This window comes from Bos grunniens, chromosome 26, assembly GCF_055505025.1.
Source record: "Bos grunniens cultivar Pamir isolate PY7600 chromosome 26, Bosgru_T2T1.0, whole genome shotgun sequence".
Lineage (NCBI taxonomy): Eukaryota > Metazoa > Chordata > Mammalia > Artiodactyla > Bovidae > Bos > Bos grunniens.
The window spans coordinates 10903551-11021643 of NC_141190.1; the positions used below are offsets into that span (position 1 = coordinate 10903551).

Below are 118093 nucleotides of genomic sequence, written 5' to 3' on the forward strand. Positions count from 1 at the left end.
CCAACTTGATGCAGCTCCTCTGCTGAGCTCCTGCAGCATTAGCAACAACCAGACAATGACCCGTCTTTGTGCCTGGGTCTCAAGAATTTCAGGGTCCTTCCCGAAAGTTCCTGAATTCTGATGATCCAAACCTGTGCTCTCTGTTCCTCCAGTCCAAGAGGTAGTGGCTGCCCCTGAACTCTCTCAGTTAGCTCAGGAATCCCTCTTTCCTTTTCCAACCCTCCAATACCCACTTAACTGATTCCTTATATTAAATCTTTTTTTTGAAGTAACTAGTGTGGTTGTCCTCACTGGAGCCCCCTGACTGACATAATAATCTAGAGATGTTTAGACACTAAATATAGCATGAATTCTTAGTCCGATATGAGATACACAGGAAATAGCATATCAAGGGTGACATGCAGTTTTGAAATTTGGTAGATTTTGATACCTTTCACAGCAATTCCAAACTCTAGGAGCAAGACTAGGGAAAGGTTAGGGAGAGATGATCTGTTCCAGTTTTTGCAAAATTGTGAATAAGGGACATAGGTTTAACTCATATAAGTTTGTTACATGGTTTTAGAACTTTGGAGTAAACTGTTGTAGAGATAAAGATTTTGAGAATTATTAGCATATCAATCAATAGTTTTTACTGTAAGAAATAAGAGAGTTTAGATACCTTGTTACAGTCTTTTTTTCTTGTCTACAACCTGTACAGATTCCTTGGTTGTATAGTTATATCTTAAGAGTACTGGAGTGGGTTGCCATTGCCTTCTCCGAAATAATACAAGGACATTTGTTTTTCATTTGAGCACCTTTTAATGTTAAGAACTGCTATCTAATTAGATAAGGACTTTTGCTAATCAGAATGTGTTTCTGACTTTCATGTATTCGATGAGCCCTGACATTTCTTTCTGTAATTCTCTCTTGTTTTGTAATATTCACTTAAAATTAAGCCCAGGATTCAGAAGTCAAATTGCAATTATACTTCTTGTTTTGTACTAACACTGGATCTTTACGTCAAGACTTAAAAAATCTTGTCAGATTTGAAATCACTTTTGAATTTTCCAGTAAATAGAGAAATTTATGATAATAGAGAAGGAAATGGGGTCAGCCAGCCCTGAAAATTTTAAAAAATCTGAGCATTGCAAGTGGGGATTTAAAATAGAGAACTTAATTGTTTAGCTCTTATGCAACGATTAATTCCATGGTGTGTTCTACTTCTGTGTCATTCTTCACCATGTATTTGCAGAATTAATTATAACATGCTTTAATGGAAACAAAAGAGTAAATACCATGCTTGTGACCCCATAGTCTTTGCAATGGTGACATTTTTGTTTCCTAATTTTTTTCAAATTTATTAAGAGACAAGCAAGTTTATTTTTGTTGCTGTTCAGTCGCCCAGTCATGTCTGACTCTCTGGACCCCGTGGACTGTGGCACACCAGGGTCTCCTGTCCTTCACCATCTCCCGGAGCTTGCTCAAACTCATGTCCATTGAATCAATGATGCCATCCAACCATCTCATCCTCTGTCATCCCCTTCTCCTCCTGCCTTCAATCTCTCCCAGCATTAGGGTCTTTTCTGATGAGTTGGCTCTTCACATCAGGTGGCCAAAATATTGGAGCTTCAGCTTCAGCATCAGTCCTTCCAATTCAAGGTTGATTTCCAAACTGACTAGTTTGATCTCCTTGCAGTCCAAGGGACTATCAAGAGTCCCTTTAACAAGAAACAAGAGGGTTTATTTTTATTTCTTGGTAAAAACAGAAAGTAAAACTTAGGAAGTAAATATATTACTAACAAATCTTATTACACTGATGGCTCTTTCAAAATACAGCTACCTACTTCTGCAAATTTTCCATTATTTCTACACTGACTCAAGAATCTGCCGGATGACTTAAATTGTAAGTGTCTTTCAATTTCGCTGTAAACCCAGTTTCACAGTATGAGACAAACACTTCAGGGTGTGAGTTTATTACTCTGACCCAGAATGAAGAATGCAGCCTACTTTACACTGTGACCTACAAGTTTATTTTATTCCTGGTGCTTTTCAGGGTTTAAAAAAAAAAAAAGATGATTTATGTCTACTCCTTTATGAGGTCCTGTGAAATGGTCCTATGAGCCTATGAAATGCAGTCTCAAGCTGTTATGGGATTTTGTGTGTTTGGTTTCAATTTATAATAAAGTGTTTTTTGGGTATATACCCTTCAATCTTCTTACTATAAATATGTATACACTATTTAGTTATTTGAGAAAAAATGAGATATTTTTGCATGATTTTTTTGCATCCTATGTTTGCCCTTCAACAGTACATAGTAACATCCTTCCATGTTATAAAATAGGCTTTAATATCATTTTTAGTGACTGCCTAGCCATTCCTTGATATCAAAGAAAACAGCTCTTATTTATTTATCACTTACCATGGGCTGAGCCCATCGCCAGCAGGCTTAACAAGCATGATTTCCTAGGACCCTCTCCCCTGGTGCTGCTTCCCCATGTTTACCAACTCACCATTCTCTTGGGGAGTCATCCCATCTGCAGCCTTGCCCCTCACCTTGTTAATCCCAATGATGATACTGGTTCTGGACACCTGTAACTTGCCTCATCCTAACCCTGAGTCATCCATGACTCTACAGGAAACCATCTTATTTGAGATACATGAAAACAAACACTGGAATTTGACCATATCTCTCTTCTTCTCTTGGAAAGATTCTGGTGTGCCTTGACTTGCCTTTCTATCAACAAGCCATGAAACAAGCAAACAAACAAAAGCAAAACAACCCCTCCAAATCATCCAGTGCGGTTAGAAGAGAGTAGAAAAATCCACCTACAATGCAGGAGACTCGGATTTGATCCCTGGGTTGGCAAGATCCCCAGGAGTAGAAAATGGCAATCCACTCCAGTATTCTTGCCTAGAAAATCCAATGGACAGAAAAGCCAGGCAGGCTACAGTCCATGGGGTCACAAAGAGTTAGACATGACTGAGCACACACACATACACACAGAGAAATGTATTTACTGCTTAGAGTGCCATCTGGTGCATTTTTTGCCAAGTGGCATAAACATCTCTGTTAGGAGGCATGGGAGCTACCCCTTGTGGCTCAGCTGGTAAAGAATCCGCCTGCAATGCAGGAGTCCTGGGTTTAATACCTGGGTTGGGAAGATCCCCTGGAGAAGGGAAAGGCTACCCACTCCAGTATTCTGGCCTGGAGAATTTCATGGACTGTATAGTCTATGGGGTCACAAAGAGTCGGACATGACTGAGCGACTTTCATTTTCTTTTTCATTCTAACAGTTTTCTAAGATGGATTGTGTATATTGTATCATCTTCCCTCTAAGAGTAGCCACTTTGACTAAACTCCAACTCTACATTTCAAGCTATGGTTTTCCTAGTAGTCATGTACGGATGTGAAAGTTGGACCATAAAGAAGGCTGGGCACCAAAGAATTGCTGCTTTCAAACTGTGGTGCTGGAGAACACTCTTGAGAGTCCCTTGGATAGCAAGGAGGTCAAACCAGTCCATCCTAAAGGAAACCAACCTGAATGTTCATTGGAAGGACTGATGCTGAAGCTGAGACTCCAGTACTGGCCACCTGATGTATAAAGCCAACTCATTGGAAAAGACACCGATGCTGGGAAAGGCTGAGGACAAGAGAAAGGGGCAATAGAAGATGAGATGATTGGATCACATCATCGACTCAAGGGACATGAATTTGAGCAAACTCAGGGAGACAGTGAAGGACCGGGAAGCCTGACATGCTGCAGTCCGTGGGGTCACAAAGAGTCGGACACGACTGAGCAACTGAACAACATTTCAAGTTAATTAAATATCACATAAAACTCTATTAATTTAAAGAATAATGGACTGATAGAGTGAGAAGAGCCTTAGAAGTCATCTTTTCCTTTACTACTTAATTTTAAATGCCTTTTTTTTTTTGGCTATTTCACACAGCATGCAGGATCTTAATTCCCCAACCAGGGACTGAACCTGGCCCCATCAGTGGAATCACCAAGTCCTAACCACTGGACCCCCAGGGAAGTCCTGCCAAACCATCTTGAATACAGTGGCCAGATGCCCTTTCAAACTGGCTTTTCATAAAGGGGTGTTTAGTGAAAGACATGTGTTTCTTCTATAACTTTTAAAAGTTTTATTATTATAAAAGTAATAGGTGATCTTTGCAGAAATATTGAAAAAATAGAAAAACCATACAATTAGAAAAATTGCAAAAAATGAAGAAGCTTAAAATCACTTATGAATCCATCCCCCATCACCCAAGAGCTTCCCAGAATTCAAGTCATTTTCTAGGCACTGACATAATGCTAGAGTAAGTTATTTCTATTGCAACAGCTTCCCTGCTGCTGCTGCTAAGTCACTTCAGTCGTGTCCAACTCTGTGTGACCCCATAGACGGCAGCCCACCAAGCTCCGCTGTCCCTGGGATTCTCCAAGCAAGAACACTGGAGTGGGTTGCCATTTCCTTCTCCAATGCATGAAAGCGAAAAGTGAAAGTGAAGTCGCTCAGTCGTGTCCGACTCTTAGCGACCCCATGGACTGCAGCCTACCAGGCTCCTCCGTCCATGGGATTTTTCAGGCAAGAGTACTGGAGTGGGGTGCCATCGCCTTCTCCGAACAACTTCCTTAGGCTAAGTCAATATCGATCTTAATCAAGTTAAATCAGATTTTAATTAAGTATCTGCTGACAGATGCATTTGTCTCCTTAGTCTAGCCTGCATTGCAAGTATATCTTTTTAGCTTTGATATAGGGATTCCCTGGTGACTCAGATGATAAAGCGTCTGTCTGCAATGTGGGAGACATGGGTTCGATCTCTTGGTAAGAAAGATCCCCTGGAGAAGGAAATGGCAACCCACTCCAGTATTCTTGCCTGCAAAGTTCCATGGACAGAGGAGCCTGGTAGGCTACAGTCTAAGGGGTCAAAAAGAGTCAAATACAACTGAGCAATTTCACTTTCACTTTTGTCAAGGCTGAAAGAGTATCCAAATGCTTCCAGGTAGAACACATCACTTTCCAGAAAAGTAAGCTTGGCTATTTGCATACTAAATAGCCCCTAAGTACATAGACAGACTGTACCCCCTGCCCCTGCCCCATAAACACACTTTTGTTGTTGTTCGGTTTCTTAGTCATGTCTCTTTGTGACCTCATGGACTGCCACACACCAGGCTTCTCTGTCCTTACTATCTCCTAGAGTTTGCTCAAACTCATGTCCATTGAGTCAATGATACCATCCAACCATCTCATCCTCTGTCATCCCCTTCTGCTCCGCCCTCAATTTTCCCCAGCATCAGGGTCTTTTCCAATGAGGTGGCTCTTCGCATCAGGTGGCCAAAGTATTGGAGCTTCCACTTCAGCATTATTCCTTCTGAGGAGTGTTCAGGGTTGATTTCCTTTAGGATTGACTGGTTTGATCCTATTTTGTGGCTAAAGAACTTGCAGGATGGCTCAGAAAAGTCTCTCCATCTGACTCTGCCCATCTGACTGACCTGCTAACCAGGGACTCATTTTTCACCACTAACTGTAATGGTGACTAGTTTTTGAGTGCCCACAGGGTGCTGATCACTGTGCTAAGTACTTACTATAATAGCTCAGTACGTAGCTATAAACTCCCTTTGAAGTAAATTATTATCCCTATTTTATACATGAGTAAACTAACATTCAGAGAAGTTAATCCACTGGCTCAAAGGTCACACAGCTGCAAAGTGGCAGTACTAAGATTTAAACCCATGTCTGACTCCAAAGCACTTTCTCTCTTAATCATTGCCGTAAATGACCTTGCTTTTGGCAGATATGGCCTGTGTTCATGGTTCTAATGATCCAAGTTCAGAGGAAAACGCTGAACCAAGAGTAAAAAGTCTCACACTCAAAACTTAACTCAAAATTGAATAGTCTGGGGTCAGTAATTACCGTGAGGTAGATTTCCATTGAATTATTTTATTTGGTAAGATAGTTCCTCTCTCCCTGCATTATTGATCCCATCCTTTAAGACCTTGCTGTCTTCACTGAATGCATGCTAAGTTGCTTCAGTCGTGTCTGACTCTTTGCAACCCCATGGACTATAGCCCGCCAGGCTCTTCTGTCCATGGGATTATCCAGGCAGGAATACTAGAGTGGGTTGCTGCTCTCCTCCAGGGGATCTTCCTGACTCAGGGATCAAACCCACATCTCTTGAGTCTTCTGGCAGGCAGGTCCTTTACCAGTAGCACCACCTGGGAAGCCCAAGAAGTAATAAAGCTGTCTTCATTACTTCTTTTCATATTGCACAGTCTTCTTTCTGCCTTTTGATACCTGGTCTTTCCCTTTGCTTCCCTGACTGGACGAAGAAGCTATCAGTGCTAGGCTCTGGGGACTCCCTGACTACCAGTCTAGTCCTTGCCTTCCTTTGGGGTAACTGGTGCACAGTTGCCTTCCCATTTCTTTCCCAACACTTTCTTTTCACTTCCCTATAACCTGGTTGATATGCTACCCCTCTTCTGAAAGCATACTCTTTACGACCAGTGAGTTGTAAATGGGAAAATCCAATTGCCTTCCTTCAGACTTTGTTCTTGCCATCCCTGCCGCATTTGGCCCTGTCCACCACCCCTTACTTAATGAGATCTTCTGCTCCCTGCAGTTCAGAATGCCAGCTTTCATCATGGCTGTATCACTCCATTTTCTCACCAGGAAAATAAAGGTGATGATATGACCTACTTTGTTGAGTTGTGTGGATCAAGTGAGAGGATGTAAGCAAATGGGCCAGGAAAAGTCAGCAGTTTTACAACATTTCCCACACTCAGTTATACCTGGCTCTCTTCTAAGATTGCCCTTTTCTGGCTCCTCTTCCTTCTTCAGCCTAGCACACATGGACATCCATGATGTGCAGGCCTTTCCCATTAAGCCTTTAGGCTTTCATTCATTTTCTGATCACCATTCAGCAACTAATATCCAAATCTATACCTTAAGGTCTCAGGATTGCTAGGCATTTCCACTTGGCTGCTCTGCGTTTGGAGAAGCCAATGGCAACCCACTCCAGTACTCTTGCCTGGAAAATGCCATGGGCAGAGGAGCCTGGTAGGCTGCAGTCCATGGGGTTGCACAAAGTCGGACACGACTGAAGCGACGCAGCAGCAGCAGCAGCAGCAGCAGCTCTGCATTCATTGCCAACACATCACCATCTCACAGAGCCTATATAATTGCTTGATTTTTTTTCCTAGCAAAAACAGTGTGAAAATAAAGGGAAACTCATGAAAATAGATTTGGGGCCCAGCACGGGGAGCCCTCACACATTTACCACTTGCCATCAATACAGATTCCAACAAAAAGAGATGTACCTTGCACCTCTGGCAGGAAGTGACTACTTCACTACCACCAACAGGAGGAAGATTTTCTTCTTACCTAGTAACAGCTCCACTAACGAGAGACTGCCACAACTCAGCCCATGAAAAGCTGCTAGACTTTGACTTCCCAGTTTCCTCCAAAGGACTCACTTTTACAACAGGCTTTCCCGATGTCCTAGTCTCCTCTATAAAAGTACAGCTTCCTCGCCTCTCCTGTTCCCAAATAGATCCATCTGTGGTAATAAATAAATAAATGGCTATTTTATTGCTTTAAGTTAACAACAGCACCACTCTTTTTGCAGTCCAGACTCTAAAACCTCCTTCCATCCCTTCCTGCCTTACACAGGAAGAAGCTAAATATGGTTTTATTTAGTCTTCCTAAGAATTCTACTGTATTTACCCATCAATAAACCGAGGCTTAGATAAATCAACTGGTTTTTAATTTTTTAATTTATTTATTCATATTTTTTGGTCATGCTACCACACAGCATGTAGGATCTTAGTTTCCCCAGTCAGGGATCAAACCTCCAGTCCTTGCAGTGGAAGCACAGTCTTAGCCACTGGACCATCATGGAAGTCCCTTAACCAACTCGCTTTTGATGTAAAATTTGTCCGACTAAAAGCATCCATGTTTTGTCCTCGACTATCTTGCCACTTCACACCCAATTTCACAAATTCATTTATCTTCCATCATGCAGAAAAGATATCCACTTGCGTCTATATGGGACTTGAGTTCCACTTTATTTCTGACCCTTACTCTCGTGTGCTTTGCAGATTTTCAGTCTTCTCACCTCCACTCCTTTCTGTGTACCCTTTCTAGAAACACAATCCTTCACCTTTTGGCCTCACATACAGCCTTTTAGTTTCACAGGTTTAAGAGAACCAACCAATTAAATCATGCCTGGGAAAGTAATGTACAATCAGTAAAAGTAAAATCTAACACTGGCTAGTGGTGAGCTAACCATGTTTCCTGACCGTAATGGAACAGATTCAAGACTAAACTTGTGGTGCAGTCTACAGTGACCTTGACAAGTCATTGCTGCTTTCAAGACCTCAGTTTCCTCCTCTGTGAAGCAAAGAAGTTGGGCTAGATGATATCTGTGGTAACTTCGGATTCTCAAACTTGAAAATTCTGCTTGCTCAAGAAAATATACCGTATTTTCCACCTCAAAAAAAAAAATGATAACAAAATCTTTATGATTTAAAAAAAATGACGAAGTCAAAGACAGGGAATAAATATAACCTCTTAGCAATTAGTCTGCCCTCCTTTTTGCAGGGCAGACTGTGTTTGTATCTATTTGAGTCTAAAAACATAACGCATTACGACAGAGTGACCTATGATGACAAAGTCTGACATTTATTCAGAGTAACTGAATAAGTGAGTGCATAACATGAGAGTCATGAGTATTTCGTGCTCTGGGGTAGAAGAATCCTGTAGTTCCTAGGAGACTTGTGTGAAACTACGCGGTTTCATTCAAGGTCTATTTTGTATCAAATACCTACTTCTATGGGAAATATGTTGCTAGAGATGAATTGGGTACCCATAAATGTGACTCAATATGACTATATTTAAAGACAAGACTTTTAGGGAGTGATTAAGGACATGAGGGAGTGTCCCAAGACATTTAGGGAGTGATTAAATGACATGAGTTTGGGTAAACCCCGGGAGTTGGTGATGGACAGGGAGACCTGGTGTGCTGCAGTCCATGGGGTCAACAAAGAGTCGGACACAACTGAGCAAGTGAACTGAACTGAACTGAACTGAACTGAAGGTTAAATAAGGGCTTTCCTGATGGCTCAGATGGTAAATGCAGGAGACCTGGGTTACCCACCCTAATATTCTTGCCTGGAGAATTCCATGGACAGAGGAAGCTGGCAGGCTACAGCCCATGGAGTCTCAAAGAGTTGGACAGAACTGAGTAACTAACACTTTCACTTTCTTTTCAAGATTAAATAAAGTCAGAAGGGTCGAGTCCTAACCCTAAAGAATTTGTGGCCTTATAATAAGATGAAAAGAGAGAGAGATCTGTTTCTCCCCTGGGCCTCCATGTGAGGACACAGAGAGAAGGTTGGTGTCTACAAGACAGGAAGAGAGCTCTCACCAGAAACGCAGTTGGCCAGCACCTTAATAGGGACTTGCCAGTGTTCAGAAACATGAGAAAAATTCTGTACTTTAAGCCACCCTGTCTATGGCCTTTTGTTGCAGCAGCCTGAGCAGACAAAGACATTAGCATGTATCTACATTATGAGACTAAGGTTAAGCCCAGTTGCACAGGTATCTTTAGAGATCTGCTATTTTCACTATTTGTCTTTGGAAAAGGTCATGTCTTTGCTCACACAGCAATAGATTAAGAGTTGTATTTTAGGAAGCTTTTATTCTCTCCAATGAAAACTTCAGTTGGGCACATTTTTCTATAAACAGAAGATATTCTTCTTGCATTGCCCAGACATTTTAAATTTAAATAACAAATACAATGCTATCTTGTGTGCTTTTCTGCTTGAATCTATGAATAGCTGTTAAATAATAGTCAAAGCTTGCCACAGAAGGATTTCTATTACATGAAGCAGCCCCAGGGGAGATGCCACTGTCACAGGACACATTGTGACAGTACGGGTAGGGGGTCAGGTGCTCTTCTATTAACACCACCTCTCTCCTGCTCTCCCTCTACCTGTCTGTCCCTCCAAACACATCCTTTATGTCTGTATGTAAGTCAGCCTGCAAACAAAGGTCTTTAGAAAAAAGTCTATTGCTCCAAACACTACTACTATTTATCCACATTTATCAACATATTATGTACAGAAATCCCAGGGATTAAATAATACCAGTTGAAGAGAGAATTTACATTTTCATCAAATGTCTGGATGTCAAAATGTTAAATTGTAGTAAGCCTTCTATCTGTAAAGCTCATTGTAGTTTCCAAAATATTCTCATATTTATCAGTTTCATAACTATATTAAGAGCTTCACAGCTACCTTTGTAATGTGGCCATCATTCCCATGTTCTGCAGAAAAAATTAGGCTCAGAAGGATGAGACTCAGGGCAGTTTGTAGGAGAAGACAAGTTTCCAGGAATTCTGAAACCTCATTGAGTATCCAGTATACTGGATATGAGAACATAATGGGCATAGAATTCTCTGAAGCCTAAGTAACTAACAGGAAGAAAGCACCAAAATAAATCCCAGGAGTGGAAAAAGCCAAACATGCCTGCAGTTTCCATTTTTGAAGCAGTTGTTTCCTGCGTTTACTGACACAGGCTAGTTGCCATAGTTATGATATATTTCCTCAATGAGATTTGAAGGGAAAATAGGTTATTCAGAGCTTGGGTGGTGGTGTGTGTTCTCAGTCCTGCCAAGGCTTTGAGACCCCATGGACTGTAGCCTGCCAGGCTCCTCTGTCCATGCAATTTTCCAGGCAAGTATACTGGAGTGGCTTGCTATTTCCTAATCCAGGGGATCTTCCCGACCTAGGGATCGAATCTGTGTCTCCTGTGTCTCATGCATCAGTAGGCAGATTCTTTACCCCTGAGCCACCTGGGATTTTCCAGTGGTCATGTATAGATGTGAGAGTTGGACTGTGAAGAAGGCTGAGCGCCAAAGAATTGATGCTTTTGAACTGTGGTGTTGGAGAAGACTCTTGAGAGTGCCTTGGACTGCAAGGAAATCCAACCAGTCCATCCTAAAGGAGACCAGTCCTGGGTGTTCATTGGAAGGACTGATGCTAAAGCTGAAACCCCAATACTTTGGCCACCTGATGCGAAGAGTTGACTCATTGGAAAAGACTCTGATGCTGGGAGGGATTGGGGGCAGGAGGAGAAGGGGACGACAGAGGATGAGATGGCTGGATGGCATCACCGACTCAATGGACGTGAGTTTGAGTGAACCCCGGGAGTTGGTGATGGACAGGGAGGCTTGATGTGCTGTGATTCATGGGGTCACAAAGAGTTGGACATGACTGAGTGACTGAACTGAACTGAACTGAGCCACCTGGGAAGTCCCTATTCAGATAATAACAAGCCCCTTATTATTAATAACTCCTTGATGTCACAGATCATTGGTTTGCAAACTTTTCAGCCTCTGGACTCTATACAATCTTCTTCTTTTTCATTTATTTTTTATTGAAGTATAGTTGATTTACAATGTTGTGTTAGTTTTAAGTGCACATCTATATAGTCTTAAAACAAGTTTCAAAATTATTGAGGACTCTAGAGAGCTTTTATTTATGTGAGTTACATCTATTCATTTTTTACTATACTGCTGCTGCTGCTGCTGCTGCTGCTAAGTCGCTTCAGTCGTGTCCGACTCTGTGTGATCCCAGAGACAGCAGCCCACCAGGCTCCCCCGTCCCTGGGATTCTCCAAGCAAGAACACTGGAGTGGGTTGCCATTTCCTTCTCCAAAGCATGTAAAAAAGTGAAAGTGAAGTTGCTCAGTCCTGTCCGACTCTTAGTGACCCCATGGACTGCAGCCCGCCAGGCTCCTCCATCTATGGGATTTTCCAGGCAAGAGTACTGGAGTGGGTTGCCATTGCCTTCTCCTTTTACTACACTAGAAAATAATATAGACACATTTAAAATATTTATCAATGTAATAAAAATAATAAACTGATCCCATGTTAAACCAAACAACTCACTTTCATTACAATATAATGGTATTTTCACCAAACATAATGCAAATTAGTAAGAAAACTGGCCCTATTTTATATTATTACAAATCTCTTTCAGCATCTGGCTTCATAGGACATGACTGGATTCTACATCTGTGTCTGCACTCTAGCTGTGGAGACAGCATCCATGCAGCTCTGGAAAACTTTACTACAAACTCATGAGAGATTGAGGACAAAAATGTCAAATCATGGATTTATGTTTTCATGAAAACAGTTTTGACCTTGCTGAAGAGACTGGATAGTTTTGACTGTCTGAAAAGATTTCAAGGGTCACTTCCATATTTTGAGAACCATTGGTATAAACAACTGCAAACCCAAGAGTTTTAAGAACAAATGTTTTTAAAAATATAATAATTTCTAAAGCACATGCTTTTAAACACACAATCTATGAGATGAGTTTTTCTTCCAGTAGAATGAGTTGGTCATTTTCATTCACTTTTCCCCTTTGATTTTAAAGATAATCCAGAATCAGGAAATTTTAAATCTGTGAAACAAAGAACAAGAATCCCAGTTCATCTGGTCTCAGGAAGGACCCCCAGTAAAGAAAGTTAAAGTTGCTCAGTCATGACCGACTCTTCACGGACACAGAACTCCTCTATCTGTGGAATTCTCCATTCAAGCATACCGGAGTGGATTGCCATTCTCTTCTCCAGGGAATCTTTCCCACCCAGGAATCAAATCCAGGTCTTTTGCACTGCAGGCAGTTTCTTTATCATCTGAGCCACCAGAGAAGCATTCCAAGGACCACCATTTTATGTGCACACACCAAACAATTTGGGGAATGCACAAATGCAATTTCAATTTCTTAATCAATTTAAACTCAACCCTGCCCACTTTCTGTTTGCACTATTGTTGCTGTTCAGACTCTAAGTTGTGTCCAACCCTTTGAGAACCCATGGATGGCACCACGCCAGGCTCCTCTGTCCTTCACTATCTCCCTGAGTTTGCTCAAATTCATGTCCATTGAGTCAGTGATGCTATCTAACCATCTCATCCTCTGCTGCCTCTTTTTCCTCTTGCCTTCAATCTTTCCCAGCATCAAGGTCTTTTCCAATGAGTCAGCTATTTGCATCAGGTGGCCAAAGTATTGGCGCTTCAGCTTTAGCATCGGTCCTTCCAAAGAATATTCAGGGTTGATCTCCTTTAGGATTAATTGGTTTGATCTCCTTGCTGTCCAAGGGACTCTCCAAAGTCTTTTCCAGCACCACATTTTGAAAGCATCAATTCGGGCCCAGGTTTTTTTACTGTCCAGTTCTCACATCCTTACATGACTACTGGAAAAACCATAGCTTTGACCATACAGACCTTTGTGGGCAAAAGTGATGTGTCTTTTTTTTTTTTAATATGTTGTCTAGGTTTGTCCCATAGCTTTATTTCCAAGGTGCAAGTGTTGTCAGTTTCAGCAAATACGATGCTATTAGGATGTTGACTGATGGGGAGAACAAACACTACTCCAAACTTGTGGACTTTTGGGTGCCCCAAGGAGGGCTGGCCAGCCGCCAGGCGAAGGCCAATCAGAGGCAAGAAGTTGCCTCTTTGTCTTAAACACCAACACCCTGTGCTCATCCAACTTCTCTGAACAGACTTATCGCTGATGTTGTGGAACACGAAAAAAAAAAACTCCCTACTACTCATCCAGTGAGAACGGTATTACTGTTTTGCCACTTATTACAGTTGGGAAATACTCAAATGCAGCATTACTTAATAAAGCAATTTAGAGTTGCATTCCAGTTTCTATATGTACCATCAACTAAGCAAATGACAGGGGAGACACTATCCCTTAATTCATTTTGTGAAATAGTGTGACCTTCCTTTCTCCCTCCCTTCTTTATTCCTACCTTTAGATTTTTCTCAAACATTTGTTATGTAACTATTACAAATGAGGCACAGTGATAAATTATTGTTGTTTTAGTCCTTAAGTTGTGTCCAACTCTTTTGAGACCCCATGGACTGTAGGTCATCAGGCTCCTCTGTCTATGGGATTTCCCAGGCAAGAATACTGGAGTGGGGTTGCCACTTCCTTCCCCAGGGGATCTTCCTGATCCAGGAATCAAACCCTTATCCCCTTCATTGGCAGGCTGATTACCACTGAGCCACCAAGGAAGCCCACTGTGACAGATAAAACATTACTATTTTTCTGATTACAATACTGTTTATTTTTATTTCTTTTCCCTGAATAAGACAAAATCATGTCCTTTACAGGAAATTTAAATTATAGCAACGTGTAAAGAAGGCAATTAAAATTGCCCATAACTAATCTCTAGGGGGTAATTTTAATAAATTATCTTATGTGTTTTCCCTGTTTTTACCTACTTGAGATTATATATATATATATATATATATATATATATATGCAGTTTTGTACCATTCCTATTTATTTAACATTGTATTGTAAGCAGCTTCATAATAAACATAACTTTAAAATCCAAAGTTGGTGATAAATATCTCAGTGGAAAAAAATCTTACTCATTTGCAATTTCCTTAGGATAAATTGCTTCCCGGAAGTGGAATTACTTTGGGCAAAGAGATGTGTGTATTTTATAGCTTCTGTTAAATAAATTAACGCACTGATAAATTCCATCCCTGGGAGAATATCCAAATTGCACCACCAGATAAGGGGCTCATTTTATTGCATCCTCCCTAGCATTGAGGTCAACTTTTTTATACACAATCTTTGTTCATATAATGGATAAAGGTGAAAAATCCTATCTTTTAAAGAGATTAATATTGAAATAGAATCTCTACAAGTGGAAGAAAAATTATAGAACACTTTAAAGTTCTCTAAGATAACAGTTGTAGGGCATCCCTGATGGGTTAGTGGTAAAGAATACACCTGTCAATGCAGGAGACACGGATTCAATCCCTGGTCCAAGAAGATCCCATATCCTCAAAGCAATTAAGCCCAGCTCTTGAGCCTGTGTTCTAGAGCCCATGCTCTGCAACAAGAGAAGCCACCGAAATGAAAAGCCCAAATATGGCAACTGAGTAGCCCCCAGTTGCCACCAGAGAAGAACCTGTGCAGCAACACAGCCCAGAACAGCCAAAATAAAATTAATTAATTTTAAAAAGTTGTATAAATACTTGTGCCCACCTTATTATTGTTATTATCATTATCATTATTTATTATTATTTTTTTAGGCCCCAGTGTGCAGTGTGAGGGATCTTACTTCCCCAACCAGGGATCGAATCTGTGCCCCCTGCATGAAAAGCATGGAGTCCTAACCACTAGACCACCACAGAAGTATCTGTGCCTACTTTTCATTAATTCAGTTAATGAAAGGGAAGCAGAGTTTGGATCAACCCAATGGCACTGTGTCAGAGCTCTCGTAGATAAAACTGAAACCAATTCTGGTTAACTTAAGCAGAAGGGAAATGTCTTGGAAGGCCATTACATTGAACACCAAAGAGACAGGAAGGTTGGAAAAGCAGGCTCATCACATAGGCAGGGCCACTGGGTAGTTGGCATGAGAACAGGCAACACCGCCCAAACAGCCTGTGGGGGACACCACCGACACTGCTACTGGGCCGCCCCGCTTCTCACCTCTGGCACTGCTATTTATGGGCACCAAAAGCCACTTTACAGAGCATGGTGTTATTTCAAAAATGTCCTTTGACTCAGATTCCAGATTCAGAGACATGGATAAAGTAGGTCGCGTGACAGTACCTTAGCTGGTACGGGGAGGAGCCCATGAGTATGGCCATTTTGGCTTTTATGAGAGTTTGGGATTCTAGGCAACAAGACCATGATCAATGACTACCGTAAATATTTATGTGGGATTCTTTGTTTCAGAGTATTAATATTTTTTAGAAATCTTGAATAATTTTTTAAATAGCCAATGAATTTTAGATTGTCTAGTAGGTCATGGGGCTTCCCTGGTGGCTTAGATGGTAAATAATTCACCCTCAATGTGGGAGACTTGGGTTCAATCCCTGGGTTGGGAAGATCCCCTGGAGACGGGCATGGCGACCCGCTTGAATTCTTGCCTGGAGAATCCCCGTGGATAGAAAAGCCTGGAGGGCTATAGCCTACAGGTTGGGTCCCAAAGAGTTGGACGTGACTGGGCGTCATGAGATTATCTAGTTGAGGACTACACACTCAACTGTCTACCATATCCTCATGGTCAGTGAGGTGGGGTACAAAGGAATGGTGGGAGTGTGGGAAATTGAAGTGCATATTCCATTCCAGATGATGGCTGCTAGAACCCACCATAATCCAAAAATTGCAAGTTCTTCCAACTTTCTAGCACATGCCCAAAGTCTGAATTTTTATAAAGTTTCCTGATTTTACTTATTTATTTTCTTAATTTTTGGCTGCACCCCACAGCCTGTGAGGCCTTAGTTTCCAAACCAAGGATGGAGCTGTGCCCACTGTTTTGAAAGGCAGAGTCTTAACTACTGGACCATCAAGGAAATCCCCAAATTTCCTGATTTTAAAATTTAGACTCAAATTTAAAATTTGAAAGCAAACCCCCCCCCTTAACTTCTCTCCCCAACCCCAATGACATCATTGCTTCTTAAAAATCAAGGGTGCCTGTAATAGTCAGATCCCTCCATTTCAAAACCCAGCACAGGTGTGTGTGTCCAGTCTCTTAGTCATGTCTCTTTAAGGACCCCAGGTTCCTCTGTCCAAGGGATTTCCCAGGCAAGAATATTGCAGTGGGTTGCCATTTCCTTCTCCAGGGGATCTTCCTGACCAAGGAATGGAACTGGCGTCTCCTGCGTCTAATGCACTAAAGGCAGATTCTTTACCCGCTGAGCCACCGGAGAAGGCCTCTAGGTAGGTAACCTGGGACAAATTACCTTGCTTCTTTGTATCTCAGTCATGGGAAAAATAGCAGTAACTTTTCTAAGGCTGTGGAGAGGATGACGTATGATTTCACGTCAAGAGTGCCCAGCTCAATGCCAAGGCCATACTAAAAACACTACACATGTTAATATAATATCCAGCATATATAATAGCTTTCATTACCGGAGGACAGGGAGTGGGCAGAAAGGAAGAGGACTAAAGTGTTTCATGGTGGTGGTGGGTAATGGATAAATCTCAAGATGGAATTCCTAACAGGAGGTCTAATGAGATTTTCCATCAAAACCCTTTCCTTCCTCTGACTCCAGTGCGAGTGTGTGTGCGCGCTCAGTCGTGTCTGACTCTCTGCAACCTCATGGATTGCAGCCCTCCAGGCTCTTCTGTCCATAGGATTTTCCAGGCAAGAATACTGGACTGGGTTGCCATTTCCTCCCCCAGGGGATCTTCCTAAGCCAGGGAAGGAACCCCAGACTCCTGTGTCTCCTGCATTGGCAGGCGGATTCTTTACCACTGCGCCACGAGTTCACGCTCAAATCCTGCTGTATCACCACACGTGTACACTTAAAAGGCACCTACTCTGGTCCACCTGGGTGACACTGATGGCGGAGCAAAATGAGAATTCCGGGCGAGGAAGGGAGGGGCAGAGTTTCAGGAGAGAAAGTGCGCTCCATCGTTTCACACTCCCTCTAGGCCGAAAGCAGAGACCCGCTTCCAACCGCGAGCTCTCTCTGGGACCACTGGAGGCCGCCGCCGCCGCCGCCGCCGCCGGGGAGAGGGAGGGGGGGCGGAGGCAGAGGCGGAGGCGGCACCCAGGGGCCCGAGCAGAGGCGGCCAGGACTATCGCAGGGGCAGTTTATTTTCTTGCCGCGGCGGTAGCAGGGACGGCTGCTGCAGGCTCGGTTTCGCCAGGCCTGCGCGTCGGGGTTTGAGGAGCCACGGCGGCGAAGAGAAGGAGGGGAGGAGCGCACCGAGACCCAACAAGTGAAAGCGGCAAAGCACCACCAGTCCGCAGAGCAGCGGAGGAGGGTCGCCGAAGCCAGGGAGCGGGCGCCTGCTCCCTGGGCGCGCTATCACCCGGCGGCACTGCCTCCTAGCAAAAGCCACCGCGGCCCGGGCTGCAGCGGCCAGACGGATGTCCAGGCCACACGGCAGGCGTGGAGAGAGCCGCTGCAGTCGCCGTGCCACGCGGGCTCGGGACATCAGAGGCTGCTGGTGAGTAGACGCGCGCGCCCGCGGGTGAGCGCGCACCGGCACAGATGCGTGTGCACGCCGGGCGCGTGTGCCACTGGCCTGGCGCGCACTCGCCCCTCTTCCGCTAGCGGCGTCCTGTCCCGGGCTTGCTCCGCGGGAGGAAAATGCGCTTTGCCAGCCGCTCACTTCCTTCCTGCCAGCCCTGCGATCGCCTGTCTCCGCCTGCGTTGCCTCTGTCCGCCCCCCGGCGGGCCCCCAGGGGTTAGTTTCACCTTGATGGGGAAAGCAGGAAGCTGTGACTCCTGGGGGGCAGGGCGGGACCCTGGCGGTGATCCATGTACCCGCGTGTGTTTCTGGTATAGACTTGGGGTGCTGCCTCGGAGACGGTTCAGAGAGCCCACCGCACTGTCTTTGGGGGTGCGTGGTGTGGGGAAGGAAGGGGCGAGGTTGGAAAAACAGGCGTCCCGGAGGGACGTGTGGCAGGTCTTTGTATCTGATGCTTACTGTTATGCCCTTGACGAGCCACTCTTAAGGCTTTTTTTTTTTTTTTTTTCCCCTCACCTGAATAACGTATAAGCCTTAACTGAAAGCCTTAATGAAATGCACAAAGTGGCATGTCACTAAAACATAATTTTCCAGAACTTTCTGAGACAACCCCACACCGCTGATAGTCAAAAGCCTAAGGTGTTGTAATTACAGACATTCAGAAATAAAGAAATAAACAAGTAATTCAGGAAGCAGAACCTGATGGAGAGGATTGAAGGAAATCTTAAGTGCTTGAGTGGCATGGGGGTGGCTTTATGGAAATCAGTGTTTGGTAGTAAGTAAAACAGAAATCTAAGTGAGCTCCGGAGAACACACTGCGTTCCAAACATCCTGCTAGCCACTGAGAATAAAATGAAGTCCTGGGTTTTAAGGCGTTTCCGACTTTATAATGGATAATCATCAGGATGCTGATCTATGATTTCATGATTCAAGGCCCTGTCAAGGTCAGTATGGCAGATTCGTTTCAGCAGTTCCGTTACACCTGAATGTTTGATTTTCTGTTTCGAGTTTAGGGGAGTAGTTTTCTATGGTGGTTTTATATAGAGATGAAGCCTGTTTTCTGTTTTTCCAAACCTTGTTTTAGTTGGCAGTCTTTGTGGGATGGATGCTAACTTGAACTTCAAAGATGTACTCTGTGACTCTGTTATAGTGGGCATTATGTAGCTTCTCTGTAAAGACCTATGTTTCCATTTAATACTGAGTCAGTGCCTTTGAGAATTAGGTTCCTCTTTACGATGTACTCCATTACATCTTTTTCATTCAGAAACTTGAGATGTTATTGGAATCCCCCTGGAAAATGAACTGGCTGCTTGTTTTCTGTTCAAGCATATATACAGCAATTTGCTTGCCTCTTGGGAATCTGCTCTTGAATATACTATTTTAACTGTAATTTATGTATCAGCTGGTTCTTGGGAATTTTAGGAAGAAACTTGTTTTCTTACACTCTTTTGTCAAGGAAGCACCATTTAAATCAGCAGGTAAAGAGTCCTACTGCTTTATCCACTGTGGTCTTCAGGGTCAGTTTCTTGCCTACTTTCATCCTGTTTCATAAGCCTCATTCCCAGTGAGAGGCTTGGAGGGAGAAATGGGAGCATCGTGGTCCCCAGGATGGAGGGGACCTCAGTAAAGAGACTTGTTCCTGGAGAGGAGACTGTTTCTGGGATTGGCTTCTGAGAAGGACTGATAAAAATAGTTAAAGAATTGTTAGCAGTAGTTATCTCTCTCTCTCTCTTTTTAAGCACAAAGAACTTAACACAGTTTGATCACATTCCTCCCTCAAGGATTCTCCTCAAACCTACTTACAGCTACAATCCAGGGAGTGAGGTTGCCTTTTACAGAGAAGGAAAGCCTGGTGATTCTTGCTTAAAATCTGAGGGGTAGAAGAAATAGTACATGCTGCCCAGAAACCACCAGGTGCCTCCCTGGCGGACACATTTACCCATTAGACACAATTTTAAACCACTGGGCTTGTGATTCTGTCTAATCCTAGCATTTTTTTTTTTTCTCGGCCCTGTGAAAAATTTAGAAGTAACTTCAGTTGAAACTACAAAAAGTGACTCATGGTCATTCTGGAAAATATGATGATCAGTTCTCTGTCTCTGGAGTCTAATATTTAAGCTGTACACTAAATATTCATTTAAATGAATACCAATTCTAGAATCTTCCCATGCTCACTATATAACTTCTTTTAATGTTGACTGTTTCTAGCCATCACTTTATAGGAATCATTAAACATTTCGTCAAAATGGAGGCAATTGATACAGTCAACTAAGACCAACTGAAGGAACAATAGCAATCCTTCTAAAACAAAAGGGAAAACCACTGTAGTGCTACCTACTGACTTGCTTATTTCAGCTGTCTGAACATGTGAGTTGTGCAACTGGATGTGTTGAGTGTACATTCAGAAATCCTGAGTTGACATCAGAATGTTCAACTCAGGAATGATCTGGATGTAGCTACATCTGGATATGCCTTTTGTCAGAAATTAGTTGGATTTCTAAGCAAATCAGGTGAACTTCTAGTACAATCCTTCATCTTCTCATGCTGAGTGGAAAAGTCACTTAAACATTTGACAAATAGCTAAGTCTTTGAAGTTCATGTTTGATTTTCTTTCTAAGTTTTAAATTAAATCTATACTATTTTGCCCATTGATATGGTTGGAAAAAAGACATTAATTCAGACCACTGGTTACTTAGCAACTTGTATTTATTAAAAGCAGCCCTGTGAGATAAGAACCAGTAATTCATATTTTTGCTTAGCTCTAGTTAGCCTTTCAAGACACTCTTGGAAATGAATGCATTGTGTGATCTTGAAAATGAAGGGTGTTATACCCCCACCTCCCCCCTTTTTTTAATAGTTCTCATTTTCCATCCTCAGTCATTGGAGGTTTACCCTGTGATTCATGATCTAATTTCAGAATGAAAGATCAGAAAGCTGACTGGAATTTGCCTAGATATTAACATTATAGTGCATATAATAAAGCAGATTTTTCTCTGTTATTCTTCCCTTTTGAAACTCCAGTCAAGCTGTTTAAGATGAGATACTTAAATATTTTTTAAGTTTTTTTCTCTTGGGCTGTGCCCAAAATAAATAAAATTTTAAAACTGCTTATCATGGTTTTGAAGTAGCACAAATACTGCTATTCTCTGCATAGTGAAACACGGCCATTCTTATCAAGTATTTATTTGGTAAGTAGGCACCGGAGCACTTGAACTAAAGTTAAAGTCATGTTCCTTTCATGTCTTATTAAGGTCCTTGAAAGCAAGGGAGTGGAAATTTGATTTTGGTAACATAGCCAATTTAAGATAGGTTTCCTGAAAGGAGTAGGTGTGAAAGAATCTTTATGGAAGGGCACTTTGGCAATTGGGTGGGGAGTGGATTGGCAAAAGGAGAGAGTACAGGTATAATCTGGTGTCAGATAATGACAGCCTAACGGAGGATCCCAGTGACACTGGGATGAAGAAGGGAGAACTTTAGACAGCCAGACATCAGGATTCTTTGTTTTATGTGGAAGAGGAGGTGTTAATCTGGGGTACATACAGTGTGGTCACACACATATTCCGCATCCACAGAACACCTCTCCACTTGATGCAAAGCATTATTTCCTCCCAAGCCATGATGTAACCTCAGAATCTTGCAAACATTTGACAAATGCTTATTAATAAAAGCATTAGTTATGAAACATGTGCCGTATGCTGGGCACTGTACTCAGCCTTTACATGTATTATCTCAAAGATGATGTAGTGGTTAGGAACGTGAACTCTTTTTGCCATTTATGAGTTATGTGTTTTGGGGGGAGTTCCTAAGTTCTCTGAGCTTCAGTTTATTTGTCTTTCAATTGGGGTGTTAGTTTTTCTCTCATGAGGTTTGGGGGAGGAGTAAATGAATAAATAGATATAAATGGAAAGTTCTAAGAAGTGTCTGACATGAGGTTAATTGCAACGTGTTTGTTATTATTATTATTAATTCATAAAACAATTTTATGCAATAGGTACAATTTTGCAGATTAAAAAACTGAAGCACAAAGAAGCTAGGTAAATTGCTCAGGGTCATTGCTCAGAGAGTGACAGAGCTGAGCATCAAACTTAGACAATCTGACTCAGTGTCTGCTTTCCTGACTTAGGTGGGGACACTTATTGGAGTGAGAAAAGTGGAGGCTTGTCTTCATGAGAGTTGGTGGTCCAATCATTTCCACTGTAGAGTTTATCGTCTCCTGTGTAGAATTAGTACCCAGATTCTTGTACAAAATTTTTGCTATTTTTCCTTGATGTTTAATGGTTTTGTAAATGGTATTTTTCATTAAATTCCTTATTAAGAAGGGTTCCAATTTGTTTTTGCCTAAAAGTTGACCTGTGTAATATATATTATATTCATTTGTGACATCCCTTCTTATACCTAGTGAACCTTTGCTGGAGGCAGGAAGATGTGTGTGTGTGTGTGTGTGAGTTGTTTTGTCATGTCCGACTCTTTGAGACCCCAGGGACTGTAGCTTGCCAGGCTCCTCTGTCCATGGGATTCTCCAGGTGAGAATACTGGAACGAGCTGCCATTTCCTACTCTAGGGGGTCTTGCTGACCCAGGGATCAAACCCAGGTCTCCTGCATTGAAGGCAGATTCTTTACCACCCGAGCCACCAGGGAAGCCCGTGTAATACGTACTACGTATCTTTTATACAATGTGTGTGTGTGCTCAGTCGCTTTAGTTGTGTCCAACTCTTTGCAACCGTATGGACCCACCAGACCTTTGCAACCCTATGGACCTAGGGATCAAACCTGTGTCTCTTGTGTCTCCTGCATTGCAGGCAGATTCTTAACCCACTGAGCTACCTGGGAAGCTACAGTGTATGTAGAGTATACGTAATATAGTGTGTACATTATATAAATGTGTGCATTATAAAAATATACATTATATGTAATATATATGCTGTATAATACATTATATTAGGGAGATATTTACATTATATATAATCACTGGATAAGGAGAGATGTTACAGATGAGTATATATATTATATTATTGGAAATGTATCCAATATTATAATAATTCCAATATTATATTATTGGAAATTATTGAAATTGTAGTTTAAAAAATTTCTATGCCATCTACCTTTATCCACTTTTTAAGAGTCTCGTATATCTCCCATTCATAAGCCATGGTGAAGTTATGATGCCATTTCATGACCATTTTTATTCGGAATATTTTAGAGTATTAATATTTTAATTTAAATATTTTAACTTGAATGTTAAAATTAAATTTAATTTTAGTTTAATTTAAATTTAATATTAAAGTTAAATATCAGCTATTCTTTGACTTGTTGAAATAATTACATCACATCTAATTATAAAAGCCCAGATCTTTTTTATAATTGGACCTGCCACTAACATTATATTATACTTCAGTTATACCTCAATTAAAAAAAAATAGATATCAGATTTTAATTAGAGGTGGGAAGACTGCTGTGGCAACAAAGAATAAAAAATTCTCAATTCCTCCACAACTTCTTTGGGAAGGAGTATGTCATCACTGATTTCAATATTTTAACATTATGTTGTTGTTGTTGTTCAGTCACTCAATTGTCTCTGACTTTTTGCATCCCCATGGATTGCAGTATGCCAGGCTTCCCTGTCCTCTACTATTTCCCAGAGTTTGCTCAAGTTCATGTCCACTAAGTTGGTGATGCTATCTAACCATCTCCTCCTCTGCAACTCTCTTCACCCTTTGCCTTCAATTTTTCACAGCATCGAGGTTTTTTCCAATGAGTTGGCTCTTCACATCAGGTGGCCAAAGTATTGGAGCTTGAGCTTTAGCAACAATCCTTCCAGTGAATATTCAAGTTCCCTTGGGATTGACTGGTTTGATCTCCTTGCAGTCCAAGGGACTCTCAGCAGTCTTTTTCAGCAGCACAATACGAAAGCATCAATTCGGCGTTCAGCCTTTTTTATGGTCCAACTATCACATTTGTACATGACCACAGGAAAAACCATAACTTGGACTATATATGGCCCTTTGTTGGCAAAGTGATGTCTTTGCTTTTTAATATGCTGTCTAGGTTTGTCGTAGCTTTCCTTCTAAGAAGCAAGTGTCTTTTAATTTCATGGCAGCAGTTACCATCCACAGTGATTTTGGAGCCCAAGAAAAGAAAATCTGTCACTGCTTCCACTTTTTTTCCCTTCTATTTGCTGTGAAGTGATGGGAACAGATGCCGTGATATTAGTTTTTTTTAATGTTGAGTTTTAAGTCAACTGTTTCACTCACCTTTTTCAAGGTGAGGCTGTTTAGTTCCTCTTCACTTTCTGCCATTAGAGTGGTATCATCTGCATATCTGAGATCATTGATATTTCTCCCTGCAATCTTGATTCTAGCTTATGACTCATCCAGACCAACATTTCACATGATGTAGTCTGCATATAAGTTAAATAAGCAGGCTGACAATATACAGCCTCGTACTCCTTTCCCAATTTTGAACCAGTCGTTCTATGTAAGGTTCTAACTGTTGCTTCTTGACCCGCATACAGGTTTCTCAGGAGACAGATATTGTAGTCTGGTGTTCCCATCTCTTTAAGAATTTTGCACAGTTTGCTGTGAATCACACAGTCCAAGGCTTTCTCACAGTCAATGAAGCAGAAGTAGATTTTTTTCTGGAATCCCCTTGCTTTTTTTATGGTCCAACGAATGTTGGCAATTTAGTCCTTATAATTATTTGTTCTCATAAATAACTTTCAGAAATTTGTAACTCATTGTTTTTTTCTAAAGAGGCAAAAACTATTCTTGGTCTTGTGTAAAAAGTTCATGGATACTATTTAGTTGAGGAATATTTTTTAAATCTGACTTTTAAAAATATAGCCTGCGCTGTTTGATTTTACCCTTTTGTGTAAGTAATTATTTAACTGAAGTCCAGTTTATTTAAAGGAACTGTTTTAAAAATTTGTGAGTTTAAACTTGATTAAGGATGAAACACTTTGAGTTTTGATGAATTTGGTGTTTTGTTTTTACACTTTTGCTATACTTAGGTTTCAGCAGTACTGCAGTAACTGAACCAAAGATTCAACCCAGACTCATATAAGAGATAACCGTTCAGAGACCCATCACAAATTATTCACTTTGATTGCTTCACTTGACTTGACTCTGGTTTATCTGGAAACAGGTGGCCAGTGATGAGTCATTTTTAACCCTTCTAGGCCCCAGTTAACACTCCCTGCCTGTTTTGTCTTCCCAGGTACTTAGAGGTACACTCTAAGGCACCTCTGAGGGTGGGTCTCTGGGGGAGTATTACATTTCAGACTTGAATGGCTAGGCCAATAATCAACTGTGCACCTTTTCATTAAAAGCAGAAAGAAAACTGTAATCACTAATGGCCATCTTGGTTAACTTCTGCTCATCTAAGGACCCTGTAATTTTATTTAACCTGTTGCTGGAGCCTTGTCTTTTAACTCTGGGAGCATGAATTTCAGCCACTGGGAAGAAATATGGGGAGGCCTTCATGCCTGTGGGTTCCTGCTTCAGTCATCTGATGGGTTGACTCCAATTTTTTTTTCCAATCTGTTTTGTCCTTGAAAGATTGGCTTTTAAGTCGTTCCATAGGTAAATTTTCTTTAATGGGAAGAATAATTGGAAGTGGTGAATGGAATGAGGTTAGAAAAGAGAAACCTGGAATAAATCTTCATACATTCCTGTTTTTGTAAAAATGGGGCAGAGAAACTGCTTACTGAACCATTATACCTCTTTAAGGGGGAAAAAAAATGAAAATCATTTGGAGTCAGTAGTGGGCGTGGAACTTTTTTGTCCAAATGTTGAAAAGTTCAAGAAATTCAAATATGGCTTTGAAAGAAATGTAAATGACATTCTTAGGAGATCAAGGTTCTTTTTCTTTCCTCAGAGTGTTAGTGAAAGTGTTAGTCACTCAGTTGTGTCCGACTCTTTGTGACCCCATGGACTGTAGCCCACCAGGCTCCTCTGTCCATGGAATTCTCCAAGCAAGAATACTGGAGTGGGTAGCCATTTCTTTCTCCAGGGGATCTTCCCGACCCAGGGATCGAACCCAAGTCTCCTGCATTGCCGGCAGATTCTTTACCATCTGAGCCACAAGGGAAGCCCTTCTTTTGGTCAAGTGTAATATTATTGAAAGACTTAGAAAAGTCACTAAGGCAGTGCATCTCAAACTGTCTCAAAAAACCAGAATGACTTCCATGCCACCCCTGTAAGTTTAAAAAAATTTTTTTGTTTTATTTTTTGGCCATGTAGTATGTGGGATCTTAGTTCCCCAACTGGGAACGGAACCTGTGCCCCTGCATTTCATAGCCCCTGGACCACCAGAGAAGTCCTCCCATAGGTTATTTATTTTTCAGTAAGTCTAGACTGGGCCCGGGAGACTTCTTTTAACGACCTTTTCAGAGAATTCTGATGCAGGTGGTCCATAAACCATACTTAGAGGAAAACCTATTTAGAAGCTAAATTTAATTTCATATTCAGATTTGTGCTTCTGTTTTTAAGTTTTATGCATTTATTCCTCTGACTTTCATATACATTTTTATGGAATAACATGTGTCAATGCTGCCTTGGGGTTTTTATAATGGCACCCAATACTGTGTTTTATTTCCTTATTACTACCTATTTTTAAATAGATGAAATCAGAAAACCACAGAGTTGGTGGGAAGTTTTAGAAAGGATGTCGAACCTTCTGAATGGCGGATGTTGGGGTAGGACAGAGAGGGTTTGATCAAAAAGAGAAGTAGAGGAAGCCATATATTGCGAAGCAGTGGAAAACAAAGTCAATAGTGCACAGCACCGAGGGCTGGCAAGAGTGTTTGGACCTCTTCTGGTAGGCAGTAGGTTGCCAGTTGCTTTTTTGAGCAGGGGACTAACCTGACGCAAACAAGCCTTACTCTTGGGCAAGGGACACCTGATACCTGGTCCAGAAGAGAGGATTCATGAAGGGCAGAAGGGAGCAGGTGAGCACTTAGGCCTTGATTTTAGCAGGACTGACTGAAAGGTTCATGAAGCAGAATTGTCCCAAGCTGTTTTCCTTAAGGCCTTTGGCCAGTAAATTGCTGTCTCCAGCAGCCGCAGTGGTGGTGGCACAGTGTTAGAGTCCACCTGCCAACAGAGGAGACGTGGGTTTGATTCCTGGGTCAGGAAGATCCCCTGGAGAAGGAAATGGCCACCCACTCCAGTATTCTTGCCTGGAAAATTCCATGGACAGAGGAACCTGGTGGGCTACAGTCCACGGGGTTCACAAAAGACTCAAAGGTGACTTTACTAAACAACAGGCAGCTAGCTGCATGTTATGGTGTAACATCAAGGTCACCCAGCCCAGCCGTCAGGACATATAGTCTCTCTCAGCTTTGAGAGCCCTTGAGTAACTATATATTTCAACTAGTATCACTGCCATACCATGGTTGGGCATGAGTCTCACATTAGACCAGGGAAATAGACTCAGGGAATAATTGGTCAGAACCCATACATCTAGAAACTGGCAGGGCTGTACTAAAACTCTGGAGCTACCTACTTATGATGTATAGGCTCTTTTTTAAAAAAAGTATTATTTGATTATAAAGTGATACATATCTGTAACAAATTATGTTGAAAGTGAAAGTGTTAGTCTCTCAACTGTGTCCGACTCTTTTCGACCCCCTGTACTTTAGCTCACCAGGCTCCTCTGTCCATGGAATTCTCCAGGCAAGAATACTGGAACAGGCCACCATTCCCTTCTCCAAGGTATCTTCTCAACCCAGGGATCGAACCAAGGTCTCCCATATTGCAGGCAGATTCTTTACCATCTGAGTCACCAGCTGAAAACAGTCCAGTGTATGTTGTTCAACTTTTTTCTTGCAAACACCAACATACATTAAATACATATGTATTAGGAATACAAGATGGGAGTTGTGTTATTTTATAACTTGCTTTTTTTTCACTTGATGCTGTAACTCGGACAACTTCCTGGTTCAGAGCATACAGATGTAAGTCTTTTCTGATGGCTTCATTTACTATAGAAATTTTTTTTTCAAATAACCTGCATATTTCCATTTCCTCCTACATATTTCAGTTTCCAGAATTGTAATATGTTTAAGCTATTCTGCATTGATCTAGAGCAAATGTGTATTTGAGTGTGTGTGTGTGTGTATGTGTGTGTGTTATTAGTGTATTATTGGGCAGGACAGTCTATGGGAAAACTTGGAATTGCTGGGTCAACAGAAACATGTACTATTTTTTAAATAGCCAATTTTTCTTCCAGTCTTCAATATTAAGTATGATGGATCATGTAAAGTTTATCAAATAAATGAAAATACCATTTCAAATTCATAGTTTCATAATTACTAGTGAAATTAACATCTTTCACATGTTGCTTAGCCATTCATAGTTCTCTTATGACTTGTTCATTTGCCTGTTTTTATTCAACTTTTTATCTCTTTCTTACTGTTACCCAAATATGCCTTATAGTTTAGACATAGCCGGTATTATATATATTGCATGTCATGCAAACTTTTTTTCCTTTTGTTGTCCTTTGTTGAAGGAATTGTTAAAGTACTAGCTGAACATTTTACAAATATTTAATTTTAAGTAATTTCAGACTTACAGAAAACTGCAAAAATAGTACACAGAGTTTCTGTGTATCCTTTACCCATTTCCCCCAAATTTTAACACCTCATTAATCATGGTAGTTATCAAAATAGGATACTAACATTGTTACAGTACTATAATGTCTAGTCTACAGATCTTATTCCCGTTTCACCAGTGTCCTCCTGGTCCAGAGTCCCATCCAGGATCACACATGGCATTTTGCTGTCACGTCTTCTTAGTCCCTTTTGGTCAGAAATGGGAATCCCTCAGCCTTTGTCTGTCTTTCATCATCTTGACACGTTTTCGGAACACTGGCCAGTTGTTTTGTAGAAAATCCCTCAATATAGGTTTGTCTTATATTTCTTCATGAGTGTATGACTAAGAGTGTGGCTTAGTCTGGAAATAGCCAAAAATATCTGCCTGAGGAAGAGATGCTTAAACTAACCCTGGAAGGATACAGAGGAAGTAAATGTGTGAAATGAGGGTACAGAGAAGGCTGGTGGTTTGGCAGCTGGATCAGGCCCAGCTCTGTGGGACCTTTTAAAGATATGTGATGTTGACAGTGATGGGAAGCTGTTAAAGGGTTTTAAGGGAAGAAATGACAATATTTGAATGCCATGCCGGTTGTATGTAGAATTAAACAAAGAGGGACATGATGGAAACAAATAGACCAATTAGAAGGCTATTCTAGTGATGCAGACATAATAAAAAGTGACACAGATTAGGCTCCTCTGAAGAAAGATGGTGAGAAAATGCAGATTTGAGAGTTATCTTGGAGGGTGACTCAGTAGATATGAGCGATAGAATGGATGTGGATTGAGGGAGGAAGGAGATGTATGGCAACTATTTCCAGGTTTTCCCGGGTTTGTGTAACTGATTGGATGTTGATGGCATTCACTGAAATACAGGAGAAATCTCTTCTGAAGTCAGATGCTTCACCATCTCTGCTCCCCTTACATGCCAACATTCACAGTATCTTTGCCTGCTTGTGCTCCTGCATCCCAGTCTGTCCACTTCACTTCCAAGCTCTATGTATTTTCCCCTCAGAATCTCTCCCAGTAGCTATTTATCCTTCTACATTCTTTTTACCACTCTCAGTCCAGTCCTGCGGTACCTCAAACACAGTTGCATCCTTGCCTCCTTTCTGAATTGCCAGTATCTTTTTTTCTATGTAAGTTTACCCATCATTCACAGACTCTGTTTTTTTCAGCTTCATTGAGGTATTATTAACAGTGTTAGGTGCTCAGTCATGTCCAACTCTTTGCATCCACATGGACTGAAGCCTGTCAGGGACCTCTATCCATGGAATTCTCCAGGCAAGAATACTGGAGGGGGTAGCCATTCCCTTCTCCAAGCGATCTTCCCAACCCAGGGATGGAACCCAGGTGTCCTGCATTGCAGGCAGATTCTTTACCACCTGAGCCACTAGAGATTACTTCATTTGAATAAATAATGTACTATGTGTCTAGTTTGGGCGGATCACTTTATTGAGCAGAGTTGAGAATTAGACAAGAAGCTAAGCAAAACTGAAGAGATTCAGGGTCAGGTTGCCTCATGATAAAAAGAAACTGTCCTTGTCATACTCCTTACATAAAAATAAATTGCACAGATCAAAGGTATTCATTAAAAAATAACTAACCATAAAATTACTAGGAGAAAAAGATTGGTAGACATATTTAAAATTTTTATCATTAGTGAGTTTGAAGACCCTCTAAAGAATGATGTATAACCCAGATATCATCAAGGAAAAATAGATCGATTAGGCTAAAACTTTAAAAATTTGGTACAAAAATTAAACAATCTTCAACAAAAACTCCAACTAAACTAATAAATATAGAATAATGATATAGAAGGACAGACTTTTTCAAACTCTACAGAAATAACTGCTTCAGGAATGAATCATCTTTGAACGCTGAAATGAATAGGCAAAAGTATATTTGCATTTCTCAAAGTAACTCGCTATAAGATACTTTGTAATTATAAGAGGAAAACTAGTGTCTTTACAGGGAAGAAACCTGGCAGATGTAAGTTAGGTGATCGAATTTGACATCGGGTAACAAGGCAAATCGGTGTCCTCCTGAAGTACTGAGAAGAATACGTCACCACTTCTGAGGTATTTTTGCCCCCAAAATGCATAACTACCTGTTGTATTTTGTATTTGTAGCACTTACCACAGTTTTAATGATTTATTTGTGCAGATGGTTAATATCTTAGCATCTCTCTGCTCAACTTCCTGCCTCTAGCAGAATATAAGTTTCATAAGATGAATAGTGTCTGAATCTTTTCTCACTAGCTCCTAACATGAAGTAGGAGCTTTATAAATAATGTTGAATCAGTCAATGAATGAATGAATTTACTTAGAGGTAATACTGTACAAAAAAGATCTTCACGACCCAGATAATCATAATGGTGTGATCACTCACCTAGAGCCAGACATCCTGGAATGTGAAGTCAAGTGGGCCTTAGAAAGCATCACTACGAACAAAGCTAGTGGAGGTGATGGAATTCCAGTTGAGCTATTTCAAATCCTGAAAGATGATGCTGTGAAAGTGCTCCACTCAATATGCCAGCAAATTTGGAAAACTCAGCAGTGGCCACAGGACAGGAAAAGGTCAGTTTTCATTCCAATTCCAAAGAAAGGCAATGCTCATACTACTGCACAATTGCACTCATCTCACATGCTAGTAAAGTAATGCTCAAAATTCTCCAAGCCAAGCTTTAGCAATACGTTAATGATGAACTTCCAGATGTTCAAGCTGGTTTTAGAAAAGGCAGAGGAACCAGTGATCAAATTGCCAACATCTGCTGGATCATGGAAAAAGCAAGAGAGTTCCAGAAAAGCATCTATTTCTGCTTTATTGACTATGCCAAAGCTTTTGACTGTGTGGATTACAATAAATTGTGGAAAATTCTGAAAGAGATGGGAATACCAGACCACCTGACCTGCCTCTTGAGAAACGTGTATGCAGGTCAGGAAGCAACAGTTAGAACTGGACATGGAACAACAGACTTGTTCCAAATAGGAAAAGGAGTAGGTCAAGGCTGTATATTGTCACCCTGCTTATTTAACTTCTGTGCAGAGTACATCATGAGAAACGCTGGGCTGGAAGAAGCACAGGCTGGAATCAAGATTGCCAGGAGAAATATCAGTAACTTCAGATATGCAGATGACACCACTCTTATGGCAGAAAGTGAAGAGGAACTCAAAAGCCTCTTGATGAAAGTGAAAGAGGAGAGCAAAAAAGTTGGCTTAAAGCTCAACATTCAGAAAACAAAGATCATGGCATCTTGTCCCATCACTTCATGGCGAATAGATGGGGAAACAGTGTCAGACTTTATTTTGGGGGGGCTCTAAAATCACTGCTGATGGTGATTGCAGCCATGAAATTAAAAGACACTTACTTCTTGGAAGGAAAGTTATGACCAACCTAGATAGCATATTCAAAAGCAGAGACATTACTTTGCCAGCAAAGGTCCATCTAGTCAAGGCTATGGTTTTTCCAGTAGTCATGTATGGATGTGAGAGTTGAACTGTGAAGAAAGCTGAGCACCAAAGAATTGATGCTTTTGAACTGTGGTGTTGGAGAAGACTCTTTTGAGAGTCCCTTGGACTGCAAGGAGGTCCAACCAGTCCATTCTAAAGATCAGTCCTGGGTGTTCTTTGGAAGGACTGTTGCTAAAGCTGAAACTCCAATACTTTGGCCACCTCATGCAAAGAGTTGACTCATTGGAAAAGACTCTGATGCTGGGAGGGATTGGGGGAAGGAGGAGAAGGGGACGACAGAGGATGAGATGGCTGGATGGCATCACCAACTCGATGGGCATGAATTTGAGTGAACTCTGGGAGTTGGTGATGGACGGGGAGGCCTGGAGTGCTGAAATTCATGGGGTCGCAAAGAGTCGGACACGACTGAGCGACTGAACTGAATTGAACTGAATACTTGTGGGAAAGAGGTAGTTAACCTTGGAACTGTTGAGTTCTCACTCAATCCCAGTTGGATGCCATGGTGAAAGTGGCTGGAGTGAAGACACAGTGCTCAGACTAAGCCTTAATTGAAGCCTTGAAAGAAACATGGAATAATTAAGAGAAAAGACTTAACATAAAGTGTGTTAAAAGAAAAAGCTAGCTTAAAATTCAACATTCGAAAAACTAAGATCATGGCATCCGGTCCCGTCACTTCATGGCAAATAGATGGGGAAACAATGGAAACAGTGACAGACTTTATTTTCTTGGGCTCCAAAATCACTGTGGATGGTGACTGCAGCCATGAAATTAAAAGACACTTGCTCCTTGAAAGAAAAGCAATGACACACCTAGACAGCATATTAAAAAGCAGAGACATAACTTTGCCTACAAAAGTCCATATAGTCAAAGCTATTGTTTTTCCAGTAGTCATGTGCAGATGTGAGAGCTGGACAGTAAAAAAAGGCTGAGTGCTAAAGAATTGATGCTTTGAAACTGTGGTGCTGGAGAAGACTCTTGAGAGTCCCTTGGCCTGCAAGGAGGTTAAACCAGTCCGTCCTAAAGGAAATCAGTCCTGAGTATTCATTGAAAGGACTGATGCTGAAGCTGAAGCTCCAGTACTTTGGCCACCTGATGGGAAGAGCTGACTCATTAGAAAAGACCCTGATGCTGGGACAGATTGAAGGCAAGGGGAGAAGGGGGCGATAGAGGATGAGCCGGTGGGATGGCATCACCGACTCAATGGACATGAGTTTGAGCAAGCTCCGGAGATGGTGAAGGACAGGAAACCTGGCGTTCTGCAGTCTATGAGGTCGCAAAGAGTCAGACACGACTGAGTGACTGAACAGCAAAGGTGAGGGAAGTGGGAGGAGAAAGGAACTACCTCTACTTCATTTAAAATGAGGCAGGAGTTTGTTCTAGAGTAGGTACTGTTCAGCTGATCAAGGCCAGGCATTTAGAGGTTATTGGTAACTGTCTTAGAGAACTTTTTCCTAATGCACTGAGCCTTAGGTTTCAATGAACATAAAGATCTTCTGGGGCGCTTGATAAAAATAGAGATCTGTGGGGCACCCTTTCCAGAAATTCTGACTCGGTGAGGCATAGAAATCTGTTTCTTGTTAACAACCACCCTCCTCCTCTACTGAGTAATTATGCTGCAGGTGGCCCAGGAACCACACTCAGAGGAAACTACATCAGAGTGGAGGGATGTCAGCTGCAGGGAAGGAAAGTAGGAAGTGAGTGGGGTGTGCAAAGAGAAACAGTGGGCTGGACTGCCACTTGCTAGTGATTTTGGCAATACATAGGGGCTCCCCTGGGAGAAGACGACGGCACCCCACTCCAGTGTTCTTGCCTGGGAAATCCCAGGGACGGAGGAGCCTTGTGGGCCACAGTGCGTGAGGTCGCACAGAGTCGGACACGACTGAGCGACTTCACTTTCAGTTTCCACTTTCATGCATTGGAGAAGGCAATGGCACCCCACTCCAGTACTCTTGCCTGGGAAATCCCATGGACGGAGGAGCCTGGTGGGCTGCAGTCCATGGGGTCGCACGGAGTCGGACATGACTGAAGCGACTTCACTTTCCACTTTCATGCATTGGAGAAGGAAATGGCAGCCCACTCCCGTGTTCTTGCCTGGAGAATCCCAGGGACGGCGGAGCCTGGTGGGCTGCCGTCTCTGGGGTCGCACAGAGTCGGACACGACTGAAGCGACTTAGCAGCAGCAGCAGCAGGGGCTTCCTTGGTGGTTCAGCCGGTAAAGGATCCACCTGCAATGCAGGAGACATAGGAGATGATTCCCTGGAGGAGGAAATGGCATCTCACTCCACTGTTCTTGCCTGAAATGTCCCATGGACAGAGGACCTTGATGGGCTTTAGTCCATAGGGTCACAAAGGGTCGGACACGACTGAACGACTAAGGACACAATTGGCAGTATAGGGAATTTTTTGAGCATTTAAAAGTAATCTGCCAGGGAAACTTTTGGAGGGACACAGCCTGTTTAGATTTTGTCCACTGCATTGAAGAGATTGTCTAGTTCAAAACCAGAAATGTGACTGCAGCTGTCTACTGAAATATGTTGAACAGTTAGAATATTTCCTGTGGTTGAGGAACCCTGGAGAAGCGGTGGATGAGAGGTATTCTAGGAGAGGTTTTGCTTTTGAAAATAGTGCTGGATTAAATTCATCTCGTTCATGTACTGCCCTTAGAAAATACATGAAAATTAAATAAAATTGATTAATAATGCCCAAGGACTGACCTCATCTCTGGGCTTCAGGCATCTGGCAGGCAAAGAAAATGATATTTAGAAATTTTATTTCTGATTCATTATGCTTTATTGAATTAGATAACTTCTGGATGGTATTTTCTTAAAAGCAAATTACAATAAAAGGGAAGTATGTTCAAGTGGATATTAGAGTTTGGTGGTTTATGGGCAGCTTATCTTTAGAATGCATAATTTCTAGGAAATTTTAGTATTTTAACAGCAAGATAACACAATTAGGCTCTTGTGAATTTATGGTGACAAATTAGCTGCATTTCTTCCCAGCACTTCAAATTCATTTTCCAAATGTTTTATGAAGTTTTTATTGTTTTATGAAAATATTAATTGAATCATCTCATTTAAAAATACAACAGAATCATGAATTAGTACATTTATGAGCATATGAAATGCCTTTTGAGTATCACAATTTATTTTATTTTTGTATTGAAGTATAGTTGATTTACAATATCATCTTAGTTTCAGATGTACAGAAAACCAATTCATTTATACATATGTATTTTTTTCTAATTCTCATCCATTATAAGTTATGTGACATTGATGTACTTGTTATTTATCTATTTTATATATAGTATTGTATATCTGTTAATTCCCTGCTCCTAATTTATCCCTACCTCCATTTCCCCTTTGGGAAGTTTGTGTTCTATCTCTGAGTCTGTTCTGTTTTGTAAATAAGTTCATTTGTATTACTGTTTAGATTCCACGTATAACTGATATCATATAATACGGCTTTTTCACTCAGTAGGATAATCTCTAGGTTCATCCATGTTGCTACAGAGGCAGTTATTTCATTCTTTCTTATGGACAAGTAATTTGAATACCACAACTTAGAATTTATATTAAAAACCAGCAAATATTTTAAATTGAACTCTCTTGGTTAGATAATTATGCATTGAATTTCTTTTCTTTCAATGTTTATTTATTTACTTATTTTTGGCTGTGCTGGGTCTTCATTGCTTTGAAGGCTCTTCTCTAGTTGCAGCCCGTGGGGGCCACTCTTTCATTTCGGTGCCCAGGCTTCTCTTGCTGCGGAGCACAGGCTCTACGGTGTGCAGACTTCAGCAGTTGCAGCTCCTGGGCTCTAGAGCACAGGCTGTAGTTTGTGGCACGCGGGCTCAGTTTCCCCACGGCACATAGGATCTTCCCAGACCAGGGATCAAACCCGTGTCTTCTACATTGGCAGGCCAGTTCTTTACTGCTGAGCCACCAGGGAAGCCCTACATTGAATTTCTTAACTACGTATTCCAGGTGTTCAGTCCACAGACATTGAATCATCCTGCCTAAGAAACAAGTGGAGGGAATGGATGCCCTTTTACTTTCTGGCAGCAAAAAGACTATGAATCAGATGCTAGTAATGCCAAACTGAAGTCTCGTTTCTGCAATAAAGGCTACTGCTCTTATCCGAAGGCCAAGAATTTGACCTTCCCATGATTCCATCATTAACTATTAAATGTGAATTGCCAGTATCACTGTGTGACTAATGGTAGGAACTCTGGGATCTTACACACCTAGTTTTAAGTCTTTGCTTCACCACTTAGTTGTACTTCCCTGGTGGCTCAGATGGTAAAGCGTCTGTCTACAATGCAGGATACCTGGATTCTATCCCTGGGTTGGGAAGATCCCCTGGAGAAGGAAATGGCAATCCACTCCAGTACTATTGCCTGGAAAATCCCATGGACAGAGGAGCCTGGTAGGCTACAGTCCATGGGGTCGCAGAGAGTCGAACACGACTGAGCGACTTCACTTTCACTTCACCACTTAGTTCACTTGCTTACCTATTCTAGGCTCTAGTTTTCTACCCTTTAAAATGGAGATGATGATCATTATCAGTTGTTGAGTGCTTCCTGCCACCAAGCCTCCTGCCACGTTGGTTTCACAAGCATTTTCTCACTTTACCTTCTCAACAGTTCTTTCCTTCCTTACTATTATCAGCCCCACTTTGACATTTGGGTAGCTGTGACCCCACAGTTAGTGATTGGAATTGGAATTTGAACTCCTGTGGTTGACCCTGGAGGTTGGATATCAAATGTCTAGACTCAACTGCCTCCTGTTTGATAAAGCTATTGTGAGGACTGAGCTCACGGGGGTTAGTACATGATTTCAGTTAACCAGAGAAGGAAAGCTTTCGGTTAGTTGTGTGTGTGTTAGTCGCTCAGTCGTGTCTGACTCTTTGAGAACCCATGGACTGTAGTCTGCCAGACTCCCCTGTCCATGAGATTTCCTAGGCAAGAGTACTGAAGTGGGTTGCCATTTCCTTCTCCAGCAGATCTTCCCCACCCAGGGATCAAACCTAGGTCTCCTGCATTGTAGATAGATTCTTTACCATCTGAGTCACCAGAGAAGCCCTATGTATTATTATTGTGATAGCTTTTGCTGAATTAAAGGTGATATACATAGTCTTACCTCACCTTCACAGAACTCAGCTTGCTCTTATCTAGAAGGAAGTGGAGGGGGAAAAAAGGTAAGAAAGATGATTTTTGAGCAACCAAATTATAAATCATGTAGCAGTCATCGTAATCAGCATATAGTTTAATCACAGGAGACTATACAGGAGATCCCTTCAGACCTGTGTCCAGTTCAGCTTTGATTTTACGAATAAGCTTAAATTACAGTGACTGACCTAGACTAACAGGAGAGAAAGGCTGAAGTCAGAGCAGTTTGGTGAAGTAATTTTTCTAAGTGATTTTCTAGATGAAAGCAAGTTAGAAATAGAGGGAAACATTGCTATTAGCAGGTACATTGAAATAAGACTGAGTCACCAAGAAAGAGTGTATAATGAATTGTGTGTGTGTGTTTAGTTGCTCAGTCATATCCACCTCTGCAATCCTATGGACTATAGTCCGCAGACTCCTGTCCATGGAATTTTTCAGGCAAGAATACTGGAACTGGTTGCCATTTCCTACTCCAGGAGATCCTCCCAACCCAGGGATCTCTTGGGTCTCCTGCGTTGGCAGGTGAATTCTTTACCACTATTTATATTTTAATCAAAGAAAAATATAATACTATCTTAGAAATATTTACTTCGACAGTTCAATCTCACAAAATTCTCCTCCTTCTTTGTCTTACTGATATTCAGAATCACCACTTTGACCCCTGGATTCACATAGGTAAATACCAGTACATCCCTATATTGCCAGAGTAACCCTGTATCAATTAGGCGGCAGATTATGGAATCCTAAGAGTGCCTTAGACAATGGTACTTGTCTTACACAATAACAGTTCAGAGGAGAGTGGTTTCAAGATAACTTCAGCAGCTCAGCAGTATCTGCAAGGAGCCAGGCTCCCTCCACCCTCCACCTCTGCCATCCTCCTCACACCAGCTGCCTCTTAGGCTTGACCCATCTGGGTTGCAAGAGGGCTGCTGCATTTCAAGTTTTACATGAAGACACATGTCCAGCTGATGAAAAGGCACATGTTCTGCAGTCTGTTTGTATTGAGATGAAAGTCTCTCAGAGTCCTCCCAACAAATTGCTTCCTTCTTGTCTCTTTGTCCAAGATTTGGTCAACTGTCAACTAGTCAAGTCCTGAGTGCCACAGAGTCTGGAAAAGTGAGTATCTCTAGTGAGATTGGACCCTGCTGGCAGGAAGAATGGTGAGGGGTGGAGGAGTGGGCGGCTGTTGGATAGACAACTGACAGTGTCTGGCAAAAAGCTAACTGCAATGAAGCAAGTCGTTAGATATTAGTCATTTCTGATATCTATAATAAAAGTCTGTGTCACTTTACTTTCCTAACCATTTGTTGTGAAAAGGGGCTGATTTTTTTTTATCTTCCTACTGCAAGCCAGGAACTATAATAGAATTTTGTTTGTGTGTTTCTTTAAATAAATTTCCATTCCAGTTCTTCTGGAAAGCTGTTATTTCTCTCCATTTAATAGATGAAGATAAAGTGCACAAAAAAGTTAAATAAGACACCATAGCACTCCTGTCTCACAAGTGGTAGATGCTTGAATCTCCTACAGGTATATGCCCCCAAAGCCTGAACTGTTGGGTTAAGACTATGCAACGACTTCTTCCTGGTGTCAGAACGAAAACTACTGCACTATGAGAAATAATTCTTTTATGGCCCAAAGTGCGACTTGATTGCACTCAGAGTGGCCTAGATTTACCTCACAGTAATTTAAAACATATGTTGGGTGTGGTGATTTATTTAATAATCTTTCCTGAAGCGACTGCATTCCTGCCGATTGATCTAAACTACACTGCCGAGGTGTGTTTCCCTTTGGATATCCTTCTGAGGATGGGCTTCCCTGGTGGCTCACATGGTAGAGTCCGCCTGAAATGCAGGAGACCTGGGTTTGATCTCTGGGTTGAGGGATGGCTATCCACTCCAGTATTCTTGTCTGGAGAATTCCTTGGACAGAGGAGCCTGGCAGGCTACAGTCCACAGGGTTGCAAAGAGTCAGACATGGCTGAGTGACTAACACAACATCTTCCTAGGGATAGGAGACAAACACCTGATCCCCAATGAGTACTCGCATGTAGTACTTAACAAGCATATAAAAAAATCAACAAAAGCTAGTTCTCATATTTGGATCAAATTTCACATTTATCTTACCAATATTTTAATACAAATAAGATATCCTCTGGGTCATGGCATATTTCTGATCTACAAATATTACATAGAAATAACTTTCAAGTATAAAAAAGTAATCTTGGGTTTTAATGTCTGAATCCTTCCAAATAGCAAGAATGGGCTTAGGTCATTTTTTCTTTTTTCCTGAAGCAGGTCCCAATCTGTAAATGTGTGACTCAGGAGCTCCATCTTTCTGCATCTGTCATTAAAGGCATGGGAGTGACCCTTTGCTTCCTTTTATCTAAATCAGATTAGGTCACTGCAGCCCACGGCCTGGGTTATGATCATTTCCTTTATCTCCAGCTGTAAACTTCACCCTTTTCTTCCTGAAAAACATGAACTATAACCCAGTGGGGAGAAGAAAGACTGCTGGATTGACCAATTAGAAATGAGAGTCCAGGACATGCGTGAGGTGTTCTGGCCTCTCTCACCTGCCAGCAGCCTACACCTGCTTATCCAGTTCTGTACAGCAGTCAGTCTGAAAGGAGTGCCAGGGAGCCAATGACATGTTTGTGCCAAGGTCTCTCTGCTGTCGTGTGTGCCCCGTCGCTAAGGAGACTGTTCACTGCCTGGTTGGTCTGTATTCTATACTTTGTATTCTGGAAAATCTGGTTCTGTGTGTGCAAGGAAGTTAGGATCCTGAGCTTACACACACACACACACAGTAAGAAAAAGAAGGAAAATTAAGGGAATAAAAATTAAGGCTCAAAAGAAACACTGTGTTAACCAGTCGGACATTTTCCTCTTATTCTTGGCATTACTTGCTCCTGGCTATAAAGTGCAAGATCGTAGAGCTGCTTCCACATTTCCTTGGGGGCAGTTGAGACACAGCCATCCAGATGGGACCCTGAACCCAGAAGGATCCTGGTGTTGGGTGTAATAAATACCTTGAGGGCATAGAGAGAGTAAAAGTCAAAGCTATATCAGTTTGGAGAGGGTTGTGCCCCTTCCCAGGCCACTCTTGGCTGAGATTTGATTTTTGCCCCACCTCCTCTGGGCACAGTCAGGAATTGCTCAGATGGTTCTTGGAGCTACTTGTTAGCTGTTCCATGGATGCCGGGGTTGGTCTCCGTGTGCTCATTGTAAATATATGGTCCCGATACTCCTTCTGTGCCTGATTCCCCCACAGTGTTGTATGTGAGGATGAACAGAGAGAGGACTCTTTACACTTTAAAAGGTCCATTCAAAGAGGAAATATGTTGTGTCTTTAGAACCTACAGTCCAGAGATAAAGGCAAGAAAACAGGAGCTCTAAAACAAAAAGAACTTTCAAGAGGTATCTTACAGGCTAAATATATCACAAGGCTGTAGTTAGATGTTATCAAGCTTCAGGACGGAGAAGGCAATGGCACCCCACTCCAGTACTTTTGCCTAGAAAATCCCATGAACGGAGGAGCCTGGTGGGCTGCAGTCCATGGGGTCGCTAGAGTCGGATACAACTGAGCGACTTCACTTTCACTTTTCACTTTCATGCATTGGAGAAGGAAATGGCAACCCACTCCAGTGTTCTTGCCTGGAGAATCCCAGGGACGGGGGAGCTTGGTGGGCTGCGGTCTATGGGGTCGCATAGAGTCGGACACGACTGAAGCGACTTAGCAGCAGCAGCAGCAAGCTTCGGGAATATGGGCTCTTCTGGGAGCAGAGAGTAGGGAGCAGGTTGGGACTAAATCAGGCATTCCTGATGAATGTTTTTGATTAGTTGTAGACCACTCTGAGGGTTTCCCTAGTAGCTCAGCTGGTAGAGAGTCCACCTGCAGTGTAGGAGACTCTGGTTCGATTCCTGGGTCAGGAAGATCCCCTGGAGAAGGGATAGGCTACCCAAGCCAGTATTCTTGGGCTTCCGCGGTGGCTCAGATGGTAAAGAATCTGCCTGCAATGTGGGAGACCTGGTTCGATCCCTGGGTCAAGAAGGGTATAGAGGAGGGAATGGCAACCCACTCCAGTATTCTTGCCTGGAGAATCCCCATGGACAGAGGAGCCTGGTGGCTACAGTCCATGGGGTCACAAAGGGTCAGACACAGCTGAGCGACTAAGTACAGCATGGCACAGACCACTCTGAATTGACGGAGTGGTGAGGAGCCCAGTTGTGAATGAGAGAAGTGAGCCTGGGAGGGTCCAATGAGGATGACTAGCAAGTAGATACTGAAGTTGGGACTCACACCCAAGCTGAAGCCAAAGGCTGTCTTTGCACTATGTGTTCCTGGAGCCTCCACTTAAAAAAAAAAAAAAAATTTTTAGGCTGTGCTGAGTCTTAGTTATAGAACCATCCTAGTTCCTCACCCAGGGATCTAACCCAGGCCCCCTGCATTGGGAGTGCACTGGACCGCCAGGAAGTCCCAGAGCCTCCACTTTGAAAAGGGACTTTATATTTTATTTGGGTATGATGTCAAGTCCTTTCCCTGTGCCTTTGGCATCCTCTGGCGTGTCCTGTTTCTGTGTATTTCTGATCCTCCAAATGCAAGGTTTATCTTATCTCTGGCACTCGAGGTCACCTTCAGTCTGCCCTCCCATGATAAGTGCTGAAGTGTGAGGATCTGGAGAAGACAGCATTTCCAGCATCATGCCAACTCTCCTGTCACTGATGTTACATGGATTACTTCCTTCCTTCAAGGACCATTTGCTTCTTATTACGGCACTTAAGTTTTCTTTCCTTCTGCTGGAAATGGAGGAAGTACTAGACATCATATTGGCTTGATCCACTGCAGTCAGCAAGGCGCCACCACGTCTTCCCTCCCTTGCTGCCCACAGTCCGTTTTCAATAGCACACCCACAGTCACTTTTTAAATTATACCGCCGTGGATGTCCCTCATTTGCCCATAGCCCTAAATAGTTCCCCATTTAACTCTGAGTAAAAGTGAAAGTCTGTTTGGTGACCTTGTGGTGACCTCTTACTTTCCTTACCTCTCTTGTTTCATGTCCCACCACTCTCCTCTCCGTTCACCCCGCTCCTCTTGCTTTTTCTCAAACACACAAAAAGACGCATTGCCACTTTAGGGCATCTGCACTGGCTCTTTCCTAATCCTCATCTCCTTCAAGCCCCTGCTTCTTTTTGGCTTCAAAGTGGGGTGTGTGTGTGTGTGTGTGTGTGCGTGTGTGTGTGTGCGTGCCTGCTCAGTCGTGTCCAACTCTTTGTAACCCCATGGACTGTAGCCCACCGGGCTCCTCTGTCCATGGGATTCTCCAGGCAAGAACACTGGATTGGGTTGTCAGTTCCTTCTCCAGGGGATCTTCCCAACTCATGGATCAAACCTACGTGTCCTGTATCTCCTGCATTGGTAGGTGAATTCTCTACCACTGAGCCACCTGGGAAACCCTTGAAAGTGATACCTATCTTGAAAATGCCATTTATTACCTGCTGCCTGACAGATGCCCTCTGCAGCATTCCTGATTTTCTTACTTTTTTTTCAATAATACGTATTACCTTCCAGCTTCTATACAGTTTATTTATTGAACAGGTTTATTCTCTGTATGTTTGCTCCACAAAAGCAGAAATCTTTGCCAGTTTTGTTCACTGATGGCCTCCACATACCTAGAATAATGCCTGGCACGTTCTAGGTGTTCAGTCCATGTTTGTTGAATGAATATAGGATTGAATTAATAAATTGACTATTAAGACAATTAAATGAGCCACCTGTAAGTTCTTAAAGGCTGGTTAGCACCTTTGGAAGATACATTTTAACACAGATCTACAGCCAAATATTTAGTAAGCTTTTGTTATTTTCCAGGGAATGTGATGGGAAGTGTACTGTATACTTTAAGGGAATTACATTTTCATTTGTTCAACAAATTGTATGTGGAGGGTGGGCGGGGGCGCTTCCCAGGTGGCTTAGTGGATAAAGAACCCACCTGCAATGCAGGAGATGCAGATTCAATATCTGGGTGGGGAAGATTTCCCTGTAGGAGGGCTTGACAACCCATTCCAGTAATCTTGCCTGGAAAATCCAATGGACAGAGGAGCCTGGCAGGCTATAGTTCATGGGGTCCCAAAGAGTTGGACATGACTGAAGCAACTGAGCATGCATGCGTGTGTGTGTGTGCGTGTGTGTGTGTGTATTTATGTATGTGTATTTATGTGAGTGTATATATAGACCTTATTATGTAGGAAGCACTGTTAGAAACTTAGGATAGAAGACAAATAATAACAAGTGTTCCAAGTATCAGGCTCAGTGGAGCCAGATTCTCTGATTTTTTTTTTTAAGAGAAGCTTTAATCTGAATTTTTATATGAAATCTCTCAGTTTTTAAATGTTGATAACTAAATTAGAATTTCTAAACTTACTGTGACAACAAAATTAAATATTTATCACCACCATATGTTGCCTTTGGGCTTTGCTTATAATATCTGCTAGTTTGAAGGATAACATGGTATCAACTCAGAAGCAGTCTGAAACTTGTAGATGATAAGTGGATCTTAGAGGATGGACAGGATTTAGGTGTGCTGTGGGGATGAAAGAGGGAAGGAGTGGTTTTTTGTGGCTTCTGGTACCTGGAGCAAAGGTGTGGAGGCAGGACAGGCAGAGTGCTGCCACCAGGGTTGCGGAAGGGTGATGGAGAAGGTATATTCTTAGCAGTCATGGCAGTCGTCTCCCTTGGGTTATACTGAACTACCCTCTTAGGTTAAACTTACCACATTTGTCAGTATACAGATCTAAACAAAGTATTAGGTAAGACAGAAACTTACCTTTGTCCTAATGGTCTGAGTGTAAGCAAACTAGAGTGCTCCTTTTCTCGATTCGCTAAGGCTCATTCTCATAAGCCAAAGATGGCTCAGCTGCAGGTTAGCATTCCAGCCAGTGGGAAGGGAAGGGTAGGATGGGTGAAGGCCATGACCCTTTCTTTAAAGGCAGGATCCAGACTTTGATCACAGTACTTGTGTTCACACCCCGTTGGCCAGAACTTGGTAACATGGCCACATCTGATTCCAAGAAAGCCAAGAAGTGTAGGTTTTTACCCCGGTGGCTATAAAAAAGTTACATTTTTATAGTAGAAAAAGAGAATGGGTATTGCTGATTATATAGCCATCCGTCACATTTGCTCCTGTGGGTATTGGGTTCTCTGACGTAAGGTATCTCTTATTATATCCTCAATTTTCTAATTATTTTAGTAAGACTTCAGTGGTACAAATGGAAGGTGATCCTTTTAAAAAAAATTCTATTTATTTATTTGTTTTTGGCTGTGCTGGGTCTTTGTTGCTGCACGGGGTTTTCTCTAGTTGCGGCAAGCAGGGGCTACTCTCCAGTTCTCATGAGCAGGCTTCTCATTGCAGTGGCTTCTCTTGTTGCAGAGCACAGGCTTTAGGGTGCTAGTGCTTCAGTGGTTGCAGCCCATGGGCTCAGTCATCGCAGCTCCCAGACTCTAGAGCACAGGCTCAATAGTTGTGGTAGGGGCTCAGTCGCTTCACTGTAGGCGGACTCTTCCAGGACCAGGGATCAAACCTGTCTTCAACATTGGCAGGCAGATTCTCTACCACTGAGCCACCAAGGAAGCCCCGGAAGGCGATCCTTGACAATAAGTTTTTCATCTTTTAGTTTCTTATAGGCCTCTGTATTTCTGGTTAAATCAAAGTAGCTTATCAAAGTAGCTTGGTGAGGTTTGTTTTTTGTTTGTTTGTTTCTTTCTTTATTTGTATAAAAGGTCTAGAGCAGCTGGTTTTCAATTTTTTTTGTTGTTGTTCTTGGGACCCTTTTGCACTCTTAAAAATTACTAAGAACCCTGAAAAGATTTGTTTCTGTGGAGTAGAGTTAAAGAGAGGTTTAACTATTGGTTTTCATCTATAGCAACTCAATAAATTCTGGTGTTTAAGATATATTGAATTAAACAGTTTATACATCTAGAAGCTCATTATGGAAAGCTTTGATTTCTGTGCACGCTTATCATTGCTTTTGGCCACCCAGCCCTGCATCTACCTTTTCTCACTTGGCAGGTCCTACTTTGCCTCCTATGGAAGAGTAAAGATATTTGCACTTGCAACCACCTTTGCAGCCTGGCTGCAGGCATGTGACCGAGGTTCTGCCGGTCAGACGCACTTCCATCTCATATTTTGAAATAGAAACCAGTGACATGAGAATGTGTGTGGCAGCTCCCCAGGTGGTTTCCAGGACAGCAGCTGCTGTTGGCAGTGGAAGCTGCTGGCTGCCCTACCCGTCAGCGACAAGCAGCAGGCCACAGCTGCTGTGTGACTTGGGGTGATGTTCCCAGATACGTAGCCTCCAAGCCCAGTTTCTCCGGCCCTCTTGGAAACTTGTGATCCTTCCATTATCATTCTGTGGGTTCTTTGCTTGAAACTGAGAATCCTGCTTGATCCATTCTCAGATGCAGTGTCTTTCAAAGCATAGCTTGGAAGTCTCACGAAGCAGAATTACCTGGACCACATCCTAACAATCCGTGCCTGTCGGTGGACTTGAAACTAATGGATCCAGAATCTTTTTGAGTTCCAGGAACCTGAATTTCATTTATTTTATTTTTTCTTCTTTGGCCATGCCAAAGATGCTTCCCTAGTGGATCAGATGGTGAAGAGTCTGCCTGCAGTGCAGGAGACCCAGGTTTGATCCCTGAGTTGGGAAGATCCCCTGGAGAAGGAAATGGCAACCCACTTCAGTATTGTTGCCTGGAAAATCCCATGGATGGAGGAGCCTGGTGGGCTACAGCCATGGGGTCACAGAGAGTCGGAGACAACTGAGCGACTAACACTTTCTTTGTTTGCCCATACCACCTGGCATGTGGGATCTCAGTTCCCTGACCAAGGATCAAACCCACCCCCATCCCCACTACATGGGAGCACAGAGTCTTAACCACGGGACCCCCAGGGAAGTCCCAGCAACCTGCATTTTAAACATCTCAGGTTTATATGATTTTAGAACTGCTCTCCTAATGTTTCCAACTTTTTAAATTATTTGTGCTATGTTTAAAGATCTGAGTAAGCCCTCAAAGAATTCACTTTCTGTTTTTAGGAGACTCTAATCAATGAGTGACTAGTATCTCCTGTCCTCTTCTCTCTCCAGCCAGCCTCAAATTCTCCCTAAGCCTCTTTGTTCTGTCTCTTCAACTCTTGTAATGTCTTTATTTTTCCTGGCTTATTCTCCCTGCTGCTGCTATGTCACTTCAATCGTGTCCGTTGTGCGACCCCATAGACGGCAGCCCACCAGGCTCCCTGTCCCTGGGATTCTCCAGGCAATAACACTGGAGTGGGTTGCCATTTCCTTCTCCAGTTCGTGAAAGTGAAAAGTGAAAGGGAAGTCGCTCAGTTGTGTCTGACTCTTAGCGACCTCGTGGACTGCAGCCTACCAGGCTCCTCCGTCCATGGCATTTTCCAGGCAATAGTACTGGAGTGGGGTGCCATTATAATTCCCCCAATGGGATTGCCTATATTCAGTGGTCCCAGGATTGATTTGGATTTTAAAACTATACGATGACTGGGGCTTCCTGCAGGTCATTTCTTTCTTGGGCATTTCTGCAGCCTGCTGGTCCACAGCTTGATGTTTACTGCAGGGATCGCTGGAGAGGATGAAGGTGAGAGATCAGAACATACTGAGTGACTTTCCTTGGAAAGCTTTTCATTCATGGATTCAGGCCAGAAAATAGCACAAAAGGATTGAATAATGTACCTCTGAAGTTTCTAGTATCACAGAAGGTTATAACTTGAAAGACGCTTAGCTCCCTTATTTCATGAATGAGGAACTGAGGAGAGGTTATGTGTCCAACATCACATAATTGATTAGTGGAGTTTAAAAGCCAAAATAAATTTAGAAGTGGGAAGTGATAATGCAGTGCTTGATCTAAAGTAGCATACAAGGGAAAGAGACTAGCATTTATTGAGTGAGTATTTGAACTTGGGTACATTCACCTAACATCTTGAAGTCTCAGCTTTCTCGACTGCAAAATCAAGATTCTAATAAGAGCAAACATTGATATGAAATTGACTGTGTGCTGGGAACTGTTCTAAGCACTTTATATGCTAGGTCATTTAATCCTTACCACATGGACATGACTCAGGTACTATTATTTTTTCCCTTTATTCAAATGTACAGAAAGCTATATATTTACCTGCAGTCACCCTGATGAAATATTCTGTTTTCTATTGCTGCATTACAAATCACCCCAAGCTTCATGTGTTAAGACAACATACATTTATTATCTCACAGTTTCGTGGGGTCGGGAGCCTAGGCAGCCCAGGCATAACTAGGTCCACTGCTCGAGGTTTCACAAGGCAGCAAGGAGGTGTTGACCAAGGTTAGGATCAGATCTGAGGCTTTGAGGTCGTATTCTAAGTGCACGTCATTCTTGGCAGCATCATCTCCCTGTAGCTATGGAACTCATGATGACTGAGTCTTCAAGGTCAGCAGAAGAATATCTTTTTCTTTGAAAGGTCTCCCACTCTGGATAATCTCCCTTCTGGATAAAAACTTAACGTCAAATGTTTAGGGGCCTTAATATATCTGCAAAACTCTGTTCATCTTTGCCATATGACAGGATGTAAACATGGGAGTAATGTCCCATCACCTATGCCATGTTTTGCTGAGGTTACAGGTCTTCTCTACACTCACGGGGAGGTGATTATATAAACCTGAGCATCCCAAGGCGTATCACAGCACCATCTTAGAATTCCACCCACCATAAGCCAGGAAGACTTAGATTAAGCCCAGACTGGATCCAGGTCTAAGAGTCCATGCTCTCAGTCACAATGACCTTCTTTCTCCTTCTGAAGCAAGTAAACCCACTTTATAACCTTGCATGGTGTTCTAAGAAAGATAACACCCAGCAGATTCTTACTGGGTACTAGGCAATAATTAAATCTCTTCATACCTCCTCTTTTCAAAGTCTGCTTCAAGAAACATTATAACCACCTGCAGTTTTGTATGTTCAGAAAGAAATTTCCAGTAGTCTCTGATTATATAACTTATTGCAATTGGTTCATATTTTTTCTCAGGCAGAAATAACCCTGGGTTTTGGGATATGAGACCTGAGTTCTCAAGAAATAACCCTAGCTCTGCTTTTTTTGCCTTTGAAACAGATGAAGTGATTGAGAAGAAACAGTGAACATTGTCATCTTGTAGACAGGACAACATGGATCAGCCATTAACTGTGAACTCCCTGGTAGGTGGCACCAACTGATATTTTACATGTGGTTCGAAAACCCAGAAAGAAGAACAGAAACATGCCAAATGTGAAATGAGTCACGATTACTTCAAGAAGTTAAACACTTGCTGTTTTCATCCATCTGTGTGGTCCTCTCCTTTGAGGAAGTGACTAATAAAACCATCTTTGCTAGAATTAAAAATAATTCTTTTTTTTTTCCATGAAAGTATGAAATTTTAATTCTCTGGTTTGGTTCCAGGAGTGTAGTTCTTTAGCACGACACCAGAGAGAATTTCAAAGATGACATTGTAACAGGTACTTCGACTGTTCTGTGCCTCCGTGTGTCACAGATGAAAAATTAGAGGTTTACCTTGTGTGGTAATAGCTAAGGAAACATTGTATGTTTAACACTGAGATGTGGCTTTAGGATCCTTGTGTAAATGTGCAAATACCTGAAACACTTACCCTTTTCATCTTTTCTCCTTACAGCCAACATAGTACACACCTTCTTGAACTACATCTTAGGAGAAATAATGTGCTAGAGAGGAAATAACAGGGGCCTAGGGGTCCCATGGGTTTCTTGTGTGTCCAAATCAGTCTCTGAATGTGAATATAGCGACATTATATAATCTCCATGGCCCAGTTCTGTACTTTGTGCCTTACGACTTTTGGAAACCAGTTTTAATGTTACGAGCCTATCACTGGGGCTTGATGAACAAAGGTTGTCATTACCATCCACCTTCTCCTGATGACGCTCCCAAACCCACTCACTAACCTTGTCGCCCTGGGGCCAGCAGTAGACTGAATACCCTCTACACACAAAGCTTAGCACCAGAACACAAATACAGGGCCCAGTGCTTGCTCTGCAACAGGGTAGTGTTCTCTCTCTGTGGAAAAAGTCCTCCAAAATTGCTCAGTTGCTTTTGTGAGTATGTTTGAGGAGCAGAAAGTTGTAGACACTTTTCATTTTCTGACACTATATTGTCAAGACTGCCTCATTTCCACCTCTGCAGAAGGAGACATTTTCCTGGAGTTCCTCGTGTGTTTTTCTAGAACGTTACGTGCAAATAATTAAAATTTTAGTGGACATGTCGATGTAAAAAATGAACACTAAGGCTTTGTCATCTGGAAAATTTTATTTACATCCAAGCAGTTCATATTCAAATGAAAAATTATAGATTGATGGAGAGTTTAGGCTCTTTCCCAGTTTATTTCTGAAATCAGTTTTAAACAAGTAGAGTAGCACCATTCCCATAGATGGAAAATAAATATTTTTTTCTTCAGGTAAAAAGATAGTCTAATTATAATCACATTGTTCCCTTTCTGTCTTCCTCCTTTATTTGATGTATTTATTGGTTATCATTTGTGTTACAGGGAATATACTATATTCCAGAGCACAGAGATGAGTATAAAATGATTCCTTTCCTTCAAGGAGCTTATAAGGAGTCAAAAATACTTGTAAACAAATAATCATAACTCAGCATAGACTGCATAGTAAAAAAATGGAGAAGTTACTTTTGTGCATGCAGGAGGCTGAAGTCTGCCCTAATTTTCCTAGATTTTTTTTCTAATGTCACTGAAGCATTAATCTGTGGTCATATAACAGCATTCTTGGAACACAGTCAGGATTATTTGGTTACATGGGGTTTATGCCGTTTCCTCACCAGCAGAGCTGAGAAGCTGCTGCAGAGACTCTGTCCCACAGAGCCTAAGAGATGTGCTATAGGGCCTTTAACAGGAAAAAAAAAAATTGTTGACTTTTTCACCTTTCAGAAGTACTGACTTTTTATTGAATAATTATCCTGAATTTATATGTTCTGTGTTTTTCCAAATGTGTATGTGTTTTTATTAATAAAACACAAATGTATTAATATCACAGATCCTTTTTCAGTAATTATTATCATTATTTTCTTAGTCAGGGATGAATTAACAGTAGAATTATGTTGGGGGGGCTGAGGGGGAGTGGGACGGCAGGAAGGTGGTGTGTCCATATGCTGAAAAAGGCTTCTCTTAAGACTTATTGGTGGGGTTTTATTCACTTGGTAAAGATTTAGAGGCCCTGAAAGCTCATTAAACCAGGAAATATCAATAACCTCAGATATGCAGATGACACCACCCTTATGGCAGAAAGTGAAGAGGAACTAAAAAGCCTCTTGATGAAGGTGAAAGTGGAGAGTGAAAAAGTTGGCTTAAAGCTCAACATTCAGAAAACGAAGATCATGGTATCTGGTCCTATCACTTCATGGGAAATAGATGGGGAAACAGTGGAAACAGTGTCAGACTTTATTTTTCTGGGCTTCAAAATCACTGCAGATGGTGACTGCAGCCATGAAATTAAAAGACGCTTGCTCCTTGGAAGGAAAATTATGACCAACCTAGATAGCATATTCAAAAGCAGAGACATTACTTTGCCAACAAAGGTCCATCTAGTCAGGGCTATGGTTTTTCCAGTGGTCATGTATGGATGTGAGAGTTGGACTGTGAAGAAAGCTGAGCACCGAAGAATTGATGCTTTTGAACTGTGGTGTTGGAGAAGACTCTTGAGAGTCCCTTGGACTGCAAGGAGATCCAACCAGTCCATTCTAAAGGAGATCAGCCCTGGGATTTCTTTGGAAGGACTGATGCTAAAGCTGAAACTCCAGTACTTTGGCCACTTCATGCGAAGAGTTGACTCATTGGAAAAGACTCTGATGCTGGGAGGGATTGAGGGCAAGAGGAGAAGGGGACGACAGAGGATAAGATGGCTGGATGGCATCACTGACTCGATGGATGTGAGTCTCAGTGAACTCCGGGAGTTGGTGATGGACAGGGAGGCCTGGTGTGCTGCGATTCATGGGGTCGCAAAGAGTCGGACATGACTGAGCGACTGATCTGATCTGATCTGATCTGATTTTGGAATAGAATTGAATACATACAGTAACTTTGGATCCAAAACATGTCTTGGAGACCCTTCGAGTATAATGATATGATGCCTACCCTGGCAGGAATCCATCTCTTGGCTTACTCCCATAAGGATATCAGACCAGATCAGATCAGTTGCTCAGTCGTGTCCGACTCTTTGCGACCCCATGGATGGCAGCAATGGTCAATGATATTTTACCTAAAATGACCTACACATACCCAGGAACTGCCACATAGCTGTAGCTGAAACCTGCAAGAGACCTTAGTCCAAAAGAGTGTATGTTTACCCTGCAGATATGTGCTTTTCTGGTGTGCAGACCACATGTTTAAGCAAAAAGACCTCTTTTATCATGTTATTAACTCATTAAAAAAAAAAAAAACTTAGGTTCTGATGTCAGATATTTAGTACAAAAAATACATCTATAATTTCAGTCTGTTCATTTCTTCTTATAATCAGAGATTCAAATTTGGCTCTGCAGAAAAAGTTAGCTGCGATGCCCGACCACACGGATGTCTCCCTCACCCCAGAAGAACGAGTCCGTGCCCTGAGCAAGCTGGGCGGGAACATCACCATCAATGAAGATATCACTCCACGCCGCTACTTTAGATCTGGAGTAGAAATGGAGAGGATGGCGTCTGTGTATTTGGAAGAAGGAAACCTGGAAAGTGCATTTGTCCTTTATAATAAATTTATAACGTAAGTATTTTATCTTGGAGATCTTTGAAATGAGAACATTGGGAGCAAATATTTACATGCTATTTTGATGAGACAGCTTCAATGCCAGGCATGTATTCATACTCAGATCAAATTTACAATCTCCAGAAGCAGGAGGGGGTCAGGTTTTTAAGTTACCAAGTCATGTACTCAAAGGTGTCCCAATATCGTCTCTGAGGCTTAGGGGTGGAAGATCAGAGATGAAGTGAGGTGCAGGGATGTATATCCATAGGCCAGCACTGTAACCTGAGTGCCCACTTCTCCCTCTTCACAAAATTTCTTGTTCCCTGTCATTCTCCCTTCACAAGAATGCAAGCCTTAGAGCACAAACATCATATTATGGCTCTATCTAGAGCATCTGAAACGTGCCATTAACGTTCTTGAAGTTCAATTTGATGGGTTGAAACAAGGGATAAATTGATGATCCTAGGAAGGAACTGATGGGGGACAGAGTGTAGTAGTTGATTTAACATTGTAGTCAGTATTTCTTAAGGCAATTATTTAGCTGTGTAAGAGTTGGTGTGTATAAAAGATCTTCCAATATACTGAAGTAGCAGCCTCAAAATAGTCGTGTAAAAATATACTTCACATTAGATAGAGATTTGTTAATAACGTGTCCTCATTTGAACTAAAAAAATGAGATTTGGACTTTCTGTACCGATTTGCCATCTTACTGATGGTGAAGACCTCCTGTTACCAAAAGTGATCTGATCAGAGCCGAAGCCCTTATTTTTGTTTCCACTGAAAGTCACTCATTGATTAATTGTATTAATTTACTTGGGGATTTAATCTGAGGCCATGCAAGAAGTTGAAAAGATTAACTGTTTTTTGAAATTTGCTTTTGGCTGCGATGGGTGTTTGGTGCTTTGTGCAGGCTTTCTGGAATTGTAGCCACTGGGGGCTACTCTCTAGCTGTGGTGCCGGGGGGCTGCTCTTGTTGTGGAGCACAGGCTGTAAGCACAGGGGCTTCAGTAGTTGCCACTCTCTGGCCATAAAGCCCTAGCTTAGAAGTTGTGGCACACGGGCTTAGTTGCTCCTCGGCATGTGGGGTCTTCTCGGACCAGGAATCAAACCTGTGTCCTCGGTGTTGGCACGAAGATTCTTATCCACTGCACCACCAGGGAAGTCCAAGATCAACTGTTTTAAATGCTGCATCCATGATTCTACCATGGGTGAAATTAAAGGCAATTAGTATGGTATGCAAAGTGGTCTCTTTCAGCCAATAAAAACACTAAGTAGTTAATTGAAACATGTCTGTGGTGAATCAATAATTAAACAATGTCAGAGGAAGGAAGAATGTGCTACTATGTTAATCAAAACTAGTATTTGCTTTAAGGACCATTCGTTGATTTAACAAATATTTATGGGCATTTATTATGATGAGATGGACACTATTCTACAGGCCGAGGATACATCAGTAAGAGGAAAAAAAGAAACAGAATTTCATGCCCTTGTGGAAGCAAAATCTTAACTTTACCTGGAAACAATGAACCTGGTTTGCTGTAAGAATTTCCCTTCATTTTTACTGTCCCTTGTTCCTGAAAAGGTGATGAAAAATAATTAACTATTAATTCAGTTCAGTTCAGTTGCTCAGTCATGTCCGACACTTTGTGACCCCATGAACTGCAGCATGCCAGGCCTCTCTGTCCATCACCAACTCTGAGAGTTCACTCAAACTCATGTCCATCGAGTTCATGATGCCATCCAGCCATCTCATCCTCTGTCGTCCCCTTCTCCTCCTGCCCCCAGTCTCTCCCAGCATCAGGGTCTTTTCCAATGAGTCAACTCTTCACGTGACGTGGCCAAAGTACTGGAGTTTCAGCTTTAGCATCAGTCCTTCCAATGAACACCCAGGACTGATCTCCTTTAGGATGGACTGGTTGGATCTCCTTGCAGTCCAAGGGACTCTCAAGAATCTTCTCCAACACCACAGTTCAAAAGCATCAATTCTTCGGCGCTCAGCTTTCTTCACAGTCCAACTCTCACGTCCATACATGACCAATGGAAAAACCATAGCCTTGACTAGACGGACCTTTGTTGGCAAAGTAATGTCTCTGCTTTTGAATATGCTATCTAGGTTGGTCATAACTTTCCTTCCAAGGAGTAAGTGTCTTTTAATTTCATGGCTGCAATCACCATCAGCAGTGATTTTGAAGCCCAGAAAAATAAAGTCTGACACTGTTTCCACTGTTCCCCTATCTATTTCCCATGAAGTGATGGGACCAGATGCCGTGATCTTCTTTTTCTGAATGTTGAGTTTTAAGCCAGCTTTTTCACTCTCCTCTTTCACTTTCATCAAGAGGCTTTTGATTTCCTCTTCACTTTCTGCCATAAGGGTGGTGTCATTTGCATATCTGAGGTTATTGATATTTCTCCCAGCAATCTTGGTTCCAGCTTGTGCTTCTTCCAGCCCAGAGTTTCTCATGATGTACTCTGCATAGAAGTTAAATAAGCAGGGTGACAATATATAGCCTTGACGTACTCCTTTTCCTATTTGGAACCAGTCTGTTGTTCCATGTCCAGTTCTAACTGTTGCTTCCTGACCTGCATATAGGCTTCTCAAGAGGCAGGTCAGGTGGTCTGCTATTCCCATCTCTTTCAGGATCTTCCACAGTTGATTGTGACCCACACAGTCAAAGGCTTTGGCATAGTCAATAAAGCGGAAATAGATGTTTTTCTGGAACTGTCTTGCTTTTTCCATGATCCATCTGATGTTGGCAATTTGATCTCTGGTTCCTCTGCCTTTTCTAAAACCAGCTTGAACATCTGGAAGTTCACAGTTCACATATTGCTGAAGCCTGGCTTGGAGAATTTTGAGCATTACTTTACTAGCGTGTGAGATTCCGTTAAGGATTCTGGCTGACATTTATCTGAGTTATGAATTTTCATATACGAGTTTTTAATACACATATATATACCACGTTGGGCTTCCCTGGTGGCTCAGCTGGTAAAGAATCCTCCTGCAATGTGGGAAACCTGGGTTCAATCCCTGGGTTGGGAAGATCCCCTGGAGAAGGGAACAGCTACCACTCCAGTATACTGGCCTGGAGAATTCCATGGACTATTCCATGGGGTTACAAAGAGTTGGACACGACTGAGTGACTTTCACACCATGGCACTGCTGATTCATCAGGGGCCCTTTGAGTCTGTTTCTGTTGAAGGTGTTTTTATCCGTCTTTCCGGACTCTTACGTTTTCATGTGGTACTCAGTGTTGCCACCACTACACTCAAGTAGAATGGTGCTCTAGTGGGGTTACGTGCCCAAGACCTGAGAAAAACTAAAGTGATGTGATCTGTCGAGGAGCATCCTGACTTTACCCCTCTTAACCTCAGTGCTTAGTTTGCCGAGCTTAACTCCTCTGTAATGCCAGAATCATATTTATACCAACCTTTGATGGCGGATGGAAAGAATATAGATTAAATAAGAAGGAAAATGGCAACCCACTCCAGTATTCTTGCCTGGAAAAATCCCATGAAGGAAGAGCCTGGCAGACTACAGTCCATAGGGTCAGAAAGAGTTGGACAGGACTGAGCACACATAAATAATGTTATTAACCATGTCCTTTTGAAAAGGAGGTTCATCTTATATTAGAAACCGTCACTGAGCTTTTTCTGTCCTATAACTCTAAGGATGTGTTTTCTCTTTCTCCAGTTTATTTGTAGAAAAGCTTCCCAACCATCGAGATTACCAGCAATGTGCAGTACCCGAAAAGCAAGATATTATGAAGGTATTAAGTGATCAACTCTCTCTGAAGGTTCAAGTTCCCCAAGTATCCATTATTGATTCATCCCTTTTCCTTCCTCCTCTGTCTAATCCTCTCTAGAGTTTCAGTACAAAAAAAAAAAAAAATTCATTCCATTAGCTACGATATTTCAATCTCTTCTTAGACCTTTAGTCATCATTACTGTGGGATGTCTACTTAAAATTTGGAGAAGAAAATAAAAAAATCAAGAATGCACTTGATCTTAAGATATGAAGAAGGAATTATTTTATGATTCCTCTCAGAGATTGAGAGAATAGTTGTCTGTTTCCCCATACTTATTTAAGACAATCATTTTGGCGGGTTTTGGTTATTCCATACAATTCTCAACTCAATACCTGTTTGAAAATCGGTGTTGATTATCAAGGCAGCCACAAAGTTCTAGTCATTTTCTTCTTATAGTACTCACCTCTTAGACAATGAAGACTTTAGTGAGTGACCTGAAATATTCCAAAGGAAAAGGAAGGCTATTGAAATGTATTTATTTAGCATCAATGTTTGCTACATATATAGTTTCAAATATCTTTAGCTGAGAATATATCCTCTCAGATAACATTTAAGCAATGTTTTCCATTTATTTGTCTTAAGTAGTTTGGGTTGATTTTATATGATGGAGGTAATGTACACAAAGTCGATCACAACATGAAATTTGAAATTACTCTCCAAAAGTATTTTACCACATAATGGGATAAAGCTCTCTTAGCCAGTTATGTCGGGCTTCCCTTGTGGCTCAGTCATGAATCCACCTGCAATGCAGGAGATGTGGATTGGATCCTTGGGTCAGGAAGATCCCCTGGATAGGGAAATGGCAACCTACTCCAGTATTCTTGCCTGGGAAATCCCATGGACAGAGGAGCATGGTGGGCTACACTCCATGGTGTCACAAAGAGTCAGACACCACTTGGCAACTAAACTACAACAACCAGTTATGTCAGGCCTGAGGGTGCCTATAAGTAGAACACAAATGGTCATCTACATTGTTAATTTCTGTACACTGTCTGAGGGGTCATTCCTTATCCAGCCTTCATGTAACATTTCCCTTCAGTTCTCTTGTTCATTTAATGTTAGAAAGTTCTGGATGGAAACCAAGGTGTTATGCTGCCAAGATGACTCTTTTATTCTAACTTGGTGGTGGTGGTTTACTTGCTAAGTCATGTCCGACTCTTACAACCCCATGGACTGCAGCCTGCCAGGCTCCTCTGTCCATGGGATTTTATAGGCAAGAATACTGGAGTGGGTTGCCATTTCCTTCTCCAGGGAATCTTCCCGGCCCAGGGATTGAACTCGGGTCTCCTGCATTGCAGGCAGATAATTTACCGACTGAGCTACGAGGGAAGCCCACTCTAAGATTATTCTTATTTTCACTTATAGAGAAAAAAAATTCTCCAAAAGCATATACATTTTCTGTTTATGCTCATTGAATAAATGGATCGATGGATGACGAAAGATTAAGAGCACAGAAATTTTAATGGAAGAGCTTAGCTAGAGTTAGGAGTTTGGGGTTTTAGTCATAAGGAGGCCACAAGTCAGTTGTATGACACTGACAAGCCTTTTGATGTCTCTGAGCCTTTGTTTCCTCATCTGTACTAAGGCTGGGGTGGGTACTTGAACGGTATTTTCATGCCATCAAGAATCACTGAGAAGTTGTTTGAGATACAGATCCCAATCCTTTCTCTGAATATGTTGATTCAGTAAATCTGGGGTTAGGCCTGGGAATCTGTATTTTTATAAAAGGTGCCTCAACTGCTTTTTACAGGCTGTTAAGCCTAGGGATCTCTACTTACCGTGTTCTCCAATGTCCCTTTTAACTATGATGCCATATAATTTACATACCATGGGATGTGCAGTTGCAAGTCCACTACCTATACAAAATGCTTACCTAACCAGTGGAGTCAATAAAGGTCTTACAAAGGGGATAATTTCTTCTCTTCTCTGCTGAAAAGTTGTATTTTGGAGCCCTAGAAAATACTGATTTTTCCACCTTCCTGTTTGGTTACTTGTGTCTTGATTTCTAATACACATACCAGTTGTTTTTCTTTCTCAGCTGATGATCTGAAAGACTATACTGAAAATTCTACTAATCAATGTGTATATATATATATATTTTTAAAAGAAACTGAAGGAGATTGCATTCCCAAGGACAGATGAATTGAAAAAGGACCTTTTAAAGAAATATAACGTAGAATACCAAGAATATTTGCAAAGCAAAGTAAGTTCAATCGGTGCCTTTATTTCATGAATTGTTTTCTGTGCAAATATTTTTTTGAATTTTATTTTCATGAGTTTTTCAAACGTCATATGCATTTGAGTTGAAATTAAAGAAACAGTGATGGAAAACACATTAAAAAGTTGATGTTGATGTCCAGGTTAAGCACTTGCACCAAAGATGTGGTAATTTTTATTTCCCAACAAGATCTAATAAAGTGAAGCATTAGAAAATAGACTTTCTACAGTAATTTAACCAGAGTGTTCTTTCACTGTTTACCTGAGGCTGCCACAACATTGTCAGTTGGCTATACCCCAATACAAAATTAAAAGTTTAAAGTTGGGGGAAAAAAAGAATAAATTTAGAGCTCTTTGACCAACTCTTGCCAGTGTAATCTTGAACCAGATGGCTGCTCTTTAGCGATGAAAGGAGTCAGTAAGAGAGGTAGGGAGAATAGTATATAGTTTCTGAGGTATCTAATTCGATTCTTAAATATTTTAATGTTATGTTATTATATTCTTAAATATTATAATTACTATAATAACATAGAATAATATCTAGCCATATGAGTGAAATGTAATCATATCATCAAAGGATGATGACTTCTGGATTCTTACTAAATAGAGAGTGAAAAGAAAAATTATGTCTGAGATCAAAGGGCATTGAGTGATGAAACTGACCGATCAGTCTATAAGATATTCCAGGTCAGCACTTGAACTCTTAAGGTTTACAGCTTCTGTTTTGCTGTTTTGTTTGACTGTGTGTTTATGTGCTTTGAAAGTTTCACTATTACTGATTCTCAGTTCAGTCCAGTCTCTCCGCTGAACATGGTCACAGGCCTTGTTTACTTCCTTTGGTGTCGCTGGAAGTAGGTTTGAGTGAGCCGTGTGCACTGAGTAACAGAAGGAAGGTTGAAATCAGAAGATTCCCTCCAGGGTGGATAGTGATCATTTGATTTGAACTGTGAAAGATTGGGGCTTCCCAGGTGGCCCCTGGGAAGGGGTTACAGCGGTAAAGACCCTGCCTGACCTTGGTCAGGAAGATTCCCCTGGAGGAGGGCATGGCAACCTACTCCAGTATTCCTGCTTGGAAAATCCCTATGGACAGAGGGGCCTGATGGGCTGCAGTCCATAGAGTCGCAAAGAATCAGACACGACTGAAGTGACTTAGCAAGCACACACACTCGAAAGATTAAAGTAATTTTGGCGGCCCAGACAGGACAACAGGAAGGGGGAGCAAAGCCTGAGTTCCCTTCCCTACTCAGCGGTGTGAACGCTAGTCCCCTCTGCTCTCTGGGAGGAGCAGCATCAGCAGTTGTAGTCTGCTGTTAGTGATACCAATTACTTCATAGTCCACAATAGGATCCCAAGTATATGACAGGTAGAAATATTTGGGGGGATAGCATGGTAGCCTTTATGTCTGGGAGATATAGGCATGGCAATAAGCCTTTGGTGCAGGCAACACTCACGTCACCTGCAGTCTGTTAGAATGCAGATTCTCTGGCCCCACCCCAGACCCGCTGAATGCCAGTCTGCCCTGTAACAAGACCCAGGGGATTCGTGGACATAAAGTACTGCTTTAAACTGTGTCCCCCACCTCGCCCCTGCCTCCTGGTAGCTCCCAAAGTTTAGTTTTCAACAGAATTATTTGGGAAGCTTCTTAAAGATTAATTCTCTGACCTAATAAAGCCTAGATATTTTTGTTAAGGCTGGGGAGTTTGGGAATCATCATTTTTAACAAAGCTCCGATTAGTTTGTTCTGATAGAGATGATGACCCCATTCTGAGAACCACTTTTTAGGGATATCCCCTTCTCCATGAAGTCCCAGCACTGGGACTTCAAGAGTCAGATGCAAAAAGGTTCAAGGGTGTGGTACTATCCCCAAGAGCTTTCAATGATGATGGCAGCGTTCTCTCTGGTGCTGTCTGATATGGGAGCCTCTAACCCGTGGTACTTAACACATGGCTAGTGAGACTGGGGGATTGATTTTCGGATTTCATTTCATTTTAATTAAATTTCAGTAGTCACATCTAGCTAGTAGCTACTATACTGGGCAGTGCAGTCTAGGGTAATATGACCATTCTGTGAAACAGTCTGATCAGCCAGGCTATGCAGACAGTCCTGACTTTGATTTTCTAGTATTTAAAAGCACAGGAGGATGGAGGGAACTTGATTATCCTGGCTCATCTCTGGTAAATTATGAGTGGATTCCAAACTGCTCCTGAAATCAGATTAAGGGGCTTTTGCCACTATGTTATATATTTCTCTGGTGGTCTCAGGAGTGTCTCTGTAGGCATGTGGGAGTATCTAGCTGTGTCTGCTGGAAGATTGAAAGCATCTGCTTTTTTGGCCTGGAAACTAACCTTTTCCTGTGGCAACCACATTTTCTAGAACAAATACAAAGCTGAAATCCTCAAAAAACTGGAGCATCAGAGGTTGATTGAGGCGGAAAGGAAGAGGATCGCCCAGATGCGCCAGCAGCAGCTGGAGTCAGAGCAGTTTTCGATTTTTGAAGATCAGCTCAAGAAGCAGGAATTAGCCCGGAGTCAGCTGCGAAGCCAGGAAACGCCGGCACTGTCAGAGCAGATCGATGGCAGCGCTTTGTCCTGCTTTTCCACACACCAGAACAGTTCCTTGCTGAACGTACTTGCAGATCAGTCTAGTAAAAGTGATGCAACCAGTTATGCTGGCCACTCACCTCCCGTCAACAGGGCCTTAAAGCCAGCTGCCAGTCTAAGTGCTGTTCAGAGTAAGTGATACATGCCCACAAGACATGCAATCACCTCTTTTTTGGTTTGCTTTTCATTTTTTTTTTAATTTATTTATTTTTAATTGGAGGATAATTGCTTTACAGTATTGTGTTGGTTTCTGCCATACATCAATGAATCAGCCATCGGTATACATATGTGCCCCCTTCTTGAGCCCCGCTTCCCACCTCCCAGCCCATCCCACCCCTCTTGGTTGTCACAGAGCACCAAATTTGAGCTCTGTGAGTCATACAGCAAACTTCCACTGGCTGTCTAATTTTATATACAGTAATGTATATGTTTCAGTGCCACTGTCTCAATCTGTCCCATCCTCTCCTTCCCCTCACTGTGTCCACAAGTCTGTTTGCTATGGAACCGTATTCCTGTTGCATCTGGGCAGGGTCTACTCATTGTATGATGAGCCGTGGTAGTTCCCCTGTATGATGTGGTGTGAATGACTGTGTCATCTGCGTTTTGCTATATGTAACCTTAACGTTCAGGAAATGTGATTTGCCCCTTGATAGAGCAGAGACTCAGAGAAGGCAATGGCAGCCCACTCCAGCACTCTTGCCTGGAAAATCCCATGGGTGGACGAGCCTGGAAGGCTGCAGTCCATGGGGTCACGAAGAGTCAGACACGACTGAACGACTTCACTTTCACTTTTCACTTTCATGCCTTGGAGAAGGAAATGGCAACCCACTCCAGTGTTCTCGCCTGGAGAATCCCAGGGACGGGGGAGCCTGGTGGGCTGCCGTCTATGGGGTCGCACAGAGTTGGACGAGACTGAAGCGACTTAGCAGCAGCAGCAGCAGCAGAGCAGAGACTGCATAATAAACAAGATTATATTTGATCATGGTACAGATATTTTAGAAAAGAAAAATTATGAGCGTTTTTTTCATTCATGTATTTTAATCAAGAAACATAAATCCTAAAAGGTAAACACTTAACACTGGAGAAGAAAGAAGATGCTGGCAAACTTGTTTGTCCAGAACTTTGCTCAGTCATTAAATGTAAATATTTAGCATTTCCGTGGCCCAGGAGGATCCGCACACATGGGTGGTTAACCTCCCAATGGATTATGTGTCTCTGCCAAGAATTAGTGCTGCTTGGGACTGTTACATCAGTGCTGGCAGGTTTCCAGAACCAAGTGGGAAAATTTCCCAGCAAACGCTGTCAGATGGAGTTTGTATTTCTTTTTATTTGGAAAGACTTATGATAAGCAGTCATGCTATAAATTACTCTACTGCCAGCTATTTCTGAAAACATGGTGCTATTACTTAATGATGACCAACTTCCATAAGATATAAGCAACACGTGGCAAACACGAAAAAAGAATATCCTAAGGCTTACAGAATACGAGATGTGTCGTCTGCAGCCTCTTCGCTTTGTGCCAAGTGAAAACAGCACACACGCATGTGAACAGTTGATCCAAGACCCCAAGATGTACAAGCGCTTGTACCTTTTTCCCACTTACATATAAATAATCTGTATGCAAAGGGTAATTCTACCTTCCCTCTGGTCACTGTTCACTTTTATAAGTTTTAAAATAAAATGCAGAAGGGGAGCACCAGATCATTTCATTTTTAGAATTTATATTTACCTGTAGTCACTTGAGGGAGGGGATGTAAGGTTTGTTTTTTTAGCTTTTTCTCCCTTTTCTGTTTCTTAGATTTAGTGGTTGAAGGACTGAGATGCGTCGTTTTATCAAGAGATCTTTGCCACAGATTTCTGCTGCTGGCAGAATCCAATACAGTGAGAGGAATAGAAACCTGTGGAATACTCTGTGGGAAGCTGGTATGGACTGTGTTCATGTCTTCTCTGCACAGGATACTGTCAGGAAAACTGGCTTTCTCGTGATGAGTTGAGCAGAACAGAAACATCCTCAGTGTCATTATGAAATTACCTGTATATAGACTAACGTGATAAAAATACTGTCATTAATGGAATTATCCTTCTAGAAAATAGATTGCAAAATCTCAGGAGGCTATAAAGTTTGTTGTAAAGAACTAATCACACTGTAAATTAAGTGTTTAGAAAAAGGGGGGTTTTCAGATTTCCAGAACTGTCTAGTTTTCTAAATCAGATTTCCCTTGTAATTGTTAGTTTTGCATGCATTCCTATAATTAACTCAACTTGCTTGTATCTGTGGCAGTGATAATCTTGCCACCCTTTTTCAGATATGTGATGAATAAAGCTAGGGTGGTGTTGTTTTCTTTAAAGCAATAGCTTCAGCAAACCGGAATCACATAGCACCGGTCATGTTTAAGTATGGAAGATTTTATCAGAAATAAGTGATGAAAGACAATGTCAAACTAGAAGGAGATAAAAGAGAGAAGATGCGTATATTTTTCTGCTTCAAGAAAAATATACTGTCTTTGGGGTATCAGTTTATATTTCTGAATTCAGGCACATTTTCATTCCTAAACATTTACTTGAGGACTGTTATTTAATGGTATGTTTCATTCCCTGGTGGCTTAGAGGGCAAAGCGTCCACCTGCAATGCGGGAGACCCGGGTTCAGTCCCTGAGTCAGGAAGATCCCCTGGAGAAGAAAATGGCAACCCACTCCAGTACTCTTGCCTGGAAAATCCCATGGATGGAGCAGCCTGGGGGGTAGCACGACTGAGCGACTTCACTTTCACTTTCATTCAACACATATTCTCCTACTGTATTCCAGTGTTGCGTTATCGAGGTTTCCTCAGAGGAAGCAGAGAAGATAAGCACAGAATAACCTGTCATTTCCTCCCCACAGCCCACCTTCTTTGCCCTGCAGGGGGGCAGTATGATATGGATTTGTCTTCCCCAAGACCACATGTTGTACTTAGTTTGATTGATTCATTCATTCTTCCTTCATCCCTTCATCAAACAAATATTCACAGGCCCTGCCCTAGATGTTGGCATTCAGAAGCCTGCAATAGCCACAGTCTTGCCACGTGATACCTATATGATGCTTGTAAAGAACCAGACAGATGATTAATTATAAATGGAGCTGGGTGCTCTCAGTGGAAGTGTAGGGTATCCTGGGAAGGTGTATGGGAGAGGGTCAAGAAGGGCTTCCCTTGGGACGTCCCTGGTGGTCCAGTGGCTAAGACTCTGCACTCCCAATGCAGGGGGCCTGGGTTCGATCCCTGGACAAGGAGCTAGATCCCACATGCAGCAACTAAGACCCAGTGAAGCCAAATTAAAATAAATAAGTGATTTTTAAAATTAAAAAAAAAAAGAAGGGCTTCCCTTGAAAGGTAATGTTTACATTACATATGTTTAGAATACATAAAGTTAGCCATGAAAGGAGGGGCTGGGGTGGAGGGAAGTGTTATAATCAAGGCCAAAGGAATAGTGCCCAGTTTGCAGAGGCATCCTGAGAGCAGAGACAGGGTGGTGCTGTCGGAGGGATAGCTCCTCACTGCACAAACATCTCTTATCTGAGGATCCTATCACTACAACCCTCTTCCTTTCAACTCTTTATCTTTTACCTAAGGGGATAAAGGAGGGAAAGGGGGTCACAGAGGAAGAGATGTTTGGATGGCATCACTGACTCAGTGGACATGAGTTTGAGCAAACTGTGAGAGATAGTGAAGGATAGGAAGGCCTGGCGTGCCACAGTCCATGGGGTCGCAAAGAGTCAGACGTAATTTAATGACTGAACAGCAACAAAGGGATAAAAGATTTTTTTCTTTCCCCTTTATCTAATTGCCTGTCCAAAACAGTGTCTTAATTATAGAAAATCCTCGTGAATCCCTACCCCCAATAGTAGAAGAAAGTCGTGAGTCTTCAAATGAAATTAAATAATAAGACCATCAACCTTCACAAACCATTAGAAATTGTCCTTCAGTAAAACCCCAGAATTGTTTAATGGCCATCTCCCCTTCCAGAGAAACCTGCTGCTATTTTATTCTGATTTTTCTATGGCAGTTCTAATGCAGCATTTTACTTACTATCTAAACTCCCAGGGATCAGCCCAAGATACGGATTCCTATTTATGATACATTTTTCTGTTGTGAAAATGGGTTTCAAGCGCCAAACAGTTGACTCTCAAAGTTTTTGGTAAATGATCCGTTTTCAAGTCTGGGCCTTTGTTTTTGAATTGTGATGTGGGTAGGAAGAGGATGATGTAAGTGGTGGGTACTTTCTAGTCTTATTAAAACATTACACTTCCTACTCAGGCTTTTTTTTTTTTCCTCTCAGGTGTTTATTATTCTCTATGCTCTTTGTTTTTCAGACACATAATGAATTTACTATTACCCACTTAATAGTGCCCAAGCAGTCCGCGGGACCAGACTATTGTGACGTGGAGAATGTAGAAGAATTATTCAGTGTTCAGGATCAACATGATCTCCTCACTCTGGGGTGGATCCATGTATGTTCGACCTTTTGGGTTTTAGGTTGTTGTTGGTTTGTGTGTGTGTGTGCATGTGTGTGTGTGTGTAAGGCTTTTTTCCTCCTGGAGGAATTTCAGCTTAATCGAAATAATTTATTGTTTTTAATTTTTCCAAGTGTAATAAATGCCATCATATTAAAGCATTTTCTTCAATGTGAGGCAATGTCTAAATCTGTCAAATCTGGATTTGGAGAGGGCTATTATAAATATCCTTTTTTTACTACCATTCCAAGTTAAAAGAAGAACTTTTGGAAGTCAGGTTGGCTTGTCTTAATGATTTTATGTAGTCTAATGGAGGCCTAGGCAGATTTTTATCTGTCTAATGTGATTAGACAATTATTAATATTCCTTTTCCATTGGCTGTGGGTCTAAAGTAGATTAAGAAATTTTTCTGAAAATGTTTCTTTTAAACAATGTTTGTACTTGTTAAATAGGGACCATACACTCCATTGTATAAATACCTCCCCTACAGGCCACAGATACTTGTGCCGTTGTGTATATAGCCACGGAATGGGACCAAAAATTTGTGTTCCAGCATTTACCAAGCCACCATAGAAGCGGGACAGGGCTTATAAATCAGAAGACGTGAGTTTAAATATCAGCTCTGCTAAGAATTCACTGTAGGAATGTTGGCAAGTGATTTAAGCAATCTCAGCATCAGCTTTTCTTCCATAAAATAGGGACATAATAATGGACTTCATATGTCAGTGAATTTCTCAACACATTTTCTTCTAGGGACCCAGAATATTGAAGCAATTGTTATTGGTGATGACATGGTACTTTTGCTATCCGTGTTTTCCCTATTTGGTAAACATTTTTCCATCCAGTCTCACACTGGGCCTGGGGTAGGAACAAGTCATCTCACCAAAGACTGAGAAAGAACCACCTTTTATTTTGCTTGCTTTATAGAGAAGTATTTAATAACAATGTTAAAATAACAATAACGGCAATAAGAGCAATCATAACAGCTAAGGATTTTGACAGCTTTCTGTGTACTGGGCACTGTTCTATGAATTTTACATTGGTTGTCTCATTTACTTTTCATAGTAATCCCATGAAGAAAATTATTATTATTGTTATTTTACAACTGATGACATAGGTTTGAGGATGTTAAAGAATTTTTTCAGTGTCATACAACTAGTAAGTGAGGAAGCCGGGACCCCGCATGAATACAGCCTTGGATTCATGATTTAAGTGGTCACATTCCTTTTCGAAAGTGGTTGGAGTTTATTGTGAATTTAAAAATCATTATGAATGCATGCATTTTTCATGGTCAAATATAGACTTCTGATTTGCCTCTCATAAACACTTCCGTATATAGCCAAAACCTAAAAGATAGTTCTTTTAATTTATAGTCTCCCCTTTCCTCTCATCATGCAAGATGGGCGCCAAACATCTTCAACAGCTCTGAGAATTCCTTTCTCTTATTGTAGGGGGCAGAGATCCATGAAAGGACACCAGCATAGTGGGATATATTTAGCAAGAATTTTCCTTCTGTGTCCACAGTTTCATATCTTAAGTATCTTGCAGTTGAGGTTCTGTTCCTTGCAGGCAAGTTACTTAAAGGAACCTCAGGATCTTTATACATAAAACTGAGATATTAGTAATAAGTATCTCCCAGATGAGTTGCAATGATTAAATGAGGGTCTATTTAAAGCCTCTGGCAAATCTCCAATTTTATCTTTCCCAGTAAGCAGAAAGTATATAAACACTCCCAAGAGTCTCTTTTCAGAGTTAGTTATTCCATAGATGTGTGAAGGGAAGGATTATGTCAGTAAGACATTTTTCAAAACCCTTATTTGATTCATGGTGGTAAAAAATATAAAGCAAACAGCTAGAGTTTTTTCTTGGAATAGGCTCTGGTTTTGGCTAAGACTTATCTGTTGCTTGTTCAATAAGATTGTCCTCTTTTCTTTTTATAGACACATCCAACCCAAACTGCATTCTTATCCAGTGTTGATCTCCACACTCACTGTTCCTATCAGCTCATGTTGCCAGAGGCCATTGCCATCGTCTGTTCACCAAAGCATAAAGAGTGAGTGTAACTCAAGAGGGTTTAAGTAGGGTTTCACCTGGGGCTGCTGGGTTCAGGTGTGCCCACACACCAGGCTGAAGCCCTTGGCTAAGCAGGTACACCATGCCCTTAGGGAAAAGAGGTTGGTTCCTGCTGGCTTCCAAATATGTGCAGCTCTGCGGTCTTTTGCTTTTTAAGATCTTTTCCATGGTAGAATTACCATGGAATTCTTTCTTTAGTTAATGTGACCTTGAAGTGGATAAACCAGATGTTGTTTCAGTTTGCCATTTGGGATCTTAGTTCTGTTGTATGATTTCTTTTGTGAGAAGATGTATAGCTCAGGGAATTCCCTGGTGGTCCAGTGGTTAGGACTCCACACGTCCATTCGTGGGGGCATGAGTTCGATCTCTGGTCAGGGAACTAAGATCCTCTTCCCACACAGTGTGGCCAATAAAAAAAGAAAGAAAATTTCCAGATTTAGCTTAATTATCTCCCAAATCTTAAGTCTTGGGGACAGTGATTATTGCAGCACAGTTATGAGCAGAAGAGTCAGCCATTGGAATCCCAGCTTGATTAGTGACCACTGTGAGCCTCAGTCTTGTCAGATCCCTGATACCTGCCCATCACAGATTAATGTGAAGGTGAACCTAGATGATTGTTTATGTAAAGGGCTTAGCATGGTGCCTGGAACTATAGCCAGCACTCAATACATATTGCTGCGACTGTATAAATATGAGTTATACCTTAGAAATACTGCAGATTCAGTTCCAGACCACCACGATAAAGCAACTAACGCAAGTCACATGAATGTTTTGGTTTCCCAGTGCACATAAAACTTTGGTTCACACTGAAGTCTATTAAGTGTGCAATAGCTTGGAGAAGGCAATGGCACCCCACTCCAGTACTCTTGCCTGGAGAATCCCATGGACGGAGGAGCCTGGTAGACTGCAGTCCATGGGGTCGTGAAGGGTCAGACGAGACTGAGTGACTTCCCTTTCACTTTTCACTTTCATGCATTGGAGAAGGAAATGGCAACCCTCTCCAGTGTTCTTGCCTGGAGAATCCCAGGTACGGCGGAGCCTGGTGGGCTACGGTCTGGTTGCACAGAGCCGGACACGACTGAATTGACTTAGCAGCAGCAGCAGACTTAGCAGCAGCAGCAGCAGCATTATGTCTAAAAAACTGTACATACCTTAAATTTTAAAAAACCATATTACTCAGAAATGCTATCATCTGAGTCTTCACCAAGTCAGAAAAGTAACAGCAAAGATCACTGATCATGCTTTTCCATAACAAATACAATAATGAAAAAATTTGAAGTATTGTGAGAATTACCAAAATGTGACAGAGAGATTTGAAGTGAGCAGATGCTGTTGGCAAATGGCTCCAGTAGACTTGCTTAATGAAAAGTTGCCACAATCCTTCAATTTGTAAAAAAACGCACTATCATTAAAGGGCTGTGAGTGAAGTGCAGTAAAATGAGTATGCCGGTCATTTTATGTATGACGGCATACATGATAGATAGAGGATAGAAATATCCGTCACTTGTAATTTCTTCCCATGGGGTCTTGGCTTTTCCTCTGAGGTCTCCCACTGCCCCGTTACCATCCTTCAGGCACTCGGCATTAGCACTGGTCTCTCCAGTCTTCCTCTAGGCCGCCAGCACAATATTGATTTTTTTTTTAAAAACTGTAAAGTTTATAGTTTGTAGTTTCTTTCTCCATTCCATTTGAGGAATATGTATGCATGTGCCATTCAAATAAAACATCTGCAAAGCCCAGATGATCCTTAATTTTTGTACCTTTTTTCTCTAAAATTTAGCACCGGGATCTTCAGGCTCACTGACGCTGGCATGCTTGAGGTTTCCGCTTGTAAAAAGAAGGGCTTTCATCCACACACCAAGGACCCCAGGTTGTTCAGTGTGAGTAGATAGACAATGTTGATTATTTTCTGTACACAGTATTTACTTTTCACCCCTTCCTTTTTTTGAAAATTGAAATATAGCTGATATAATATGTTAGTTTCAGTTGTACAATATAGTAACATTTTCATCCCTTATGAAATGATCAGCACGGTAAGTCTAATACCATCTGTCCCCATACTAAGTTATTACAATATTATTGACCATATTCCTTATGCTGTATATGACACCCCTGTGGCTTAAAAAGATGTGGTGTTGTATATGTACACACACACACACACACACACACACATACACGCACACACGCACACAGTGAAATATTATTCAGTCATAAAAAAATACAGTCAATCTTGTCGTTTGCAACAGTATGGATGATCTATAGGGTATTATGCTAAGTGAAATAAATCATACAGAGAAAGACAAATACCATATGGTTTCACTTATATGTGGAATCTGAAAAGCAGAAACAAAACAGTAATAGATATAGAGAACAAATGGGTGGTTGACAGAGGGGAGGGGGTTTGCAGGGTGAAACAGATGAAGATTAAGAGGTAGAAATCTCCAGTTATAAAACAAATAAGCCTCTGTTTTTTAAGAGGGAAATAGTAGCAGTATGATATAGTATAAAACCCTTTATTGCTTAGTTTTGAGTTTTCTTATCTCAAAAACTTAATCAAAATCTTTGTATTTCCTTCTGATGTCTGGTCGTTATTATTTTATTTACAAAGGAAAGAGTATTTCTATAGCATGATTACATATAAAGTTTCCTTCCCATCACTGTATATATGTGTGTCTATATATATTTAAGCAATTATAGTTTTCTCTGGAGTCCCCAAAAGCAAGCAATTATTAAAGAAAATGAGATTAAATGTGTCTTGAATTATTACTGCTTGATACGACCATATTAGTTTTTAATAACAGTTCAATGAAAACTGTAATCCTGTTTTTTGATGAGCTTTGTATAACTCTGAATACATCTTTTTCTGTTTGCTTGGCTTTGCCCTGTCTGAGACATCAGAGAAACATGATTTTGAAGTTAGGATTTATTTAACATGAAAGCTACTTGGCACCTTCTGTGAATATTTTCTTGCTGTTGAAAATGAGTATATATGGTTATGTTTGTTCTGAGTGGAAATATTTTTCAAAATTAGGAACATTTTTAGATCAGGAAATTCATACTCCTCCTCTAGAGAGAATCATGTTAAACATTATGAGCTAAAGCCAGTATTTCTTTCCTAGGTATGCAGACATGTATTGGTGAAAGACATAAAGATAATCGTGCTGGATCTGAGGTGATACGTTCTGAAGATTAGCACCCTCCGCGCCAGACACTTAACCCATGGACCCATGGTTGCCGGATTTTCTTAAGATGTTTCCAGAAATGACTGATATTTTATATTTATACATTTTAGATCAGAGAGTTTGATATTTATTACTTTTGCACATTTTGACGCTTTATTTTTGGGTTGCTTTGTCTTAAGAGGTTACAGTGGACTTGTCAGTATCCATTAGTGTGCCTGAGTACTATGACCACATAATAAATTGTGCTGCAAACAACATGTCTGGTTTTAAGCTTATTTTTTGGATGTATAGTTGATGTACAGTATTATATAAGCTTCAGGTGTACAAGACAGTGATTCATAGTTTTTAAAAGTTATACTGTCTGGTATTTTGAGAGACCTCTGCATGAGTTTTCAGAGCTTCACATGTTTCACTATTTTTTTTTTTCCCTGTAAAATGCAGTTCCAAACAAGAAATTCTGAGTACCAGGTGATCTCTAGGACAGGCCATCTGTTTCTGCAACTTCTCCCTGTGGGTGGTCAAGAAGAGTGTGAGAAGAAGTTCAGCGGCAGACAGTTGAGTCCATCCTGTGATTTTCAGTGCCAGGGAGTCCTGGCTCAGAGTCTGCAGTCAATCTTAGTGTAGGAGACAAGAGCCTGAGCTACTATCCAGGGGTCAGGTGTCGGAGGGCCTGAGATAACCTGTGATTCATGAACTTGATTTAGAGGAGTAAGAGCAGAGACACTTGAGAGAGGAATAAAAAAAAAAAAAGGCTCAGATGGAACCGTAAAACCTATTTCTGTGAAAGTCAGTGGGGTGAATGAGGCATAGGAAATCCTGATAATTCTCAACCAAAAAGAGGAAATAAAATCATTTGGAAAGAACATTTGTAATTAAAAGTGTTTATATAAACCAAGGCACAGGGAATAGGAAGAAAAATATGTTTAAACTGAATAGGGTATCATGAATACAATAGGCTTAGAATGGGGTTTGTGACTGGTACCTGGATAATAGTGTTTACCTGGATTGAAAGATAATGGATTAATAGAAGGAAAGAGGGACTGATGGAGTATATTGACAAGTTGAATTGGTAGGAAAACCCTGAGAGTGGAAATATGAAGAAAATTTAGCCCAAAAGAAAGGGAGAAGAAAGGAAGGCAAGCTAATCTGATCTAATGTCTCTTTTTAAAGTCTTGCCTGTCAACCACAGCTTTCCCAAATTTTACCCTCCTCCTGGCATTGTATCCTAAATGCTCTTGTCTGCATGTACAAGCATCCACTTTTTAGTGCCAGGATTTCTGTAATCCTTGGAGGAATACTCCCTGCACTCTGTGCTTAGATGAAATAACATTCCTCCTCCTCTTGTCTGCTCCCTAATACAAGTATACCATGGCAGCCAGCTTCTACTCCAGTTCTCATTCACTGTGGGCAGCTCAGTGGCTTGTTTCTGCCTATGACAACTCGTAGGCTTGGAAAGTTCAGTTTCCAGACCCCAGAAGCAGATCTCTGCCTGCTCGAGGCACCGAGACTTGAGTCTATAGTCTCTGTCAGCTAAGGGCAAATTACCTCTGTGAACCTGGCTCCACAAACAACCCACTTTCCCCTGAGTGATGCTGTCCCCAACATCTTAGAATTTAAGGACAGTGTGATCCTGACATACTTGATCACAGGAAAAGATTATATAACTTATTCAAGTAAAAACAACTGTTAGGACTAGGCAGAATTGAGAAATGAATATCCTCAGAGTAGAAAGAGATCCTAAGTATCCTAAGAGATTGCAAGGATGTAAGATGAGAAACATCTGATGAAAAAACTATGGCCATGAAATGGTGCCTTGAGATAGAAAGGACCCAACTGAAAGCCCAGAGCTTTTAGCTTCCTAGCTTTCTGGAGAGAACAGAAACAGCTACTTTGACCATTTGGAGCCAATTATATCCCTTCTGAATAGCAAATTAGACAACTCATTTTTCATTAAAAAGATGATGTCTCCTAAAGGAGTGGAGCATTTTGGGCATTTTTATTCCCTTGCAAGGAGATGTAAAATGTCAGGCCTGAAACAAATTTTGAAGAGTTGCCCTTAAAGGGCGTGTGGTTTTCTTATTGCTGGGTGCAAACCCAACTAGCCAGATTTGCCGGGAGAACCTTGTCCCAGAGCTGAAGGCAGCAAAACCTGTGGCCTGCCCTGCCTGGAAGAGTCTCTGTGTCTGAAAGAGGAGTCATCAGACATGTGGCCACACCCCTGAGGGCTGGGTTGTGAGTCACCCTGGAGGTTCTCCGAGTGTGAGTGTGAGCGTATGTCGGTGGGTGTGACCATAGATGTTCCCTGGAAGTGCTTCCTCTGGCAGAGCTCGTTTCTGGCAGGCGGTGCAACTCACTCTTTTGAAAATTAATCCATTCCAGATCCCCATTTGCCACCTCCTTACCTTCAAAGGAGAAGATAGTTCATTTCCAAGATAGTTCATTTCTATCAAAGGCAAAGATAGTTCATTTCTTTTCAGATGGGTGCTTCTGTAGAAAAAAGAACCAGTTACACCTTTTATTGGAGTATAGTTGATTGACAACGTTGTGTTGGTTTCTGTTGTAAAATGTATCAGTTACTAGCATATAAACATACATCCACCCGTTTTTAGCTTCTTTTCCTATATAGGTCATTTCAGAATATTGAGAATTTCCTTCAGCGTTTACTGCTGTCTGTATTCAGGGCCTGGCACCTGGTATGTACTTATTATGGACTTGGTTGTGTCCCCCCAGAAATTGTATGTTGAAGTCATAGACCCACAATGCTTTAGAATGTGACTGTATTTGGAGATAGAACTTTCACAGAGAGGTTAAAATTTGGCCACTAGAGGGCTCCCTAATCCAATGTGACTATTAGGAGGTTAAGTATTTGTCCATAGTCAACCCATGTTCTACGGTCAACGTGTGTGTGTGTGTGTGTGTGTGTGTCCACGCACACGCCTGTGCACATGCACTTGGTCGCTCAGTCATGTCCACTTCTTTGCGACTGCATGGACCATAGCCTGCCAGGTTCCTCTGTCATAGAATTTCCCAGGCAAGTATACTGCAGTGGGTAGCCTTTTTCTGCTCCAGGGGATCTTCCTGACCCAGGGATCAAACCTGGGTCTCCTTTGCAGGCAGATTCTTCACCCTCTGAACCACCAGAGAAGCCCATAATTAAGTTAAAATTTGGCCACTAGAGGGGGCTTCCCTGGTGAATCAGCTGGCTAAAAAAAAAAATGTCTGCAAAGTGGAAGACCTGGGTTTGATCCCTGGGATGGGAAGATCCCCTGGGGAAGGGCATGACAGTATTCTTGCCTGGAGAATCCCCGTAGACAGAGGAGCCTGGCGGGTTACAGTCCATGGGGTTGCAAAAAGTCAGACACAACTGAGTGACTTAGCACAGCACACAGCCCTCATCCAGTGTGGCTGGGTCCTTATGAAAGAAGAGCTCAGGACACAGACACAGAGGGAAGACCCTGTGAAGGCAAGGAGAAGACGGCCATCTGCAGGGAGAGAGACCTCAGAAGAAACCAAATACGCCAACAACTTGATGTCTAACTTCCAGCCTCCGGAAATGTGAGAAAATAAATTTCTGTTGTTTAGATCAAGTCACCCAGTCATGCAAATCAGCACAGTACTCCAAAAATATTTACTGAAATTGTTTCCCCACCCCCACCCCCACCCCACCTCAGGGAGTAGAAATGACTTTCTTTGTTGTCATGCAAAAATCATCCTCTTTTCCACAGACCTTTTCAGTTATGGAGGAGAAAAGCAAGATGCCTATGGATTATTCTCAGCTACTGAAGTTATTTCTGGTTTCTTTTTAGTAGAATTTGGCTGTGGGGGAAATGGCATTTATATTTGATATAAAATGTCAGTTATTGGCCACATCCTAGAATTGGCTCAGTATTTTTCTCCTCAATTCATCCCCTGCTGCAGCCACTTGGTCATGCTGGCAACTGCCTTGTTACAATGTTTGGATTTAAATAGAAGTTTCTGTTGCAAAAGCCACTACAGTTGTCCAGAATGTGGAAAGCAGATGTTTCTCTTCCAGCATGTCTTGTAGAATTTCCTAGCAAGCAAATGCCTTCTCTGAGAAGGATGCGTGAGAAAGGTCATGTCTTTGGCAAAGATAAAAGGAGAAAGGTAAAATTTTATCTTCTTATTCTTGGAAGGCTTTAGTTTATTACTTATTGTGAAGACAACCATGTGATTGTGGGTTAAGATATGATAAGACAACCAAAGAACTCTTCTGGGTTTTTTGGTTTTTTTGTTTTTTTTTAAGAAATTTGTTTCCTTTTTTAGCATCTTGGCTCTTCACCAGGCAAGAATGTATTTTTCTTGGGGGCAGCTGACAAAAACAGTAGTTTCGTTGGGTTTGGGAAATGCAGAGGATGAAAGAAAAACCAGGAAAATAGAGAAGGACCCTGGGAGAGAGAGGGTAGAATTAGAATACTGGAGACTGACTTTTCTTAATTTGTGTGAAGTGAATGTCTTGGGCATTATCTAGACCAAAAGACATTCTAAAACCAAATGGAGAGAATTAGTTTAGTTTTGTCTTGTCCCACTTCTATCAAGGAGGATTAACTATTCATTTGCATCACGTTAACAAGAGTTGATATGAAAAACTAGTTTACTCAAATTAGTCATTGAATGGGTGTATTCCAGATGTATCAATGTAATGAGTAGTGAATCTGTATTCTTGAATCTGAAGAGGATATTTAAAATTTCAGTTGTTCAAGAAAAAAAGCTTTTATAGGTTATGCAAAAGATAAGCTTCATTATGTTTCCTCCTAATAGAAAGCTAATGCTTAAGAAAAACGAACAACTGGAAGACATTTACCCTGTTCTTGATTTTAGGCAGAGGGTCTTTACCTATAGAAACGAGGTGTCTGAATTAACTGATTTTGCAGGGTTTTTTCAGCAATAAAACTTTATACCTGTCAATGTTTTTTTTTTTTCCAGTGCAGTATATTATTTTTTCTTTTTTATTAAAAATTTATTGAGGTGAAATCCACATAACACAGAATTAACCATTTTAAAGTGAACAAGTCAGTCACAGTACATTCACAGAGTTGTACAACCATCATCTCTGTCTAGTTCCAAAACATTTGCACCTCTGCAAAGTGAAACCCAGTGAGCCATTTATCCCCATGCCCCTCCCCCAACCTCTGGCAATCACCAATGTGCATTCTGATTCTACTGATTTATCTATTGTAGAGATTTCATATAATTGAAATCATACAATATGTGAACTTTTGTGTCTGGCTTCTTTCCCTTGGTGTAACATTTTAAAGGTCCATTCATGTAACGTACAGCAATGCATTCCTTCTCATTGCTTTCATTCATCCATCAGTGGACATGTGGGTTGCTTCTCCCGTTTGGCTGCTGTGGGCATCAGGGGCTGCTATGAGCCTGTGTGTGCGTGTACTTGTTTCAGTGTATTTTTTCGATTCTTTGGGGCACAAATTTAGTGGTAGAATTGCAGGGTCACGTAATTCTATCCTTACCTTTTCCATAGCAGCTAAAACATTTTATATTCCCACCAACGATGTTCAGGGATTCCAATTTCTTCACCTTGCCAACAACCTAATTTTTTACTGTTATAGCCATCCTAGTAGGTGTGATGTGGTATCTCACTGTAGCTCCTCCATCCATGGCATTTTCTAGGCAAGAGTACTGGAGTGGGTTGCCATTTCCTTCTCCATTCATTAATTCTTTCAAAGTCAACTTAATAATAAAAGCAGAGGTAATGATGAAGGCATCTGAATCTTCTAGAATCCACTCTTATCACACTTTTATTGTTGTGGGTGACTAATCCCAGGCCCTTACCAAGTTCACTAGAACTAAGTTCAGAAGCAGATTTTTTTAAAATCAAGGACAGTCAACTCTGGGCTGCATAAGAGCAAACAATCAACTAGAGTCACAGTAACAGCACTCTAAAATACTACTTTAGCTTTTCATCAAATGCACTGGTTTATACATTCACAGGCTTCCCTGGTGGCTCGGTTGGTAAAGCGTCTGCCTGCAATGCAGGAGACCAATCCCAGGGTCGGGAAGATTCCTGGAGAAAGAAATGGCAACCCACTCCAGTGTTCTGGCCTGGAGAATCCCATGGACAGAGGAGCCTGCTGGGCTACAGTCCAGGGCGTCACAAAGAGTCGGACACGACTGAGTGACTAACGCTTTCACTTTCACATACATTCACAAGGGAGAAGATTACATCAGAGCATCCATCTGAAATCATAACTTCTTCTATTTTTAAGAATGAGGGCTGGTTGTAAATTTGGAGGTAATGATTCGCCTGCTTAATATATTTTGGTCTGAGTAGGTGAAGCCACTTCACAAAGGAAGGTTGAAGTACATGATTTTAGGCCATTTCTTAAGGTATTTTGTTGTAGCAGATGCAGAGTTGAAAGCAGTGGTCGAGGCGGGCGGAGAGAAGTGATTCAGTGAAAGGACCAAGGAATAAGGTTCAAAACTGCATGTGGAGGGAAAGAAATAGAAGACACAGTCTAAGAAGAATATGAAATATGAAAAGGGCATCTTTTGGTGTGACTGCAATGCTTTTTTACAGCGTGACTCATCGACTCAGTGGACATGAGTTTGAGCAAACTCTGGGAGATAGTGAAGGACAGAGAAGCCTGGCGTGCTGCAGTCCATGCGTTCACAAAGAGTCGGATACGACTGAGTGACTGAACAACAATGCTTTTTCTCAATGATGGAAAACCTGCCTAAGGATCCCTGAGCATTAGACCACTGAAAACTGTCTTTAACTACCCTCCAGAGGAGCCTGTTTCAACATCTGTTTTCCTTGAAGACAACATGTTACAAGAACAACCAGGTAAGTGGTAATCATTTTTATTTCTTCTGTCTTTAAGGGGCATAAAGTTACCATAAGAAGAACAGCCTGAATAGCTAAAGTCATCAGGAACAAATTAGAGTGAGGTGATGATATTAGTGCATTCATTTCCCAGATACATTTCTGAAATTGAAATGAAGAATTGAATTAACCTGTAAGAGGAAATGCTCAGGAATGGGAAATAAATCAGAGATACCAAAATTCTCACTTCAACATTGCCTTAATTGCTTGTAATCAGTGTCTAATTTCAAGGCAGACATTTCATAGGGAAAATGTTATGAACTTTACTTTGGAAAATTGTACTACCTGGTAGCTCAGATGGTAAAGAATCCGCCTGTAGTTCAATCCCTGGGTTTGGAAGATCCCCTAGAGGAGGGCATGGCAACCCACTCCAGTATTCTTGCCTGGAGAATTCTCAGACAGAGGAGCCTGGCAGGCTACAGTTCATGGGGTCACAAAGAGCCGACGTGACTTAGAGACTGAGCATATAAGCACGTTCTTCCAAGGAGCAAGTGGCTTCTACTTTCATGGCAGGGATTAATTGTTAAAAAACAGCACTAGATTTTGGGATCCATTAAGATATTATCAAGTGGGCCTTAGAAAGCATCACTATGAACAAAGCTAGTGGAGATGATCAAAATCCAGCTATTTCAAATCCTGAAAGATGAGGCTGTGAAAGTGCTGCTCTCAATATGCCAGCAAATTTGGAAAACTCAGCAGTGGCTACAGGACTGGAAAAGGTCAGTTTTCATTCCAATGCCAAAGAAAGGTAATGCAAAAGAATGCTCAAAATACCGCACAATTGCACTCATCTCACACGCTAGTAAAATAATGCTCAAAATTCTCCAAGCCAGGCTTCAGCAATACGCGAACCATGAACTTCCAGATGTTCAAGCTGGTTTTAGAAAATGCAGAGGAACCAGAGATCAAATTGCCAATATCCGCTGGATCATGGAAAAAGCAAGAGAGTTCCAGAAAAACATCTATTTCTGCTTTACTGACTATGCCAAAGCCTTTGACTGTGTGGATCACAAGAAACTGGAAAATTCTGAAAGAGATGGGAATACCAGACCACCTGACCTACTTCTTGAGAAACCTATGTGCAGGTCAGGAAGCAACAGTTAGAACTGGACATGGAAGGGCAGACTGGTTCCAAATAGGAAAAGAAGTACATCAAGGCTGTATATTGTCACCCAGCTTATTTAACTTATATACAGAGTACATCATGAGAAATGCTGGGCTGGAAGAAGCACAAGCTGGAATCAAGATTGCCAGGAGAAATATCAATAACCTCAGATGTACAGATGACACCACCCGTATGACAGAAAGTGAAGAAGAACTAAAAAGCCTCTTGATAAAAGTGAAAGAGGAGAGCGAAAAAGTTGGCTTCAAGCTCAACATTCAGAAAACTAAGATTATGGCATCTGATCCCATCACTTCATGGCAAATAGATGGGGAAACAGTGGAAACAATGTCAGACTTTATTTTGGGGGGCTCCAAAATCACTGCAGATGGTGACTGCAGCCATGAAATTAAAAGATGCTTACTCCTTGGAAGGAAAGTTATGACCAACCTAGATAGCATATTCAAAAGCAGAGACATTACTTTGCCAACAAAGGTCCATCTAGTCAAGGCTATGGTTTTTCCAGTGGTCATGTATGGATGTGAGAGTTGGACTGTGAAGAAGGCTGAGTGCCGAAGAATTGATGCTTTTGAACTGTGGTGTTGGAGAAGACTCTTGAGAGTCCCTTGGACTGCAAGGAGATCCAACCAGTCCATCCCAAGGGATATCAGTCCTGGGTGTTCATTGGAAGGACTGATGCTGAAGCTGAAACTCCAATACTTGGGCCACCTCATGTGAAGAGCTGACTGATTGGAAAAGACCCTGATGCTGGGAGGGATTGGGGGCAAGAGGAGAAGGGGACTACAGAGGAAGAGATGGCTGAATGGCATCACCAACTCGATGGACATGAGTTTGAGTGAACTCCGGGAGTTGGTGATGGACAGGGAGGCCTGGCGTGCTGCAATTCATGAAGTCGCAGAGTCGGACTCGACTGAGCAACTGAACTGAACTGAAGATATTATTTGTGCTCTAGGTCCTTTGATTATAACCATCAGGTGGATGTATAAAAAAAAGAACAAAATTAAAGCAAAGTTACATTTTTCTTGAATTGTTTATTGTAAAAATTTTATTGTAGAGTCTCATCTAAAGAAAAGAATCCACCTGCCACTACAGGAGATGCAGGTTGGTTCCCTGTGTCTGGAAGATACCTGGAGAAGGAAATGGCAACCCACTCCAGTATTCTTGCCTGGAGAATCCCATGGACAGAGGAGCCTGGCAGGCTACCGTCCATTGGATGGCAAAGAGTCGGACACGACTGTGCGACTAAGCACACAGCATGTACTTCTAAAGTCTGTATGTAGGTTCAGTTCTTTGCCTTCTCTTTTCTACATATGCAGCGTCCTCTCCCATATCTTGCCTGTGCCTGGAACATTCCCGTACACTCTACTTTCTCTTGTCCAGCCTCAACCCTTTCATCCCCCCTCCTTTTATTCTAGTTAACTCTTGCTGTTTAAGCCTCTGCTGAAGCCCCACCTCCTGAAGTTATAAGAGCTTCAGGAAGCCTTCCTGAAGTCTTCCTGAAGTCGTAAGAGCTCATACCCCATGTGTTTCCACTTCTGTAATCCTTTGCTACTTGTTTCATGTCCATTTTCTCCATAAATTGTAAATTCCATCCAGGCAGAAACTTGCTCTTTGTATCTCTAGCATGTGCTCTTCAAACACTACCTGAATAGACTTGGCTCTCCTAGGAATGAAATAACCATCTGGTTTTCATATTCTGATGCAGAAGAACCATCTCCCCAGCTTTCCCATCCCCTTTTCTCTCTCTCCTTTTTTGTCCTATCTTTTTGAATAAGCTTAGTTGCAGATAGAGAGTGTGTTAGCCCAGACAGCCCCCGCCATTGCAGTAATCACAAATTTTCTTCCAGAATGTTCTTTGTTTGAAATCCTGCTAAAAAATACTCAAACTCAGCTTGACTACACAAATGATGCTTCAGAGATAACAGAATTATTTGTTTTTCAAAAATAATGTTTTCTCTTGCTCATATGCTCACAGCAAAGCTTGCATGATATGAATAAATGTTATTAGAAACCCAGGTCATCTTCAAGGGCTATATAAGCCTGTTGTGGGAAACTCTGTGCTCACAGAAGGAGTGTTAGAGTTTGGGGAGAGAAGAGGACTCAGGAAACAGCCGAGCCTGTCTGTTGCTAGGTTTCCCTCCTCTGGAGATTCATGTGAGGCTCAACAAGAAATTCTCACCTGTCCAGCCCTTTGCGTCATTAGCATCTGTGAAATCAAAGGGAGGAATTACTGATCTATGACTGGAAGAAGGTGCTTAGGCACTGCCTCTGGGTGCTCATATGGAAAGAACATTTCACCAATGCACATTCAGCGGGCCGTTCTGGTTTTCCTGATTTTTACTTCTGGCCACGCCAGTTTCTAGATACTTTGTTCTAGACGCCCTTGCCTTTACCAGAGAGCTCGCGCCCTCTGGTGGTGAATATGAAGTACAACAGCACAGTCAACTTGGTTCGCTTTACCTGAACCCTGTAGGGACTATGAAATTGTAGTGATTTTTTCCTCAATTATGACTGTGATCTGTTTCCAAATATCTGTATATTAATCGTTAAGCTTCAGTTTAGTGGGTATTAAGTGCCTTGCCTGGTAAGCATAAATTTAAAACTGGAATATTTTAATCCTAGCATTTTATAGTGGTTCTCAAGTTTTGATGTGCGAAAGAATCACCAGAGAAATATGATTAAAGCTCAAGTTCCCAACCACAGCTCCAGATGTCCTTGTTCTGCAGGCTTTGGGTTTCCCAGAAATAGGCCCATTTAAAATGAGCTCCCAGAGGATTCCCTGGTGGCTCAGTGGTAAAGAATCTGCCAATTTCAGAGTTAGGATTGGCACAAGAGAAGCCACTGCAATGAGAAGCCTGCTTGCTTCAACCGGAGAAAACCCATGCAGCAGCGAAGACCCAGGACAGCCAAAAATAAATACATAATTAATTATCTTTTAAAAGATAAGCCTCCGACGAGGTTGACCTGTGTGAACTGTTCTTTGAGAAATGCTGGCTTCAATACTAAGAGTATAGATTTGGAACCAAACCCAAGTCCCGTCTCTGCCAGTAGTATGACATTGGATTGTTCCATCCGTAAGAAGGTAGTGAGAATATCTACTCCATAGATCTGTTGCAGGATAAAATGAGATCCTAATATAAAGGGCTTGGTCATGACAGGGACCCAGTACACGCCAGCTCTTATTATTTGTAGTATTGATTTAATTAGGTCAAGCTATAGGGCAGAGAAGACCAGGGGATTTTCTGGATCAAAAAGGCATTCAGTCTTTGGCTCTGAGTTCCCTGTAGTGAGATGCTGCCATGGATGGAAACCTACTCCCTCATTCCCAAAGACAACAAGAGGCAGCTGTCCCCAGGGAGACAAGTGGCATGTACCGGGGAGCTTCACGGATGTTAAGCAGCCTGGGAAGAAAACCGCTTTGAGAAAAAGTGCTTAAGGGCAGGGAAATACTTTTATACGTCTTTGTACCTCTCGGGCCAGATGAGTAAAAGAGAAGTTGGCAGCTCTCCTATATGATTTGATATTAAGGGAACAACTGCTGTTTTTCTCTCTATAAAATCTTTAGGATTAACACACACACACTGCTACATGTAAAGCAGATAACTAACAAGGACCTATTGTGCAGCACAGGGAGCTATACTCAATATTTTGTAATAACCTATAAGGGAAAAGAATCTGAAAAAGAACAGATACATTTGTGTGCATAACGGAATCACTTTTGATGTACATCTGAAACTAACACATTGTAAATCAAATATATTTCAATAAAAAATTAATGTCAAAATAAAATGGGCCCAAAGAGTTCTGAAGAACAAATGAGTGGAGACATGTGTAAACCCCTTAGTGTGATGACTGACACCGGTAGTGCTCGCAAAGTATGGTTATTTTTCCCATCCCTTCCAGCCTGAATGTATCTGTAGTATCATTTTCAGAGACAGGTATTGATCAGGAGAAGGGAAACAGATGCTTTAGATGTGTAGTAAGATTTTAGTGGTGTTTCTGTTTTTTAAAAATCTGTATTTCCCCTGGTAAACTTAAAAGTCACACTTTTTAAAATATATATATCCAAGTTTAATATCTCATATATAAAAATTCATATATATGTATAATATATGTATGTATGTGTACACAGGCTATCAGGCGGTTATAGAGAGCAAAGTTATATAATGACTTATCAGGTTGTGAAGTCAGTATGAACTATCCTATTGATACACTTTAATCCATGTTTATGTTTATCTCCTGTGTATCTTCACATTTTTCCTGGTACAGCATTAGTTGGCACTTCTCACCTTAATGTAATTGTAGCCTTTCCTGGGAAACTTACACACCCTGGTTGTCATGTCCCTAGATGCACCACTAGAGGGAGCCACTCCATAACAGGTGAGGTCAGTCTAACCAAATCAACATGATCAGCCTGATGCTGATCCGAAGCCAAGGCTACAGATTACAGGTACCATATCTCAGATTTATTAAAAAACACATAGGTAACGAGTCAGAGCTTGGGCTAGGAATGATTTGAAAAAGAATTGAAGGCATTATTCCACAGAACATTCACAGTGTGTACTAGAGACAGACAAGAGAGCAGGGAGTGTCTTAGAAACATTTGCGGTGGACGATGGATGGCCCGGCCTCGTCGTACTCCTGTTTGCTGATCCACATCTGCTGGAAGGTGGACAGAGAGGCCAGGATGGAGCCACCAATCCAGACAGAGTACTTGCGCTCGGGAGGGGCGATGATCTGTTGGTCAGGATGAGAAAGGACCATTAGTGCACTAGGAGGGGAACTGGGGTTTCCAGCATGGTAAGGATCTGTGGCCCCGGCTGAACTTTCATGGGCCTTGGGGACAGTCTTGGCTGTTAGATGCTGAAACTGGACCCTAACCCATGGGGTGTGAATAGTTGTGGATTTATAGATTCTTCAATCAGCACCTTTGATTTCCCGGCTTCCTTTTATACCAGGGGTCACTAACCCTTGGGATCTAATGCCTGATGGTCTGAGGTGGAGCTGATGTAACAACACCAGAAATAAAGCGCACAATAAATGCACTTGAATCATCCCGAAACCATCCCCTAACCCCCAGTCCGTGGAAAAAATCGTCTTCCACAAAACCAGTCTCTGATGCCAAAAAGGTTGGGGACTGCTGTTAAACAATCTACTCCAAAACTTCTGACACTTCAGCTTCATTCAGCCTCAGTTCAGTTCAGTTCAGTCGCTCAGTCGTGTCCGACTCTTTGCAATCCATGAATCGCAGCACACCAGGCCTCCCTGTCCGTCACCAACTCCTGGAGTTCACTCAAACTCATGTCCATCGAGTCGGTGATGCCTACTATCAGGCAAATGGAAAGCTGGCCCCCAATTCTGCATAACCTCCACTTAAGCCCTGACATTGTCCCTGATTCCTATCAGCTGTTCTTCAGAGCTCAGCACAACACATATGCTCTGTGGACACAAACACCAGCAACTTCCAGGGGAACTTTTAACGGTGTCAGAATTTCTGGCCATATAAGAACTTACTGTAAGACCTGATTAAGTCTACCAAGAGGCACTGTTTAACACTGAGGGATCCATTGCTGGTGGGATGAAGATTCCCCTGGGATAGGTCTCAGCTAAGCTTGCACTGGCTGGCCCTACCTGCATGAACCGGCCTGGCACGCAAGGACATGCTGACGTTTCTTAAATCAATGAATGGTTTAGGCCCAAAGAGCAGTGATTCAGAACAAGGGTACATCTACCTTGATCTCTGCTCTCTGGTTCTAAATATAGCTAGAGTTGAGTAAGTCTAAATTCCACATCAGACTTGGATACTTAGGTAGAAATAAATATTGACCAATAGATAAGATATTTCTGAAACTGTGGTGAAAGGGTTTAATTTCTCTTTATTCCTTGAGCTCTGGTTGAACATTTATTTTTAATGCAAGGGGCTGATATTTACTGAGAACTTACTATCTGCCAAGCACTTTGCCCAGCATTTTACATGTACTATCTCATTTAATCTTCATAACCACCTTGAAGAATAAGGACGGAATCTGTCCCGTATTCTAATGAGGAAACAAACTGAGCGAGGTTTAAGTAATTCACCTTGGTCACACCGACTGGTACAAGTAAGACCCAATATGCAAACCAGGACCTCTCCCAGGTGTTTTTCTTTCTGTTTTGTTTTAGAAATAACCTTTCAGTTTTAGATACTTTTAGATTTACATACGAGTGGTACAGACAGTACAGAATCCCCACAGACCACCCCCCAACCCCATTCAGTTTCAATTTCCCATAATGTCACCACCTTACTGTCCCAGGTTTTCAATGGTTTGCTCTCACCACACTGGAGCTCAAAATTCTACACTCATTTCTATTCAAGACTCCAAGGCTGGAAAACTAGAAACTACCCAACTCTGGCTGGGTGTCTATCATCCGAGGAACACAAATCCTCAGAAAACAGGCTCTCTCCTCTCACCCCACAGTCCCTCCTCGCCTGTAATGTGGAGAGAGAGTGTGCTTCAGTCTAGCACACCCTGTTATGTTAGCTGCAGACTCTTTCCTTAAAAAAAGAGACGGGAGCGCAAATAACAGAGAACTTGTCTGAATAGCTCTCGTGCGTGTGAACTGCACCCTGAGTGCCCTTTCTCCCGCTCCCTGGGACATGGATCAGAGGGTCCCAGCCTGGCCTCCTGATTTCAGAGTAACAGTAGCCTTTGCGAAGTCACCGGCCACATGTTAGCTTGCCTCCAAAGAATGATAGCCTTTTAATCTGAGTTCCTCTGACTGACTCAAAACGCACACAGTGTAAGGGTCCTGCTGGCTCAGGGAGTGAGTTTGGCCATCCTGGGGTCATGCTGCAGTTTGGAGCACTCATTTCAAAAGGTGCATCAGAAAGAGAGATGAAGATAAAGTTCCAATTCCTGGCTGCCGAGATGGAATCACATTTAGTACTGAAAGAGGAGTATACTACTCAATCTACAGGATTTATACCTGTTTAGAAAGGTCTGGCTCACCTGTAATGTTTATAATGTTCTATACATGAGATGCACCACTTTCGTGATGAGGAAAAACAACGTATTGTGTATTTCAATGAGATATGGGCACATGAGTGGCTCTATTGACCTTTTCCTGCATCCGCTGAAAGTAGCCGACTGACATGGCTAAGTATTGATTAAACTTTGTACAAGATAATTCAACTCCTCTATGAATGGAACTGACTTAGACCCTTTAAAGGATGATACTTGAGGACTTTTACCCACCGCCTAGCTCTAAGACCCATAAGTGTATGCAACCAAGATGCAGCCTCTGCAGAATCCCTCACTTCTGGTTATAAGCTTGGCATTGCCAGCAGCTATAAGGGTCTGTCACAGAGCTTTACCTTGATCTTCATGGTGCTGGGGGCCAGGGCCGTGATCTCCTTCTGCATGCGGTCAGCAATGCCGGGGTACATGGTGGTACCCCCGGAGAGGACGTTGTTAGCATAGAGGTCCTTCCTGATATCAATATCACACTTCATGATGCTGTTGTACGTGGTCTCGTGGATGCCAGCAGACTCCATCCCTGGAAAAGAGACACAGGTTGTGGTCCTTGGGTGACAAAGAAAACCCAGGCTGACATGGAAGATGGTATGAGCAACTGGATGATCTTACACTAGACCACAGCTTGGCAGGCACAATGCTCTAGCTGCCACCATCTCAGGACTGAAAGACGCTTGAAATGTCCCAGGTCCTCCTACCATTTGTCTAGGGAGGAAGCCCTGCTTCGGCATCTCTGGAAGGGTGAGAGGCTACAGTATCACAGTCCTCAGTCTTAATAGACTCTCTACTATAAATGATTCAAATAAAAAGCAAAGCCTTCAAATTCCCAAAGCCTTGAGAAGGTCCCAGGCTGAGCTAATGCCACAGCTGTTGTTCAGAACTCCTAAATCTCTCCTTGACTGCTGTCATGTTCTCACCCCTCAAAGCTAAATGGTGCTGGAACATTCGAAATAGGTTTCATTTTATTTGGACAAAGACTCATTTTTCTTCAACCTCGATATTTTTTTGTCTGAATTTCTTGTTAATTTCTGACATGGGTCTTTTGAAAAGAACCTCCAGATGGCTCTTCATCTTTTACAGTTTTATGATGTACTACTAATCATGCTTAGTAATGGATTACTGCCAATATGAGTTTGGGTAAACTCCGGGAGTTGGTGATGGACAGGGAGGCCTGGCGTGCTGTGGTCCATGGGGTTGCACGGAGTCAGACACGACTGAGCGACTGAACTGAACTGAACATCCAATCAGCATGGAGTGCACTTAGTGCCCCCGCCCCCACACATCTCATTTTAAAGATGAGGACACTTTTTACAAATGAAGACATTTTACAGATGAGGCTCCAGGAGGCAACATTATGAAAGGAGAACTAAGATTCACACCCAGGCTCACCTCTCTATAAACAACTATGCAAACCTGTCTCCCAAGGTCAATGCCAATGTAGGAACGGACATCTCCAATTTTCTTTTCCCCTGTTATTTCCAGACTCAGCATTCAACCCATCCTTCCGGTGGCTCCGCTGTCTCCTAAGCATGGACAGTATCTGATTCTTTCACCATAAACCATGCACCAAGAATGCTTCAGCTAGACTACAACCTAAACAATGTTTTCTTAAAAAGAAAACTCCTTTCATGGCTTCTTTATGTCTTCTCACTTTAAAAACGTGACATTCTTTCCCTTGCCCTGGCTCAGAGGTGCCCTTTTGGCCCCTGTCACATGTGGCCACATGCAGAAGGGAGCTGGGGGCTGAGACCGGCTGGTGGAAGGAGGGGAGGGTGCTCTTCCCGGGTGTGCTGCCTACCGATGAACGAGGGCTGGAACAGGGTCTCAGGGCAGCGGAAACGCTCATTCCCGATGGTGATCACCTGCCCATCAGGCAGCTCATAGCTCTTCTCGAGGGAGGAGGAGGATGCGGCAGTGGCCATCTCATTCTCAAAGTCCAGGGCTACGTAGCACAGTTTCTCCTTGATGTCCCGGACAATCTCACGCTCAGCTGTCAATGAGACACAAACATGGTGGCCAACCTTGAGATTTGCACAGGTGGTAAAAATCCACCTGCCCTACAGTACTTACAATACAGGTTTCTCCCTGAAAGTGTATATTCTATTCTGCAACCCCAAATCCATGAGGACAATTAAATTATAGGTCCATTAGGGAACCACTTCTGTTCCCAGCAAAGTGCTTCCCACAGAGAAACTTCTAAGCAGATAATGTCCAGACAGTGCATGGTAGAATGAAAATGAGCTGGCTAGCGACAGACAAAGCGCAGGAATCCTTTTGGACGTTAACTTTTTTGCATGATTAATTAATGACTCTGTTATATGTTATATATATCATATATAACATATATATATATGTTATATGTTATATCTGTTATATAACAGTTTGTTATATTGGATTTTCAGTTGACCAGGAAGATTCATGCCGAAACAGTCCCTTAGAAGCACCTACAGTTTTAAAAAGCTCTGAAGACCCATGTTGTCTGACCTGGGTGGATCCCAACTCAAGTCCTTGGAAAACTCATCACCTTCCAGAAAGAGGCTCAGGACCAGTCCCGGTAGAGAAGGTCCCAGTGGTGCATGGAAGAAGTGGGTGGGCAGACCCTTTTCTGACTCCTGTCCTCTGAAGTTCTAAACTATTGGTTTTACCCAGGCCCCTGGGAACTTTTTGGAGGCTTCTTGGAATTCCTCAGAGAGGGCAGAGAAGGGTCAGAATTCATTCAACTCTCTATTCCAGAAGGAGATTTTTAAATTGTCAGGGCTCAAGTCTGGAGTCTAGGATAAGTCTTGGGCATGTCCAAAAACCTGAACATTTGGACAAGAGCAAATTGGCCAGGGAAGGGCAGGCAGCCAGGGTCAAGGGCGCTGAGGTCGTCCTGATGTCTCTAGGACTCTCTGCCTCTGCCTCTTATAGAGAGAGACCAAGGGTACCAGTTTAGTCGGAAGACAAACATGTCATTGCCTGCTGGGTTGGTATTACTAATCCCTAACAAGTAAGTATCTCATGCTTCCTCAGGACCAGGAATTCCATGATCACATTTACTACTCCCAATATCCTTGGTGAGAAAGTAAATGATTACTCCCATTTTACAGACAGCCTGTGGCTTAGTGGACTTGGGCATCTTGTCCCAGGTCACACAGTTAGTGAGCAGCAGAACTGGGACCCAAGCCCTGTCAAGATGTTTCCAAAGACTGCCAATCACCATGCCATACTATTTTCAGGCTCTTTTCATATTAATTTTTTTGGAGTATAGTTGCTTTACAATGTTGTATTAGTTTCTACTGCACAACAAAGTGATTCAGCTATACATACACATATAATGTGCTCTTTCTCTCTGGATTCCTTCCTATTCAGGTCACGGTGGAGTATCAAGTAGAGTTCCCTTTGCTATACAGTAGGTTCTCACTAGCTATCTACTTTCCACATAGTATCAGGAGTGTATATATGTCGATCTCCATCTCCCAATTCCTCCCCTATTTTCAGTCTCTATGTGTGAATGGAAGGGATTAAAAATGTTCAAATAATGCAACTCTGACAAGCTCATAATACCTGATGGTTAAAACTATTCTTCTCAAGGAAATGGTGTAATCATTTTGTGGTAAGGAAATGGCGCAATCCTTTTGTGGTTACACATAGCAAAATAGTCAGAGCTTTGCCCTGGGCATTAAAGTCAGGTCTCGCTGTCTGCAAGGCTCCCTCCCACTGTTTTCTCAGATAGTCACCAGGTCAGGGAAGAACACCCCGCCCCAATGACCCCTCCCTTTATGTCCCTCAGGCCTCACCGGTGGTCACGAAGGAATAGCCTCGCTCGGTCAGGATCTTCATGAGGTAGTCGGTGAGATCTCGGCCAGCCAGGTCCAGACGCATGATGGCGTGGGGCAGGGCGTAGCCCTCATAGATGGGCACGTTGTGGGTGACACCATCTCCAGAGTCCAGCACAATGCCTGGGGGACAGTTGTGCACGACAAGTCACCAGGGGAGCTGGAGTATGATCACTTACTGGTCTAGTAGAAGGGGGATTTCTAACCCTTTTATTTGAAAGGAAGGAAGGCATCTGATAGGAAAAGAGAGCTGAGGCAGGGCTAGGTAAAGAAAAGAAAGAGACAAAAAAACAGGAAGAGGGAAACAATAGAAGTCCTCCTGGAAATACAAGTTAAAGGGCTTATTTTCAAAGGTGAGAAGAAGCCCTCAAGGGGTGGGAATTAACTCTGTCAATTCTAAATACCCCCAGTCCATCACAACACACATGTTTATAAACCATTCGATCCTGTAACTGATGGTGTACTCAACCAGGGCCTTCACCTGGCCCAGCCACCTACCAGTTGTGCGTCCAGAGGCGTAGAGGGACAGCACCGCCTGAATAGCCACATACATGGCTGGGACATTGAAAGTCTCAAACATAATCTGCAAAGCAAGCCAAAGAGATGAGTTAATGATGCTGCCAGTATCATCAAGCATGCACAAGAGAGCATCTTGTTGATGACTGCAGATGGGCCCGCCTGGTTCTGGGCAGAGGAAACTAAGGTAAAGGAGGGTCAGAGAAGCCTTGGTTACTGGTCGAGGAGAAAGGAAGGTGTAAATGGAGAGACCACCATACCGGTGACCTGGTGTCATGGCGGGTGGAAGGGACAGTGTGCACACATGACCAGCCAGGTATTAGGAGGGTCTAGTTTCTGGTCCTGGCCCTGACTTGAACGTGACCCGGAGAATTCACCAAACTAACAACTGACTAATGTGGGCAGCCTGTGGGATCTTTGTTCCCCAACCAGGGATCGAACCCAGGCCCTGAACAGTGAAAGCACAGAGCCTAAACCACTGAAGCTCAGACTGGTTGAGATGAACCCCATTCTGTGATCTGTCTGAGATTCCATTTAATCTGCTCAACTTTTTTCTGTAGTTGCTGTGTCAATGTCAGCCCTAGAGTCTGAGGCCATTCTAGCTGCAGTGAAGGAGTCCTGATTGCTGGAAGAAAAGAACTACCTGCTGGTAACAGAGAACCAGATATGAATGTTGATGTGGCGGTTCATGCCGTCCAGAGCATAGTTAGCACCAGAGCCCCTCCAGGTCACGTGTTGGAAATGTGTGCCCATGGAGAGGCCCATAGGCCTCCATCTCTCCATCTGCAAAACCCTCTCTGGTCTATTAACCAGAGTAAACATCTAGCATAGTTTGCTGCTGCAGCTGCTGCTGCTGCTGCTAAGTTGCTTCAGTACTGTCCGACTCTGTGCCCCACAGATGGCAGCCCACCAGGCTCCCCCATCCCTGGGATTCTCCAGACAAGAACACTGGAGTGGGTTGCTATTTCCTTCTCCAAGGCATGAAAGTGAAAAGTGAAAGTGAAGTCGCTCGGTCGTGTCTCACTCTTAGTGACCCCATGGACTGCAGCCTACCAGGCTCCTCCATCCATGGGATTTTCCAGGCAAGAGCACTGGAGTGGGTTGCCATTGCCTTCTCTGAGCATAGTTTGTTAGACGGCCATAATTCCCAACTATTCGTTTTTACCATTCACTGGGAAAAAAGCTCCCTTAAGAAACAGCATCTCTTGCGTCATGAGTCCTTTCCAGACACACAGATGTTCCCCTGCAGAAAACAGCTGCTAGTGTGTTGATGAGGCATCCAGAGCTCTTCCAAGAAAAAGGCTTTGCAGTGTTTGTTTATTATTCTCTGAGGTCAAAAGATTGTGGGCCAAATCCAAGCTCTGACACTTCTAACTGTGTGACCTTGGGACCATCACCTAATGTACTGAAGTCTCAAATTCTTCATTTATATTGGTCGTGGTTTAGTTGCTAAGTCTGACTCTTACAACCCTATGGAGTATATAGCCCACCAGGCTCCTTTGTCCATGGGATTTTCCAGGCAAGAATACTGGAGAGGGTTACTATTTCCTTCTCCAGGGGATCTTCCTGACCCAGGAATAGAACTTGGGTCTCCTGAATCGCAGGCAAGATTCTTTACTGACTAAGCCACCAGGGAAGCCTTCATTTATATTATTAGGATAATAATAGCTCATGCTTTAAGTTAAGATTTAAAGAGACAATCTGTATAAAACGCTTAGCCTAGTGCTTAACCATAACAAGCATGAAGTTGACACTAGGTGTATTTATTAAGCAGCTCATCCAAACTGGAAACTTTGTCTGGATGATGGAATAGATAGTCTCCTGTTCCAAAATCTCTGAGCTTCAGAAAGTCACAATAAAGATAATAATAAATACCTGTTTAGTGTTTATCATACCAGGTACCATGAAACACATTTAGCATTTGTCTCATTAATCTTCAAATCGTTTGAAAAATAATAGTACTAATATTATTCTCAGCATATGGACAAGGAAACTGAGTCTATGAAAATTAAGTGGATATTTTAAAGTCACACAGCTGATAAGTGACGTATCGAATCTTCAAACTGGGATCTGACTCTAGGAGCAAAATTCTCCATTGTATGTTATCCTGCACTTTGAAATGACTTCTCCTTAGAAGCTTTAAACCTAAACATGTGGCCCTTTCAGTTAAATCTGGACAGTTTCCTATTGCTCTTGGAGCCAAGGGGCCATTCCTGCAGTAAGGATGTCTGATGCCCGTGGCCTTGGGAATCCAGGAAAGTTGTCAGCCTGTGAGTGGACTGTTGGGTGGGCCTTTTATCTGCTATTCTGTACAACCCCCTCCAAGCCCCAAAGTGCTGGGTCCTAGAGTGGTATTTACCTGGGTCATTTTCTCCCGGTTGGCCTTGGGGTTCAGGGGCGCCTCGGTGAGAAGGGTTGGATGCTCTTCAGGGGCAACACGAAGCTCATTGTAGAAAGAGTGGTGCCAGATCTAGGGGACCAAGGAGAAGCACAGCAATGAGGCGCAGCAGAGGCACGACAGCCCTCGAAAAGGGGCCAGAAGGAGCACGTGAAACCAGGTCCAAACACGAGGGCTCATTACGTGCCTGCATGTTTACAGGTGCAGAGACTCAAGCTTAGAGACTACAAGGAACTTCCCTGAGAATTCACACCCAGTAAGTGAATGAGCAAAAACCCAAGCCCAGGTCTACGAGGCAGGAAAGGGTGGTGGTTAGGGACATAGGCTCTGGAGTGAAACCTGGTTCAAATCCCGGCTTAAGCACTTCTTGGTTATATGAGTGTAGGCAAATTTTAACCCTTCCCTGCAACAATCTCTTCATGGCGAATATAAAAATGATTCATGTCTTTGTGAGACTAAAATCAGGGAACCCTGGAATTAATATTTAGCCCAGTGCCTGGCCCAGAGCAAATGTTGCCATTATTCAACTATATCTTCTTTACCCACTGGTGCTCACTGAGTCGTGTCCAACCCTTTGCAAGCCCATGGACTGTAGCCCACCAGGCTCCTCTAGCCACAGGATTTTCCTGGCAAGAATACTGGAGTGGGTTTCCATTTCCTCCTCCAGGGGACCTGCCTGAGCCAGGGATCAAACCCATGTCTCTCGTGTCTCCTGCATTTCAAGCAGAAGCTTTACTGCTGAGCCACCAGGGAAGCCCCCACTTTAATTAATATTCATGGGCAGGTGACTTAGTGTAGCAAGTAAAAGAACAAATGAATGAATATATGAATGGATGAATGAAGCAGGTCTGAAAACCTAATGGTTATTTTTAATATTTAAGGGCATTTTTCCACCCCTCCATTCCTCTTTTTGCTCCCCAGGGTTGAAAGACGCCTACCCTGGTTGGCACACACTGGACCTTTCATTCATGGACAGACCTTGGCCTTCAGGTGTTTCCCCAAAAAGCCAGTGCCTGTTTCTAGCACGATGTACTTTGAATATGCTTGTGTTTGCTTCATGGTTAAGCATGCGCTTTATTTTTATTTTTTGAGCTGTTTCTTTTTGTAATTTAATTTTTATTTTATATTGGAGTATAGTCAATTTACAATATTGTATTAGTTTCAGGTGTACCGATAAGTGATTCAGTTATACTGAAAAGTCTTTTTCAAATTCTCTTCCCATATAGATTATTGTAGAATATTGAGTAGAGTTCTCTGTAAGCGTCCTTTTTAACCCTGGATGCCATAAAGAACAAACTGTTGTGAAAAGAGTTCAGGTGATTAATTATTTTTAAAAGCCCCCAAATTCTCCAGTAGTGCCTGAAATATTAAATTAATTCAGAATTGAAACAAAATAAAAACAAGAACTGCCAGTGAAAGTTTGTACATTAACAAAAGCTGGATTGACTTTAAAGATTCTTTATCTTGTTGCAGTTTCTTTGGTTTTGAATTTGCGGTTTCTAGAAAGGAAATGAGACTCCTGAAAGTTCTACTCCTTTGATGGAGTAAAAGCAACACAGTGCTCAAGAAATTAAAAAAAAAAAAAAAAAAGAAATGCTGCCAATCTTATTGAATACCCTGGATACTCTGAAACATCGTTAGAAACCAACCAGTCTCTCTCTCTCCCCACTCTGTCTCTCTTCTCTCTCTCTCTCCAGAAGACACTTTACATTTTAGAAATGACAGTATGCTTCATTTGTTTTTGTCCAGGTGAATCCCTTCTGTGATGCTGCCAGCTGCATGGAGAAAGTCTTAAAAGAGAATTTTCTCATCGCTATTCTTATCTTCTCCTCGGTGTCTCCTGCAGTCTCACCCAAATCCAGACTCTTAGACTCAGCAAACCTAATGAAACACATTCTTTTGTAGAGCAGCAGAGGTTTCAGCATTACCACTGATAAATTCTGGCAACATTATTTTCTTTTAAAGACTATTTTCTTTTAAAATCGTGAGAGACAGTATGTGTGTGTATCTGTGTGTGTGGAGCTGACAGATATATAAAAGTCCAGATTTTCTGGTTCTAACATATTTGTCGCATTTAAAAATTTAAGTCACTTTCTCATTATTTCTTCTGCTTTTTCTTTGATCACTTTGTTTCCATGATGCTTAAGAGCAAACATCAAAATCCTCGGATTTAACTCTTCTCATTAGCTCTTCTATATGGGTCTGGGAGAGAAAGACTTCACTTAATGCCACTCAGGGAGATATTTTTTGAACTGTTTATTTAAAATTTTGTGTTGGTTGCTTGTGCTTCAATATGTTGAGGGACATTTTAGGAATGTACCAAATCTACAATGTCATAGCCCCTTTTCTACAGAGAAAACTAAAAGCAAAAAAAAAAAAAAAAACCTAGTTTTTTTTTTTAATGTTCAGGGTAAATTAATGAAAAACTTTCAGGAGTGTGTGGGGGAAGGCTCTGCCCAGCTCTTCCATCCCTTGTTATCCTGTTTGAAGCCCATACAGTGCTTGTCCTTGGAGGGCAAGCCAGTTGTCTGAGCAATAGACTATAATTCCCACCACTGTCAAAGGACTACTGTTCTCATTTTTAGAGCTAGCTCCCTCTGTGCCACGCTTAGTCGCTCAGTTGTGTCCGACTCTCTTCAACCCCATGGACTGCAGCCCACCAGGCTCCTCTGTCCGTGAGATTCTCCAGGCAAGAATACTGGAGTGGGTTGCCATTTCCTCCTCCAGGGGATCTTCCCCACCCAGGGATCGAACCCATATCTCTTGCATCTCCTGCACTGGCAGGCGGATTCTTCACCAGGAGAGCCACCTGGGAAGCCCATCTGCCTCTAATTGGTTTATAAACCCTCGTAGTCAAGGAATTTGCTTTTTAAAATAAAGTTCAGAATTTTAAAAATTCAGTTAGTAATAATCTAGAAGGATCAGGCAAAGTGAGCCTGTTCTTTTCCCCAGCAGTAGCCAGACCTTTGAGATCCGAGCCATAGGAACTAGCCATGCCTCTCCCAGTACCTTTTCCATGTCGTCCCAGTTGGTGATGATGCCGTGCTCTATCGGGTACTTCAGGGTCAGGATTCCTCTTTTGCTTTGTGCTTCATCACCCACGTAGCTGTCTTTCTGTCCCATTCCCACCATCACTCCCTAAAAAGTTCAACACATTACAAATCAGCCTCTCTCAGAACTTGTGAACTGATTACTGTCCAAACACAAAGGGTTAAATCATTGCAATGAAAGTCCTTCCAGTACCAGCAATGACCCGCTGATCCTATAGTTACTGAGCTCTTAGGAAACATCCCTTAGGTGATTTGAAACAGGCCTGAACAGGCCTACAAATAGCAGAGAACCTTGAGGGTAAGGCGACTTTGTCATTTATCTTCTGTGTTCCTTCATGAGCTCTCTTAGGGCAAAGATTGTATCTGTCTTGTTTGCCACTAAGACAAATTGCCTGGCGTGTATCTGCCACTCAATCATTATTTGTTGAATGGATATACAAAACTTTACACATTAGTTAAATGGCATTCTGCCTCTCATGAATCCTGTAAACTGTACGTTTCGAACTGTCACCTACTCAAGAGTATATCTAACCATTATAAGCAAAAGCATTATTTCTACAAATGACCACTCAGTACTTGGTTTCTAATAGATAAAATCATACTGATCAATATTACCCTATCTGCCTAAACTAGTGGGATGTATTTTTTTACTCATTAATATGAATCTTTAGAAAAAAAGAATCCTCATGACTAAAATTTAAAATTGCATTGGAGTGACAGAATTGCAAAACAGGTGGGGCTCCTATAGTTCCTTAAGAAGCGATTTTTGCAAAATATCTTGGTTGTAAAAGTTCAACAAAAAGACAGAGTTCTTTCCCTGGGGAAGGCTTCTATTATGTCTTCTTGTGAATTGATGCCAGATCAAAAGTCTAAATATCAATCAGATAGGCTCAATGTGCAAAATACATTTCTGATGTGAAAGGAGAATTTCTGGGATGAAGCTCTCACCTTTTACCCTGTGGCTGCCATCCATATTTTCTTTCTATATAATGTTGTGTAAAATTACCATGTCTATCCACATGTATTTCGTTGACATCTAACAGATGTAAAATTACATTGGGTAACAACGCTTACTTTCATTTCACATTAGGTTCTTTGAGAATGAGCAACCTGACTTTTTACTGTAGCTTCTTTCCATAGAGTAGCTATGGAATACATCAAATAACTCATAGATATTTCTGATGCTGATGACCATGGTTACATTTATACAAAAACGATTTATGAAAAAAAAAAAAAGTCTCCCACCAGGTAATCTGTCAACAATGTATATGAAATGGGCACTTATCTCTGGACCTCAGTCATCAGAGGTACATTTCTAACAAAGTTACATAATTTCTAGGCAGAGAGCAACAATCTATGAATATCCATGGGCACAGAGACATAGAGGAACCAAATCTATATGGCTTTGTTTCTCTCTGCTTCAGAGAGAATTTTGCTCACCTGATGTCGAGGACGTCCCACGATAGATGGGAAAACAGCCCTGGGAGCATCATCCCCCGCAAAGCCGGCCTTACAGAGCCCAGAGCCATTGTCACACACCAAGGCGGTGCTGTCCTCCTCCTCGCACATCTCGGCTGGAGCTGCTTCACAGGGTCCTAAAGGGATCAGGGAGGAAGCCAACGCAGGGGTGATCCAGCAGTCTTGGAGCTTACCTGACCACTCCCACCTTCCAGCCGGAGTTAAGACTCCTCCTCTGTACTCCTAGAGCGCCCTCTGCTGATTCTTATCTAACACACCATTTATCTCAAAGCACTTTGATTAGACCGTAATCTTAAATTCAGACTTGTCCATTCATACAGGAGGTCTCCAGCACAGGAACATCACGTGTGCTATAAGCACTTTAAAGATTGACTAAGCAAGTGAAGGAATGAACCACTGCAGAACACAGATGGAATATTGGCCCACGAGATCTGATCTCACAGGGACAAGTCACCCGTCATTTGTTAATGAAGTACCTAGAATTTGCTGTCTGTATATACCCATACTCATATTTTTCTAGATATGCTATAAATTAAAATTTTTTTCCAAAAAAGTAGATTTTGAGGAATGAGCAGCATGTGAATTTTGGAAGTACTGAAACATTTCATGTAAAAAATGTTTAAAAGAATATTCTCTTTTGGATCCGGGGGACTTTAATTTTACACAAGGGTAAAATTAAAGCTCTGAGGAACCAATCAAAGTGTCTTAAGGAGGGGCTTAAAATTTTAGGGGTCACAGTCATTCCATTAATAAAAATCACTGCTAACCTCTAAGTCCAACCAGGCAGAGTGAGTCCAAAAAATTACATATCATGCAGTAGAATGTTCTATTGTCCTTAAGAAATATAAATAAAAGGATAAGTTACGGGTCATTCTTATGCAACACTAGGCTTGAGGTATGCGTTGTATGATCCCATTAAAATGTATTGTGATGCACTAGAAAAAAGATTAATCATATTTACCAAGATGTTGATGGGTTTATTTTTGAAGTGGTGGATATTCTAGGTGTTTTACATGAAACCCTGGGTTCTGTGATATTTTCTAAATAGATCGAGCATATATTCTTTCAGTAAGAACACAGTATTTTAAATATCCCACGTTTAAGCTTGAATTGCATGACAAAATTTGGAAGGTTGGAGCAAAAGTAACAACTTAAAGATTTGGGAAATTGAAGGCTTATTAGAGAACATTTTCGTTTAATATCCTCATTTCTACACATGAGAAAACTCAGGAGAAGTGATTTGCCAAAAAACATGAACCTCACCTTAGAGGACATAACTTAAAATCCAGGACACTTGCTATCATTGCCAACTGACAGACAAGGAAATCAAGACTCAAGGAGTTGAAGTGACTTGTCCAGATCTCAAAAGTGGTAAAGTAGGGACAGCAAAGATTATAGCATCCAATGATTATGGTCTTGGACTCTGGAGTCTCACTGCCTGGATTTGAGTGTGGGTTTCACCACTTAGAAGCTATGTGATTTAGTAAGTTATTTAATATCTCTGAATCAGTCTCTTTATCCATCTATGAAAGAACAATAATATCCATGTGTAGTGCATAGAATCTTATGGGGATTAGATATTTTAAAGTATTTAAAATAATTGATAGTGGCATATACATTATGAATTCTCAGTAAATACTATTTTTAAATTATCAATTTAAATTATAATTATTGTGTGATTATTATCATTATCCAGATCTTTTTATTTCTAGTCTTGGCTTCCTTTCCACACTACTTCCAGGCTTAGGACAGAGATCTTCAACTTGTAGATTCTACTTGTAAGAATAGAAAATGTAACTTATAAGTGGCTGACTCTTTCCTTTCCCACCCTTCCCTTCCCTTTCCAGGCACTGAATTGTGTTTGGCAGTCATGTGACTTGGCTTCCTTCCTAGCAGATCAAGAAGTAAGGAGAGAGGTGAGAAATTTAAGGGAGATGAGGCAGAAGAAGCAGCCTGAGGCAAGTGTCAGAGGTGGCCAGCACCAGATCAGTACCCTCTCTGGATGTGCTAAGCAGACTTTCCAAACCAAAAGGAAGAGCTGAAAACAGGATAAAATATTCAGAATTAGGAGACTTTGAAAATGTGATGGTTTGAACACCAGGAATACACGTCTTTAGTAACCCTTTCCTTGGGCAAGAAAGGTTTGGGGGAGTGTCAGAATGCACTGCAGAAGAAATAGATTGAACCCTCAACATGCAGGGGGAAAAAACCCAAAATTTAGTAAATGTGCTTTTATTTGACAAAAAAAAAAAAAAAATGTCTAGGAAGAATCTTAAAATCTCTAAACCAAGCACTGTCGTTAGAGAAATCTGTATGCCCCAGAAAGAAGCTGGCTGAATGGTTTACAACTCTTATCTAACCTGATGAGCAGCTGGGTTTGGAGCAAAGCATTTCCTAATTAGGTAAAACCCACTAGAATGTCTGCTCTTGGAACGGCACCCAGGTCAGGGGGGTTTGCTCCAACTGACTGGAGTGCATCTTGTGCCAAAAATGAGGAGCTAGTGGGAGGGGAACACTCCAGTTCCCAGCTCCACGGTCTTGAAACACAAACCATATTTAGTCATGAATCACAAAATGGAAGGAAAAATCTTAGCGTGAAAACCCCAGTCGGGGCCGGAGCTGCCAAACCCTGATTCACAGTGAAGATCAGCCTGGGGTGGCGAGGCTGGCTCCGTGGTCCCGCCTGGCTGAGAAATGCAAACCATCCCATAGGCTGAAATGCAAACAGCTGTCAGTTGCACGCCAGCTCCCTCCCTCTTTACTCACCAAGATTCAGTTGAGTTCCTGCTATGCTCTGCTGCAAACCAACCAAGGGAGATGCATATACCCTGAACTGCAAGCTCACAGTTACACTCAAGAGACTTTCCCATAGAAGATACCACCAATGAGAGCCAGAGGAACCCAGATGCAAATACACAAAGGGCCAATATCAAAGGCTAGGCAGCTAACCTCTGTTCAGTTCTAAACTCCACTGTCAAGACACCACAGTTACACCCAAAGTACAGTCCAGTGAAAAATCCCCATACCAAATCTGAACCACAAGCAGATACTGGAGTTTCCAGTGTCTAAATATACATCATTATGTAGCTGACTGCAGACAGCTAGACTGCGCCTCTGAAATGCACTGCAAGACCGGGGCTGCTGGTTTAATATAAACAAATTTTGCAGGTGACACTCATAGATTTCATTCCATCTTCCTCACCCCTTCCTCCCTCACACAGGCTGCATCTTAGCTTTGTTTTTGAGGTTAGATAATTATAGCTAAAGGCTACAATCGTGTTAGTAGTACAATCTTCATTCAAACATTTCTGAGCGTGTGAGTCTGGCTAAAATCTCCATAGATGACATCTGATTATACTGGGAAATGTCAGAGCTGCTGGAATCTAAGCCACATCTCTGGGCCGGTGCCACTTACCCTGAAAGTTCTCGGCTGGGCTTCTCCGCTCTGGGTGGTGTTCTGGAAAGCTGAAGGCTGGAGGGTTATATAGCCCCTTGGCCTGTTCCCCTCCCACTGGCTTCCCAAACAAGGAACAAAGACGGACTCAAGCCCTCTGTGGAGTCTAACACAACCATATAGGGACCTCAGCACAAAACTCTCTAATCTGGGTGGCCGGAGGCCTGGGTCTCTTCCACCGCATTCCACTGCTCTGCTCATGAAACGGGAGGCAGCTCAGCTGCCTGTGGGAGATAAACACCCCCAGCCTCCAGAACAACTGCTGAAATGCCCAGAGATACAGAGCGAGCCTCAGGGGGCATAGGCAGGCACGGTTCACACATTCCTCAGGAGATGCCAACCGGCTGTCAGGCTAGCGTTTCGTTTCGGGGCATTTCCTCATGAACTGAGCACAGAAAGCAGCAGCCTCTGAGGAGTAGGGACTTTAAAAAGTTCTCCCACAAATGGGGCCTGCAAGGAACAAAGAGATGCTTCAGTGGTTCAGAAGTAAGGAGATGGTGTGAAGATCATCAGCACTGGGTTTGTGAGTCAAGTCTGTGGGGGTGTTAATGGAAGCAGGAACTGCAGGGGAGCAGGCTGGAGGGCCCGTGTCTCACAGAGGCGCTTCCAAGTCTGCACAGTCTTAACCATTTTGGTTCCTGGTTTATTAGCGGTGTCTGCTATTTTGTCCTGACCCGTGTAGCAGCATGCTGAGGGTCATCCTTCCAGCAGAGTCCACGCAGGCCCCTGTCACAGAGGCAGTCCAAGAGCAAAGCCTGTGTTTCAGGGAAGGCTCTCACGCACTTCGAGGGCCTCCTCTTGCCCTGACGACCCCCTGACAGGTGACAGACAGACGGGGTGACCCAGGCATTCCTCCAAGGAAGGTAGTGAATGAACACAAGTCTGGTCTAAGCTCTCATTCCCAGGTGGCATGGATAACTTCAATGGTTTTACGTTTTCCTACTCCCCTCCACCAAGCCACGGTTCTGACTAAATTCATGACAGAATATTTTTTTATGGATACATAAGCATTTCTGCTGACATGTGAGAAAAATCCCAAGGTGAATGTCTCTGTTTCACAGCTGTGGCCAGCTCTTCCCTCATGTTACTCTATCTGACTTACTTGATTTATGGTACAGACAGAAACTCACATTAATCTTTGAGAAATCGCGCTATTGACTATTATGTAATTTTCTGTAGCTTAAGACTAAATAACTAAAATACAGATTTCTCTGTATTTTCAAGCATTTGTCAACTGTTTCTAGTTTCTGGCAACCAGAAAACAGAATTGTCTGAATGTTCAAACTTGAAGAAGACTATGCAGTACAACATAAAATCGGGCATTTGGGATATCCAGTGTTGTTTTTTTTTTTTTTAATCACAGGGAGTATGTGAAGCAAAAATTTCATATTTTCCTCATTGGGAGGGCAATTTGAGTAGCAGTAGGACCCTCCCTCCTCTCACTTCTGTCCCAAGCAGTGTCTGTGTAGTCCCTGATAGCTTTATGAAGTGAATGTTTATTAAATACTGAAAGTAAGTTTTGATGTTCACTTTTACGGTTCTTCATTTTCTCCCTCGATTCTGGTAGTGCATATTCACAGGCCTGACAGCAACCAGAATATAATGACATAAACAGACTTACAAGACGATGACTCAAGGTTTAATTTTTCTTACAAGTTTGCCTTCCTTCCTTCTTTCCTTCCTTTCTTCTTTCCTTCTCTTTTCAAATTTACAACACTAATGAGGGAGCACCTGTAATTGAAAATAAATTTTTGACCCAGCAATTAAATGGTCTCATTGTCTGGGTCTGAGGTTTACCCCATCCAGGCCTCATCAGTGAGAGAGAGCAGCACTGGGTGAGCACGGATGTGTGTACAGAGAAATCCCCAGTCAAGAGGCCAGATCTTTTCTGGGGCTTTCAGCCATGTATCCAAGGAGCTACAGAGCAATTAGGAAAACAGTAGTGTCTGATGACTTGGTTGCTGTTCAGGAAAACTATAAAATAAATTTCAGGCTATAAGCACAGTCAAGAATCATCTCCAGATGTGTTACTCTATAAACAGCACACCCCATCTTGGTAACATAATCCAATGATGATTTACTGTAAATTCATAGAGAGCTGGGGCAATTTTAATCCTCTTTGGGGCCTAGTCCAGAGCTGAGTAAGCAGTGAGTGTTCAATAATTGCCTAATGATTTCTTGATTAATCTTTATCTCCTGTACCCTGTAGATTTCAATTGGCTGTGTCCATGCTGGCTCACAGCCACATAAGATGGATGTCTGGCAAAGAAAATGATTTTCTGCTGCTGTTGAATATTTGTTGAAATTGTTTTCTCTAGACTCATCATGGTCATTAGCTATTTTGTTCAGCTCATAGAATTCATTTTTCTGAGAAGACTCAATGAGAGCAAGCTATCTTTTCTATCTCTCATTCTTGGATTTGAGTTCTGGAATTCTCAGAACCAAAGCTTGAGTCCTCCTAGGAGCCCAAGCAAACTCATCCCGCCCACGCTGGCACAATGGCCATTCTAACCACATTTGCATGGGTGTGCCCGACTCTGTTCTGTTCTTTGCTTGAGCAAAATCAAAATTTTTATGGCAAATTTGATTTGATACCTGCTGGATGGCATCACTGACTCGATGGATGTGAGTCTGAGTGAACTCCGGGAGTTGGTGATGGACAGGGAGGCCTGGCGCATGCTGTGATTCATGGGGTCGCAAAGAGTCAGACACAACTGAGCGACTGAACTGAACTGAACTGATGGGAAGGTAAGGGCTTCCCAGGTGGTTCAGTGGGTAAAGAATCTGCCTGCAATGCAGGAGATACAGGAGCCATGAGTTCGATCCCTGCGTTGGGAAGATCTGCTGGAGGAGGGCATGGTAACCCACTCCAGTATTCTTGCCTGGAGAATCCCTATGGACAGAGGAGTCTCGGAGGCTACGATCCATAGTGTCCCAAAGAGCCGGACATGATTGAAGCAATTGAGCATGCACGCAGGTACATGGGAAGGTAGGCTGATATTCTGGGGATATGCTAATACTGAGAAGATGGTATTTATTTTCACAATGTTCTCATTTATTTGAAAAATCTGAGAGATTCAAAGGAATTTCCTATAAGAGAAGACACTTGGCACACTAAATGTGAGATCAAAGACTTGCAGCATACGGAGGAGATGTAGTGAAAATCAGCCCTCAGTCCCTGTCTGTGCAAAAAATGTAGAGCAATACAGGAGGGATTTTGATTCAGAGTTTAAGTTCTAGAGCCACCATTAGCTCTGTGTCGTCTCTCTGCCCCTTAGATTTCTTATATGAAAAACAGGGTTAATAATCATATCTTATCACAAGGTGGTAGTGAGATGCGGAGAGTTAATAAATGAGAAGTACCTGGAATGGTGCCCTTGCCCATGGAGAACACTGTGGGATCATTAGTTATTATTATTATCCAGTGTCCTATGAGGGAAATTTAGATCTAGAGGTGAGAGAGAGATACTTTCTCAGGGGAAAAAAAAAGAATTGCAGACTTAAACTCTTTTTTTTAATTTATTTTTAATTGAAGGATAATTGCTTTACAATATTGTGTTGGTTTCTACTAAACATCAACATGAATCAACCGTAGGTATACATATGTCCCCTCCCTCCTGAACCTCCCTCCTGCCACTTCCCTCCCCAGCCCACACTTCTGGGTTATTACGGAGCCCAGTTTCAGTTCTGTGAGTCACACAGCAGATTCCTGTTGGATATGTGTTTTACATATGGTAGTATATGTTTCCATGTTACTCTCTCCATAAACTCTTAACCAGTAGAATGTGACAGAGTGTTAGTTTCCTGTTTCTGCTTTACCAAATTAAAACAAACTTTCTACAAACAACAAAACTTTATTTCATTATAGTTCTTCAGGTCAGAAGTCCAGGTTTCACTGGATTAAAATCAAGATAATTATCTTTCTTCTGGAAGCTCTGAGGGAGAATGTGTTTACTTGTCTCTTCCAGTTTGTAGAGGCTACTGCATTCCTTGATTTACGGCCCCTTCCTCCATCTTCAAAGCCAGTTCTGTAGCATCTTCAAATCTGTCTTTCTGACTCTGACCATCCTGCCTCCTTCTTAGAATGACCCTTGTGATTACATCGGACCCTGACGGATAACCCAGGATACCTTTATATTCTAAGAAGAGTAACTTCATCACATCTGCAGATTCATAAGTTCAGGGCCTTAGGATGCAGACGTGTTGGGAGGCCATTATTCTGCACACCATATCCAGTCACATGCAGATGCATTTCCTGTTGCGTATCAAGGCATTTGTAACAGTTTTTCAGTTAAAACAATATTTCCACCAATAGTGTTGACATTAGGTATACTTACTAACATCTAATAGACGTTTAAGAGATAATGCACAAGTCCTGTGTTAGGAAAGGGATCAGAAAACCATAAAACTATCTGTCCACAATGCCATAAAAGCCAACTGGAAAAGCAGAATCAGCTTGTTCACTTCTTTAAGCTTGTCAGGCTGTCTAGAATACGTAATGTATTTCAAGATGTATTCAAGTGCTTTATTATTTGTAAAATGTATGTTGGATTGCAGAAGAGCACCCTGTTAGATTTGGGAGGCAGACCAACTTTTAGTATTCTCACTATCACCAAAAGATAGCTCGGGAAATTAGGTGTGATCATAAAGAGTGGAGACTTCCACTGGCTGAGGTGAGTTTCTGGACGAGAAAGATGCTATGTATTGTCCTTTTTTTTTTTTTTAATTTAATTTAATTTTTAAACTTTACACTATTGTATTGGTTTTGCCAAATATCGAAATGAATCCGCCACAGGTATACACGTGCTCCCCATCCTGAACCCTCCTCCCTCCTCCCTCCCCATACCATCCCTCTGGGTCGTCCCAGTGCACCAGCCCCAAGCATCCAGTATCGTGCATCGAACCTGGACTGGCGACTCATTTCATACATGATATTATACATGTTTCAATGTCATTCTCCCAAATCTTCCCACCCTTGCCCTCTCCCACAGAGTCCAAAAGACTGTTGTATACATCTGTGTCTCTTTTGCTGTCTCATATACATGGTTATTGTTACCATCTTTCTAAATTCCATATATATGCGTTAGGATACTGTATTGGTGTGTTTCTTTCTGGCTTACTTCACTCTGTATAATAGGCTCCAGTTTCATCCACCTCATTAGAACTGATTCAAATGTATTCTTTTTAATGGCTGAGTAATACTCCATTGTGTATATGTACCACTGCTTTCTTATCCATTCATCTGCTGATGGACATCTAGGTTGCTTCCATGTCCTGGCTATTATAAACAGTGCTGCGATGAACACTGGGGTACACGTGTCTCTTTCAATTCGGGTTTCCTCAGTGTGTATGCCCAGCAGTGGGATTGCTGGGTTGTATGGCAGTTCTATTTCCAGTTTCTTTGGGAATCTCCACACTGTTCTCCATGGTGGCTGTACTAGTTTGCATTCCCACCAACAGTGTAAGAGAGTTCCCTTTTCTCCACACCCTCTCCAGCATTTATTGCTTGTAGACTTATGGATCACAGCCATTCTGACTGGCGTGAAATGGTACCTCATAGTGGTTTTGATTTGCATTTCTCTGATAATGAGTGATGTTGAGCATCTTTTCATGTGTTTGTTAGCCATCTGTATGTCTTCTTTGGAGAAATGTCTATTTAGTTCTTTGGCCCATTTTTTGATTGAGTCATTTATTTTTCTGGAATTGAGCTGTAGGAGTTGCTTGTATATTTTTGAGATTAGTTGTTTGTCAGTTGCTTCATTTGCTATTATTTTCTCCCATTCTGAAGGCTGTCTTTTCACCTTGCTTATAGTTTCACTTACATTTTGCCTGTATCTTCCACACTATCTACTTTGACTCGGAAGTGCTATGCTCCTACATTGCCATAATAATCCTGGACTTTTCCACTAACAAATCAGACTAGCTCATAGGTAAGGACCTTCGCTCTTGCTCTTCCTCTGCCTGGAACAGTCTTTCCCCATTTACCTCTCCAATTCCTCCTCCAAATCCAATTCTTCTGTTGTGTTCCACTCATCCTCCTCAACTCAGCTAGGTCACTAATCTCCAGTAAGCCTCCCCCCCACTTCCTGCCCCGTCCTGCACCCTGAGGCGATCACAACTGAGCAGCTGCACACACATAGTGTATTGAGATTTCCTTAGTTTTTACCTAATGCCTCTTTTTTTGTTCCAGAGTCCCACCCAGGACATCACATAACATTTAGTTCTTTAAGTTCCTCTTGGCTGTGACAATTTGTTGCTGCTAAGTTGCATCAGTCGTGTCCGACTCTGTGCAACCCCATGGACAGCAGCCCACCAGGTTCCCCTGTCCCTGGGATTCTCCAGGCAAGAACACTGGAGTGGGTTGCCATTTCCTTCTCCAATGCAGGAAAGTGAAAAGTCAAAGTGAAGTCATTCAGTCGTGTTCAACTCTTAGCGACCCCATGGACTGCAGCCTACCAGGCTCCACCGTCCATGGGATTTTCCAGGCAAGAGTACTGGAGTGGGGTGCCATTGCCTAGGCTTTCCTTAAGGACCTTGACAGTGTTGCGCAATACTGGTTAGGTATTTTGTAAAATGCCCCTCAGTTGGGAATTACTGGATGATCTTCTCATGACTAGACTGGGAGGTCGTAAGTTTGGGGAGGAAGGCCCAGAGGTAAAGTACCGCCGTTTTCATTGCTCCTTGTCAAAGTCCATGACACCAAGATGACATGTTATAGCTGATATCAATCTTAATCCCTGGTTGAGGCTTGTCAGGTTTCTGCACTGTGAAATTTCTCTTCTCCCAGTCCCTTCCCCACTGTCCTGTTTGGATGAAGTCACTATGCACAGCCCATATATGCCCTTAAATAACGGGGAGCTACCCTCCATCTTCTTGAAGGCAGAGAACCTACATAAAGCTTATCCAGCATGAAGTCTAATTTTGATAGGATCCCGAAAGATCCCTATCCATACCGAAACCTGGGAATCACCAGTCCGAAGGGCAGAATCACGTGATGTCCTGGGTTTTCTTCCAACTTGATGACTCGCTGATTGTCTGAGTGTGGACGACATGGTGCATGGATGGATTTGCTGGACTTCCGTGGAGACTGATAGTCACTTATTTAGTCTAGAAACCAAGTCTCAGATCCTCTAGACACAAAACAGTGGATAAATATAGAACTGTTGATATTACCACCATGGAGTGTTTTGGAATTGGAACCCAGCATATTGGAGGAGAAAAAAATATCATTCCAAGGAGAATATATATACAGTGCTTTGGACTGGAGTCATACACACCACTGAGGGATCAGCTAAAGAGGAGAAAGTATCAGCCGAGTCAACTAGAGGAACAGTGTCAAGGAGGAGCCCAGAATCCTAGGGGATAAAAGGCCATGTGAAGAGGATCATATGGCACATGAGCAGTAAAGGGCATTTCAGAGCCACAGTAGCATTAACAAGAGCAACAAACATTTATTAAGCTATTTGCATATATCAAGCATCAATTGTACTATTAATATATCCATTCCTTAAATTAGGGACTGCAACTGAGTTTAAGTAACTCACCCAAGGTCACACCATTACTGTGTGATGGGTTTAGGATTCAAAGTCAGGTCTGTATGACTTTGGATATGAGGTTAAAACAAAAGATTAGGTCAGCTGTTTTCTTAGAGAAAGGAGACATTCCCAAAGTTATCCAAAGGATGTAGTAAACATGTAAGAGATGAGAAGCAACCATGTTTCTACTCCGGAAGGGGGAAAAAGTAAGCACCTTTATGAAAGTTGCTGACTTCAGAGAAATGATACAAGGAAGGCAAGCTGAAGATGGAACCATTCGCAAGAACACATGAACACACGAACTGTTGAGAGAGCTTATGGTGTAAAATGAAATTCGGAAACTCATTTTTCCCTAATGGAAGCCTTGAACTAATAACAAAGCTGCTACACCAAGGAGAAAGTTGGGTGGGTTATAATATTTCCTTGTTAAAAGCTCTTACATTTTCTCATGTGTGCCCTGCACTCAGCATTAGGTTGCAAACTTTTACAGGCAGGCTGTGGTTTGGTTATTCCCAGAGGGCACAGAGTGGGAACTCAGGAATGCAGTTAAGCAACTTCCTACTTTGCTCAAGCCTTAAAAGAGCTGCAGTGACCATCTCAGACATTGTTATTTTTAGAAAAATTTCCTAATGTATTTTAAGAAAAGAACAGATAAGATGCATATGATAAGGAAACGCTCTGGCTTTAGGCTTTCTTTAGCACATTTCAGGGTTATGGAAACATGCTACCACTGCCCTCTTTTCCTTAAACAGTGTGGCTGTCTAGTATCTCAGCCTTAGGAGGTCAGGCCCACTAGCTCTATCAGCCTACTTCCACTGCTGAAAACCAATGCCCAGAAGAGAGCCCTGGGTCGAGCAGGCTGGACCAGAGTCCAGGATATTTGGCAAGGCAGGCGGGGGTAGCCATCAGGCTTCTCTTTGCGCCTCTGCAAGGGAGAGATTTTCCCAAGATTGCTGAGCAGAGGAGCCTTTTACTTAAGGAACATCAGACTCCTTAGAGGAGTCTTTATTTTATGATATGCTCCTGGTTTGGGTTGACCTGCTGCTAACCGATTATTGATTGCAGATAACTGGTTTCTGGGACAGCTTTACAAAAGTTGACCCTTAAATGTAGTTGATCAGTGCATTTCCCATCCCAGTCCTTGGAAATACTGAGTTAGAACAGTTTCTTAAAACATGGCTTAAACTTATAGAACCTTAGCCATTGGAATTACTTGTTAGTTTATAAAAATGCACATTTCTGGGGTTTCCTTGAGCCAGATTCTCTGGGGCAGAGCCTGAAGATGTGCATTTAAACCAGAGCTACTTAGAAGCACTAGCACAAAGTGTAGGGGGATAATGTGACTCTCCAAAGTATAGGAAAACAGTGTAGGTTGGGTCATCATTAACATTATCATCTCTCTTGAGATGACAGGTCCCAGGCATGTGTCCTCAGAGAGCAGACACAGAAAGGGGAAGGCAACTGAGCAAGACCAGAAGTCTCTGCTCTATTTTCGGCTCCGTCACTGATCGTCCGTGTGACTTTGTATGGTTCACTAAGCCCTGTGGCCCTGGTTTTGTCATTCATAACTATAAGTGTGGGGGCCTACATATTTCAACGTCCTTTTCATGTCCACTCATCTCTGATTGAAATATTGTCTGAAAATACAAAGTATAAACTGGCCTGAGGGCATCTGTGAGGTTCAGTTCAGTTCAGTTCAGTCACTCAGTTGTGTCCGAGTCTTTGGGACCCTAAGGACTGCAGCACGCCAGGCCTCCCCATCCATCACCAACTCCCGGAGTCCACCCAAACTCATGTCTATTGAGTCGGTGATGCCATCCAACTATCTCATCCTCTGTCATCCCCTTCTCCTCCCGCCTTCAATCTTTCCCAGCATCAGGGTCTTTTCAAATAAGTCAGCTCTTCACATCAGGTGGCCAAAGTATTGGAGTTTCAGGTTCAGGATCAGTCCTTCCAATTAATATTCAGGAATGATTTCTTTTAGGATGGACTGCTTGGATCTCCTTGCTGTCCAGGGGACTCTAAAAAGTCTTCTACAACACCATCTATGAGGTAACAGGCTGATAATGTTGACAGTTTTCATAGAAGGTAAGGTATGAAAAATACAGCGGCTGAAATTTTGCCCCAAGAACTGGCACTTTATTACTCCCTGGCTGTGGGTGTGACCTTCACCTCAGTTTTCTCATTTGCAAAATGACCATGACACCTGCTCAATCACGGCACAAGACTCCTGAGCTGATAAATTTTATAGAAAGACTTAAATTGCTAGAGTACTTTGAAAACTTTAAAATGCCAATCAAGGGAGCATATTATGAGTCGTCACCAAAACGAGGATTAACTCAACTGAATAGCAGGAGATACTTTAACGCTGTTGTCCGGAGTGTTGTGGGAAGCCCTGGGAGTGTAGGGTGCCATTAGATGGTCCTGAGGTTTAAGCGGGAAGATCCCATAGAAAGCAAAGTGGCCTGATCCAAGCCGAGGCAGCACAGGCTGAGTGCCAAGATCAGCTGCGAGTTTACACAAACACTCTCATTTTAGCATCAGACATACTTTTTAGCCCCCAGAAAAGAAAGTGAACAGGAAGGACCCCACGAGATAACTTTGGATGCTTCAAGAATTCTAAAATCTTCAGTTTGGAATTTGAAGCATTCATTTCCTTTTCCAACAAAATTGAGACCCTATAGGGTAATTTCAGGCTGATGAACTCCCGCTTCTTTAAAACCTGATTGGAATTTGACATAGCTGGATCAGGCTGAGATTCGCACTGTGATGAAAAGTTTCACAAAGTAGCAGAAAACATATGGGCTTTGGAATCAAGTTGGATTCAAAGGCTGTTTTTTTTCCCAACAATCTAATTTGACTCATTGGGCAAATCATCTAACATCTGAGCATCTCAGTTTTCTCGTTTGTAAAATAGGAATATTGTAATATTATAAGGACTGACGGGAGAACACAGTGGAATAATGAATTCTGGTGACTTTCAATAGAATGTTCCTCAGCAGTCTTCCATTCTAACATGCATTTGATTACAAGCTACGTTGTCTGAACCCAAACTGCAAACACACCCTTCAAACACAAACAAAAAGAAGCTTAAGAACCCTTGCTTCTTAAATTTTCCAAGATGAAAGATTAATATATAATGTGGAACAAATGGTTTCATAACTTTCTTGCCATGGGCAGTGTCGTGTTAAGGCCAGTAAAAGACAAGCAGGATGAAGCTCTGTGAATTACTTCAACTAGTCCAGAAGCCATGAGGCTTCACATCCCTGAACCCAGTTTATTCTCTTTTTCTGGTAATATATCTGATTGCCTTATGCATTTATCCTTTTTCTCTTATTGAAGTATAGTTGACGTACAATGATATATAAGTTACAGTTGTACAACACAGTGATTCACAATTTTTAAAGATTATACCCTTAACACATTTTATTCATCACTAAATTAAACAATAGGATGACGGTTGATAAGTCTTCCCTCAAACCCCTACATTGGGTCTCTCATAGGAATAAATTTGAGTTTTTTAAATGAATCTCAAGATTTTTCTGGTATTATTATCACCCTGCAAGCTTACATTTCCTCCAGAATTTAAGCTATATCATGCATATAACGATTGCTTTTTTGCTGTAGCTTGTAACAATAATTGAGATTTTCCAGTTGTGACTTGTAAGTGTGGCATGATTCTAGCATTCCTTTGGAAGTATTCAATTCAGTGGGGTTGTATATATAATTATTTATGTACAATTATATGTTGTATATTAAATCTGTATGTAAGTCTTTGCAAACTTCTAACTCAGATCTGTTAGATTTAGCAACTCTCATTCATCCAGCATATCTGACTAATCACAATATTTAATTATGTTCCCATGTGATCACACCTATGCATTAATAAACTTCCTTACTGTGCAGCAATTTTCTTACATGTAGTAGAGTTGGTTACATATATAATCATCCTGACAGGCACAGGAACACAGGGAGTCTTCAGGCAGGGTCTTTGGTCACCTTGGGTTTAAAATTCATCATAGAACAATAAAACATGTTTGTTTTACTGAACCCATGACAACGAGGACTTTATCCAAAAACCAGCTGTAGATGCTGGTAACACGGGCACTCCACTGACCTGAAAGAATGTGAACAGGGTTTGTGTCGTGCACACATATTTGTCGACAGAGTACTTTTTTGGTAGAGAGGAACAGAAAATTCTGGCTTCTTCAGAGAGCTGGATGCAAGCAACCCCTCCTCCAAAAGTAGTCAAAATACCACTGGGGAGAACCTTGACTTTATAAGGGAAGGCAGCTTCTGAGTCACAGAAAGTCTTTTCCTGCTTAATTCTGTCTCACTGGCTGGCCTGGAATGAGGCTCTGCTAAAAATGTTTCAGGCAACTGTTGATTTAGGAATTTCTGTCCTCTTTTCTAGTAACAGACTGTGTATGTGTTGTGGAAATTCTACAGATCCCTACACCTCACTCACCCCTTTTAAAGTCTTCCTCTTGAAAAGTGGACGTGGATGGAAGATTTCTCAGGCTTAAAGAAGGAGAAGTTTCTGCCTGTCAGAACTTTATATAGGTCTGGCATTTGGGGGTAAAACACTACACTAAAAAAGCTTTTTTTCCCAGATGACATACAGATGGAAAATGTATCTGGGTAGAAGATTCTTCTGAATAAGAAGAAACATCCCAGAAAACAGAAAGATTTAGGGGTTTGGAACATTATTATCTGTGTTGCATCGGGGTTTTTTCCCCTCACATTGAATGGTACTCAAGACAATTTTATACATAGGATCTTGATTATTGAACCAGTAAGTATAATCTTAAGTGACGGGAGTAGGGGAAGTTGGAACACATTGTCTCCATAAAATTAAAATGGATTTTCCAATACGCTGTTTGCTTTGCCACTTCTCTCATCTCCCAAAAACTTTCTTGACTTTAGTGTCAATAATCCATCTTAAAAAAAAAAAAAAAACTGCTTTGTAAGATACAAACATTTCCACATTCTGGGGTATTTGGGGCATCAACTGTGCCCAAGCCTATTCTGTAACCTGAGCTGTCACTCTGCCTTGATATGCCTTTGATATCTCTATCGGAAAGGACACAACCCACCCAGAATAACAGATTTTCTGTCACGCAAAGGAGACTTTCCAAGCCTTCAGCTTCATCTCTCATCATCCTTTTATGGCTGCCTTATTTCCACTCAGATTTTTCAGATCTCTCAGATGGTCAACTTCTTGGAAGCCTTCCCTGACCACCACACTCCCTCCCAACTAGATATTATGTTCTTTAAGAGCACTCAACTGTTTTCTAATAGTACTTGTTGGTCTTTGTAATAGTGTAGGATTATTTTGTGATACCCACCTTTCTCATTAGACTGGGTAGGGACCTGACTGTTCACCACAGTATCTCCAGTGTCTTTTAAAAGCTGTGGGCATAGCAGGTGCTCAGTAAATGTCTCTCATGTGGATGTTGGCAAAGGACCAACTCCACCTGGGCCTTGATGATGACTTGTCGTTGTTTTTCAGTTTCTATGTTGTGTCTGACGCTTTGAGATCCCAAGGACTGCACAGTAGGCTTCCCTGGCCTTCACTGTCTCCTGGAGTTTGCTCAAATTCATGTCCATTGAGTTGGTGATGCTATCTAACCAGTGATGATGAGTGAGTGCCTCTAATCCTTCAAGAAGCAGGCACTCCTTGCAAAATATGCTGATAGTGGACTATACTGGTAATGAAAGAAAGATGAATTTAGATGCAATTTTAGTGACAGAAAAGTGTTTTCAATATTCAGGCAATCTGTAAATCCCTTACATTTAGCATTAAAATGCCGCTTAAGAAAAATGTTTACTTTCGTGGACTGGAGCTCACCAGTTCTTTCTCCACTCAGAGGCAATGTCATTACTCCATTCAAGCAGATCTATTTGTCCAGGAAGCATTCCTCCAACCTCCACCTCTTAACTCCACTCTCCAGAAACATGCTGGAAAAGTCATGTTGACCTGACTCTCCTCTCCTCTGAGTTCCCTTCTAACTCAGAAAATTGCTGAATGTTCTCCAACTTCCATTACCACTTTAAAAAAAAAAATTTTTTTTTAATCTTTTGGTTCTGCCACAAGGCATGTGGGATCTTAGTCCCCTGACCAGGGGTTGAACCTATGTCCTCTGCTTTGGCAGTGAAGAATCTTAACCATTAGCCTACCTGGCAAGTCCTCCATCACCACTTTTATTCCAAAGTTTCCTTGGAGCTCAGGTCCCTGCTCCTGAGAAAGGGCTTTCAGTTAGGAATTCAGGGACTATCTGAATAGAGCTGGTTCTAGCTAAAAACAACTCAGCCCAGCAGTGAGTCCTAGAGGGTAGAAAGGACACACACTAGAATATTAATATTGCATTGGGTAGTCCTAAAATTAGTTTGCACAGCTCTAGAATTTTCCACTCGATATTTATGAATCCAAAAATGTGACAAAGAGATATGTCTGAATTTGTGTCTGACATTGGGATTTTACCATCAAAAGACAATAAAATGTAGTGACAAACTTTGTTCTTGGCTTACTCTTATCCATTAAAGGGATAAATAGTAGACATCTTCCTAAGTGATTAAGCCTGATCTTTAAGCACTTCTCATACAATTAGGAATGGGGCAGGAAGGAGTTTTTAGAACACCTAGGCTGTCACTCTGCTTATTTAACTTATATGCAGAGTACATCATGAGACATGCTGGGCTGGAGGAAGCACAAGCTGGAATCAAGATTGCCAGGAGAAATATCAATAACCTCATATATGCAGATGATACCACCCTTATGGCAGAAAGTGAAGAAGAACTAAAGAGCCTCTTGATGAAAGTGAAAGAGGAGAGTGAAAAATCTGGCTTAAAACTCAACATTCAAAAAACGATGATCATGGCATCTGGTCCCATCACTTAATGGCAAATAGATGGGGAAGCAATGGAAACCATGAGAGATTTTATTTTCTTGGGCTCCAAAATTACTGCAGATCGTGACTGCAGCCGTGAAATTAAAAGACGCTTGATCCTTGGAAGAAAAGTTATGACCAACCTAGACAGCTTATTAAAAAGGAGAGACATTACCTTGCCAACAAAGGTCTAGTCAAAGCTATGGTTTTTCCAGTAGTCATGTATGGATGTGAGAGTTGGATCATAAGGAAAGCTGAGCGCTGAAGAACTGATGTTTTTGAACTATAGTGTTGGAGAAGATTCTTGAGAGTTCCTTGAACTGCAAGGAAATCAACCCAGTCAATCCTAAAAGAAATCAGTCCTGAATATTCACTGGAAGGACTGAGGCTGAAGCTGAAGCTACAATACTGTGGCCACCTGATGCGAAGTGCTGACTCAGAAAAGACCCTGATGTTGGGAAAGATTGAAGGCAGGAGGATAAGCGAACAACAGAGGATGAGATGGTTGGATGGCATCAACAACTTGATGGACATGAGTTTGAGCAAGCTCTGGAGTTGGTGATGGACAGGGAAGCCTGGTGTGCTGCAGTCCATGGGGTCACAAAGATTCGGACACGACTGAGTGACTGAACAACAACAAAGCTGGAGAAGGCAGGTGTTTTTCTTATTTTCACTTTGCCTAGAGTTTAAAACTTCAACTCCTTAAATGAATATCTCACTTCCAAGTGTGTAAAATAACAGATGGTACATTTGTTTTTTATCCTCAATTGTTAACATGATGAAACAAGTACAGTTAAGGACAAATACAAGCATAAAATGGGCAAACCCCACGTAGTATGTTTTGTAAAAGGAATCAATGGCATGGAGACATAGGATTCTGTCTCAATCATTGTCAACATGGCCCCTGAAATTTTTTGTTAGTATGTGAGTGTTTGGGTAAATAGAATAAGAATGAATAGAAGTTATATTTCCTTAAATCACATCTGCTAAATGGTAAGACCCAAATTTCGTTACTTGACTCTTTCATTTCAGACCATTGGGTTTTATTTATTTATTTTCTGATGGGTTTATCAGAAGCAGAAGCAACAGTACAAATCACTGGAAGAGAATTTTGTTGTAGGTGTTGTCCTTTGTTTTTTGTTTTTACTACTGGACCTTTGTATAATGAAGACAGGATCCACAGCATGTAGTGGCTCAACAATTTGTGCGATACTCCTCTTGTTAACCTTGCTGCATACTTTTTCCCTAGAAATAGCCAATAAGTGTTTGGAGAGTAGTACTCTGAGGATGAGTTAACATACAGATCTGTAGCTTCTCCAATAGTTCCTTATTTATTCAAGCCAGATTTACAGTTCCTGGAGAACTAGGAGGCTGTTGTTCAGTGGAACTACTTATTGGTTATGCGTTTCTAGTGAAATGAAACAAAGTCATCAGCTAACAAGAGGAGAGGAGCTTAAATTCAGCCATTGGCTGGTCTTCAGGCAGCAGGAGAATAAGGGACTCATTATTTTTGATAGTGATTGATGTTTTTCTCTTTCTCCTTTCTTACTTCTTTTGTGCTACATAAATATTTTCTAAACATCATTTTAATGTATCTATTTTCTTTTTGGGCTTCCGTGGTGACTCAGATGGTAAAGAACCTGCCCACAATGCAGGAGACCTGGGTTCGATCCCTGGGTCAGGAAGATCCCCTGGAGATGGGAATGGCTACCCACTCCAGTATTCTTGCCTGGAGAATTCCATGGACAGAGGCGCCTGACAGGCTACAGTCCATGGGATCACAGAATTGGACACGACTGAGTGACTAACACTTCATTTCCCTTTAGCTGTATCTTCTTGTACTATTTTTAAGCAGTTGCTCTAAAGACTACAATGTGCCTCCTTAAATAGTCACAATCCACATAGAGTTAATGCTGTTTCACTTCATGGAAAAAGTTGAAACCTTATAAGTGCATAAGTACTTTTATCCTCTCCCATCCTGTTACAATGCCTATTATAAATCCCATACAATCGTATAATTTTTGCTTTAATATACTTTGCTTTTTTTTTTTAATAGTACAATTTGCTTTATTTCCATTTGAGCATATGCACTGTCAAAGTGAGCACCTCGTTTATCTTTTGATCTATCTCTAGACTGTTTCTCCAATATGTATTTGAACTGAGAGTCCTAAAGGCAATTTTTTAGTGTTTCATGTGTTTTTGATGGCTGACGGAAAGATTGTGTTTCTATGTACATGTGTTTGTAAGGGCTGAACTTTTGAAAAAGCCACTGCAGGAGACTAAAGAAGAATGAATCCATATGGTGTTTGTGGTTGTTTTATTTTAAAATCCAACTTAGTAAGTCCTTGGTCTTTCCAAAAATAAATGTTAACTTCTAAATTTCATTTTTCTATTTTTGCTTTCCTTCTCTTCCACTGACCATCCCCCTTCTTTCCTCTGTGTGACCCATGGAGTCAGAAACTCCTTATTTGGATAATTTCAGGTACAACTTTGGAGACAAACCCCAGGAAATTGATCCTGAAGATGCAGTCTGACCCTTATGGGGTCCCACCCTTAGGGATCTCGAGGATATCATCCCCATCTGAACAGCAGCTTTAAGAGAGACAGGAAGTGAAATGTCTTGATGGGGCCAGGGAGATGCAGTCCCAGAGATTATCCCTTTCTAAACAAAAATGTATCGCTTCATCCTGATTCATCATTCTATCAAGTATCATGGATGTAAGACGATGTGCCTGCAGGCCCCATTTAAAGTGCAAAGTGCCCCCAAAGCTCTTTAACGGGCCATTCTTTCTTCAGATACAAAGTGCTTAAAATGAACTAACCTCAAATGGCTCTCATTCAATTATAGACATTCAGATAAAACTTATATTCATTTTTGCAACTGAACCAAAGTCACCAGGCAATCTAGTGTTTGCCAGGCCAAATACAAACAAGTATATATACCTGTACCTGCATAATTACCTGTGTGTTTTGCATAATTACGTAAGCATGTACCTTCAGAGCTACAAAGTTTATTAAATTTTACAGCTGGGCCTAAGACAGGCATTAGGGTGAATTGTAAATGTAACCTGATTTAAGCCATATTGAATTCGGCTTGACTCTTCAGCAAAGAAATGAGGCTCTCAAGACCCTGATTTAAGAAACCAACAGCAAACAGAAAACTGTTCTTGATGTATTTCACCTAATAGGTGTCCAAAGAATTTATACTTGAAATTGGATGATTTATGTATTAAAAGAGAGATTGAGGCTAAAGCCCCACTCAATTAATTTGAAAATATGGAAAAAGCAATTGCCAAAGTGTGTAACTTATTAAATGTTGGTGGTCTCCAAACATCATCTTTAAAGTGGGGGGGAAACGATATAGTTATTCTGACAGTGAGTGAAATAATGTACATTGCTTAGTGCAATGTCTAGCAGGCAATAGGTGCTCAGGGCCTTTCCCTATTATCATGGATTGTATTAGTATCACATTAAATTGCCAACTAGAGTCAAAGTGAAACAGTGTTTTAAGTCATTGATTAAAAAAAAAAAAGAAGATGACTTTCAAGCAGGAGCAAACAATCA

The 118093-nt window shown here is 41.9% G+C and overlaps 2 protein-coding genes across 11 annotated transcripts; one reads left to right on the plus strand and one right to left on the minus strand.

Moving 5' to 3' along the window:
* The first annotated feature begins 17358 nt into the window (after positions 1-17358).
* On the plus strand, positions 17359-70648 carry STAMBPL1 (STAM binding protein like 1). 10 transcript variants are annotated; one of them, XM_086378452.1, is made up of 11 exons: positions 17359-17984; positions 48384-48466; positions 51807-52046; positions 55717-55792; positions 57939-58034; positions 60422-60779; positions 62447-62571; positions 64996-65133; positions 67077-67189; positions 68990-69089; positions 70329-70648. In XM_086378452.1, the coding sequence occupies exons 3-11, from the start codon at positions 51844-51846 to the stop codon at positions 70383-70385; spliced, it is 1266 nt and encodes a 421-aa protein (XP_086234578.1). In that variant the 5' UTR covers positions 17359-17984; positions 48384-48466; positions 51807-51843; the 3' UTR covers positions 70386-70648. The 10 variants fall into 10 exon arrangements, with proteins under 10 accessions (XP_086234578.1, XP_086234573.1, XP_086234572.1 ...); XM_086378447.1 differs by having other exon boundaries at positions 17365-17984; positions 51829-52046; XM_086378446.1 differs by having other exon boundaries at positions 17611-18224; positions 51829-52046.
* Positions 70649-82820: 12172 nt separating this feature from the next.
* On the minus strand, positions 82821-100107 carry ACTA2 (actin alpha 2, smooth muscle). Its single transcript, XM_086378457.1, has 9 exons — positions 100066-100107; positions 96612-96766; positions 95131-95259; positions 92083-92193; positions 89706-89790; positions 89169-89330; positions 87188-87379; positions 85731-85912; positions 82821-83113 (listed from the first exon to the last, which is right to left on the minus strand). Exons 2-9 carry the CDS (start codon positions 96738-96740, stop codon positions 82970-82972), a joined length of 1134 nt encoding a protein of 377 aa, XP_086234583.1. The 5' UTR covers positions 96741-96766; positions 100066-100107; the 3' UTR covers positions 82821-82969.
* Positions 100108-118093: the final 17986 nt, after the last annotated feature.

Bases quoted from the DNA above. Each gene is read 5' to 3' on its own strand.
- STAMBPL1 (XM_086378447.1), top strand. From the start codon at position 48,437: ATGGATCAGCCATTAACTGTGAACTCCCTG. The intron at 52,047-55,716 runs GTAAGTATTTTA...CTCTTTCTCCAG, and splicing joins CTTTATAATAAATTTATAAC to TTTATTTGTAGAAAAGCTTC. The intron at 65,134-67,076 runs GTATGTTCGACC...TTCTTTTTATAG, and splicing joins TCACTCTGGGGTGGATCCAT to ACACATCCAACCCAAACTGC.
- ACTA2 (XM_086378457.1), bottom strand. From the start codon at position 96,740: ATGTGCGAGGAGGAGGACAGCACCGCCTTGGTGTGTGACAATGGCTCT. The intron at 87,380-89,168 runs GTGAGGCCTGAG...TCTCATTGACAG, and splicing joins CTATTCCTTCGTGACCACCG to CTGAGCGTGAGATTGTCCGG. The intron at 83,114-85,730 runs GTAAAGCTCTGT...CCTGACCAACAG, and splicing joins CCAGCACCATGAAGATCAAG to ATCATCGCCCCTCCCGAGCG.